The following is a 144,179-nucleotide window of genomic DNA, read 5'->3' as shown; positions in this document are numbered from 1 at the left end:
AGGAAATTTCTGTCATGCTGACATGAGCTTCTGCTTTGCTCCTGAGAGGAAGACACATCCCTGAGCCCTACTCTTGGTTCTGTTTCTGACCTTTTCTCCTTAGGACCTGCTGATCCCTCCCCTCGACCCTTGTGGAGCTAAGGAGTGTGCGTCTTCTTTTTTTTTTTTTTTTTTTTTAAGATTTATTTATTTATTTGACAGACAGAGATCACAAGCAGGCAGAGAGGCAGGCAGAGAGAGAGGAGGAAGCAGGCCTCCTGCTGAGCAGAGAGCCCGATGTGGGGCTTGATCCGGCTTGATCCTAGGACCCTGGGATCATGACCTGAGCCCAAGGCAGAGGCTTTAACCCAATGAACCACCCAGGCGCCCCAGGAGTGTGCGTCTTCTTACCCAAGCACCAGCAGCCTCTTGGATCTCTGGGTCACACCTATGGTTCATACCCCAGCCTGGGACCCCCTGCAGTGGCATTTTGACCTCCTTGTATTTGCAGACTTCGCCTGGAAAATATCCAGAGAGTGCCTCCACCCTCTGACCCTGTGTTTTACCGGATCACTTCTTACTGGCTGGAGGTAGCCAAATTGCTCTTGATCTCATGCTAGGAGGCCATTGATGTTTCTGTGATTCTGTGGGGCGCCTTTCTCAACTCAAACCATCTGCTGCAAAGCTGATTTGGGAAAGGTGTGATTTTTGAAAGGCACGTTCATTTATGGTTGCTGTACCCTGTCACCATGTTAGGTCATGAGGCCAAACCCAGAAGAGGAACAAGGATGCTTGGTGGGAGGGGAGTAAGTTGGGGAGTAACTGTGCCTCAAGAATTCATCTCAGATCCACGCACATCCAACAGCCCATCCTTCGTCACGAGGGGAAAATCAGCACGAGCGGAAACCACGATTTCCCAATGTGCGGCCATTCAGAGATATGTAGACACGTTACCTGGACAAAGGAATGGAACTCTTCCTTCTTACTCCAGATATCGGCTCTTTCACAGTTATCACGAAAGGACCTTGGCAAAGGTTCAGTTCCCTGGATGAGAAGTGAGTGTTTCATTTTTTAGGGAAACACCTACTTTTCAAGTAGACAGAGCTTGGATATCATACCTAATTATTTAATTAGATCACACACATTTGTTTAAAATACATACTTGAACGTGTTTTCTTATCATACTTGGTTATATTACTGGGCTAACAATGACACTCCACAGTACTTTGATATGAGGGCAGAGGGATGAATGAAAATTGGGAAGCTGCCCAAAGAGAAAACAATCCATGAGTGTTCATAGTGGTGGTACATGAGGTAGGGGAAGAATAGGAATTACTTTTGCAGGTTCAACTTCTCAAGGGCAGAATCAAAAATGTTCAAGTCCGCTATATGGAACCCACCATGAACTGAAGTCAAAAGGAAATTCACTGGTCTGGATTTCTGTCGATCCTGAATCGAGGGCACGGAGCTGATACTAATGGGCAGAAAGTCTCACCCGAGATGGGGGAGGGTCTTTTGTGCTGCAAAAGTTGAGAACTCTCATTATGAAAACCTGAAATTGAAGAGGGCATAAAGAGACAGACTTGCCCCAATCTTGGAGAGCCCCCCTTTTTTATTTTTATTTATTTATTTATTTATTTTTTGAGAGAGAGAGCAGGAACAGGGGTGAGAGGGAGAAGCAGGCTCCCACTGAGCAGGGAGCCCGAGGTGGGACTCAATCCCAGGACTCCGGGATCACTACCTGAGTGGAAGGCAGACGCTTAACCAACTGAGCCACCCAGGCGCCCCGCCCCCCTTTTAGAACCATCATTATAAAAACTTTCCCCCTGTCCTTCCTTGCCCGAGAGCTGCACCCCATGATTTCATGGGCTGGCATTTCTGTTTGGCTTCACACAAGGGTCAAACACCCTCTTTCCGTCTGCAAGTGCCCTTGGGCTCAGTCCCAGGTGCTGCTGGGGGCAGCCGTCTATGTGGGTAGGAACAGCCGGTGCTGAGGGGCTCTGGGTGGGGTAACAACAGCGTCCTTCTATCTAGGATTTCCGTCAGAAGTCTGATTGACCAAGACCATATGCCAAAATGATAACATTTCTCCTCCTGAGGCTCTTGGAAAAGGACTACCCTCTTGAGAATCCTTTTATTTTATTTTATATTTATTTATTTATTTCAGACAGACAGAGAGAGAACAGGGGAAGGGCAGAGGGAGAGAATCTTCAAGCAGACTCACACGTGGACCTCCATCCCACGACCCACTAGATCACGACCTGAGACCAAACCGAGAGTCCCGCGCTTCACTGACTGAGCCATCCCTCGGGATCCCTGAGAATCCCTTTAAAGATGCAATCTTTGCAGAAATGTCTGGGAACCCTCCTCCACTGTTGGTGGGAATGCAAGCTGGTGCAACCACTCTGGAAAACAGCATGGAGGTTCCTCAAAATGTTGAAAATAGAACTACCCTATGACCCAGCAATTGCACTACTGGGTATTTACCCTAAAGATACAGACGTAGTGATCCGAAGGGGCATGTGTACCCGAATGTTTATAGCAGCAATGTCTACAATAGCCAGACTATGGAAAGAACCTAGATGTCCATCAACAGATGAATGGATAAAGAAGATGTGGTATATATACACAATGGAATACTATGCAGCCATCAAAAGAAATGAAATCTTGCCATTTGCGACGACGTGGATGGAACTAGAGCGTATCATGCTTAGTGAAATAAGTCAATCGGAGAAAGACAACTATCATATGATCTCCCTGATATGAGGACATGGAGAAGCAACATGGGGGGTTAGGGGGAATAGGAGAAGAATAAATGAATCAAGATGGGATTGGGAGGGAGACAAACCATAAATGACTCTTAATCTCACAAAACAAACTGGGGGTTGCTGGGGGGAGGTGGGATTGGGAGAGGGGGAGGGGGCTATGGACATTGGGGAGGTGAGGCGAACCATAGGAGACTATGGACTCTGAAAAACAACCTGAGGGTTTTGAAGGGTCAGGGGTGGGAGGTTGGGGGAACAGGTGGTGAGTAATAGGGAGGGCACGTTTTGCATGGAGCACTGGGTGTTGTGCAAAAACAATGAATACTGTTATGCTGAAAAAAATAAATAAAATGGGGGAAAAAAAGTAAAGATGCAATCTCTTTCCTAGTGTTTCTAGCGGTGGCCATTATTGGGGACATCGATTGGAACCATTCCTTCTCTGACATTTGAACTGAAATTCTGTCTCCCGGCGGCGAGATTTCCCAGGGCAGCCACGTTTCTAGAGCGTAGCCGATCAAGCACGGAGCTGGGGGCTTGCCACCGGTACCCGTTTGCTGCGTGATGCCAGCCCAGTTACCCTGCGTCTCTGAGCCTCGCTTTCTCTGCCTCTAAACAGCCGCAGGGAGGCAGCTTCTTTGATCTGGCCTCCAGGGAGGCCAATGTCGCTCCGCAGAGGGGAGGGGAAAGGAGGATGGGGTGGGACGATGCCATTCCCAGGACCGCACCTCGACGCCAGTCTGTGGGAACACGCCCTGCTTCGCCCCCAGATCCGAGAACCTGCTGGGGGTGGCAGGGACGCGGAACCCAAGTGATTTATCCACCGGGAAGGAAATGAATTAATTGGTGGGCGGCGGGAAGGACCGTACCCTTGGGTGGGTGACACAGAGAATGAGAAGAAATACTCCCCTTACCCCCCCCATCTCCCCAAAGCTACGCGGCTCAGCGTGGCCCAGAAGCTCCTTTGGTTCTTGATGTCATAAAAGACGTGGGCACCTCGCTCCCCGCTGCCTGTCACATGCCGGGCTTTGAACGAGGGGCCGTGATGGATAAGGGGGCCCCTCAACTCGCTTTTATCCGCAGACGGATGTCAGGACCGCGTGCCCACCCCGCCGGGCTTTCATTTTCCCTCCTGCTTTCCCCACGCCTTTAATCAAGGCCTCGAAGGTAATTGCTCTGTGGACAAACAGCTCGCGGCCTGGTGTGCAACTAACAATTAGTTTAGGGGCTGTGATCTATAAATTTTGAGGAGAGGGAAAGAGGATTTGGTGAACTTGGGCTATCGTTTCTAATGAAGAAAAATAACACACCGGAAGGGATCCCGAGAGTTAGCAAAGCAACTTAATATCATCTGGTCGTGATTTGTAGGCCTTGATAATGCCTTGTGATCTTGGGGAGAGAGAGAAAACGGGGTGGGGAGGGGTGCGCTGTTGCTGGTGGTGTTTCTTAAAAAGAAAGACAAAAAAAAGCCCCTGGCTTCGTGTGTATGAGATTTATGACACACGGGCGGCCATCTGTATAAACCCCACGGATCTTCCATCACTGTCCCCCGGCTCTGTAAACGAGGCTGGCCCGAGAGGGACACCATAGGAATGTCGTCCTATTTATTGTTTATAAAAATAAACTGGCTGGCTGGGGATGTATGTGAGGAATTTATATCAAGCAGCTGCACAAGCAAGTGGCCCGGGAGCGGGGGAGTGGAGGAAGTGGGGAGGGGGAGAAGGTGTGACCCCCAGCACAGAGCAGGCCCTCTCCCATCAGCCAGGGGAGGACCACTTTGGGAGATGAAAGGGAAGGAGGGAGGGAGGAGGCCAGATTCAATATCCAACCAGGTCAAACCCCTCTTTCCTTTGGTGAGACCACTGAGAGACCGTGCTTGGAAGACTTGCCTTGGAGGAGCTGGGCTCCCCTCCCAGAGGAAACACTGGTGTGAACCCCGAGGGGCGTCCCTGGGGTCCTCGAGGGGAGCGAGGAGCAAAAGAAGACATTGAACACAATCAAAGGCTCCCCGATGCATTGCTGTTTTAGAGCTGGGTGCCATCTGGCTTTTGACTAAGGAGGAGCGTCCAGTGGGAAGGGTAAGAGTGGGTTCCATCAGCCGGCCCTCCATCTGGGGTGTCATGGCCTGAGCTCTGTCACGTGCATGTGAGGTGGGCTGTGTCAGGGCTGCTCAGACCCAAAGGGGCCATCTGCTCTCTTTCGATCAGTTTCTGGGCCCAACTGACAAGAAAAAGCCTAAGAGGCAATGTTGATAGAATGTCACAGTCGGAGTGTTCCTGAAGGGGAACCCCATGGGTCCTCTTGGTTTATGAATGAGGAAACAGAGACCAAGGTGAAGGGAGACTCATCCATCCTGCCAAGTGCTCAGAGTGAGGCTGGGATTAGACCTTGTCTCCCAGCTTTCACAGGCAGGACTCTGCTCCGCTAGTCGTGCATCCAGTCCTGGGCCATTTGTCCATTCCCTGCTGCCTCTCTGTTCCCTAGAGTCTATTCTCCAGACTAAAGCCAGGGTAATCTTTTAAAGATATTCTCCAGGCCCTATCAAAAGCCATTCTGTGACTTCCAAAAGCACCTGAAGTAACAGACACCAGATGGCCTGGCCCCAGCCGGTGTCCCCAAACTTCTCATCTGAACTCTTGCTGGCACCCATTAGCCCTGGAAACATGGCCTTCTTTCTGCTCCTTGACCAAGCCAAACTCCAACCTCAGGGCCTTTGCAGTTGCTGTTCTCTCCATCTGGAGTCTTCTTGCCCAGAATCTTATCATTTCTACATTTGTGTTGCTGTTCAATGCTGCTTAAATGTCACCTCCACAGAGAGGGCTCCCCTTCCCTACCTATTTTATTTATTTATTTTTTCTGGCTACCCATTTTAAAATAGCATCCTTCTTCCACAAGTCACTCTCAAGTTCACTAATCAGCCATACTGTTTTTTTTTTTTTTCTTTAGAGCACTTATCATGATCTGAAATGAAATAATTATGGTCTTTCTTTGTTCCCCATTTGTCTATCTTAAGAGAGCAAGGCCTTTCTTATCTTGTTATCTTCCGTTTGCCATGTGTAGAATTGCTCCTGGCATGACATAGACATTCATTCATTCATTCACTTACTCAACTATATTTACTGCATTCACTTGTAACTGATGGTCTCATGGAATCTACTTTCTAGTGAAGAAGGTAAAAGAATAAATTAATGGTAGGACACCTATCTCAGGATTGTGGCAAATATGAAACGTTAAACAATTACAATAGTTTATGAATGTAAAGTTCTGAGCCCAATGCCTGCTCCTTGGTACCTGCTTTATAAACACTAAAGTGTCACACTAACTCTGTCCTCGAGATTCTTAGGTTAACCTGCCTTAATGAATTTATAGTTAATTACAAGAGACTAAAGATCTTGAAGATAAATTACTTGAGAAGGAGCTAATATCTCTTCGGAGAGGTTAACTGAGGCTGTGGGCCAGTTGATAAGATCGTTGAGCCTGCTTGTTGAGAAGAGCAATCATGCCTGGCCAGGGTAAGAGGGGATGACCCCTTCAATCCCCTGCCAGCCCAGTCCTGCACTCCCTGCTCCATGAGCAAACACCCAACTAGCCAGACCTTCAATGACATAGACTGCCAAAGGGGGGAAATGGCGTTCAGTTAAACCACCAACACTCACTTACCTGCTAACCATGTGCATTTACAAATGTTTTTCCACATTGTCTTTAAAATAGGGCTTCTCAACCTTGCGGGGGAGAGGGGAAGAATTCGTAAAATTATGTGCACCATACTTTGTGTATACACAAGCATGGGGTTTTGTTGTTTGTTTGGTTGGTTGGTTTTGTTTTTGTTTTCCCTGGGGAAAAGAATCATAACTTTCAGTTCCCAGCGTTGTCAGTGAATTCTGTGTCTCAACATAAGTTAACTGAGTTAACTTGTCAACACTTAGAGCTGTTTGGGAATTGTGAATCTCTTTCCTGATTTCTTTAAAAATGTACTTTCCCACTAACTTGGGGTGACATTTGTAACATACTAAATTTGGGTAATATTATACAGTTTGCTTATTCAATAGTTATCTATTAAGCCTGACCCTACTAGGGCCAAGAACTATCCTACATACAGCCAAGACATCAAGGCCAAGATGAGGAAAAACCCTGTTCTGGGAAGGTTACCTTCTAGGGGGACAAGGGGAGTAGATAATAAGCAAATAAATGAATATATATGACAACTTCAGTTGTTGGTGAGTGCTCTGGAGAAATAAGGCTGATATAATAGAGAAGAAAGAGGGCATTGCTTTATACTGGATGGACAGGGCAAGGCTCTATGCTGAGGTCGTGTTTGAGCCAACTTGAATGACAAGATGGAGCAAAGAACCAAGGGAGGAGTGACTCAGACATTTCAAGCAGAGGAAACTGCTCCTGCAAAGGTCCTGAGGCAGATATAAGGTTAATAAATTTTAAGGTTGGCAAACAGGCAACATGGCTCCAGAGGAATGAATAGAGTGAGAGTGACAGATCATGAATCAAGGTGGAAATGGAGGTGACATCTCATAGAGCCTGGTAAATCTTGATTTCAATTTTAGATTTGATTTTAGTGTTAGGAGAAACCACTGGATGTTATTACCAAGACCACAGAGTTTTCCACAGCATTAGGTGCTTCTGAGAATAATTTCTATATGTTCATGTATTTGGCGAGAGAACAGCAACACAACTATTGTTTCTTTAAGAAAAAATGTTGACTTTCCTTTTCCCAGTTGAGTTCCCAGCCCATTTACCAGTCCTACAGTTGAAAGACACTACAGTCAAGTATGCTGAGAAGGTGCAAGACCACTTTTTTTTTAATTAAAAAAAATTTTTTAAATTAAATATTTTAAATAAAATCTTTTTTATTACAAAGCAAAACAATTTAGCTCTTCATTGTTTTAAATCTCTCCATTATAGATGTGGGGAGTTGGTTTAATTCCACATAGGAAAACGATCTCAAAGCATTTTTCTCATAATAAAAATTCCATCTTCCCTCCAATGTTAAATGGACCTTCATTTCTAAAGAGAAAACAAACAAGAGTATGCTGAGAGCTCTGTGCTGACATTTATAAAAAGTAGTTTAGACATAGGCCAAAAAAATTAGCAGAAAGCATTATATCCCAGGTTGGGAGCCCCAGGAAGCAGACTCAGAGATGGAAATTTGCAGGTAGGAAGTTCGTGATGGAAGATTCTTGGGATCAGTACTTGTAAAAGGAAAGGGATTGGGGCAGGTGGGTGGTTGTTGTGCTGTATCAATGGTCCCATGGTCCCATAGGAAGCCCTAAAACTGGGATGGTCCTTAAACATTGTCCTGCGTGGGACTGAAGAAGCCAGAACATTCTCTCGCTGCAACTGACCAACCATTTTATGTAGGCTGCTTCTGTAGGAGGGTGGAACTCAGGCAAGGGGGAGGCATGTTCCGAACAGGGCTGATAGCTGGGGACTCTCTGTAGCCAGCACTCTCAACAACTGTGGGAGCCATCTCCTTCATTTCCAAGGGTGTTTCCCATATACCTGGATCTGAAATGGAAAGCAAAGCATCCCTTTCCCCTGTCCTCTTAATTCCCATCCCTACCCCACAGAGGTAAGCATAACTTGCTTCTTTTCAGTTTTCTGAGTTGATTTGAAATGTCCACACAAGATACAATTATATTCCTCGGTCTGTCAATGTCTATCAACTTCCTGATAAGAAAGATGAGGGTCTGGACTCATTCTCCCCATGTCTTCCTCTCAGTGTTGTTACATTATTTAAAATTTTTCTGCTAGGGGATTTTATAACTGCTACATAACATAGTTGGCTTTCTTAATCTGATAACGTCATATTGTATCTCATCTCTTCCCATTGTAATTGGAAGGAAATGGACACTTCTTACATACCCCTTCCACTTTCTTTCCTTTCTATCAACCATATCATTATTTTTACATTGTCAAGGTTTATAACATTCATGTGCTACAACTATAATCAATAATCAATATTTTTTTCTCTCAGGTTGAAACCTAATAAACTGTGGTGGTGCAGGTCTTAGGAGCATGTCTCTATCCCCAGCCATGAGGCTTCTGCACTTCTCACCCTATATGGTAGAGACCTCCTAGAGGTGTCCCCTTCGTAAGGCCCTAATCTGTGAACATGTCACCATATATGGGGAAAAGAGCCCATTTTGAGATGGGGAGATTATTCTGGGTTATCAGTTATCTGGGTGGACCCGATGTAATCACAAGGGTCCTTTTAAGATGGAGAGAGAAGTGTCAGCATCAGAGAAGGAAGTGTGATTATGAGAGTCTGGGGAGGGAGGGATTCTGGTTCCCTCTATCCTCCTCAATGCTCCAACTGGGGATCTGTATGTTGAACTAATGAAAGACAAATTAACAGGAGAAAAACAGAAGTTTATTCTCATGTGATGGTGCTCACACTTGAGAACACCTGGAAATAAGTAACTCTAATCTCTAATCCAGGTTAGAATATGGGGGTCTAAATACCGAACTGAGTAGGGTAAAGGGAGGGGAGAAAGGGTACTTAGGAAGAGCAGAAGGCTTTTTGGAAGGATAAACAGTCCCTTAGGAGAATAGATGGGTGAAGGGAGGGTTGGTGAAGATGTCTGTCTGGGTGTGGGTGCCAACTTCTCTCCAAGAGGAGAAGAGTAGAATTGCTCCCGGGGAGGGGGAGGGGATTTATGACCATTGAGTTCTTTGGGGAGGCTCTTCTTTTAGACAGATAAGGGATTTCAGGAATTTAAGTTCCTTCAGCATGAAATAATTTTTATGCCAAAGTGGCATATTGGGGGTGTCATATCTGGGTTCTCTTCCAAAGCAGAGGTCAGAAAGTCCGGGACAGATTTGCAGATGCTACACTGATGGTTTTGAAGATACCACGAACCAAGGAAAGCAGGAACCTCCAGGAGCTGGAAAGGCAGGGAAAGGGAGTCTCCCCTAGAGCTTCTAGAAGAAACCAACTCTAATGATGCTTTGACTAGCACATTAAGAGTGGTTTGGACTTCTGATCTCCAGAACTGTAGGAGGGTAAGTTTTATTATCTTAAGCCAGTAAGTCTTGTCATTTGTTAGAGCAGCATAGGAAAGTAACACACCTCCCATGATACTCTGCATTATGCCACCTTCTGGTTTGCTTTATTTTCACCAAGACTTTTTCTTTCTGGGTTTTTTTTTTTTTTAATCATTGACTAAAATAATATTTTTATGCCCTGATTAAGATCATCCAGCTACTTCATCACACTATCTGTAAGAATGAGCCTACTTTCATCTTGGAAGCTGACAGCCTTGACTTCTAATTCAAATTTGGATATATGGTTTCTTAAATCTGCTCCTCAAAACTCATCCAGGAGTTTCTCCTCTTTTCAGTCTTTCGTCAGACTCCCTGGTGATTGAATCTGTGTATTTTCTTTCTTCTCTTTCTATTTCCTTTATTATATGGTCAAGTACCTTTCGGGAAAAGTTATGTGGGAGAAAATCTTTGAATCCTTTCATGTCTGAAAAAAATATCTTTATCCCCAACCCTTCCCACACACAGTCATAATTTTTATAGTTTAGTTGAATATAAAATTCTAGGCTCAAAGTAATTTCTTTTTATTATGTTTAGATCATTTGTCTATTTTCTTCCAGGATCCCGTATTGTTTGTCACAAGTTAAATGTGGTTCTGAGTCTCATACTTTATCGATGACTTGTTCTTGCTCTCTGTAGATTTTTTTTTATTTTTTTTTAAGATTTTATTTATTTATTTACAGACAGAGATCACAAGCAGGCAAAGAAGCAGGCGTGGGGGGCGGAGGGGGGAGGAAGCAGGCTCCCCGCTGAGCAGAGAGCCTGATGCAGGGCTCGATCCCAGGACTTTGGGATCATGACCTGAGCTGAAGGCAGAGGCTTTAACCCACTGAGCCACCCAGGGGCCCCTGAATTTTGTTTTTCAATCCTGCTCCATATTTGGTGTTTCTGTTCAAAATGAACTTCTGGTGTAAAACATTTTCTTCCATAATTTACAAATTATTTTTAACAGCTTTATTGACATATAATTCAAATATTATACAATTCAATGGGTCTTTTTAAAAAAAATATATTCACAGAGTTGTACAAGCCTCACCCAATTTTAGAAGATTCCCATCATCTCAACCAAACAAAACATGTACCCACTAGCTGTCACTCCCCAACCTCTACCTACACCTCTACCCCTAGGCAACCACTAGACTAATTTATATTTCTATAAATTTGCCTACTCTGGACATTTCATAGAAATAGAATCAAATGTGGACCTTTTGTGCCTCTTTCACTTAGCATAATGCTTCCAAGATCCATTCATGTCTGTTTTCACATGCGTTGGAACTTCTGTCTTGCTAACTTAAATGTATAAAGTTTTCACTCATTTTGTATCTTTTCCTTTTGGGAGTTGTCTGTAGCCTCAATTTTCAATGCTTCCGTTGACATCTTTGCAATTTTACTACTTAGATTATATTTTCTGCAACAGAAAGTCGAATTCAAATAGCTTAATCAATCAGCAAATATTTTGTATTATTTTTATTTGTAGAACTCTCAGAAATGGGAGAGGATAAAGTGTTGGTTGATGTGCTTGTTCCAACATGCACATCATGAAGTGCATGTTCATGTTCCTTAGATCATGAAGGATCTAAGTTCTTTTCATCTTTGTTCTGTTATCACCAGTACTAGCTTTATCCTAAAGTAGGTTCACTACATGGCTTCCAGGAGGAACCAGATATGTGTGCCTTATTGTTAATGTCTTTCCAGAGAAGGAGACCTCTGAAGAACTCTAAAAACCTAGACAAACTCTCTTTACATCTCTCTGGACTGAATTTTGTCCCGTGTCCATTTCTGACCCAACAACCAGCAAAGGGGAAGAGATAGATCTGAGTAGCTTCCAGTGTTTCTCAATTAGGGCATAGTTTTGTAATCAACATAATTCTTCATTGTAAGCGACTGTTCATGCATTTCAGAACATTTATCATCCATGGTATCTGCCCATTAAATGTCCATAAACCCCCCTATATTAATTTTCTACTGCTGCTATAACAAATAACCACAAACTTAATGACTTAAAACAACAAAAATTTATTTTCTTATAGTTCTGGAGGCTGGAACTCTTAAACTCAAGATATCAGCTGGGCTGTATTTCTCTTTCAAGCTTCAGGGAAGACTCCATTTTCTTGCCTTTCTCAGCTCCTAGAAACCACCTGTATTCCTTGGCTTATGGTCCCCTCTTCTTATAATTCTCAACATCTTCCTTCCATTGTTACATCTCTTCCTGCTACCCTGACCCTCCTGCCTCCCTCCTGTTAGGACTTGTGATTATTTTAGGCTCACCCAAATAATTCAGGATGATCTCTCCATCTCAAGATCCTCAACTTAATCCCATCTACAAAGCCCCTTTACCATGTAAGATTCACAGGCTCCAAGGATTAGGAAGCTGGCATCTTTGGGGAACCATCCTCAGCCTACACATCCATACTCTTTGCCCTACACCTTTTCTTCTAACAACAACAACAACAACAACAAAAATGAGTCACACGGACTCCCTGGGATGAGTGGATGCCTCAACAAAATGGGGGTTCTTTCAGGAAGGGGTAAGGGAGGGATGGGTGCTGAGTAGGGAAGCAAAAAGACCTATCCAATGTTTCTTTTCAAAGCACTTTTTCTTATGCCCTGATTGCTTTATTTTCTGAGTGGCCTGTTCTTTTTTTATAGATGTCTTACTACCTTAAGTCTTTCTCAATTTTATTTCGATATCCTTCCTATATTCTGAAATTTCTGTTTTCTCCAGGATGATTTTTTATTTACGTGTTTTATTTGGGGTTGGAAATAACCCTCAATGGGTTCTCCACCTTCTCCTGATCATTAGTTGTCCATTCATATTAGTAGTCAATCATGGACTTGGGTGATGTATACAGCAGGTGGCAATGGGTTTCCATTTCAATTGTAGAGTGCTTCCCCAACACCATGTTCCTTGGGTGGTACAGTAAGTTGACTTGACCCTTGACACATGGGATGGGAGACTAGGAGGACAGACCGGCTGGTTGGCTGTGCCCTCCCCCTTGTTGAAATAGGCACTAACAGTCATATCAGGAGCCCTAATCCAGGCCTTGGGTGTAAACCATCATTTACTTAGTATGAGAAGAGTAGAGAACGGGAAAGGGAAGCCTGAAAGGACTTCAAATCATCACCTTGATTTCCACCCCCCTGTAACATTTCTGCTCTGCCTACTCACAGGCTTATCCCCTACAGTGTCTCTAGGGCTCTGCAAAGAGGAATGCCCGCCATCTTTGTAGATACCCTCCATGGATGTTCTAGAATGCCGCTTCCACTGCCATGATTTATGTTGTTAGTTTCCCATTCACTTTTCCTACTCCAGAAACTCATTGGACCTTTTGTTCTACTGATAGATTTTCTTCTGTTCTCAGCCCTCTTTGAGTTTATTAGCGTTATTTTATTAGTGTACAATGAGAAAAGGAAGAGAAGGGTATGTGATCCTTCTACTACTTTGGGTTTTTATGGGGGGTTTTGGTTGTTTTGTGGGTTTTTTTTTCTTTTTTTTGAGAGAGAGAGCATGTTGGAGGAGGAGCAGGGGGTTGGGAGCAGAGGGGCAGGGGGAGAGAGAGAGAATCTTAAGCAGATTCTGCACTGAGCATGGAGACTGATGGGGCTTGATCTCATGACCCTGAGATCATGCCCTGAGCCAAAATCAAGAGTTGGAAGCTTAACCAAATGAGCCACCAGGAAATTCCCCACCCCTGACCTCTTCAAACCAGAGATCTATTGGCAGCTTAAAAATAGCATTATATCCTTGGTTCTCAACTGTCAAGATTTCAGGAATCCAGTCTCAGCTCAACCCCCCTGGTCTAACTGTATCCAAAACAAAATGGAGTGGCTAACACTAGGGCAGGCTAAGCATGAAATCAGCTTTAGGGCATGAATTCGGGTGGGTAACCCCCTGTAGCCCACTTGGCTAGCTCAGGATGGCTTCCTGGTAGAGGTGGACTCATTTCCTTCCCTCAAGAGTCACCCCACAGTTACCAGAAAACAGGATGTCAGTGGAGAGCAAAAAGAACTTGGCAAGCAGCAGAGAGCAGAACTGCTGAGAGTTACTCTAAGGACTGTACTACAATTTTCCTACCACCTTCACAACGAGCCCAGAAGCTGGCTGCCCTTTCAAATTCTGGAAACTCATGGAGCTGGAGCCATCCAATTGCCCTAGGGAAGTTCTCTCACATTCCATCTGAGAGTAGCAGCCTTTCAGTCTCTTCAGGAGTGAGGTGGCTGAGGGAGAACTTCCTGTCCTCAGGTGCCCCCTTATCCATTGCCTTGTCTATGGCGGCAGCAGAAGGCAGGCTCTGGGACATCAGGTCTGAGATGCAGAAGATGCAGAAGAAGATGCTGCAGGCCCAAGGATTCAAGGAAGATGAGGAGAAATGGTGAAAGTAGAAGAGTAGGTGAATCTCTGATGGGGGACGGGGAACCCCCACTGATTCCTTAACACTTCATATTTTTTCTTTCTGGTAATTATCCTTTACAGTAGATTTTATTTCAAATTTGTTAAAATTGTACCAGCAACAAGCCAACATAGACTTCCTACCTTCGCTCCTCCATTAATTCAAACCCCTCACATTTTGGTCAAGATCTAATGTCATTTATAGGATAATACTTTCTTCTTTTGGCATTTTCCTGCCATAAGCAGTAGTAAAATTAAGTGTTCAGAAACTAATGCTATGATTATGCATCAGAACTTTCATCAACTTGTCCAGCATCATATCCAAATGACCCCTCTGGCCTTCATTGTCTTTAGATTTCAGTTGTCACCTTGTTTTGGGAGCCATTGCAGGAACTTACCATCTACTGAAGTAAAATTAGGGGTTTCTTGGCTCTTATTTTATTTTTCCAGGTCATATTCCTGAGACTGATGGGGTCTCCTCAAACATGTACACAATGTGTCAGAGGAGATGACCCAAGTACCTGGGGACATGGAGTGGCTACTGGTTGAAGGAGGAGACATGAAATCCAGGAGCATCGTGGAGACTGGGTGATGACACCGCTCTGTGGGATGATGATGGAATCACCCACTCTTTGAGTTCACGTTTCTGCAGTAAAATCTTGATGAAAAAAAAGTTGATAGTATAATGTTTCAGTGCTTACAGTTTCTGAGCCCCTACCCTGATCTTAAGATGATGTGGTAGGTTGTAAAAAAAAAACAAACAACCAAACCAAACCAAATAAAAAACCCAAGTTCTTCCTTTGCCTGTATTCATACCCCTTTGATGGATATTTTTTTCACTCTACAATGAAGAGGTAGAATCTATTTTTCTACCCCCTTGTGTCTGAGTTAGTGACTCTCTCTGATGAGTAGAGTAGGGGAGTTCTCACTGGACTCAAGAGGCATCACAGCTCCTGTTCTCGCTTTCTTCCTGAGGCTTAGATGAAGGAACTTTAGCCAACCTACTGAAGAGTGAGAATAAAGGGAATAGAGACGGGCCATCCTAGCTGAGGATCCCTAGACAGATCAGCTCCGACCCAACTGACCCATGGATGGTGCAGGAAGAGGAATGACTCCGGTAAAATACAGCAGAAGAACCACCCAGTGGAACCCAATCCAGGTTGCTGGTCCACAAACTCATAGGCAAAAGTGGCTATTTAAAGGAGTGTCTGAGTGGCTTGGTCGGTTAGGCAGCTGGCTCTTGATTTCAGCTCAAGTCATGATCTCTGGGTCATGAGATTGAGCCCCGCATGGGGCTTTGTGCTCAGCAGGGAGTCTGCTTGAGCATTCTCTCTCTCTCCCTGCCCCTCCCCCCAAAATAAATAAATCTTTTTTAAAATGGTTGTTTTAAGCCCCAAGTTTTCAGTGGAATAGGCAATAGGTAAATTGATGCAGATAATTTTTATCTTTCTAATCTGCCTCAGTCTTGACAAGCTAGGTTATACTGCAGTCACAAACAATTCTATAGTTTCAGTGGCTTACAATATCAAATTTAATGTCTTGTACTTGTCCCTTTGGGGTCAGCCAGGGCTTTGTTCCCTTTCTCCATACTCCGGGATGTAGGCTGATAAATCAAGTATTGCTGGGCGTCATAGCAGAGAAAACAGATCTCTGAAGATAGTTTTATTTGTAAATCATTTCTCTAGATTGGAAGAGACACACATTTGTCCTCACAACTTACTGGTGGGAACTAATCATGAGGCGTCACTCAACCCCAGGAGGTCAAGAAGCTCAGTCCTACAACGTACAGAAGAGGTGGAGAAGCAGACACATTTAGTGAGCCCCATTAATGACTACTTATAAGTCAACCCAGTAAGAGGGGGAAAATGGCAGATGGTTCCATTACCCAAAAGAAATGGGAGAAGCTACAGGCAGTGTACTCTCAATGGTATGTGGTCAATATGTTGAACACAATTAATCTTATCCACTTGAGAATCTCTAATCAGAGACTCAATTTTTTTTTCCTTTCTTAGTTTGTGTCCAAGCTGGGTGACCTAGTACTGAGCAATGTTGTGTCTTAGAGATAAATTGAGTCTCACTAAAACCAGTTAGTATTTCAAGGTTGAAGGTAATACTCTTCTGGAGGAAAAGAGGTGGAGTCCTTCTTCAGTGCTCATAAGGGGATTTGATCCCTTTGAAGATTTCACTTCAAAAAAGTGGGTGTTCAGTTAGAATGGCCAAAATTAGCAAGACAGGAAACAACATGTGTTGGAGAGGATGAGGAGAAAGGGAACCCTCTTACACTGTTGGTGGGAATGCAAGTTGGTGCAGCCACTTTGGAGAACAGTGTGGAGATTCCTTAAGAAATTAAAAATAGAGCTTCCCTATGACCTTGCAATTGCACTGCTGGATATTTACCCCAAAGATACAGATGTAGTGAAAAGAAGGGCCATCTGTACCCCAATGTTTATTGCAGCAATGGCTACGGTCGCCAAACTGTGGAAAGAACCAAGATGCCCTTCAGCAGATGAATGGATAAGGAAGATGTGGTCCATATACACAATGGAGTATTATGCCTCCATCAGAAAGGATGAATACCCAACTTTTGTAGCAACATGGACGGGACTGGAAGAGATTATGCTGAGTGAAATAAGTCAAGCAGAGAGAGTCAAGTATCATATGGTCTCACTTATTTGTGGAGCATAACAAAGAACATGAAGGACATGGGGAGATGGAGAAGAGAGGGAGTTGAGGGAAACTGGAAGGGGAGATGAACCATGAGAGACTTTGGACTCTGACAAACAACCAGAGGGTTTTGAAGGGGCGGGGGAGTGGGAGGTTGAGAAACCAGGTGGTGGGTAATAGGGAGGGCACGTACTGCATGGAGCACTGGGTGTGATGCCAAAACAATGAACACTGTTATGCTGTAAATAAACAAATAAACAACAACAAAAAAAGTGGGTGTTAATATCCTTTGAATAAAGAAAGGGCAATGTATTCAGTTCCCCTCTCACTCTAGAGTTTTTTTCTTCTTATTCTCACTTCACTTAATAAACTTTCACTTCACGTAAATAAGTAATAATAATAATACTCTATGAAAGCAACCAGAATGCACGGTAAGATGGACCCACACTTTATGAAAACACTTTTACATCTTCTACATACTTCACTTCCTAAGACCTAAACAGACAACGTAACATTCTCAAGAAGTTTTCTTCTGTTTGATAGAAATCCTGGGGTCCCTGGGTGGCTCAGTCAATTAAGTGTCTGCATTGGGCTCAGGTCATGGTCCCGCGGTCCTGAGATTGAGTCTTGTATCGGACTCTCCACTCACTGGGGAGTCTGCTTCTCTCCCTCTGCCTGCCCCCTCCCCTGCTTGCGCTCTCCCTCTCTCTCTCTCTGACAAAAAAAGAAAGAAAGAAAGAAAGAAAGAAAGAAAGAAAGAAAGAAAGAAATCCTAACATTTCTAAATCTTCCTTTCCCAAATTAGTGTTCCCCTTAACCCTTATTATACCAACTCAGGGAAAAGAGTACATGCAGGTAATACCATTGTTTGGGAAGGGCAGGAGTTCATAGTCACACGACTGCAATTGCACAAATTGAATGTATACCCACGTTTCTAGAAGTGCAAATAGAACTATTATTCTATTTGTAGAAGACTTGGTTAGTTACCTTAATGTCATTCTGCTCAAGGGACAGGAAAATATTTATTCCTAAATTGTTTTCTATAATTAGAGGGAAGAGTTCTGAGGACTTTTTTTTTTTTTGCAGGTTTTAGACCATGTTGATAGATTTATCTAGTTGCTCACTTATCCGTGATTTGACTGAAAGAGGACTGTACAGAGAGATGAATTCATTTCAGCATCAATGCATTTACTGAGCACCTAGTAAGTGCTAGACACTGAGTCTACAGTGTTGTATTAGAAAGACATGGACCTTGTCACTCTGTCACAAAGCTTACTCTCATAGCGTGCATGTAGGGAGTACAAGTGTGTGTGCTCATGTGTTTGTTTCAGGGAAGTAGGACGGAAATTAGTAGCAAACCCATGCATAGGTGTATGTAGTAAATACATGTTAGGATTATAGACTGTGGTGAGGAGCTATTAAAATATCTGCTTCCTGGTCCTAGATGACCAGCTGACTTGCTGTGGATGAGAGGCAAAGTCATCCTCCCTCCCTCTCTCTCTCTGTCTCTCTCTCTCAATCTGCTTTCTCATCTGAAGGAAAAGGTTATCTTTTACAGGTTGCATTAGACATCTCCAAATGGTTCGTGCTAAGCGTGCATTATTTTATTTATCATAAAAAAAGGCAATAAAGATGAAGGAAGACAAAGAAGAAGGAAGTGGGGCAGGAGAATGTAGAATTACAATGTGGGTTTTCGTGATTTGTATGTCTGATGTTCTGTGATTTGTGTGTCTGCTGATGTTCCCATCACTTGGCTGGATTTTTTTTTTTGGTGTCATTTGAGTTATTCTTTTGAGGCCCAGGGAATTAAGAACATATTGTCTTTACTAATAAGCTTAATTTTTATACTCCACAAATGGTGATCCCCATTATCCATTGGAGCAACTGAGTCAGAGAGAGAAGGAAGTATTCATATCTCAATAGGAGATGACTATTTAGATGCTGAGCTCTGTTCATCTTTGTCCTGGCTTGGAATTCTCCTTTACCCCTCTCTTCTGCTTCCCCAGAAGTGTTTTTTATCTTGGCATTGACGCCCTCGCATTCAAATCATCTTATTTGGACTTTCTTGGCTTTTGTGTTTCAGGCAAGTTGTTTGAACATCTTTTTTTGGTTTAAAATTCTTTAAAAATGCCATGTGATTTCACTGATCTTACTAGAAACCAATAAAAACACATTACTTTAAAAATAACTCCCATAAAACCTCTTACTTGTGAAAAGCTTTCATTCTAATAAAATTGGAGCTAACCAAAACCTTTTAAAAGTGCTCGCAGGCATCCATGAGACTTGGCATGTCCAGATTGTATTACCTCTAGTGGTGATGAAGATACCAGATCTCTACTCTGTCTGTAGGAGTGTGGGTCCAAGATAAATTAACTCACCTACTTTAGAAAAGAAAAAATCCAATATGAGAATGGTAACACCCCACAGAACGCCACTCATTCTGCCTTTTGCCAACATAGCCACTGGGAATCTACAATCTTTTCCACCGTGTGTGAGTTTGTGGTTTGTCCCCCCCACCCCTTCCCTTTTATTTGCCTAAATATAGAATTAATGGGTTTTAGGGAAAGTCAATGATTGGTCTTACTTGAGTCTGGAGAGGGGAAAGAAAATATCCTTTTCTCTGCAGCCCTCAAAATTCCCATTGGGTTGCTGCCATCCTATGCCAGTTCCACTTTTAGATAAGACTCATGCCAGCAGCTGGGAACTCTGTGATGACAGGAGCTGGAAGGTGGTGTCATGGACTCAGGGTAGAGGTGTGGCCCCTGAGTGTCTGGCTTTGATCAGCTGTGCCAGATTGGTCACCCCCAAACTCTCCAATGGAAAATTTTAAAAGTACAGACTCATGAGCTGCTTTCTTTGGGGACCTGGGATGGGGCTTCAGAAACAAAATAGTTTTTTCTTTGAAAGATGCCTTGAGCGGCACCTGGGTGGCTCAGTAGGTTAAACCCTCTGCCTTCCGCTCAGGCCCATGGTCCCAGGGTCCTGGGATCAAGCCCCACATGGCGGGGGGGAGGGGGGTCTCTGCTCAGCAGGGAGCCTGCTTCCCCACCCCCCACCCCCCGCCACCTGCCTCTCTTCCTACCTATGATCTCTGTCTGTCAAATAAATAAATAAATCTTTAAAAAGAAGAAAGATGCCTAGATAACTCAATGCTGGTTGGAGAAACAGAGATGTAAAACCAAAACAACAACAAAAGATAATTAAATAAAAAATTCCCTCTCCTGAACCCGGAAGGAGAAGCAATTGACTGATGAGTTGCTTCTCTCCACCTTCTCCAAGGTGGATTTCTGGGAGCATGCGGTTCTTGACACGTTCCTCCAGAAAAGAGATCTGAGATCAAGTAAATAGGGGAAAAGCTCCAAGCTGCATTCCTCTCTGCAAGATTCCCAGGTTTTGTAGAGTATATAAAACATCCTAGAATGATCACTACTAAAGAAACTAGTTTCATAATGTTTAACAGAGTGTTTCTCCCACTTGCCTACAGAACTTCTTTTTATTAATTATTAACATCTCTAAAGACCTAAGGAACCGATCTTAAGAAATGTAGCTGTGGAAGATCCACACAGTAATTTCCCTGAAATAGTCCATCCTTGGCCGGCCAAATTTCCAGACATGCGTGGCCTTGACTTTCCCCATTGCTTTTCTGGGGGAAGCACCACATAGGCCCATGCCTTCTTGGTCAGCTGTAGCAACACCATTCTTGTAAGAAGGACCAAGGGGCTCTTCTGAGATGCATCTTGAGACTGATTTTCATTTCTGGCAAAGCCCAATCCTTTTTGTGTTGCAGGTGGGTGATCTAGAGGAGGGTTCTCTGTATTTCTTAGTAAGACAGAGGTTACTTTATTTTATTTTATTTTATTTTTATGGCTGAAGGTGTCAATCAAAGCTTTTCAGAAATGTCACTCCACCTCCACAGAGCTGTCGCTGTGCAGGAAGCCCACACGGCTCTGCTGAGACTGGTTTCCCTCCACTGATCCTGCTTTGCAGACAGATGGGTACGGAAACCCTCCGCTTCTGTGCAGTTGCATGTCAATTTCATGTTCCCGATCTAGTCGTCAGGATAGCAAGTGGCTTGCAGATACTAATTATCTACTGTATGCAGGTGTATCACCTGCATCACTTCTAATCTTTACAGTACCCTGCAGATCTGCCCCCATTTTATAGGACAGAAAATTGAGGCTTAGAAAAGTTAAGCAGCATGAGTTGGTTGCCTCTAAATGGAGGCTCTTTTCTTTCAAAAGAAGCCTCAAAAAAGACCACTTTTTTTTTTCCTTTTCACAGAACAATTCCTTCTCCCATTTCCTCCCCCCAAGTCCTTATGTTTGCATTGACTTTCTTTGACTATCTTGAACACAGAAAGAATGTGGGGACAAAGCCATTTTTCCACTCTGTCTTTTCAGCTACAATCAGGGGTTTTATTTTCTAAGAAAATTCTAGACGTTAAAGGGGACTGAGACAAGTTGGACCTCAAAGCCCCCAAACCATATTCTTTGAACCCCATAAGGTCCTCCATTCACAACAGGAAGTTTGTCAGTCTTTTCTTTTTTTCAATGAGTAAATATTTCCCGACATTTCCATTTCTCGCTCTTCCCTGAAAATTATTTTAGTCAAAAACAAAAATGGAACTCCGCTCTTTTCTGAGAGTGTGAATGAAATCCAATGGAAAGCATCATTGCCTTCAATTGATAAAAAGATGGGGAAGTACCATACCATGAACCCTGGGGCTTATGAAGAGGACACGTGCCCCTGGTGAGCTCTTCACAGAGAATTCTGCTCTGCCTTCCAGGGAACCCTCTGGCTGGATTGTTGCTCTTCTGGCAACAGGGAGTTTTGGCCTCTGTGGTCATTCCTTGTTGACACATGTCATTCTTACCACCCAGAAGCTGGCAACGGCTGAGTTGAGTGAGTCCCTCTGGCTTGTGCGTTCCGCCAGCCTCTGCAATCCCTGTGTATCGTCTTTGTTTCTTACTCATACAGATTTTGAAGGACCAAAATAATAATAACAATAACAATAATAATAATAAACCCAAAAAACACATAACACACCAGATATATTTTGTATTCTCAACCCACCGCTTTTCAAATGACTGTATGATTCATGCATTAGGATTACACTCAGAGGGCAGCACTTTGTGTTGAAATGCAATGAAAGCATTTCTAGAGAACTAAATGAAAGCAAAGCAATATTGCTCTAAATTCCCAATTAGAAGCTCTCGGGGAGCCCAGATGAGCTCCACTGCAAAGCCCTGTCCCAGGCCAGCCCCACATGTGTCCCTCCACTCTTCATCTCTCTCTCTATCCCTCCACCCTCTCAGGATGGACCAACCGAGTCATTCTGTGGGCTCAACACATATCTTGATCCATTTTGCGAACGCTTTCAGTTTGGCTAGAACTTAAAACACATTTTTCCCCAAGCACTTTTTCCTCTTCATTTTTTAAACTCGTATATTTTAAGGAAAATTTAGCCCATGTGTTTCTCATTATTCCTAATTCATTTGCACTTAACTCATCAAAATGTTGCTTTGCAAAAGCCTTTTGCTTTCCAAGACTCCTGAAGTCCTTTTTTCTGGTACTTTCAGCCTACCCTACACCCTCCTCCCCACACCACCTCTTTTCTCTCCCTTCCTTTCTTTTTGTTTCTTCAAAGGCACACTTTTCTTAGAAACAGGAATTTTTTGCCCCCAGCCACAGATCTGTTGCCCTACTGTAGGAAGAGCCTACGCGGGTGTGGAGTCAGGCTTCCGGACCAGTTACACCTTGTTGTCCTATCGGAGCATTGGCTCCAGGAGGAATGTGCGGGACTGCCGTGTGGAGGTCATTTTCTATTTTCTTGACCTGATACATAAATGTAAGGCACTAGAGAAGAAAAACTTAGGAGGCAAACTCTGGCGTCAGCCATTTGGGGGTTTAATCCCATATTAACGTTCGGATCGCTTTTCTCACCTGTGAAACGGGGCTGGCAGGAGTGCCCAGTGCACGCACAGTTATAAGGAGGATAGGTTGATATACCGTCCACAGGACAGAGCCGTGTGTGACAATACATCGCAAATGTCCAATTCTTAACCTGCTCTGTTTAGCCCATAAGATGCCTCCTACCCAGGGTCACACGTCTCTTCTCAGTGAGGTGCTCAGGATCGGTCTTAGGTAGGTTACCCCAGAGATAGAATCCCGAGACCAGGATTCAAGTGCAAGTACTTTGTTCTAGAGGTTGTCCTAAGCAATGCCAGTGGGGAAGTCTGCTAGTCAGGCTTCTAGGGAAACAGAACCAATAGGATATGCGTATATTCAGAGGAAGAGATTTATCTTAAGGAATTAGATCCAACAGTTGTGGAAGTTTGCCCAGCGCCCAGTCTGATGGGGGAGGCCGTAGGCTAGACTCAGGAAAGATTTGGGGAGACTCCAGAAGATGCAAAGGGCTTCTGCTGGGGAGAAGGGCTGCTGTTGCTGCTGCAGTCCATGGGCAGTCTGCTGGCGATTCCTTCTTGCTCAGAGGAGGTCGGCCTTCTGTTCTATTCAGGCCTTCCCCTCCTTGGGTGCGACCTGTCCACATCATGGAGGGCAATTTGCTTTACTCAAAGCCCACTGACTTAAATGTAAATCTCATCCAAATACACTTCTCATGGAAACCTCCTGAATGATGAATGGTGGAATATCTGTGGCCCAGCCAATGTGGCACGTAAAATTAACCATCACAGGAAGTAAGACAGGGAAAGAAAAGCCACCATTGGAAATTGTGGTATGAAGCAGATCACCTGGGAGGGCAACTGGAGCTTCACCCCCTTGCAGAGCTGAGAACGTGCTGGTTATACCCCATGGTCACCTCCCATGGAGACATTGGCTGAAGGCTGCCCCCCATTGGGTGGCCCCTGCACTCGTAGCCTGTGGCACAAGCAGGAGAATAGCCCTGGCAGCTAGAGAAAACCCTCAGGGAGACAAGGCAGGTGCTCATGCTTGAAAATTGGACAGGTGTGCAAGGAAATGGTGTGGGACCAGAAAATCAGATGGGGCATCGCCAGCACCTGCCACAGGGGTCCCTTCATCTTGAAAGATACAACTAGGCTTCCCTCTCTGTCTCCCACTTGTGCTTCTCAGGACTCCAACGTAAGAAAAGAAGGTCAGTTTTAGCAGAAAGGGATCGAGAAAGAGGCCTTGGAGAGATTCTTCAGGTCTGCGGTGGATGTATTAAATTAATACAGAGAGGCAACAGATACAAGTTCAAATCTAAGCTGGAAGTACGCTTGACATTTACATATATTTTGGACACTGACAAGTGTTGACATTAGTCCTTTCCACAATGGCAGGAAGGGTTCATCATCCAAGAACAAAAACTAGTTTTATGCAGCTTTTAAAGGTAATGAAATATATCTTCCTCTATAATTTCATGACTTCCAAAGCAACTGGAAGCAAAAATAAATAAATAAATAAATAAGAAATTAAAAAACTGACTTTTGCCATAGGAAGAGTATATGACTAATTAGTTTTTCAAAACTCAAAGTTAAATAATGGGACTTAGAAAAAAACCTATAGCTCTACTTCATTCCTCGCTTGGCAAACTCTCTGAGTCAGTTCAGGGTCATATTTTTGTTTGGTTGGTTGGTTTTTAACAGCTTTATTGAGATGTAATTCACATACCATGCAAATCACTCATTTAAAATGTACATTTCAATGGCTTTGAGTATGTTCACAGAGTTGTACAACCTTCAACACAATCAATTTGAAAACATTTTCATCACCCTATAAAGAAAGCTTTAGCTGTCATTCCTTACCCAAAACTTCATCCTATCCAGCCCAAGGCAGCTACTAATGTACTTTCTGACTCTGTAGATTTGACTATTCTGGACGTTTCCTGTAAGTGGAATCATGTAGTATAAGGTTCTTTGTGACTGGCTTTTCTGACTTAGCATATTCAATCATATTGTAGCATGTCTTAGTACTTTATTCCTTTTTGTTGCCAACAGATATTCTGTTCTATGGATATACCACATTTTATTTATCCCTATATCAGTTGATGGTCATTTGGATTCTTGCCACTTTTTTGGCTGTTATGAATCATGTCACTGTAAACATTGATATACAAGTATCATTTGCTTTTAAATGAACTACTGGAACTTGATCAATATAAAAAGCTTCTGCATAGTGAAGGAAATAATCAACAAAACTAAAAGGCAGCCTACAGAATGGGAGAAAATGTTTTCAAACAACAGATCTGAAAAAGGGTTAGTATCCAGAATCTGTAAAGAAGTCACCAAAGTCAACACTGAAAAAACAAATAATCCAGTTAAGACATGGGCAGAAGACATGAATAGACACTTTTCGAAAGAAGACATCCATATGGCTAATGAGCACATGGAAAGATGCCCAACATCACTCCTCATCAGAGAAATACAAATCAAAACCATGATGAGATACCACCTTGCACCAGTCAGAATGGCTAAAATTAACAACACCGGAAACAATAGTGTTGGTGAGGTTGTGGGAAAAGGGGAACACTCTTGCACTGTTGGTGGGAGTGCAAACTGGAACAGCCACTCTGGAGAATGGTTTGGGTTCCTCAAAAAGTTGAAACTAGAACTACCCTATGATCCAGCAATTGCACTACTAGGTATTTACTCAGATGATACAAAAATACAGATTCAAGGGGACACATGCATCCTGATGCTATAGCAGCAGTGTCTACAATAGCCAAACTATGGAGAGAGCCCAAATGTATATTGACTACTGAATGGATAAAGAAGATGTGGTATATATGTTAAGATGGAATATTATTCAGCCATCAAAAATGAAATCTTGCAATTCACAATGACGTGGATAAAGCTAGAGTACGTTACGCTAAGTGAAATAAGTCAGTAAGGGAAAGACTAATATCATATGACCTCACTCATATGTGCAATTTAAGAAAGAAATCAGAAGGACATTTGTGAAGGGGGAAAGTAAAAAAGGGAGAGAGGGAAACAAGCTGTAAGTGATTCTTAATGATAGAGAACAAACTGAGGGTTAATGGAGGGAAGGGGGTGGGGGCTGGGCTAATGGATGATGGGTATTAAAGAGGCCATTTGTTGGGATTAGCACTGGATGTTGTAGGTAAGTGATGAATCACTGAATTCTACTCCAGAAACCAATATTGCACTAACTAAAAAATGTTAGATAAATAGATGAATAGATAAATAAATAAATAAGAATTTTCACTTCTTTGAAAAAAAAAAACAAATATAATTTGCTTTGGAAATAACTTCAGAACTAATTTTAAAAATTCATGTAATTTTTTAAAAACAAACATTTTCCTCTCAGTTGTGACTAGACATGATCAACACATTTCTAAATGGTCAGTTTTGTAGTGATTTTCCTAAGTCTATTTAAACTCATAGGATATTTGTACAGTCGTAGCGATAAATACAGGAGAACTTGGGAGCTGAGTTTTCTTGAGTCACATGACATTGGACTCATTCATTTATTCATTAAGTCATCAAATGTTTATAATGCACCTATATGTGCTCCATTCTAGGTACTAATATAATGCTGAACAAGACAGACCAGGTCTTTCTTTTCTTTCAGTGCTTTGAGTCTGAAGCAGGAAGTAACAATTATAAAGGAGTGAATAATTAGCTATTTTTTTCATGAAGACTATGGAAAAAGCAAAGCAGGTTAATGGGATAGCAGGTAAATGATTGGAAATGAGTAACTAGCTTAGATAGGGGTTGAAAAAAATTTGAGAGGGTGACATCTTTATTGATATTCAAATGATAAGGAAATAAATGAATCACTTAGAGAGGGTGTGGATGGAACCGCAATTACAAAGGCAGATGGACTGAGCCAAAATGGGGCGTTGATTCAAAGCGGCAAGAGAGAACATGGTGGGAGTTTCCTGATAGGATTATCTATGATAAATGATGCCAAACAGGTCTTGTGGTAGGTAGCCTGCTATGACCACCCGTCTTGTGTAACTCCCTCTGCCTTGGTGTGGTCGGGATCTGAAGACTTGTTTTTAATGCAGAGAACACAGCAAATGTAATGTGATACCACTTCTGAGATTAGATTGAAAAAGATTGTCACTTCCATCTTCCTGCCATTCCCTCTGGCTCTTCCTGTCAGCTTGCCTCGATGGAGCAAGCCATCTGGCAAGGAAATGAGGGAAGGCTTTGGTCAACACCCTATAGGGACTGAAGCCTGCTGACAACCACATGAGTGAGCTTGGAAGTGGAGCCTTCTCCTGTCAAGCCTTCGGATGAGACCTCGGCCCTGCCTGACACCTTGATTGCAGCCTTATGAGACCCTAAGACCAAGGACTCAGCAACACTGGACCCAGGTTCCTGATTCATTGGGAGATAATAAATGGTGCTGTCCTAAGTCACTACATTTTGAAGTAATTTGTTTTACAGCAACAGAAAACTAATTCAGTTCTAATGAAGCGTTGACAAGATGCACGTGTATTTACTGAACTCTGAAGCAGGCAAGACATGCTACAACCAGACAGGCAGTACAAGGGATCTTTCTTCATCCATCAAAGACTATAATTGGTGCTTGCAAGAGCCTGAAATCTGGGGCTGGGGGCATTGACTTCCAAACACCTAGAATTCTCCCTTGAGAGCCATTCTCAACATCTACACCTCTGCATTTGAGTGCTTATAGGTTGGTTGAGAAGAGAGACCTGTGAATCTCTGTTTCCCGCAAGAAAGTAAAATCACAAGGAAATACCATGTTGGATCTATCCTTTTAGAGCACTAAGGAACATGGTAAGAGGAAAATGTTTGTAGAAACAGAAGGTTCTGTGTGTGTGTGTGTGTGTGTGTGTGTGTGTGTGTGTGTCCATGTCTGTGAAACTGTGTGTGTCTGAGAAGTAGAAATGGTGGGTCTGTGCACTTCTATGTTTTTCACTGTCCTTTGAACACGTTTGGTCTCCCTTTCCAACCACTCTCCCTGCCACATGTTCGTATGTAAATTCTGGCTTCAGAAGTGAGAAGACCGATGTGGTATAAATAAATTTAGCTGTGCAAGTCAGAGTCAAGTCACCCCAAAGTAAGGAGTGACCCTCTTACCCAAAGATCCAAGCAGCACACTGCCCTTGGCTGCAAGGCTGCCCAGGGAGCTAGTTTAGCTCGACATCTAAGATGCATTTCTGGCTTTGGTATTGTTTCAATTACCAGACCATTCACATCTCCACTGACACATGCAATGAAGCTTGCTCCTTGCCTGGTACATAATTTAAGGTAAAAAAGAAAAGAGGGTGTGTTTCATCATGGTCTATCATATCTTTGTCTTTTGTTCTGGGAGGTATTTGCATACCTAAAGGGAAATGGCCTCTTTAATTTCTTTCCCTTCTCCTAATCAGCTGAGGCCTATTAAGAAACACTCTGTATCCTGTAATCAGACAATTTATACAGCATGCACCCTTAGGCAACAGCTATTATAAACAAGCTGGAGAAATCCTTTACAATAAATGATTAGCATGGGAAGACACCATTCATAATTAATTTTTTTTCTGTTTTTGTTGGCAGATGGTCTGAGGCATCCAAGCATGGCCTATTGCCCGCGTCTTTCTTCTGAATAGAGCAGGGCAGCCTTGGGAAAATGCTGGCTGCTTAGCTAGCTCCCTTGAAAAAAATAATATAACCCCTCCTCCTATCAGTGTTCAAGGCTTGTAAAAAGCTTAAGGAAAGGGAGTCTAATGGATCACAGGACTGTACCTATTGGTCCTTTCCCTGCCTTGTTAATTACACATTGTTATAACCCTCACGGTAGATAGATTGCATTAAGGGGCCCAGTTTTCCATCCCATTTGCCATGTAACTCTGCCATGCTCTCTTGCTCTGGGTCTGGAATCTGCCGTGTGACTTGCATTGACCAATGGGATGTTAGCAAACATGATAGACCCTGAAGCTTGACTCCCTCTGTATGTGATTGACTGTTACCTCTTGCCTTCCACTGTGTCCACATGAACATACGTGTTCATGATGGATGATGACAGACACTTGAAATAGAGCAGTCAGTTCACTTATCTCGGCTAAGACCTTTCTTAGATGGGTCACAGGCAGTCACTACCAGACATGTGAGTGAGTCCACCCAAGATCAGCTGAGCCCAGTCCAGATCAATTCAACGCTGCTGACTTGTTGCTCAGTAAAGGCATACTGATTATGCTACAGAAATTTCATGGTTTTTAATTACACAACATTATTGTGGTGGTAGATAATTGATATGGCCCCCAAACTGATAGATAATCTCTATGGAAGATAGGAATCTCTTGTGGAAAAATGGGACTTGGAGACCCAAAGGTCTAAGCCTTCATATATTGGTGAAGATTGTGTTGCTCTCAAGAGACCCTAACTTCAACTGATAGAAAAGTTAAAGTGTTTTTGGATTAGTGATATGTGATTGTACAGAGAAACATGTGTACAGGAGTCAGTGAAGAAGACTGCTACAATGTCACCCAAACATAGACTTGGAAAGGGAATAGGATTTTCTCATGTTCATCTAACTCCCTACTATTCTTCAAGATAAGTTTTTTAAATTCTCAACATGCGGGTGCTCATTTTATCATTTCTTTATATTTTTTCACTTTTTTTTCAGGTTTTAAGGTACTCTTGACAAAATGTAAAATATTTCAAGTGTAAAATATACCATGTGATGATTGATTGAGCTAACACATCCATCAGCTCACATATGCACCTACCTTTCATGTATTGGCGAGAACATTTAAGCTCTACTCTTAATAAATTTCAATTACCCACTATAGCAATATCAACTAGAGTCACCATATTATACATTAGATCTTCAGATCTTACTTATTTTATAAATGAAAGATTGTACCCTTTCACCACCCTCTCCCTATTCTCCCCCTCCCCAGCTCCTTGCAACTACTTTTCTACTATTTCTATAAGTGCTTTTTTTCTTCTTTTCTAGATTCCATTTATAAGTGATACCATGCTGCATTTGTCTGTGTCTGTCTGGTTTATTTCACTTAGCATAATGCCTTCCAGATTCATCCATGTTGTCACAAATGGCAGGATTTCCTTCTTTTTTTAATGCTGAATAACATTTCATTATATATGAAATACATATATCTCACAGTCCCTTGATACATTCATTTATTTATGGACACTTAAGTTGTGTCTCTACCTTGGCTGTTGCAAACAATACCACAATAAACATGAGAGTATAGATATCTCTTCAAGAAAGTGATTTTGTTTCCTTTGGCTGTACACCCAGAAGTGGGATTCCTGAGTCATATAGTAGTTTTATTTTTAGTTTCTTGAGGAACTTCTGTAGTGTTTTCCATAAAGGCTGTACCAGTTTACAACCCCCACAATGTACAAGGGTTCTCTTTTCTCTGCATCCTTGCCAGCATTTGTTATCTCTTATCTTTTTGATAATAGACATTTTAACAGGTATAAGGTGACGACTTATTGTGGTTTTGATTTACATTTTCCCGAGGATTAGTGATCTTGAATCCCTTTCCATGATATCCGTTGGCCATTTGTATGTCTTGTTTGGAGAAATGTCTATGCATTCCCTTTGCCCATTTCTTGATTGTTTTGTTATTGATTTGTAGAAGTTCCTTGTTTGGTTTAGATACTAATCCCTCATCAGATATGTGGTTTGCAAATATTTTCTACCATTCCATAGGTTGTCTATTCATTTGGTTAATGGTTTACTCTGTTGTACAGAAGCTTTTTAGTTTGATGTAGTTCTATTTGTTGATTTTTGCTTTTGTTTTGCATTTGATTTTGGTGTCATATTAAAAAAAAAATCATTGCCAAGATCAATGTCAAAGAACTGTCCCTTATGTTTTTCTTCTGAGAATTTTAGGTTTCAAGTCTTACCTTTCTGTCTAATACATTTAGAGTTGATTTTTGTGTGTGTTGTAAGATAGAGGTCCAGTTCTATTCCTTTGCTTGATTGAAGAAACTATCATTTTCCATTGTGTATTCTTTGCTTTTTTGTTGTAAATTAATTGACAACATATGTGTGAGTTTATTTCTGGATTTTCTATTCTGTTCCACTTTTCTGTGTTTCTTTCTGTAGGTCAATACCATACAATTTTTATTACTATAGCTTTTAATATATTTTGAAATCAGAAACTATGTAGCCTTGAGCATTTCCTCAAGATTGGTTTGGCTATTCAGGATCTTTCATGGTTTCATACAGGTTTTAAGTTTTTTTTCCTATTTCTGTGAAAAAAAAGTGATTTGCATCTTGGCTAGTATTGCATTGAATCCATAGATCACCTTGAGACATTTTAACAACACAAGTTTGTCCAATACATGAACATGGAACATCTTTTCATTTATTTGTGTCTCCTTCAATTTCTTTCAGTAATGCCTTATAGTTTTCAGTGTATAGATCTTTCATCTCCTTGGTAAAATGTATTCCTAAGTATTTTAACTATTTCTGATGCAATTATACATGGAATTATTTTATTAATTTCTATTTCTGATAGTTCATTGATGGTAGATAGAAATGCAACTGATTTTTGTGTATTGATTTTTGTGTCCTGCAACTTTACTAAGATTCTTTACTAGTTCTAACAGGTTTTTTTTGGTGAGGTCTTTAAGGTTTTCTATATATAATATTAAGTCACCTGCAAGTAGAAACTATTTTGCTTCTTCCCTTCTGATTTGAATGCCTTATATTTTCTTTTCTCTGATTATGATGTTAATTGTGGGCTTGTCATATATGGCCTTTATTATGTTGAGTTTCATTCCCTCAACACCGAATTTCTTATGTTTTTGCATTAAAGAATGTTGAATTTTGTCAAATGCTTCTCCTGTACCTGACATGATGATATGATTTTTATCCTTCATTTTGTTAATATGATGTATCATATTGATTGATCTGCAGATGTTGAACTATCCTTGTACCCCTGGAATGAATCCCACTTTTTTTAAACAATATGTTTTAATGTATTATTGAATTTGGTTTGCTAATATTTTGTTGAGGATTTTTACATCTACATTCATCAAGAGTATTGGCCTAGGGGCGCCTGGGTGGCTCAGTGGTTTAAGCCGCTGCCTTCAGCTCAGGTCATGATCTCAGGGTCCTGGGATCGAGCCCCGCATCGGGCTCTCTGCTCCGCAAGGAGCCTGCTTCCTCCTCTGTCTCTGCCTGCCTCTCTGCCTACTTGTGATCTCTCTCTCTCTCTATCAAATAAATAAATAAATAAATCTTTAAAAAGAAAAAAAAAAGAGTATCAGCCTATAAGTTTCTTTTTTTTGTAGTGTCCTTGTCTGGCTTTGCTGTCAGGGTAATGCTAGCCTCATAAAATTCATCTAGAAGTCTTTCCTCCTCTTCTTTTTTGGAAGAGTTTGAGATGGATTGGTATTAGTTCCTCTTTAAATGTTTGGTAGAAGCCATCTGGTCTTTACTTATTTTCATTCCCTTTTTTTCCCCTTTTACTCCTCTGATTATTGGATGAATTCCACTGCCTTGTCTTTGAGTTAGTTAGACCTTTATCTTAAAAAATGGAAAAAATAATATATCTTGTCTTACATTTAGAAAAAGTTAAATACAATAATTTGTTAACTCTTAGAATGAACATGGAATGAATTAAGGGATGGAATTTTTGCCATATTTTTTTTTTCAATAATATCTTTAGCCTAACCATTTACTTGTGTTAAAATGTCATAAGGGTACCCAGCTGACTCAGGTGGAACATGTGACTCTTGATCTTAGGGGACTGAGTTCAAGCCCCATGTTGGGTGTAGAGATTACTTAAATAAATAAACTTTTGAAAAAATAAAATATCATAAAAAAGAATTTTTTTGGAGTGAAATATTTGAAAGCTGATCCTTTCTTCTTGATGTAGTTTGTTGTTAAACCTTTCTATTGAGATTTTCAGTTCCACTATTGTATTCTTAAGCTCTGTAATTTCTGTTTGGTATTTTTAAAATATTTTCTGTCTCTGTATTGAAATTCTCACTTGTTCACTCAGTTTCTCCAAAGACTTCTATTAATTTTTTGGAACAAGTCTTTCTTCTTATAACAATTCTATAATAAATGTAGGATATGTTTGGTTTTCATTTGGCTGTAATTGACATACAATCTGACTCAACATAACTTAGACAAAAACGTGAATTTGTGGATAGAAATGGCTTTATACATGAAATGATCCAAGAGTCAGGTGACGTGACCCAGATTCATCATATTTCCTCCAGTGAGCCTCTGGTGAGGCTCCAGATCTCCAAGTTCCTCTCTTTGTAGTAAATAGTTCTCCTAGCCCCAAAATTTAGGCCCTCATGGAACCATGACAAGTGGAGAAGACTTTATGTCTTTGCTTACCCAGCCTGAGCTTTACTTCTATTGGATTGTGCCATTGTTGTGCTGGGGCCAGTACACATAGTATAAATCTCTGCCCAGCTGCAAATTCAGGGCCATCATGCTGGTAGCCAAGTCAGCCATGGTGGGAATTTACACCACAGAAATTGACAATAGCTACAAATCAACACCTTAATTACTCACAGAACCAGTTGTTACACATTACCAATACACCCTTTTTTTGTACCCAGCTTTTAATCAGTCACCAGAAAGATGGATTTAACCTATTTTTTGGTCTTAGGTTCTAAAATGGGGGGTCAGTTTCCCTCAACTTATATGCCTAAAAATAAGATGGCAACTCAAAATACATTCAGGGTACATTTCCCAAAAATGGGGACAGAAGATGTTAGCCTCAAACAATAATTATTCTCTGTAGAAGCCAAAAATACTGGTTTCATTTTTCAGATAAGAAAGCTGAGATACTGCCTTCGGCTCAGGTCATGATCTCAGGGTCCTGGGATCGAGCCCCGCATCGGGCTCTCTGCTCAGTGGGGAGTCCGTTTCTCCCTCTCTCTCTGCCTGCCTCTCTGCATACTTGTGATCTCTCTCTGTCAAATAAATAAATAAAAAAAATATATAAAGAAAAAAAAAGAAAGCTGAGATAGAGCTGGTGTTCAAGGTTTCATACAAGGAAGTGCTATAAATGGGACTAGATCCCAGTTCTTCTGAGTCAGCAAATTCAATGTTCTTTTTCCTAGGCTGTACTCTTCTTACCTGATCTTCCAAGGGTTCACTCAAGTTGGAGGTAATCAAGCCTGGGAATAACATGATTAATTTCCTACCACATTCTTCACCCAGTGATATGCAAATAGCATGGAGGTATCACTAGTGAATGATGGAATATTGTTCTGCCTGTGTTTCTCCACTGACTTGAACTCAGACCAGCTTCTTTCTATTTTCTTGTTTTTCTGCAAGTTCTCTGTTCACAGTATATATATATATATATATATATATCTCCTCCCCTCAAGGAGATGATCTGATTTGGCAAATTTGTTTGGAAAGGGAAAGAAGCAGGCACTGGGACTGGTCTCCATGAGTTAAGTGAATGTTGTATTCTGATACGAGCCAGCTTGTTCCTGGGAAATGTAATTTTTAAAACAAAATTGGCATTGGATTTACCTTTGGTAGCTAGTTTCCAAAGTTCTCTTCTATTAAGTTATTCTCGACCATGAAGTAAGTAACACTGTTGGCAGGGATAGAAGATTTGCTGCACTATGTGGCCACTCATCATTTCTTGCCTTGGCAGGCATTATTTATCAATTTGGACCCTGACACAGCTCACAATTGGTCTAAGAGTTCTTGAGTTGATTCTCTAGGCAACCACTACCAACTGATCATGGTGATAAAAACTGTTCCAGGTTCTTTGGATTTTATGGTCTGTACTTTACAATTAACTTTTGATATATTTACTACCATTTGAATTTTTGTAGCATTTGATAATGCAGCCCTTGGTTATATTGTTGTATTATTCTTTTTTCTTGATTCATATGGGTAAAAGACTTCTCCCAAACAGCTTAAGTTCCCAGAGTGCTTCAACTGTGTTTTATACCACTTTGTAATCTTCCTAATGTCAAGACGGGTACAGACTAGATGCTCAATAAATACTTGGTTGATTAATTACCTAAGGAGTTAGGATTAATCACCTAAGGGAATCCTTGGTTGATTAACGTAAGGAATCCAATAGAATGGAGGTCTAGGAACACTTTTGCTTGCATGGAACTATCAAAGTAAAGCTTTGGACTATAGATAGTTTAAACCAACTTGCAAACCTTTACTATGGGCTCAGAGTTTATGAAAATTTTACTGTAGGCACTGGAATATATTGGTAATTAACAGGGTCTTTACCCTCAGGGTGTTTATGATTCAGTATCAGAGACAAGAAGGTTATGCATAATCATCAGAAATGTAGAAATATAAAAGTGCCTTGAAGGGAAAGGATTGAGATTGATGGAGTGGGCTGACTGGCGTAACAGCTAAGCACTTGAGGTGGAAAATGGCAGTGAAATGGGAAGTTATCCTATGAAGCTGCCCTCTAAGATGTCAACAAGAAATTTAATGCCAACAGAATAGAGAATATTCTTTTGGAATTACACTGCCATATTGAACGGACCTTTGACTTTACAAAGAGTTACTAACGCTAACGTTTTCCTTTTGGGTATTCCTTTCTTAGTCACTCATCCAAATTTGCCATAAATGTTTTCTTGGCTTTCATATTTGTTTCATTTGTTGGCACTGATTTTTCAGCAATGGAGTGTCTTGGGCCAAACGTGTCATTAAACTGTGACCCTGTAAGCCTGACCTACTCGATAGCCTGTAGTTCACAATGCACATCACCTGTCTTCTTCCTTCCACCTGCCTTTCTTCACCCAGATTCATTCTCATAAGAACCACCCTCAGGTTGTGGAGGTGTTTTTCACCGGAGTGCGGAGAGCTGGAGGTACCTGGGTGTTTGCGTCCCTTGTGGGTCAGCCCTTAGCAGACGGGGACAAGTGTGCGGCAGCCTAGCCCCCCTGACTCTTGTAAGAACACACTCCCAGGCATCCCTCTGTAGGATCAGACTAAATTTGGGACTTTATCTGAAGTCCTACCCTAGTATTTGCTTTTCCCCTTTCTTATCCTGCTCCCCCCAACTTTCTTGACGATTTCAAAAGGGAGAAATCACTTCATCAAATACTTATACACAAACTTCATGCCAGGATCCTAACCTAACGCACGCGGTGTTTCTCCAAGGGCCATCTGTAAGCTAAGAACATGTAAAGTTCAGCATATTCCAGGTTCTCATGTTACTTATTTTAAAACAGAATTTCAGGGTTTTTTTTCCTCAAATATAAAATACTGATTAATGGATATTAAACAGAACTGTAATTATAGAGTTTATTATTATACAGTTGATTACGTAAAGCAACTACACATTGGTCAAATATTTGGGGATGCGGGTGAATAAGGTTGGGTGTAAAGATGCCCCAGCCAGCCTGGTGTTGAAGGTGTCAGCCTGGTGTTGAAGGCTAGTCAACGACTGACTGATCTGACTGCAGAATTAACGCTGATGTTCATCACTGATAACATTTTTATTCGTGTAGTGCGTGTGCACAAATCTCAGAAACATTATTCTTCCCTTTCTGATGATTTTTTTTTTCCATAGAAATCGCTCTGGAAGTCACTAAGTTCAGTGGTTTTCAACTTTATTTTACTTTTAAACCTATTTTAAGCAATGAAACCCATTAACGGAAAGCATAGGCAGAAGCTCAATATGGAAGACCGATAAGCCCAGGGCTGTCCCGTTTGATGTAAAGGGAGAGCCCCTGCCTGCTTCTCTTCCTTCACACTGCCCTAAGGCTGCAGGAAACACAGTCAGAAAAGGACTGGCCAAGTCCCACATCTCACTTTACAGATGAAGAAACCAAAGTCCTGAAAGGCTGAGGACTTGCTCAAGGCCAAATAAGCAGCTTTGAGTAGCACATGGTGTTAAATGCGATTTTCTACATTCTCTGATCAGAGTTGTTCCCACTAACTTCTATTAGTTATCGAAAGGAGATTAATTATCCTGTTATCTTGGGATAGAGTTCCGTGTGAGTGGAAGAGAAAAAGATAGATGGGCTGCTTTTTTTCTTCGCTAGGTCATCTGCTTGGTACTCCCGTGAACTCCACTTTTGGAGAATAGAAAGTGTTTTCAGCTTGTCTGATCTATTTACAAAAATATTGCACTACTGTCAAAGTGTCTGCGTGAAATGTTTTTCCCCTGGTGCAGCACTCCAAGACTTTGTAAGAACCCAGCCCTTAGAATTGTGAGAGAATAGTTCACTGGGACTAGGACAGAACAAAGAGTCAAACCCAACAGCAGGAATAACCAAGAAAGCCTTTACTTATTTGTCAAAGCAGCTGATCTCAGTCTGTGAGCCCACGGTTTCCTGTCACTTAGCTGTTCTTCCTCATGTCCTAGTGGGATGTGTCTCCATCCATTCTCATTCTTTACCCAGACTTCTGCTGCGGGGAGGAGTCACACTGGGTCAGCCCCAAAGAGAGTGTCCCCGCTGATCCACTGTGGCTTTCTCTGATCGTTAGCCAAACTAGAGGACTTGTCCCTTGCCATGAGCTGCTGGGGATTTGGATGGGCTGAATTTTACACAATGGTTGCATTCCTGAAACAAACAAATAATGCAACCAGGCACTTGGGGGATAAAGGAACAGTGTCTCCTTTGGCTGAGTTGGGAATGGGGACTATTGTCGCCAGGGGAGATGGCAATCAGGGGAGGCTGTGGGAAGCAGGAACCGGGTCCAAGGTGGCTCTCTGCATCTCAGTAGAGATTTGACGTATCTTTCCTCAGATCCTCAGCTGTGCTGCCCACTGGGTCTGTGCCTTTTCTGGCCTCTCCCCACTATCCCTGCTCACTCCTCCACACGTGTGTCCTTGCTCTGCTCTGTGCCTCCTGCTTACTCAGTCTTCACGTCCTCGTCACTTTGTCTCGCACATGGCTCTTCAGGGTACAGCCTCCGCTCGCAGGATTGACCTTCAATCCCACTTTCTGGAAACAGAGTTCTATTTAAACACAGAAGAATGTGTTCTTCAAAGAAGCCCTCGGCAAAGTAAAGCGAAGAATCCTTTTGGAAAGCAAACATGACCTGTTTGTGGAGTTAGTCATTTTGATGTGCCTCTAAGTAGCACACGTGTGTACTCTAAAAAAGGCTTGGAGAGGTCCAGATGATGGCCGTGAAGTGTCTGAGTACTTGGGGTACAGAAGAGACAGCTGAGGGCCGTCTGCAATAAAGGAAGTATGGGGTCAAGACTAAAAAGCCCTGGATAAAGAGTCAGGAGACCTGGGATCTAACATCAACTCCTCTGGGCTTCCTAAACTATGAATTTGTTACTAGGTCTTCTGGAAGAATTTTGTGCAATGAATGAGGGGTGGTGTCCCTTCTCTTTCTCATCTTTCCCTTTTCTCCATACACTTCTGCGATGATGAGCATTTTGGTTCATCACATCATGAGAGCAGATCTGACATCCCTAACTCTACCAAATTAAAAAGATTTTCCACCTGATTACCCATCGGGTACCAAGTGCCAATCACTTGAGAAGTCTCAGACGAGACATCCATTAGAGCAGACAGAGGCTGATTCGTGGCTCTGAAAAGAGTGTCCACCCACACAAGCAAGCTTTTTCTGGGGAAGGCATTCTTTTAAAAGAAACACGCAGGTGCACAACCCCCACAGGGTGTAGTTCCTCCATTGGCCTGACCTTCAGTCTGCTCATTTTTATTGAAGCAAAAGTCCAATCCACAGTACACGGGGTCTAGAAAAGACCCTCCCTGTTCTCTCAGCTCCTGAGTTTTGGTGGAAGCCTGGCTTTTTCCTTCCTGACTCTGGAAGAACTTTGTTAACTAGGCCCTGGGCTTTGTCCTGACTTTATTCACCCTGTGATTTAGTGAAGGTTGTATGAAAGGAAAAGTCACTTGAGCATCCTTAAGAGATGAGGGCTGATGCTCTAGCTGGGCTATTCTAGAAGGAGTTTAAGCGTAATAATTGATAGAGGTGAGTGAAGACAGTGTGGGAACCATAGAACTCAGTACAGAGAAATGGATTTCCTCTTCATGAGACAAAAGAGAGGCAGGTCTCTGTGGAGAGGCTAAGGCTCGTGGAAGGTTGAGCAGGGAAGCATTCCGTGGTTTGCAAACTCCTCCTGCTATTAGAGAAGGACCTGCTCCCTCAGCCTGGAGAAGTGCCATACCAGAGAGAAGAGTTCAACCAGGAACCTCAGCTGCGTCCAGCTCTACACAAAACCAGTCAAGAAACTTCACTGCTCTAAGTGCCTTTAAAAGCCACTGTCTCGACTCCCTTCTTTGACTGAAATGCAGGGAAGGAAAGGGACACCTCCAAAGCCACGTACACATCCATGAAAGGCCAGGGCTAGAACCCTACAAGATACTTCTTACTAAAAAATGAGTTTTTGCTTTAGATCTGAGAAAGACGAATCTCTGATTTAATTAAGAATCTAGAGAAAGAATGAATCCTTCTTGGTTGAATCATTATTAAATATTGGGGTGGAGAGCAACTGCCCCAGGAACCCCAAAGCCATCAAACCATATTTTCTTCTAACCCTCCATCAGACATTGTGCTATGGAGGCAGCCCAGGGCTTTACCATATCACGTTTTTGTTAGTCAGACAAGTACAAATTTAGAGCAACATAAATGCCAGAGACACCGAGTAAAATCATTTTTATCAATTTTCTATGGCTTTAATTACAATGCAAATTAGTTTGAGCTCAAACTAGTTTTACCAGAAAGGGGACCTTGTTGGCACATGTACCCACAGCAAGATAAAGATGAGAGGCCCATTGTACCCTCAGAGAAGACTGGATACCAGAAATCACATAGGCCGGGATGCTTTCAAGTCCCTCTTCATAATGGTTTAATTTCATCAGAATAGTTTCCCTATAGTCTTTGATCCCTTTCATCTTACAACTCAGGGCTTCATTCCAGAAGAAAACTTGGATTTCCACCCTCTAGCTTCAGATGGATAAAGATCCCAGGTGTGGTCACCTAACCTGGGTCACTTCCCTAAGTCTCTCCGTTTCTGGACCAACCTTCTGCAGAGGGGAGATGGTGGTTAGGGAGTGTCTACCGTTCCCTCACATTGTCTCACATTCTTGTGTTTGCTAAGCCCTTCCCACATGAGGAAGACTGCATATTTAGCCTTTAGAACAGAGGTGTGGAAATGGTTTCATTTTTCATGTCATCTCTGATCTGTTGCAAGTGGCTATCCTCAGGTCAGTCTTGAAGAGTTCCATGACCAGCAAGAGACTCAGGACAGTGATAGATTCGTAATGTCTTTCACGGTAGGGGAAGGTGGAGCAATGGAATGCGTGCCACACATTTCTCATCCTTGGGCAACGGGTCGCAAAGGTGCCTAACCTAAACCAGGGGCACGGGATGCATCAGATAGGGCCTCTGCTTTCAGAGTCAAGTGAAAGAGACAGATCATTAAGAGATTAATTACAACAAAGTGACAAGAACCAATGCTATTGACATGAAAAAGGAAGAGAGCTAACACAGGAGAAAGAGCAATGTTTCGATTATCTACACTGCTTTGGGAGAGGGATGGCGAAATAATGACATTATTTCTATTTTTTTTCCCGCAACACATTTACATGTCTAATTATGCTTTTCTCAGATTAGTACTGGAATGATAGCCCATTGTCCAAATACACAAACTGGAGAAGAGATGAATTAGAAGTGCTCTCTAAGAGAGCTGGGGTGCCATCCCCCTGTGATTATTTTCTGTAAATGAACCATTTGGAGTTACTGAGGGCTGTTGCACACATTTAAAATTTACATTTTAAATAATACTCTAATGAAGTGGTTAAAGATACTAGGACTGGGTCATTATAACATGACAAATTGGCTTCCGCTCCCTTGACTCTTCTCCCATCAGAAATCAGACACACGACCTTGGGGGAAGTCAGTGATCACCTCCTGTGATAACCACTTCGATGTAGCTGATGTGGGTCAGGGTCAAGCCCTTCTTCATAGTAGGTACTGAGATGGTACTTGGCAAAGGACGGTTATAAAATGTCAAGACATCCATTAGCTTGTGTGCATGAGAGTAGGCCCTTCAAAATCCATCAGATGGACAGACCAGCGGTCTAGAGCCCCAGCCTCATCCTACCTGTCTCCAGGTAGTAAATCTATTACTGAGCCCAAGTTTGATGTTTCCCTGGTTCAGAATCCTTCTTTGGTAAGCTCTGGAAAGTAACCAAGCTATTGCTTTTAATTTTTATCTACACTGGAGAACCAAGAGTCTGTCCTGGCCAGATCCATCCCTTTCTGTTCTCTGACCATGTTACGAAAACTCATGAGTTCTGGTTGGTTGGCAGCAAAAGGTGCAGGAGCCTCTGTGGGGTCCCATGGCTCCCAGGACCAACCACACTACCCAAGCTGGGTGCAGGTTTCCTAGGAGAGCAGCGGGCAAAGAGCAGGTGGGCAGTGTGGTGGCTGAGCACGGACACAGGGACTCAGTTGTGTGATGCATGCAGGTCCAAGTCCTTCCCTCTGGGCTTGGCCAAAACCACAATGCCTTTGGCCCTGGGTCTGTTTTATTCTTAAAATTTTAAGCCAAGTGTTTTCAGGGGAATTTAATCCACATGTTTTTTGTTCACTTTTATTCATTTTGCATTTAGCTCATAAAAATGCTATTTCTAAAGAGGTGGTAGTTGTCCAAGAACCACTTTTTTCTTTATTCTTCTTCTCCTTCCTCTTCCTCCCCCTTGGGAGTCTCCTTTCTTAGGGAAAGAAATGACTTATTCCCGCTTTTTATTTACCTAAATATTGAAGACCAAATGTCTGAGTTTGCTCGGACGTTAGCACCCATTGATCTGAATACGTTTTGACTTCTCCCAGAACAAAATCTCTAGTGTAATTTCTATTTCAATGTTCACTCTGTTAACACCATCACAGGGTACACTTAGGATAATGCCATTTAACACAGCGTAATATGAGTCATCTTGGTGACTCACAGGAGGGTAGGGGTAGAGCAGGTGGCTGGAAGGATGCTCTTTAACATAGAGTTTCTGGAATTTGGGGCTAGAGTCCAGGCTTTCCAATTGTTGATGTCTTAAAGGATCTCCTACTGGTATCATAGCCCTGAACTCTGTATCAGGATCAGCACATCTCTTTATCTTCTGGACCACTACTTGGCATGGGGACCTGCAAAATGAGCACAGCCCTACAGAATGCATGTGAGGGACAAAGGGGGTGACCGCCCCCTATCCACTGCAAGGAGTGGAAGCCAAGGCTGCTGGGCAAGGGTCAATGCCCCCCCCCCCTTTTTTTAACATGGTGACCATGCTTTCCAACAGATGTCATCCTTCCATTGGTTTACAAAGCAACTTCTCTTCTTTCCACTGGAGAGCAGTTAGGAAGGAAGAGGCAGAGAACAGGGCTGGAGGACGTCCATGATTATGGTGAAGGCTGTAGGGAGAGCGCTCATCTCCCTCGTGTTTAACATTCTAGAGTGATGCTTTCCAGTAAAGACAAGACCATACTTACTTTTTTCTTCACTTCTATCCCTCTCACTATGTAAATCAGAGTTCCGTAAACAAGAGGTGCCAAATTAAAATTTGGTTATATTGAATATCACTTTTAGCCTATCTCTTGGAAGATCTAGGGAAGCACATGGGTTTAAGATTTGTGTCACAGTTTTAAGCCTGGGACTTGAGTTCTTTTCATGTAGTGGTTTAGTTTCCCATGGGATGTTGTAGAGGCGAACTCCTCCTTGAGCTTGTTCTACCGTGAAGTCAGGAAGAAATATGCCCTGTGCTTTAGGAGACCTGGGTTGGAGAACTGGCTCTGCCTGACTTCGTAGCTGGGTGATGGCAGGAAGATACCTAGTTTCTCTTGGTCTCATTTCCACCATCTTTAGAATGGAGACCCATGGAACTATGAAAGTCACCTACCTCAGTTTTCCTCATTTTCTAGGTTAATTCATATTTAGATGACTTGGAAACAGTTATTTAGATCCTTTAGAAGTCAGTAGGCAAAGCAGGTAGAGCCTGGGCCCCCAGGTCAGACCGCCTGGGATCAAATCCCATTTCAGTCAATTCTTGATAAGCTATTTTATATCTCTGAGCCTTGGCTGCTTCATCTGACAAACAGGATAACAATAACAAGATCTACCACATAGACGAAGAAGAGTTGATATGTGGAAAGAGCTTGGAACAGCACCTGGTCCAGTGTAAGGAATAAGTACGCATTAGCTTTCATCATTGACCCAAGCTCAAGCCAACTATATTGACTGAAATTAGAACCGCACCTTCTGGGGGCCACTATTCCCATGGGTGTAGCCAGGATTGCCTGTTAGATTCTTCTGGAACACTTTTTTAAAAAAAATACTGTGTCTGGGGACGCCTGGGTGTCTCAGTGGGTTAAGCCTCTGCCTTCGGCTCAGGTCATTATCCCGGGGTCCTGGGATCGAGCCCCGCATCGGGAATCTCTGCTCAGCGGGGAGCCTGCTTCCTCCTCTCTCTGCCTGCCTCTCTGCCTACTTGTGATCTCTGTCTGTCAAATAAATAAATAAAAATCTTCAAAAAATAAAAAAAATACTGTGTCTGGACCTCATGCCACATCAATTAAATAGGAGTGAGGACAAGGGCCTGAAAATCTATATTTTTTAGAAAGCCCACCCCCAAGCCTCTCTAGTACGTGGCTAGGACTGAGAACCACTGAACTGTGTTGTTGTCCTCGACCATTTCAGGGGATATATATATATATTTTTTTTTTTTTTGAGAATATAGTTTGAAATCTTTATGTATTGATGGTATCATTAACTATTTTTTCAAGATCTTCTTCTCTTGTAAGGGGCATAAGTTGTTTTTCCCTATTCTTCTCGCTTCACGGATGGGAAAAAAACATTCTTTTCTCTTGTCTTCCTTTCTTGAAAGCCTCTGGTGGGGGCTGAGCCCAGGCACACGGGGACTTATTTCAGAAGATCCAGGACAGCCTTCCACCCACTGTCTCCCCCTCGCTACCCTCACCCCCCGCGGGAGAGACACACCTGATTCCCGCCCCCCCCCACCGAGTCATTATCATTTTAATGTACAAAATGACATTACGCCGAAAAGAAGGGGTTCATAAATTATATCTGATTTTAGAAAGTTTTCCAGCCATTGTATAAATGACAGATCTATAAAAGAAGACTGAAAATGAATTTCAAATAAAAAAAATAATTCCATGTTTTTATGGCAAGCTTAAAAAAAAAAAGAAAAATCTCTGAACAAAATGTTTCTGAGGAGGGTGATTCAAGGAGCCTATGGAAGGAGCCCTTCCTAGCAGGAGCCTGGGCACCAGGAGAACCAGGGCACTGGGAGACAGTCACCAGGCTGGCTAGCCTGGAAGCCAGAACACAGTTCCCCAGAGGCCTGAGGAAGAGTCATTTCATTATCTGGGTTGAGGCGAGCAAACATCGAAGGTGTGCTGGGAACGACTTCTCCACAGGGGCTCTGACAGGCCTAGAGGCCTTGCTGCAGGTGATGGATGGACCCGGGCCCTGAACTTCTCCACACGGACATTTTCAGCCATGCATAGAATGGGACCGTTTTCCTCTTCTTTTTGTACCCACTACCTCCAGGCCACAACCCCCTCCCCACCCCCACTCAGCTTGCAGATGGTCAGACAAGCCTCTGGGGAGAAAAGTTACCCTGAACCATGCCCTCTCCTGGTGAAGGCTCAGGGACATGTAAATTTCCTTCTCTAATCCATTAGCTCTCTTCATTCATTCAACAAACATTAAACCCAAGTCTGGGACAGGAACAGAAAGAAAGAACAGAAAAAAAACAAGACAAGAGCCCTCATCCCCAGGATAAGATGGTCCCATAGTGTGACAGAGTGGCTGGGAAGAAGCTCCTGGTGGGTCCCTCCTGTCCCCTCCTCTTCCTCCCTCTCTGACAGCTGTGTGGCTTCTGAACATCTGTGTTGCTCGCCAGCACGAGCCTTGGGTCATCACGCCCACACCTCCCTTCCCTGCTTTCAGTTTCTTGGAGCCGATTGCTGTAGAGGTGGTAGACGTCCTTTGCCCACAGGGGTCTTCCTTAAACACATTCCCAAGGACAACATGCTCCTTGGAGAGGTTCTATGGGAAGAAGGCTTGGAAGCCAAATACGTTTAGGAAATACTGCATGTTTCCATTCCCTTCTTGGAAGCTCTTCATAAACACTGGCAAACGGGAAACTTCTACATGTTCTGGGCATGATGGGGTCTTTCTAGTTTTGATTTACCCAGCCCCTCCCAGGCCCGTGCGGCCAGAGGTCAGTTTCCCACAATACGTATGAATATCGCTGTGCCCTCCTCTCTCCCCATTCCAATCCTTATCATCTATTCCTGCTTTAGTTTTCTCCTTAGAACTGAGCACTTTCTAAAACCCGGTTTTCTGTATGCATGTGTGTATTGATGGACTGTTCTATTGTCTGTCCTTCCCCATTTGAACTTAAACTCTATGAGGGTAGAGACCTATGCACACATGTAGACACATCCAGAGGGAGAGACACACCCACAGGGAGAGACACGCATGCCTGTGCATACACGCCCAGACACACAGGGGCCGGAAACAGCACCTGTTACAGGCTGGATCCTCACTAAATAAATATTTGTCGTGAGAACATAAGCCAACAGGCTTCCCCCTACCTGTGCTAAGCATTGCTGGGCCCAGGTGAAAATAACTTAACTTCTAGCTTCAGGAATACCCTGCTCCTGTAACTCAACTAAAATACTGCTTCTTTGAGGGAAGCCTGAGAGGCTCCATTGGTTAAGCGTCTACCTTTGGCTCAGGTGATAATCCCAGGGTCCTGGGATCGAGACCCATGTCAGGCTTTCTGCTCAGTGGGGAGTCTGCTTCCCCCTCTCCCTGTGCCCCCACCCCCAGTTGCTCTCTTTCTCTCAAATAAATACATAAAACCTTTTAAAAAAATAAATAAAATATGACCTTTTGAGACTCACAGCTTGTCCATCGAAGTTGCCTTCAAAACCTCATTCTACTCACCAATCCAAACGGTTCTGAAGTCTGTCTGGTTCCCACCAGTTTCCCTCACCTTGAAACCACCCAGCCCTGACCGTAAAAGCCCTCGAAACACTTTCCAGAATCTCCCCGGATGGAGAGTCTGTCAAGGTGGTGTTGTCTGTTGCTTGAGTAGGTCTGATAAACTTAGCTCTGCTCAGTCAACAGATGGTCTGATGGTCCCTTGCAAGGTTGGCGATGGACAATTCACTTAATGCAGAATGAATGCATCCTGCTAACTGCTAATTCACAGAACCCACTCTGGTAAGGCCAAAGGCCAGGAAATAAGTTTTGTTTGTTTGTTTGTTTGTTTGTTTTTTCTGGTCAACCGCCATCTATCTACCTATCTATCTATCCCAGCTACATGGCATACTCGTCTAGTACTTGGCTCACGCTAGTACCGAAAGATCGCTGGGTTCAAGTAGCCCATGCTTTACAGAGAACTTATTTGAAAGCAGCAAAACTTTCTTTTCTCATTGGTCCCAGAGGAATTAGAGCCATTTCTCTGCTCTTCTAAAAACATTTGCCTTATAATTTAACGTTTGTTAGAGCTTCCATAACCAACTACCACAAACTTGGTGGCTTTAATAACAACAGAAATGTATTATCTCATTGTTTTGGAGGCGGGAGGTCTGACATCTAGGTGTGGGCAAGGCCCCATGGCCTTGGAAGGCTCTCGGGGAGAACCCTTCCTTGTCTCTTCCAGCGTCTGCTGGTTCTAGAGTTCCTTGGCTTATGGTTGCGTCCCTCCCTCTTTATGTGTCTTCTCTTCTTCCTCTTTGTCTCTCCTCTGTGTCTCTTACAGAGACACTTCTGGGGCACCTGGGTGACTCAGCTGATGAAGTGTCTGCCTTTGGCTGGGGTGGTGATCCTGGGGTCCTGGGATGGATGGAGCTCCCTGTCAAGCCCCCTGTTCAGCGGGGCGTCTGTTTTTCCCTCTCCCTCTCCTCCTTCCCCTCTTCTCTCTCAAATTCCCAAATAAATAAATAAAATCTTTAAAACAAAACAAAAACAAAAAACGGAAGCTACCTCTTACAGGGATTAGTACCTGCCTGTGTAATCCAAGATGATCTATTGCATGATCCTTAATTTAATTATATCTGCAAAGACCTTTTATCTCCTATAAGTTCATATTTATGGATTCCTGGAATTAGGATATAGACCTATCATTTGGAGGCGGGGGTGGGCACCATTTAACCCATCACAGGTCTAGAATTCAACACGAAAGCTCATGAAGTATTATTTTCAGAGGAAATAAAATGCATTGTAGAGGTAAGGGACCACCATTGTTTCCATAGGAAAGAAATGGACCTGCCTGTGTAGCATGCTTCTTCTTTGTATTATCCCATGGGAAATAATTTGGGATCGTTCTCTGGCTTTGGAGTTCCACCTCGGGCATCTTCTCTTTGAGAACTTGCAACCACCTTCAGGACAGAGCATGTGAGGTCCAGGGGATCCGTATCTTTGCAGCCTTGTCTCCCACGGCATCCCAGCTGCAGAGCCAGCTGCGACTCCTCTCCATGCCTGTGTAGTCCAGCCTCCAGGCTTTTGCTCAGGCTGTAGCCCCCATCTAGAGCACTGTTTCCTGCCCATCTCTTTCCCCTCCAGTGTGTCTGCCCATCAAGGACTCCAAATATAATCACCTGTTCTCCTCACCCCTGACCATGGCCTCTCAACTCTACCATGAGAAATAATTGCTTTCTTTAAAGTGTCTCAGACTTTTCTATCCCTCTCTAGCCACTGTCAATTCCCTCGTAATTGGTATGTATGCCAGTCTTGCATACCGTATCCAGAGGCCGGTGACATGGAAATCTCTTTTCCTTCTCCTGTCCCCATCCTCCTTTTCCCCAACTTCATAACCACCACCCCCCATCATCTATTCTTCTTCTCCTTCTCCCCTGCCTCCTTCTCCCTCTGTCTTCTAAATCTCCCCTCCTCCCTCTCTTTGACCAGCTCCTGTTAGACATCAGGCTTCTGATATTTAAGTCCAACACCTAGGACACACAGTGGCCTTACTGCCCTTCTCTGTGATGTATGAATCAACAACGTGTGTGACATTTGCTCCTGTGTGCCGAGTCATGAGGTCAAAATTCAAATCCCAACTTCTGGGGAGCCACAGAGCCTCTGTGCCTCACAAAGCATGGCCTCGCAGCCCTGATCGAGGACCGTGCACACAGTGGGCATTATACAAATGTGTGTGGAGTGAATGAACAGATGTTGAATCATTGGGGCCATTTAAAATATTTTTAAAATAGCAGAGGAGGTAAGAGAATCAGATGGTCTGAGCCCGAGCTACGCGCACATCTGCCAAGGGCAGCCAAAGCATCTAAACAGCATGTTTGTTAGTGGTCTGTGGGTTAATGAGTAGGTCCCCGCTTGCCTCTGTGGAACTGAGACCTCATTACCCTGTCTTTTTTATTTCAAGTCTGACATTTATGAAAGGTGAGCAGATATGCGTAAGAGCAGCTTGCCACGGTGGGGCTCCTGCCTTGACAAAAATAATCCCAGTGTTTGTTTTCCTGGGAACCTACGCTGTTGGCTTCTTTGGCAAGACTTTTTTAAAACATGAAACTTGGGGATTACAGATGGGAGCAGAGGTCTGGCAACGTCATCAAAGCAGCCGGAGGACCGGGATCTGTATCTCGCTAGTGACCTCTCTGGCCCTGTCCCAGGCGGTCGCTTTCCTCGCGTGGAGACCCTTCACTGCCCAAGGAACAGGACGCTGCTGCCAAGCCTGGTGGTTATCCTCCAAGGGTACAGCTTGCCTCCAGGAAAGGGTCAAGTTCAGAGAGCTTTGGGGCTCCAAACAGAGGGCAGAGGGGACTGTGAAGGGCACCCCCCTTCTCCCGCCTGGCTGGACCACGCTAGTCATTCCTCAAAGGCGCCTTTAGCTGCTTTGCGTCTCCAGATGGGAGCTTCTCTTTTTGCTCGGAGTTTCTAGGTAACTCTCCCCAGTGGGCAACTTTTTGCAGCCAACAGTGGTGATAAAAAATAGCTCACGTTTATTGAGTACTGAGGACATGCCTGGCACTGCTCTGAAGGCCACGTGTCCCCACCACAAGGCCATGAAGTACATAGAATCGCACTAAAGATAAAGCAAGATTCCGGTCTTGTTGCCACAGGACTCCCTCCCGCGAATGCAACTGTCAAAGCCCATCCAACCACGCCGCTTCGGTGCATGCAATTTCGTGCATGTAAATTATATGCTCACAAAGTTCGTTTAAAAATTATGTGAATGCATGTGTAGTGCTTACCATGTGTAGCACAATTTCCAATGCTCCCTGCCCACTGAATCCTGAGAATATCCCTGTGGTGTCGCTGTTGTCATCATTCCCATGAGGACATGGAGGCACAGGAGGGTCAACCAGTTGCCCAAAGTCAGGTCTCTGGGAGGTGGAACAGCTGGGATTTGAACTCAGACAGACTCCACTGCATTCACGAGCTCTTTGGGGTCATGAAGGCCTTCGAGGAAAGTACTGGAAGTTGTGGCTTCTAGGAATCCCGTGTTGAAAACGTCTGTCCTCGATGAAATGCTTTAATGAGAGAAGCAACTGACGGTTTGTCTTGTCTATCTGTCTTTGTTGACACATCCCCAGGACCCAGTGCTTAACAGTGGCTCTATAATCCATGTTCAGTGAAATAAACGGGCAGTGCCTCAAGTGACAGGGTAGGTATGATGACTAATTTTATGTCCACATGACAGGGCTAAGGGATGCCAGATAGCTCATGATTTCTGGGCGTGTCTGGGAGCGTGTTTCAGGAAGAGATTGATATTTGAATTGGCCAGCAGATTAAAGCTGATGACCCTCCCCACGGGATCATCCAGTCACTGAGAGCCCAGGTAGGACAAATAGGTGGGGGACAGGTAAATCGCCTGCAGAGGTTGGAGTTGTAGGTTTTGATTTGCATAAGCCATTTAATCTTTTCAAAAACTTTGATTTACCATCGCCTTTGCAGTGAGGTAATCGCACCTGTCTTATCTCCATTGTGGAGTTATATGTGGTGCAGTATTTTTTTAAGTGCCTTTAGACTCCAGAACTGGGGGGATGCAAGTGTGGGCTACACTCTACACTTCACTAAACATGCATCTTAGGAATGCCTCAGTTTTCCTACCTGTAAAATGGGATATCCGAAGTATGGGAGGATTAAATGAGTTGACATATGTGAAATCCTTAGAACTGTGCCTGGAACACGGCGAGTACTATATAAGTACTGGTCTAGTAAGGTTGCTGGTATAGTAATTATAGGTATCGTAATTACTCAAGCTAGTCTTAAAAAGCTACACTTTGTAAGGCAGGTAAAAGCTGATGCCCTCATTTTGCTGGTAAGGAAGCCAAAGGATTCTCTGTGTTATTTCTGCAACTTTTATTTGAGTCTAAAATGATCATAAAACAAACAAACAAACAAACAAAACAAGACCAAAAAAACCAAAAGCCAAAAAACAAAAAACCTTTGGTAGTTCCTTACGGACTCCAAGCTAGAGTCTGAACGTCCTCACGTGGCAGGCAGATGGGGTTCCCAGGAGCTGGCCACAGCTGCCTACCCTCCACCTTGTAGTTCTGCCTACAGAACCAGGCTCCTGGGCATCCCCCGAACAGGTCTTGGGGTTCCTACTTGCGGTTCTATATACTCTGCTGCCTGCCTGGAATGTCCTCCCTCGGCACCTGCTGGGCTTCTATTTATCTCGTAAGCCCAGAGAGAAGCATTTCTTGTTCTATGAAGTCTTCCTTAACATCGTGCACACGACTGGTCCCCTCCTCCTGTCCCTGCTCAGTCTTCTGGGCTTGTTTCTAGTCTCATATGCCCCCTAACTGTTGTGACGTGTGTTGTAAAACTGTGCTCCTCCATAACCTATGAATGTCTGCTGAGCAGGAGCAGGTTCTCAGAGCACGCCCCACCTGCAGCACAGGGTCCGAAGTAGGGATACTTGTGAGAACTTTGACCAACTACTGTAAGCATTTCCTTCTCACTAACGGGTACTATCATGCATCCAAGTGCTTCCACCAGGAACCTGGGAGTCAGCCCTGCCTCTTCCCTTGCCTCTTCTCCCTGCTCCATTCACTCCCGGCCAGTGCCGTCCACTCTATTCCAGAGGAGCCCTTGATCCATGCCCAAGCCGCCACCAACTTTCACTTAGAGGACTTCCTACCTGCTCTGGGAACCCCACTTGCAATCAGTTCGCCTCACAGCACAGCCAGAGTACTGTCTTCATAAGTAACTCCTTTATTGCAATGTCCTCGCTTCTATCTCTCCAAAGCTTCCCAGCACCCCTCTGATATAGCACACCTTCCTCCATGGAGTTTGTAAAGTGCTCCTTCCTCACTCCTGCAATGTCATCTCACTTGGTTTTCCCTGCTTCCTCTAGATCCTCCAGCCTTCAGACCTTTGTATAAGCAGCGTCCCTGCTTGTACACTTGACCTGCCTTCCCCTCCTCGCCACACTCTTTGTGTGTCTACTAACCTGTCTGGTCTTCATTGAATGGCACTTCCCTTGAGGAGCCACCTCTGACACCTGAGATGGGGTCAGGTCTCTAGTTGGAAACATTGATGGTAGCTTATTCTTTCATCACATTTATAAATTAAGGTGACCAAACATCCCGGTTTGCCATGACAGAAGATAGAGTCTTAGGATGCAGGACTTCAGTGCCCAAACTAAGTAAGTCCTGGTCAAACTGAGACAAGTTAGTTGCCCTACATGTATTGTATTGTTCTATTGTTCAATGCTCACAAGATTGAGCACCATGAGACCACAGAGTCTGTGGGTTTTGTTGGCATCTTTATTATTGACATGTAGGGGATGCTTAGTAAATATTTGTTGGATGGATGGATGGATGGATGGATGGATGGATGATGGATGAGTGGATGGGTGGATGGATGGATAGATAGATGGATGGATGGATGGATGGTTTCATGGATGGATAGATGGGTGGATGGAGGGATGGATGGTTGCATGGATGGATGGAGGAATGGCTGCATGGAGGGGTGGTTGGTTGCATGGATGGATGGATGGATGGAAGGTTGTACAGATGGATGGATGATGGATAAATAGATCTTAAAGGATCTTTCCAACCCTTGAGTCTAGGACTCAATAAAGGACAAACAAATAAAAGAATTAATAAGATTCATCCTTTCAAATATCCTTGGGGCAACTGGTGATTGAACTCTGCCTGTGGTAAGGACAGAAATAAGAAAAGAGGGTTTTTTTTGTTGTTGTTGTTTTCTTTTCTAAACAGAATGTCTATATCTAGGCATGAAAAAGAGGCAAGAAATAAGGGCTTCAGTAAAATGAGGTCCATTAGACACTGTGCTGAGCACTTTTCATGCATTCATTTCTTAGAATTGCATATCAAATAGGTAGTGTTTTTCATTTCTCTTTCACAGATGAGGAGAGGCAGGGATGGTAAGTTTAGGTAACAAGCCCCAGGTCACACACTCACTGGAGTCCCAGGTAGGGCAGACTCCATGATTAACTTGCCTCTTTCCCCACGTTGCAGACCACCTTGAACTTCTTAGTGTCTGGATGCTAATGAGGGAGAAGAGGGTCACAAGAAAAAAGGGAAATGCATGAAAAGAAAGAGGGGCCTAGACTGGAAAGGGAAGCAGAGACACTCCCTGAAGTCACCTGAGGCCCTAGGAAGAGCCTGAGTAACAGAGACATCATAAGAGAAATGGAATCTGAGTAGTCTTAGGAAATCAAAGCTAAATGACCATTCCTTAAGATTCATACTTGGAAATTATCTTTCCCCATAGAGGAGGAGAGTGGAGGTATTGATTGCATTTATTTTCTCATGACACAAAAGGTAAATTAATCCTTTTAGAGCAGAAAACATGTTTTTATTACATTCTGAGTAATTTCCTTTGAAAAAGAAAAACATTTTTTTTAACGCTACTGGCAGTAAAACTAGCTCCCCCCCCAACACACACACATCTTAGATGAGAATATGTGTCATTATTCATGCATAATCTGATTCCAAATGATTCCTTGTTTACAGTTTGTTTGGGTTTTTTTTTTTTGTATTTCCTTATGTAAGCAAGAATTAATACACTCCGACATGAAAGAAATAAGCTAAATTATTTTTACTGCTTCTCTTTAAGACATACAATATGTCTTCTTTAACTCCCAATGACATGCAAAACAGTCAGAGGAAAACACAAATAAATACCTATGGAAACAAAGACAAATATCCCCCATGGAAGGGAAGAGTGCCTGCTTCTGGCTTTCCTTCCCATGGAGCCTGCTGGGTGGGGACCAGGCTGGTCTGGGACTTACCCTGGAGCTGGTCTGCCCCTTCCCTGCATCCATCTCAGATACAGGCTCAGCCTGGCACATGGTCTCAGTGAGCCTCCCAGATGAGTTGAAAGCAAGAGGAGCATCCAGATGTGAGTGCTTTCTGCACATCTGGGGAGGGTGGCTCCTGATGGGGAAAAGCCCTAGCTATTCCCAACCTTCCCTTTTCCCACAGAGAGAGCTGCCAGCGAGCTCTGGCATGTGCAAGTGGTCGGAAGATTGTATCTGCATTAACTGATCCAAGAATTGACTGTGATACCAAAGCCTACACAAACGCTTTTGGAAAGCTTCTGTTCACTCACGGGATGCTTCAGGGCCAGAATTGGGGGTGAGACAAGGAGCCCAGGGCTTCTCAGGGGCCCACCCTGCACTCACACAATCCCGAGAGTGAGTGTGTCCTTAAGTGTGCACTCTGGCCACCTGTTCGGGCCTCACTCAGGGTCTCAGCCCCAAGATGTCTCTCTGGGGGAAGTACCTTCACCTGCCTTTCTTGGTGCTCTTTTCCTGACCATCTGAGTACCTTGCACTTGGCTAACTCACATTTCCGTAGACAACGCTGTGTGCTCTCTGTTTAAAAATACTTTTTCCTTTTTAATTCCTACGTCCCATAATGCTCTTTTGTAGTGTCATTATAAGAAAAACACGGAAACCTTCCTCCCCCCACCCCACCCCATTTAATGTAGAGATGAAACAGCATATCTTTGCTAGGGATTCTCAAGAGTGGCAGTAAGAAGGCTATAAAGTTTGACCTTATGAATCCAGAATACGATGGCCGCTGGGAACTTCAGGTCCCTTGCATCCCTGGACCTGCCCTGTCCCTGGACCTCTTATCCTGTCCTGCCCTGCACTCTTTGAAGAGATAAACTGGCTTTATTTTCACTCCAACTCAGAGTTTATTTCTAGTCATCAGTTAGTAGGGCTTAGTCTCAGAGGACAGTGGGATGGTACATAGCTAGATACCACAGTGAAACTGAATTGAAATATGTCAGTGACTTACTGGACCGTAACCGGGTGTCAGCCCCTATCCTAAGCTGTCACTGATTCCTCATCCCAGAACCTACCTTGGATCCAGGAAGAGGAGCCCCTGCCTTGTGCCCTGTGTGGGTGTGTGAGTATGTGCCTGTTCTGTGAGCTTTGTGCTGGCCCTTTGTTGACCATGCCTCTCCCAGTGGTGAGGAGACTGGGGCTACGGGGATATGCCCACCTGGAACTATTGTCTCTCCTTCTAGACCACACTCAGCATGCCCAGAACCTCATAGTTTTCTCCCTATAGGTTGCAAATGCCTCTGTCCTGAGTCTGACCTCTCAAACGGAGATGGTGCAATCAGTGAGAGTCCCCCAGGTCAACAGGTGACTGTTAATGGGTGCGGGAGCCAACTTGGGGTGGAGGTGACCTTGGGGTAAAGGGTCACATGGAGCAGAAACAGGTAGAGTGCCTACCTAAGGGCCCTTTGTGTGCTATTTCTTTAGCCCACAAGTGTTAGGGGCGAGTTCACTCGCTGCAACTTCATGATACTTCCTTAGGATTATCTCTCTTGTATTGTAAAAGGAGCTCAGATCCAGACAAAGTCAAATCACTTCTCCAAACGTACACGTTGAGTGAATTTGGTAGGGGTCAGATTTTAACGTGGACATTTGGCTTTGGTGTCCCCAACTTTATCCGTTATTCCCATGTCCTGAAGATCTATGACCCACTCCTGAGATATCAACACCCAGCACTGCGGGATCATAGTTTAACAGGGAGCTATAACTACAACAACTATCCCAGAAGCAGCATCAGGGGCTTCCAGGGGCTTCCAGGGACCAGGCTGCATGTGTATGTGGATATATACACATTTTCACATGTGTATATGTAAATAACAATGTGTGTGTTTATATATGAAAAATGTATTATAAGATATTGGCACCTACAATTATAGAGGCTGAGAAATCCCATGATCTACCGTCTGCAATTAGAGACCCAGGAAAACCAATGGTATAGTTCAAAGGTACTAGCAGGAAAGCCAATGGTGAAGTTCTAGTGAGGTTCACTGAAGGCCTGAGAACCAGGAGTGCCAAGGGCAGAGAAAATCAGTATTATAGGCTAGCATTCAAGCAGAACTAATTCAACATTCCTCTACCTTTTTGTTCTATTCAGGCATTCAATGGACTGGATAATGCCCACCCACCCTGGGGAGGGCCATCTTCCTTACCTAGTTCACCAATTCAAGTGCTAATCTCTTCTAGAAACAGCCATGCAGATATACCCAGAAATAAATCACAACCAACCATTTGGCATCCTGTGCCCCAGTCAAGATGACAGATAAAAATAGCTGTTACCACTCGTTAGACCAACCTTAGCTTTGAGGTAGTGTCTTAGAAGTGTAGGTTGACCTACAGGTCAAGGGAAAATGGGTCAGTAGCTGATTAGATGAGAAGGAACTAGAGGCCTAGCGACATCACCAAGTATGGGACCTTTAATCGATGGTAAACACTGAGTTGAACTAAGTGAATTTTCCTAGACCTGCTCTGTCCAATATGGCGGCCACTAGATATGTATGGCTACTTAAATTTGAATTGATTAAAATTAAATAAATTAAAATTTCAGCTTCCAGTAACACCAGCTACATTTCAAGTGCTCAACAGCCTCATGTTGATGGCAGGTACCACAATGGACAGTACAGAACATTTCCATCACTGCAGAAACTTCTATTGGACAACACTTCCCTGGCTAATCTTTTGAGTGAACTTTGGTAATATTGCTGATGTTGAAGGACATACTCTCAATCTTTTTGCCTTATTTCCAAATGCCAGAGATATTTTCACACATACCAAAGTAGGGTTAGGGCTCTGTAGTCAATATATTTGGGAAACTCTTGATAAAATGAGTTAAATTAGGTTCTTGATTTTTAAGATATAAATATGCTAATATGTATTTTGACTGCCAAAGAAGGAGTTGGAGAAGGTAAGGTTTTCTGACTTATTTTGGCCATATCATCCTTTAAAAAAAAATTTTTTTTAAATACATTTCTCGGGGTGCCGGAGAGGTTCAGTGGGTTGGGGCCTCTGCCTTTGGCTCAGGTCATGATCTCAGGGTCCTGGAATCGAGTCCTGCATCAGGCTCTCTGCTCAACAGGGAGCCTGCTTCCTTCTCTCTCTTTCTGCCTGCCTCTCTGCCTACTTGTGATCTCCCTCTGTCAAATAAATAAATAAAATCTTTAAATACATTTCTCAAATCTGGCATTCCATTCCTGACTTTGACCAATCAGAAGAATACTTCTCTAGATGATAACTGTGAAACCAAACTTCTTGGGGCTCTTGTTCTTGGGAAAGTTTTTTGCCATGTAAGAGACCCACATGCTGGACAGGCCACCTGTGCTCTAAATGACATCCCCCACCCCATGACTGAGAAGCTGACAGTCACTCCTACCAAAGTACCAGACATGTGCTGGGGTTGCCTTAATCCCCCCAGACCAGATTGGTCATCTCCTAAGTACCTCTGTGTGACATCAGTTGATGCCCAAACAAATGGCTTAGCCACACACTGCCTAAATATCTGACATAAAAAATCCATGAGATATAACAAGCTGGTGTTGCGTTAAGTCTCGTAAGTGTTAAGTATCAGGTAGTTAATTTCTCCAGCAGGGAAGTAACAGAGTTAACAAAGCAGTCACCTCTTCCTAGATCAGGGTTGCTTTTCAGTCTTCAAAACTTCATAAACCAAACCAAATAAAGTATGACGAATAATGATCGTTACAAAGGGAGTTGGACTAAGGTATTAAGGGGAAAGCCAACCCAGGAGGCAAATTCTAACTGTACTCGTTATCTACCATGGCATAACAAATTACCTAACAACAAACTGGTCAAAATGAAACAAATTTTTATTATCTTACAGTTTCTGAAGGTCGGGAACGTGGGTGCCGCTTAGCTGTCCCTCAGGCTTAGGGTCTCTGAGAAGCTGTCATTAAGCTGTCAGCTGGGGGCTACAGTCATATCAAGCCTCAACTGGGGAAGGATCTATTTCCCAGCCCACTCATGTGGCTTTTGGCAGGATTCAGTTCCTCACTAGCTGTTGGTCGGAGATTCCTCCAGGCTCCTAGCCATGTGGACCTCTCTACGGGGCAGTTCACAGCATGACAGCTGGCTTTAACAGAGCAAGCAAATGAGACGCCAAGAGAAGGTGACCAAATGGAAATCATAATCCTTTGTAACCAGGCCTCAGAAGGGACACTTTGTAATTTTTACCATATTCTATGGATTGTAAGCAAGGCACTAGGTCCAGGCCACACTCACAGAGAGAGCATTATACAAGGGGATGAACGAACAGGAGGTGGGGATTATGGGAGACCATCTTTGAAGCTGCCCACCACATTGACCTCCCCATAGAATCATGGCTAGCAGTGTTCTTGTACTGGACATGCAGGAAGCAGTGACGACATTGTTATTAAACAGGGTGCGACCATCACAAATGCAAAATAACAGACCACGATATCTGTCTTCCTAATGCATCTACATTTCTGCCTTCCCACCGCTTGCCTCCATTACCTTTCTGTTTGTAGGATCATTTTTGCCAAGTTCACATAACATTATTTTCTAAGGCAACGACCTCTCACGCTAGACTTTGCATATGCGAACGTCTGGTAGCTCTTCTTTCTTGGCCAACCTCATGGGTTCTTCTTGTGTCCCTTCCGCTGACTGCTGGTATTGATGGACTTGAACAGATCCTGGGAACATACCAACCTGTGCCATGTATTTTACGGATATGTGTAAGGAGCCTAAACTTCAATTCCTCTTATCTAGGCAGGTGCTATATTGTTCCTCTCAATAGGAGGAAAAGACTCAATGTGCACAATGAGGTGTATATGAGCTGTGCGTGTAAGATTCTTAGGTATCATGAGAATAGATTCTTATATTTTAAACTGAATGTAATAAGGTGAAAAATTAGTCATATAGTCAAAATTAGCCTCTGCGTAAATCCCTTTATATCTCATAGAAAGCACAGAACACATTGTTTTTTGCACAGGCTCTCAAAAATTCCATCACATTGAGTTTTCTATGTTCTGCATTGGAAAAGATCATCATTTCTTCTGATCAAACCCCAGATGAAGAGGTTGGCTTTGTTGACTGGACTAGTTCTACCAAGCAAACAAACTTAGTTTATGCCTAGCATGTTTACTAGACCTTATGTAAGTAAAATGGGTATACGATGTGGTTTTACAATTTACGTTTTTGTTTTCGTTTCTTTTTATCAGTAAGACAAAAACAATGAAGAAAAGAAAGAAGACAAATCCTATGAAAACTCTGACAGTCTAGTAACAGTGTAGCTAGGAGTTGGTGAATTTATTCTATAAAGGCCCAGATAGTAAATACCTTAGACTGGAGGTCATATTGCTTCTTTAGTTCTGCCTTGTATCATGAGGGCAGACAGGGCACAAATGATGGGGTCACAGCAACATCTCAAAAAAACCTTAGTTACAAAAACAGGTGTCCCGTTGAACTGGAACTGCGGGTCATGATTTGCCAACCCCTGGTGTAGCTGAGCTATTGCTTGCCTAGTCTACCTTGCATTGAATCTCTACAACAATCTATCTGTGCATCCATCCATCCATCCACCCACCCATCCACACTTCCATCCATCCATCCATCCATCTTCCTTCCTTCCTTCCTTCCTTCTATCCATCCACTTAGCCAGCTAGCTAGCCACATACTGATTCAATGCATGCTCACTGTCCATCTGTCCGTCCACCCATCCATCCACCCATCCCATCTACCCATCCACCCATCTACCCTTCCATCCATCCATCCATCCATCTGTCCATCCCTCCATCCACCTAACCTACCTTCCTTCCTTCCTTCCTTCCTCCATGCACCCACTTAGCCAGCTAGCTAGCCACATACTGATTCAATGCATGCTCACTGAGGGTCTACAGCGCAAACGTAGCACCGATGTCTGTAGAGGTGGGGCATCATCGCTTTTGTTTTATGCTGAGGCAAGAAATAGTCATGTCTGTTCCTACAGCTCTGACTGTCATTGAGATCAGTGAAGCTGACGCAAGTCCCCAAAGTCAGGACATCCTCTCTCTCACATCTAATTGCCTCCTACGCCCACCTTTATTCCAAGCTGTCTCTTCTACTTCTTGATTCCTCCTTCAGCTGCAAGGAAGAAAAACAAACACATGAGCAAATCTTAAAATTGAGGCAGCAACTAAAAGACCCTTTGCCTGGGCACAGGGTATGGACAGGTGAGGTCAAGACGTCCTGGAGCTATGGCCTTGCATTGCCTTTGCAACCTCCACAGTTCCTCTTGCTTTCCGGAACTTCCCCCTTCGTGCTTCCTACTTACTGTGTTTTTGGCCGTATTTGTAGGACCTCCTGGTATCCCAAGCCGTCTAAGTGTTGTCACTGGTCCTCTTTGGGAAACTATTAAGAACCTCCACGACCCCCAGGATGCTGTCCTCGGTCATTCATTTTGGAAGAACTTCCACAGTCAACCACAAGCCTGCAGAAATTGTACAAACAGCAAATAATAGGAGCCCAATGTTGTACCAAGACCATGGCCTTGCCGTGAAAAATGTGGAATAAAAGGACAGCGGGTCGCATGTGGGCTTTCCAGATTCATTTTTGATGTAGGAGAGGCTACCTGATGGATACATATGATAGATCGTTCTGCCTGAAAATGCGAGGTCATCAGGATCTGAGAGTTAGGGGTCTTCACGGGAAGGCGCTTGGGTTTGCCACTGAGTCACAGGTTGGCTCTGGCCACGAAGCGGCCTCTCTCCAGTTCCCGGCTGGGCCCTCTGATGCGCGCCCAGAGCACTGAAGGCTCTTTTGGTTTGAACAGGTGTTGAAAGCTGGGGAAAGCCAAAATATTTTGTTCTTTCTGGGTCACGAACTGTTTGCTGTTAGAAACATCTGTACAGACGGGCGAACGGGCTAAGCATAACAGAAGCGCAGCGGACGATGATAGCTGTCTTTGGTAGGGAGCCCCCTGAGGACCCCAATAAAGTCGATCTCTTAAGCACTAGCCCCTTGCTTCAGGCCACAGTGGCAGGCAATGAATTATCCGCGTCGGTTAAAAGGGCAAGGTCGCCTCATAACAACATTGCCCTTATGCTGCAGCTGAATCAAGCCTGTCCCCAAATATCATTTGGGGAAGATGTGTGTGTGTGTGTGTGTGTGTGTGTGTGTGTGTGTGTGTGTTGGAGCGAGGTGGTGATGTCGGCCAGCTTTCAAAAGCAAAAATCACCATAATTAGAGGAAATGCTACAAGTTCATTTCCTCAAAAAAGAGCAAGTGAGAGAGAAGGAGTTTAAAGACTAGATGTTTAGACAGGCCCGCAAGCCCCCTTGTGACCTTGCTCTGATATTTAACAAAACATTAATCTTCTTGCCAGCAATTATAAAGGATACAGTGATGTCGCTGGCTCTCGGAGAGTGAGTAATAGTAATTCCATTGTTCCCCTTTATTTATGCCTTGGCTGTACCAGGCAGATGAGGTAAGTTGGGGCTTTCATATGTTATTATTCCTCACAGGCAATACATAAAGGGTGCTTACACAAATATCTGTCTGTTTCAGAGGCACTGTTTCACACCTCCTTACAACTTGCGATCAAAGCGTTTCAACATTTTATTATGAAATCATGAAAATCCTCCTCTAGTTTACATATGAATTATAGCCTTTTTTTAAACCACCAGTGTGCCCCTGTGACAGTGGCTTTTGAACTGCGAAGGGGAACAAGGTGTTAGATATTTATTTCTTGAAGGCTGTGACCAGCCCGATAACCTTGCTGAGTCGTGTTTGCCAGGGGACTGTCCAAGATCTCAGGCAAACACAAAAGCTGGGGCGGTGGGGGCGGGGGGTGTAGTGCCATGAGGGGACCAGCGATCCCTCCATCTCTCCTCGAGAAACAAAATTTGGTGTGAAAGCCTCCATCTGGGAGCGAAGGGGAAGGAAAAGTTTACGCACCTCGTAATTTCAACCTAAACAAAAAAGCCATCTTTGCCTTCCTAAAATAAAACAAAATCTTATCCAGAGGTTGTGAGGCAGCGGCTGGCTGTTTTCCGTAAGTGCTGACTTCTGAGTTGTAGCTCAGGGGTTCTGTTCCCCTGGGTCTGGCAAGACCCAGAAGGAGCAATTGCTTCTTTTGTGAGATTTGCATATCAACTGGGATCTTCCTTTTCAGCTGCCCTCCTCTTAGGGGGACAATTAATAATCTCCTTCGGAATGTGGAGGGTGGGAGGGAAGTCGCTGGACCAGTTTGGGGTCTCCAGGATATATAGGCCCCTGGGTGTGTTGATTCTTTCTCTCTGGGTCTTGTGTCTTAGATGAGTGAATCTGTGGGTAGGTGGACTGCAAGAAATCAAGGAAAATCATACATTAGCTAGGGATGCTTTGGATGGGGAAAGAGCCATCTGCACTCACGGGCGATCATTTTAGATTTGACAAAAATCCTATTTGCTGCAAGCTAGGTCGGTGCCTTCGATCAGCATCCATGGGTGGAGGGCATCTCAGTGACCTTGACAATGTCCTGTTTTAGCAAACCTGGGGATGAGGAGGTGCTGATGGAGAGAGGAAAGGAAGAAAGAGAAGCGGAAGGAGTTTTCTGCTCTAATGTGGTCAAGCCAGTTGAGATTCTGCATTGGATCCCAAGCCTCACCCTGTGTCTGGGGCGGTACTGGGCCCCCAGAGCACTGAGCAGCTACAGAATCCATGGAAAGTTCATCCTCCTGTTTTTGTAGATCGGGAAGTGGGATAGATGAATGAAGGGCTGACACAAAGTTGCCAAAATATATTCCAAAGGAAGGTCTGTGGACACAGTAAGACAGTAAGATAGCACCACACTGTCCTCTCCCCTATCAGGATAAATGCTTATGGGTCTGAGCAATTCATACATGTCCTTTCTTGCCTGTGCATGCCTCTTGATGGCCTGTCTTGGAGGATACTACAAGGCGATTGGGTCGTGATGGAACATTCTTACACCAAAAGGTGTGACCTCATCTCAGTAAAACTCTGAAAAGGATGCTATTACACCGAGGGACTTAGAGTTCATTGATTGATTGATTGATTTAAGAGAGAGAAAGAGAGAGCAGGGGGAGGGGCAGAGGGAAAGGGAGAGAGAGAATCTTAAGCCAACTCCTGTCTGAGCACAGAGCCCAATATAGGAATAGGTCTGATGACCTGGAAGGATTCTGAAGCCTAGACTGGAGGGTGGAGGGGAGTGGCTTAGTTGATTAATGATGGCTGCCAATGTCATGGATGGGAGAAGCAAAACTGTACAGAGCTGTCACAATATCTGAGCTTCCTGGGGCTCCTGTCTTTCCCCTTCCATTCTCCAAATGCTACTGTCCTCCTGGGTCCAAGCAGAGCTCCTCTTCTTCCCTGGAGTCTTCAATACCAGTGACCACCCTCCTCTTTCATCACTGAGCACGTATGTGGTCCCAGTCTTTACTGGGAATAGGTCATTGCCTCAAATGACGACTGACCTTTTCTCCAGGTGCCTGGCTTGGTTTCCCAGTGAGATGAGCCTCTCTCTAGAACAGGACCTACATTATTTTCCCTTATGAAAGATCCTGACACAGGACACGTTGATGCCACTCGGTAAAAAGGATGTGAGTTACAGAGTTCACATAATTTTGTCGCTCCATGTAAAATGACCTGTGGGTAGGGCACCTGGGTGGCTCAGTGGGTTTAAGCATCAGACTCTGGATTTCAGCTCAGGGTTGTGAGATCAAGCCCCGTGTTGGGGTCTGCACTCAGGGGGGAGTCTGCTTGTGATTCTCTCTCTCCCTCTCCCTCTGCCCCTCTCCCCACTCACACACATGCTCACTCATTCTCTCTCTCAAATAAATTAATAATTTTTTCTTAATGAGCTGTATTTCCTCTATCAGTCCCTGCAGTGCATTCTCAGTTCTGTCTCTCAATGTGAACGCTTCCTGGGATAGCCTCTCCTGGCTATGTTTAAAATGCCCAAGACACAACATTCCAGGTAAATGCTCAAGATCTCACCCAGAAAGGAGGTGTATTAATTGCCCAAACCCACCAGTACGGATCCCAATACTTGGAGAAGACAGCATACTATCGTGTTACTGTGTCTATAGCTAATTTGAAAAATAAGCTTTCCTTTATTTATTCTACTAGTAAAAAGTAAAAAGGAGTAAAAAGGGAGTCTTCTCCAGCTTTCTAACTTTCTAACTTCTAATACAAGAGGTATTGCCAAGCCTTGACTCTTTTCCCCTCTTTCATTTCCCTAAGGTTTGTGAAGATTTGGCAAGTTGGTGGTGAGTTCTATGTTGATCATAGTTGTGGTCTCTGAATTGTCCATTATCAAGTAAAAATCAGCAAAAGGTATGACAATACTTCATGTATCTCTCTTTTTTTTTAAAGAATCTTTTTAAAATTTTTATTTTTAGGGGCACCTGGGTGGCTCAGTGGATTGAGCCGCTGCCTTCGGCTCAGGTCATGATCTCAGGGTCCTGGGATCGAGCCCGGCATCGGGCTCTCTGCTCCGCAGGGAGCCTGCTTCCTCCTCTCTCTCTGCCTGCCTCTCTGCCTACTTGTGATCTCTCTCTGTCAAATAAATAAATAAAATCTTTAAAAAAAATTTATTTTTATTGAATTGACAGAGAGAGGGCACAAGAAGGGGGAGTGTCAGACAGAGGGAGAGGGATAATCAGGCTTCCTGCTGAGCAGAGTACCTGACCTGGGGATCCATCCCAGTACCCTGACCCAGGTCAGAATCATGACCTGAGCTGATGTCATACGCTTAACCCACCGAGCCACCCAGATGCCCCCACTTCATGCCTCTTAACCAAAGGAGAGAATAATAGAAATCTCTAGAGTCATGAATCTGATAAGAATCTTACAAAAACAGCCCTTGACCAAAAAGAGAGAGAAAAAAGCTCAGGGCTCAGTGTCCGGAAAAGCGGCCACCCTTAGGAGTTTCCACCTAGAACCCTAAAATTGTTAATGGTGTGTTTCCCAAATTGGTTGCATGAAGGACACTTTCTTCTTGTTATCCCAAGAAAACAGGGTCTGAATCTCCTTATACAACTTGGAAAACTAACTTGAGAGAAGCCTTTCCATTAATACAGCTTTCTGTCGAGAAAGTTTAGTCCTACAACAGTGATCGAAGAGACTTCTTTTGCAGGTCATCTAGCAGAAGTTCAAAATCAAACTGTCACTGAGAATCTCTGTGCCCTGCCTCTTGCTAGGGACTCTGAGACCCAACGGAAGCCCCAGGGCTGGGTGTTCTTAGAGAGAACCTATGGAGAAGTAAAGAGGACAAGGGACAGGAAGAGAGTGATCGAAACGGTCAGAGGGTGTCTATTTCTGCTCCTACTACCATAATTAATCCTTAAAATAACCACATACACCCTGAGGATTTCCTATGTAGCAGACACTGCTCTGAGCCCTTTAGAGACATTTACTATGGTGGAGTCAGCTTACTGTCATCCTTCTTTACAGATGAGGAAACAGAGGCAGCAGGAAGTAAGAGCAGGCAGACTGAGACTCTGAAAGGGTTAGGAGCAGGAACGATGGCTCACATCCCTGGAGCTTTCTCGCCTTTGGCTCTTGGCAGAATGGACTGTGGAAATTTGCTTGGTTCTTTTGTTTCCTTTAGCAAGGATAATAGCCATCGAATATTTAAATCTAAATGAAAAAGGTAAGGTCAGAACAATTTTCTTTTCCCTTGCAATCCGAGAGAGGGAGAGAGAGAGAGAGAGAGAGGGAGAGAGAGAGAGAGAGAGAGAGAGAGAGAGAGAAGAGAAGAGAAGAGAAGAGAAGAGAAGAGAAGAGAAGAGAAGAGAAGAGAAAGGTGGAATGCCACTGTGCAAGCGAGCAGGGGCAGTGTTCCCAAGTGTGCACAGTGTCCCAGAGCTGGGCTAGCCTCCTGCTGCTGGCCTGTCCCCTACCCCTGCATCCCCCCGCCCGGCCCCACAGCCCGGCTGACACGTGATGGAGGCTCACAAAAGGGAAGAATTCCGCAGGCTCAGCTCTGAGCTTGTTCATAATTTGTCACATTGTTCCCCCACTTTGCTGCACATATGAGATATATAAGACCCCCGACGGCTCCGAGACCACTGCTGTGGCTGGGCACAATGCAGGAGAGGGGAGCCTGAATTGTGGTCGTAACCTGGAGTTCCTTTGCCTTTGTGACTGCCAATGGGATGCTTCAAGTCATTGGGGTGGGCCTTTGTAAGAACAATCAAACCCCAGGAGAGAGGGGGCAAGGAAGCCAAGGCTGTGTGCGCGCACACATGCAACAGTTACCACGGGGGCCAGGCGGGGGGGTGGCATTCTGGGGCGGCGGGAAGAGGAGCAGGGTACTCATGACATAATCAAGCTCATTTGCTGAGTCCTCAGTGAGCAATGCTGACACCCCACTCCGGGCGGGTGGTACACTCCCAGGCTCACCGGCAGGCCGGGCGATTCTGCCTTATGTCCGGAGAACAGGTAGAAATGAAGTCAACCCACTTGGGGACAGCACCCCCATAGGAGGCTGCAGTCGCCAGGGCATCCTGACAGCCTTGGTCGATGTGGCTGTGGTTCATGTTCCATGGGACCTTTTCCTGAGGTTGATCTATGCCCTTCCTGGGGCTGGAGCTCTGGTTTCCCGCACCTGCCCTTCCCTGCCTTTCTTCACCTCCCACCTGTGTTTGTTGACCCTTTGATAGGTGCTCTGTTGTGCTGCATTAGGCATGTAGCCATTCTGAGACTCAGTCTTCTAGTCTGTAGAGTGGGGGGAACCTACAGCTGTCCAAAGTTCAAGAGCAGAGGGCTGGGCCAATCATCTCCCTCTGATTCACCCGGCCTGCCCCAGAGTAGCCTTCCTCCAAATTGTCAGCATCCTATCCACCCCACAAGGCCCTGTTCACATGCTTTCTGCCCCCAGCAGACTCTTCCTGACTCTGGGTGGAGTAAATCTCTTACCGAGTAGATACTGATTGACTATTGTCATAATCTAAGTAATCAGCGTTTGCCTGTAAGCACACACTCTGTTCTACATGGTGTTTTATGCAGACTATAAAAAAAAGGCAGAAGTTTAAAAGTGTAGATTAATATTCTTAGTCCCACCGTCTACCTTGTTTAGACTTTCCCTAAATATTTGGGAACTTTCCTCGGTTTGATCATACGCATGGTGGTAGACTTGCTTACCCTTTGTTTTCCCAAACATGCAAGCAGACAACCAAGTCCGTCTGTGGATGCCTGGGTCTGTCCACCTGGTGTGTGCCATTCAAGTAACCTCGTCATTAGCTTGACTTGACAAATGGCCTGATGACTAGTTACAAATTATCTAGTCCTTCTCGTGTTATTGTTGCAGGCTGATTTAACTTGATGGGTTCCGGAGATGCCAGGAAAGAGGGATGGCATCTCCTCCTTGCCTAGATCCCAAACAGACATTGAACAGCTCTGATGCCAGCCTCCCCAGAGCGATGGCTGCTGGCTGCTGTACCCAGGATGGTCCACGATGCCATAGAAAATGGTACATGTCCTTCTCCTCCCATCCCGTATGGGTCTTTGGGGGTAGGGGTCACAGAATGCCTTTCCTAAGTTCAGTATTTCTTGGGCTTCTGCTTGGCACTGTCTTTCTTGGAGACAGAAGTTATGGTCTCTGCCCTCTGGAGCTTGCAAGAGTGAAGGCATTGGCCCTGTGCCCGGAAAACTCAGAGCCCAACTTGGCAAGTGTGCCAGGAGATGTGTACCCACAATGTGGAATCAACACAGAACTCTGGGGGTCTTAAAGGATGGGTAGACATTGTTCAAAAGGAGAGTGGTATTCCCGGGAGGTGGGAGTATACACACCAATATGGGCACAGACAGGAGCTTATACAAAGTGAGGAGTTCCGTAAGCCCAAAAGTGGGAAGTGTGTTTGAGATGGGAAGGTGTCTAGAAGTGAGGGGTGATCCTCAGATTTGGGCAGGGGAAACCAAGCCAAGATTTCCAGGAAGAAGTCAAGGGTGAAGACTTCTGAGAGATGCTGGGGCAGGGTGGCCCCTCACGGGGGCCTCCTGGGAAAGTTTAGATCCCAAAGGACTAGCACTTTGGGGATAAAATGAAAGGAGACATTTTGAGAGATATTTAAGGGAGAAAGTAAACAAGGCTCCATGACCACCCAGATGAAGAGAGAAGAACCTAGGTTTCTAGGCTGGGCAACTGGGTGACTGGGGAAATGCCAGCTAAGGCAGTGATCCTGCCTGAAACCTCCAGTGGCTTCCCACAGGCCTGCAACCAAAGCCACATCCCTTGCTGTGGCCTGCAAGTTTCAGTCTGATGTGGCCCTGCTTTCAGATCTCGTCTCCTGCCACTGGCTCCTTATTCATTATTTCCAACCACAGGCCTCTCCATTCTATTTCTCGAATGCCTGTGCTTGTCACCTTCTAGAGATTGCATTTGTTGATCTCTGCGTGTAAAAACCCCTGCCCCACGCACCCCCCCACTCGGTAAAGAGGATGTGAGTTACAGAGTTCACATAATTTTGTCGGTCCATGTAAAATGACCTGTGGGTAGGGCACCTGGGTGGCTCAGTGGGTTTAAGCATCAGACTCTGGATTTCAGCTCAGGGATGTGAGATCAAGCCCCGTGTTGGGGTCTGCACTCAGGGGGGAGTCTGCTTGTGATTCTCTCTCTCCCTCTCCCTCTGCCCCTCTCCCCACTCACACACATGCTCACTCATTCTCTCTCTCAAATAAATTAATAATTTTTTTCTCTCTCCCTTTCCCTCTGCCCCTCTCCCCACTCACACACATGCTCACTCATTCTCTCTCTCAAATAAATTAATAATTTTTTTTTAATGAGCTTTATTTCCTCTATCAGTCCCTGCAGTGCATTCTCAGTTCTGTCTCTCAAGGTGCACACTTCCTGGGATATCCTCTCCCGGCTATGTTTAAAATGCCCAAGACACAACATTCCAGGTAAATGCTCAAGATCTCACCCAGAAAGGAGGTGTATTAATTGCCCAAACCCACCAGTACGGATCCCAATACTTGGAGAAGACAGTATGCTATCGCGTTACTGTGTCTATAGCTAATTTGAAAAATAAGATTTCCTCTATTTATTCTACTAGTAAAAAGTAAAAAGGAGTAAAAAGGGAGTCTTCTCCAGCTTTCTAACTTTCTAACTTCTAATACAAGAGGCACTGCCAAGCCTTGACTCTTTCCCCCTCTTTCATTTCTCTAAGGTTTGTGAAGATTTGGCAAGTTGGTGGTGAGTTCTATGTTGATCATAGCTGTGGTCTCTGAATTGTCCATTATCAAGTAAAAATCAGCAGGGGAGAAAGCCCTTTGAAAAAGTCCCAACTTCTACATATTCAAGGGCATTGGTATTAGTAAAAGTTCCGGAATGAAGTACACCCATGTTTCCTAGGACCATCAGTAGAAACCTACGGCTTCTGAAAAGTGAGAAATTCTAAGATTTGGTAAAGTCATCAAACTGGACTCCACCTTTCCTGCTCCTAGGATCTCAAAGACAAGCATGAAACTGTAATAGTAAGAAAGCCCATTACGTAAAATGTATAGATATATTTTAAAAGTTTGGGGGATGTGGGTATAGGCAAAGGATTGAATGGTGTCCAGATGTCGTGCTGGTAGGATATGCTGGCAAGTGAAGTTAGGAGATTTTTAGATGTTTTGACTATTGGAGCAAATAGATTTGGGTTTGTTTTTTTGTTTTTTGTTTTGAAACCAATTTGAGGTTCATTTCTTCCATTGGTAACCTAAATAGTCCTCTGTGATGATAGCAAGTCTTTCTTAGGTCTGTTGGTGGCCACCATTGGGTTCTAACGATACCTTTCATCCCTCATGGGCAAGTCACACGGGACTCCCCTCTTCCTCTATCCTCCCTAAAGAGAGGCTACTCACACCTGGCTTCTGCCAGTGCCTCATCTTGAAACTTCAAAACCGGGAGAGGCAAGAAGTGGTTAACTCGGCAGGATTCGTGGACAGTCTTCTGCAAGCTTGACTTTATCTATTTCCCTTGGTCTCCGCCCCCATCACTAACTCTCGCCTCTTGAATGTACGTGGATGAGACCCTGCGATGAGCTTCAGGGCGTGGCGTGCAAGCGTTCCGTGTGCCTTCTCTCCGTCAGTCCCGCGGGCCCCAGCCAGGAAGTAGCACGCTCCTTTCTTCCTCCCTGCTGCTTTTATTAGTGATTATTGAAAACAACCAAAATTGTGGTTAAAGGATTAAAATGCTACCCACTGCACAGTGCAGATGTGGCATGTATTAAGAGTTGGTGGATAGCCTTCTAAATCTTTTGCTCGGGACATACACAAGCATATTCATGGGCAGCACTCCACATCATCAGCCCCTTTTCTTAGTTATTTCCTGGTCTTTCTTTCTTTACTTTTCTCCTGTTCTGTCCTTATTCTTCCTTCAGCCCTTAAGCCTTAGTTCTCCCGAATATGCCCATGAAGACAACAGTTTTTTCTCACACCAGGTCCACTGCGTGCCATCATACACACAATTCTCCTGGGGGTCTCGCACACTCAGATCCCTTGTGACTGCCTCTTCTCCGAGTCCCTCTGAAATAACAGGCTGCAGTAGCTGTCAGTCTTGCATAAAGCCCTTTGCAGATTTCATTGTACAAAACATTTTATTTTCCCCCTATAGCTCTCAGGGTTGGTAGACCAAGAAAATAAAATGACTTGTTTTCTCTCGAGCCAGTGAGCCAAGCCGAATGCCAATCTCTTCCCAGACTACTTCCTAATGGGGAGGAAGGTATCCATGGGGGGTGGCTTTCCGTCAGGAAGGAAGCTAAAGAGACAGGACCAGGGCTGGGGGAGCAAAAAGAAGACGCCGGTGAAAAAGCCACAGAGCTCCCAGGAGTGTGAAAACATAAAAGTGCAGGTAAGAGAGGTGGGTTTATAAAGGACAGGAAGTGGTTTATAAAGGGCAAGCGTATTCATGAAGGACATTTGAGGGCAGTCCAAGACCAGGACTCCTCCTGCTCAGCCCATGGGGACATCTGACCTTGAGGTGGAAGCTGTTGGTGAAAGAATGCTACGGGGTTTGGTGCTTCCATTTTTCTAACTCTCCAAACTTGGTTCCTCCAAGCCAGCCAATGGGAATTGACGCCAGTGGGAGCCTCTGCCTCTTTGTGCCAACCTTGGAGTGCTTTTGGTTCTCAAGGGCAGGGGATCAGGTTATATTTTGAAATAAAAATTGTAATTGGATTATGCTCAATTGCAGCCGTAATAGGATTGGCTCTTGCTGTGGAATACGAACAGAGGTGAACCTAAAGGAAGTAATTCATTCCTCTAATGACAACATCTTGGTCTATGAAATGAAGGCAAGATCAAAGCTCATTCAAAAATCAGTGTATTTAATGGAACAGTAGTTAAAGAAGTCTGGAGAATTCATTTTATTTTCATTGTATAATATCTGTTTTGTATAGAGTTGGCTTGCTCTTCGGGACTTTTTTATTCTTATGGTCAGGCATGGGTTTGATTAGCTTAATTAGAGTTAATGTCTTGGGAGCAGAATGTGGGACTGTGAAAGTTTGGGTTCTCGAAGACTTTGAAAAAAAGGGAACTGTTGGCCTCGTTCTCCATGAATTCGGAATCAAAAAAGTCTGATGATGATTATCATCTTAAAATAATTGAAGCACTGCTAAAAATAAGAACCAGAAGGAGAAAAACTGAACCAGAAGAAAAGGAATGGAGTTATCCCAGATTCGAATACAATTCTTACAGCCAATTGAGCTGAAGTCTGTAGTCTTAGGTAATTTCAGATGAGTGCCCCCAAATTATTATTTTTTTTTCCCTCTGAGCGGTTAACAAGGGCAGCCGCCCCGGTTTCACAATATTCCCTTCTATTTTCCTCCTGTTATCTGTGGCTGCGCATAAGATTGAGGGGAGCCGTAGAGGGGAAATGCCACTTCAGATTAAAGTCTTGTCAGATCTCATTTATTTAGCTGGCACGGGGTCTCACGTCGGGAGCTAGGAGGTCTCTGAGAAAGTCCATGCTCTGGGCCCCATTCAGAGGCACAGAGAATGGACCAGGCTCCCCTCCCATCCCCTCACCCCATTAAACCCTCCTCCAGCCCTAGGCTGAGTTTGGGGCTCCAGACAGCCTGGGCATCCTCCCATGGTAGGGGCAATGGAGGTTCCGCAAGACAAGGACCCCAAAGAGGATCATAGGTATTGTGTTCTTAAAGAAGAGAGGGGTTGAGGGAGGGGGTAGAGGTGGGGAGCGTTTTTAAGTTTTTGTTTGAGGACCTGGCCTTTGAATTCTTCGCTTTAAGTAAAAACACGCTTGACTCAGTTGGCTGTCTCTGAGACAGCAATTCAATCATTCAATAAACATATTTGTTTGTATACTCGCAATGTGGTGGGCCTGCGCTCCCTCTGAGCTTTTCTGTTACATTTCTCCTTTCGTTGCTGGAAGCATTTTCTTGATTGCATGAAAGGATTTACAAGTGTCCCCAACCATGTGTTTGAAGTCACCCCTAACCCCTAAGCTTTCTCTCCCCAGAGTGTATCATCCTTTATCATTCCGTTTCCTTTATTTACTTATTTTTTAAGGTTTTATTTATTTATTTGACAGAGAGAGCTCTCAAGTAGGCAGAGAGGCAGGCAGAGAGAGAGGGGGAAGCAGGCTCCCCGCTGAGCAGAGAGCCCGATGTGGGGCTCGACCCCAGGACCCTGAGATCATGACCTGAGCTGAAGGCAGCGGCTGTAACCCATTGAGCCACCCAGGCGTCCCCATCCCATTTCCTTTAGAGAATGTTTTACACCCCTGAGAGGCCCAGTCCAGAGATAAAGTGATGCCAGAGCTCCTTGGGACTCTCGAGGACTCTCCTTGTCCACAACTTCCCACTGGTGGCTCTGACTTGCCTGGAGCCAGAGTCAAACGGTAAAAAGCTTCACTAAAAATAATTGGCAGTCCCTGGACTGGCTGAATGCTAATTTTAAATCTGGTCTCAGAAAAGAGTTTGGTAGGCAAGTAGTGTAAATGAGTAGATTCTTTATTATCTACAGCCTTAGTAAAATCACATGGCTCTGAAATTCTGTCATGATTACCAGAGAAGTGACTCTCACACAGGTACCGAGAACAGCACCCAGCTCCTAGCACTCAGAGGAGCGCAGAGCTGATCCCTCCTACTGTCTGTTGTTACCCTGCTTGTTTCTTTCCTGGTGCCGATCAATATTAGAGATTGTTTTCTTGTTTATTTCGTTGTTCATTTCTGTCACCCCACCACAACTCACACAAACACACACATACACTTATGTTCACATATAGTCACGCACAAACACACAAGGTACATATGTGCACATACATAAACACACATGCATGCAAACACAGACACAGGCACACACAAATATACATGCATACACACATCTGTACACATAGACAAACACACGGATGCACACACAAACACAAGTTCACACATAAACATACACACATGCAATTACATAAGACACACATACGTACACATATATGCACACACAAACACACAGAGTGACACCTACACACACATACACACAAACATACATTTGTACACACACACAGACATCTACATGCATATACACACAAGCTCACATGCATACACAGACACATATGTACACACATATGCGCACATGCGTGCACACAGATACACTGATACCGACACATATGTGCACACACTGACACACATACATACAAACACATGTGCACATACATAAGCACACACGCACAGAGGCACCCACACCTATACACGTAAACACATGTCCACACACATGTACAGAGAGACATGTATGCACACACATGAACACGCCTACATGAAAACGCATAGGGAGACGCCAGTATGCATGTACACACGAACACATGCGTGTACACACATACACAGATACACACAAACACGTGGGGAAACCCATGTGCAGGTACACACAAACATACATATATGCACAAACACACATGTACACACATGCACACAAACACAGAGACACACACACAGACAGACACATACACACATAGAAGGTAAGCTACAGCCACTGCACAGAGGCTGCTCTGGGTATCTGGATGGAGACCCAGGACAGTGAGAACACATGGACCCTAACTATTCCCTCTTGAAGATGGACATTTGTAGAATTTTATTAGGATCCTGATTGTCTAATTTATTCCAAAGGATAAATTCATGCACATTCTTATTGGTGAGTTTCCTCTTTGCGACATAGACTAGGAGTCTATATTTGTTATCTACTGGTGCATAACAAAATGCCCCCCCGAATTTAGTGGCTTCAAATGATGCACATTTATAATCTCATAATTTTGCTGGATTTGTAGAGGGTCGAGACTCTGGGTGCAGCTTAGCTAGACGCCTCTGATTCAGGGGCTCTCACAAGGCTGTAGTGCAATCAGCTGGGGCTGCTGTCGTCCCAAACGTGGACTGGGGGAGGTCCCATGTGCGCAGGCCATGCGTCCTCACTGGCTCTTGGTTGGACACTGGGCTTGGGTCTCTCCATTGAGCTACTTGGAACATGGTGGCTGTTTTCTTCAGGACGAGGGAGATGTATCTATATCTACAGATGAACACACACACACAAATATATACGTGTAGGGAGAGAGGAAGTGAGACAGTGGCAGCCAGAATCAATGGAAAGATATACACAGTATCAGGGATCACTGGAAACTAGTTAAGAACTGATTGGTAACTGCCTATTGCTTAGGACTCTGTCAGTTTCAGCAGTCCCTCTTTTTTAGGGCAATCACAGTGAAGCCTTCATCCATTTCCACAGTCAAGAAAACTGGTTTGAAATATGTTGAGGACGGAGACCTCAAAAATTTTCCTAAAGATGGTGTTTAGAAATGCACAGATTAGGGGCACCTGCTGGCTCAGTCGGTTATGGATCTGCCTTCGGCTCAGGTCATGATCTTGGGGTCCTGGGATCGAATTCCACATTGGGCTCCCTGCTCAGCAGGAAGTCTGATTCCCCCTCTCTCTCTCTGCCTCTCCCCTGTTCGTGTGTGTTCTCTCTCTCTCAAATAAATAAATGCAAATCTTTAAAAAAAAATGTACGGACTAAACTCCTGACTGGTGAAGAGCATGGGGATGGGAGGATAGTCTTTGTCCAGAGGACAATTTCAACCGACAACCGGTTGCTGAATGGTAGAAACCTTGAGAAAGTTGCAATAATTTGCAAAGAAATGTGTAATGTCAGATACTTCGAGAAGTATCAAAAATTGTTGAACGAAAATCAATGTATAAGGCCAGTATATGTTAATTGGTCCTACCTGTGAGGATTAAAATTTTTCTTTTTTTTACGTTCCTTGTTTTGTCAGAAGTACAGTAATGACACTGATAATGGTGATGATGGTGATAAAGATCATTTTTCCAGGGTTTTATGTCTTCTTGGATAAGTTGCATACCTTTACAGAATGAACCTGGCAGTGTCCATTTTTTGTTTCCTTGTAAATTTTTCACACCAGACTGTGGAAGGCTGTATGGTGCCTTACATACCCTGTTTTTCCAATACCTCCCACTCTCCTGGGCACATAGCATTCAACCATAGTTTGCTGAACTGAATGCCAGGGGAATGAATTACTAAATATGTAAAAAGAAGAGTGACTGTACCAGCCTTTATCAGATTTTTAAGGATTTATTTATTTATTTAAGAGAGAAAGAGAGCACGTGCATGCACACACATGTGAGTCCACATGTTGGGGGAGGGGCAGTGGGAGAAAATCTTCAAGCTGGCTCCCCAAGGAGCAGGGACCTCAACTCTGGGCTTGATCTCCTTATTCAGAACTTGGTCTCATGACCCACGAGCTCATGACCTGGGCTGAAACCAAGAGTTGGTCACTTAACCGACTGAGCCACCCTGGCGACCCCTTTATCAGTTTTTGAGTGGTGTTCTCTTTGGGTGAACCTCCTGCACCTTGCCTCTTTCACCTTTTGAGACCCTGGTGTGACCCTTTGCCAGAATTGTCCTGGTTGGCAGAAAGGAGTCTCCACTTCTCCACCAGGATGAAACCTCCACCAAGAGGGCCTTCCGAGCATTCGTGTGTTTCGTGTTAGGCGAGCAAAACTGCTCTCCTGCTCCCAGTAGACAGTGGCAATGATGAATATTCTTTTAAGGACCCACTTCTGTAGGTTCTGATTTGTAGCTCTCTTCCCCACCCCCCACCCCCAACTTGGGAATTACTGCTCTGGTTAATCTCTGAACGCTTTACAACTCAAAATTCTGTGAGCCAGCTCACTGCCAACATTTGGTCAGGAGATGAGTAGGAGACGAGAGGGATTTAAAAAATATATTGGGCAGCTTTGTTCTTAAGCTGTCATTGGTGCCGTGGTGTATCTGGAGAGGTTTTGTGGTCAGATTTTGATTATTTGCTAGTTTTGGCAACTGTCGATAGGTTAGATCTCATATTGTTTCTATCATTTTTTACAGTTTCTTGTTTAACTCTTTGCTGCCAGAATGTTCTAGAGACACATCAAGATCAGACATGATATAAAACAGAAACAGCAATTCTGCCTCCTGTTGACTTCAGGCTCACCTGGTAGGTCCTGACTTTAGGACCTGATGCTGTACAACGTTCAATCTCCATGATGTGTCAGTGGACAGTAGTGGGCTCATCCACACGAAAAGGGCTTCATTGCATCTAAAGAAGATAGAAAACTAAAATGCCTACATGTAGGGCCGATGAACACAGAATGGATTTATAAACGTATTCTCATCCAACACTTTTGATACTTTTCCTTGAAACATTTGACCCTACACATTTCTCTCCAAATTATTACACATTTCCCAAGATTTTTTTTTTTCCCCACTGTTCAGCATCCTGTTTTCTGTTGACACAGGAAACTTTGTCCTCCGGCCAAAGACAACCCCCTCAAGCCCACATCCCCACCTACGAGGGGTTTACTTTATACATTTGTAAACACCGTCTTAAGCAACTTTTGAGGAAACCCTTATTTCCTCATGCTCCTCTTCCCACAAATATTTCACACCCAGCGGTTGGGACTGTGGAAGTGGATGAAGGCTTCTCTATGTTTGCCCAGAAAGAAGCTGCTGACCTGACAGAGTCTCGAGCAACAGGCTGTGTTACCCGTCAGCTCTTAACTGCGCGCCAATACTGACATTTTTATAACCGCTTATTACACTATTGGTTTTTCAGTTTAGAGCTTAAAATCATATCGATACGAATATGACATCCAGGCATAGGAAAATCAATCCCAGGTCCCGGAGTCTCTGCAGGATACTGCCCCACGTCACGTGGCCGAAGTGCTGTGTTAGGCCCATCACACAGGTTCTAAGTGGAGTTGATTGGTATTTTGTAGGGCATCAAAATCTGTGATGACACAGCCTGGAACTGGGGCCGCAGTGCCACACGGCTGCTGTAGCTGTTCGCCTCGGAGATGTCTCGAGGTGAGTGCGGTAGGCGTTTGTCGGCTGCTACACCGGCAAACGTTCTCTGTCCTCCTTCCCATCAGCCCTTGAGCAAGTCCAGTCTGTCCTGTTTGCTGTGCCAGCAAAAAAAGCAACATCCAGGAGACTTAACAGAATGAAGTACATTCCTCGCGCAGGTAAAATCCAATTAGAAGTGGAAGTTGGAGAGAGGCTGTGCTCTGCAGTCATTTGGGGACTGAGCTTGGTCCTTTCATGATCCCCTTCTTCTCTCGGGTTTTAGAATGTCCTCTGTTGGACCAGTGAGTGGAAGAAGAGGGTACAAAGGATTGCGTGGGAAGCTTTTACGAGCCAGGTCTCTAAATAGCTTACTTTCATGGGCCATAATTCAGTAATAGGACCCAAAGAACTGGGAAATGTGGTCTAGCTATATGTATGTCCAGAAAGAAAAGGACCAGGCACAAAGGGCTCCTCCCCAGAGCCCTGGGCTTTAGAGTTCTGCGTATCACAAACAGAGGCACAGGAGACCCTTACTAAGGAACACGTGGTTGCCTCTGTCATGGGGATTGGGAGCTTACCCCTGGCAGAGCCTGACTTGCAACCCTAACATCTGCTTTGGTGACTAACCCATTCAGGCCCCAGAGAAGTGCTTTTCCACCTCTCCAGCCTTGTTCCCTCCAAATGGCTGGGCTATTTGATATTTGTCAAGGTAGACGTGGGGTTGCCCGATCTAGCAAATAAAAATTCAGGACTTCTTTATTTAAGCTGGGACTCCTGGGAGGGGCAAACATTTTATTTAGCAGTTAGCTATATTTATAACTCAATTGTATTATATTATATTATATTATTATATTCAGTTAGCTCAATTTATAATTCTTTAATCTTTATGCATATGGATTGTGGGACTCCCTTTACACTCTTGCCCTGGGGGCCTGCAAATTTAGGGCTGAGCCCAACCCCAGTTTTGTTTGGGATCTCTGGTTCGAATGAGACCCAGAACGGGACCATGTGACTTACGCTTAATCAACCAGCAACTTGCCAACTTCTTGGTCCAAGAGGTCAGCACAGGACCAAGCTGGTCTAGTCAGAGTGGTTCTTTGGATTTCTTCTGGGACTTCAGAGCAAAGGCACTTTTGATTTTTCTGTTGGATGTGGACAAGAAGCCCATGGACCAAGGAGCTACTAAGCAATCATCTTAGACCAGTCGAAGAGCTACTGACAAATATTGTCTCTTTGACCAAAGTTTAAACAGGCTCCTCTGAGCCTTCTTTTCAGCTAGGTCCCCCCCATCTGGTCTTTGGTCTGCCCAGCTCAGTTTTGTCAAGAATCCTGCTAAGTCATCCCTCCCACCCTGTGTGATATATGATCAGCCTTGATATCTGACCAAGTTCCTCATTCCCTTTGACTTACCCTTAGAAGGATCCTGTTAGATCGATTTATGGAGGACCCTCCCCCCCCACACTACCATCTTGGTGTCTCCTCTTAGTAATTTCTGTCCACAGCCTCCTCACCCCACTCCTTGGCTATATCCCCACTTGTCTTTGCTGTGTTTGGAGTTGAGCTCAATCTCTGTCCCATATTGCAATATTCCAATTGCAATAGTCTTCCTTAGTGTTCTAACAAGGGTCAGAATAATTGTTTTTGTTGTTTTTTCCTTAACACAACCCTTAAGGTCAAATTGACATCATGGAAGGGAGAACAGAAAAACTAAAGACAAAAATCTTTTGGGACTTAAGGTGGAGTTGGTGGATCAAACGGCATGTGAAACTGACCTCAGATATTGACTTTCCTGTTACAAAGCCAGTAAATAACCTTTATTGACTGAGCAACTTTGAATTATGTATTATGACACTGACCATCAAAATATTCTTGACAATGGGAATGATTCATTAGGGATGCATGTGAGGATCCATATGCACACAGAGACCTGCAGAAGGCAAAAAGGGTTTTAAAAAGAGAGAGAAGGATCCTGAGAATGACTCTCACTAAGGACACTGCTCACAAGACAACAGTAAACAAGGTAGACTACCTGTCCTGAGCAACCTCAGCATAAAGGAGCCACGGGTGAGGGAGGGGGAGCAGTAATTACTCTCTGGTGTCTATTGAGAGTTGATCGCACGCGGGCACTATTCAAAACATGTTCCGTACCTTATTGTTCTTATTCTGTCAGTAATCCTGTGTGGTACATATTATTACTCCCATTTTAGAGAGAAGACATCTGAGACACAGAGGAGTTAGGCAACTTGCCCAGAGTCACACAGCTAGTCACAATGGAATTAAGCTTTGGACCCAAATCTCAAATGCCAGAGAGGGTGTTTTTAATTATTCTGTTCCATTCCATTCCATTCCATTCCATTCCATTCCATTCCATTCCATTCCATTCCATTCCATTCTACAAGAGATGAGTCTTGGATGGGTCCTGAAAATAGGATATGGAACATAGAAGAAAAGATGGAGGACATTTCTTTTGAAAAACGAGACATCTTGAAAGGCAAATGAAGGTAATTTCCAGGAAACATACCCATCCTATACCATCCCCCCAAAGGGTTGTCTTCCCAACCTCCTTCTGTTTGTAGTAGCTTCACTCTGTCATGCATGTGGGCAGGATTAATTACTTCTGTATATATGTCTCTGTCTCTCAGAGCTGAAACGTTCCAGAGGATGGAGTCTGTCTCCTGCACGTTCCAGACAACACAGAACCAAGGGGATGTCAGCGTTCTGTCACTATTCAACAGATTGGGAATGGGCTGTATTGAGTATCTGCTCATCTCTACAGAAAAGGGACTGATAAACAAGATCGGCTGGGGGGAGCAGGCAGGGCCCCTGAAAGCTAAGCACTGTCTCCTGTGGATGGACAAGAACAAGGGTTGGGGCAGGGTGAGTTTAGAGAACTAGGAGCTGATGGACAGCTACTCTCTCATCAAGAAAAACTTGGAATACAAAAGGCATTCTTGACTTTTCCCAAGTATATACTCATATTCATGACACTGTGTTGACTTTGTTGACTCTTTCAAGACCGGTGGGATGGGAGTTAAATGCAGGACAGTGAAGACAGAGGAATGAAGTTTATAGTTGAGCAGTTTTGGGTTCAAGCTCCCTCACTCAGCATGAAGCATTGGTAATTTGGTTCACTCTCTGGCTCTGGGTTTCCTCGTCTATAAAATAAAATCAATAACACCAATTGTACAGGCTAATTGTGAAGATTATATGAAAATGCAAATATCAGTGCCTCTCATAATGCTTGATTCATGCAGCCATCAAATGAAACTTGGTTCCTTGTGGCTTGACCTCAGGTTTTCTGTTTGAGGCACAACTCTTCATATTTTAAATGAGAGACATCCAGTGTTAAAGAGCTTTAAAAAGCATAATTCATGCAGTTGAAAAATCTAGGGTTATGTGGCTTCAGGTATGGCTGAATCCAGGGGCTTATTTTCTCTCTCTTCTCCTCTCTCTCTCATTCTCAGGTCTATTTTTCTTTGCATCAGCTTTATCCTTTCTTTTGGCTTTAACTGTGGAAGGAAATATATGGGAATAAATGTCTATATTAGAAAATAAAAATGGTCTCAGATCAATGACTTTGGTTTTTACCCTAAGACACCAGAAAAAGAAAATCAAATTAAATCTAGTACTTTGGAAAGATCAATAAAATTGATAAATATTTAGCCTAACTAGCCAGGAAAAAAAGCACCAAGACACAAATTACCAATATCAAGAATAAGAGCAGTGGCATCACTACTGATTCAACAGATGATAAAACAATAACAAGAAAACACCATGGAAACCTTGATGTCAATATATTTGACAACTTAGTTGAAATGGACAAAGTTCTTGAAACATACAGACTATCAATGCTCAGTCAGTGAGGAATAAATAAACTGAAAGTCCCATATCTGTTTAAAAATTTAAGTCTTTAGTTAAAATTCTTCCCACAGAGAAAACAACAAGTTAAATAATGGTTTTACTGGTGATCTACCAAACATTTGAGGAAAAAATAAGACTAGCTCTATACAAACTCTTCTGTACAGTTGAAAAGATAGAATGCCTGCGTCTAGAATTTGTAAATAACTCTCAAAACTCTAGAATAGAAAAATAAACAACCAAAGGGAAAAGGGGGGGTAAAAGATTTGAGCAGATGCTTTAGATAGATAGATAGACAGACAGACACACACACACAATAGGTGTGATATTATACCACTAGAATGGCTAAAACTTTAAAAATTAATGACTCCAAGTGTTGGTAAGAATGTTGAACAAGGAGCATCCAGCAGGCTCAGTTAGTAGACCATGCAATTCTTGATCTCAGGGTTTTGAGTTCAAGCCCTGTGTTAGGTAGAGATTATTTAAAAGTAAAATCTTAAAAAACAAATGTTGAACTAAAACTTTCCTGTGATGTGACTGGGTATGTGAAATAGTACAACTACTTTGGAAAACCATTTGTACTCTTAAAAAGCGAAATGTAACCCCATTATATGATCCATCAACCTTCCGGATATTGGATATATCTGTCATACAAACTCTTTCTCATAAATCTGCATAGTGGCTTTATTTATGATAGGCAAAAATCTGGAAACAACTCAAATGTTATCAATAGGTGAACTAATGAATCATTTGTTGGAGATCTATACAAAGGAATATTGCTTGGTCATTAAAAAACAGCAACAGGAAAACCATTGCTATACATGAAAACGTGGGTACATTTTGAAATACCTATGCTGGGTGATAGAAGCCAGACACAAAAGAGTGCATATTCCATTTGTATAAAGTTCTAAGAAATGCAAGCTTATCTATGGTGGCAGGATGCAGGAATGTGGCTGCTTGGGACCCAGAGCAGTGGGAAGGTCTAAGAGGATATGATTACAAGGGATCAGAAGAAACCCTTTTTTAAGGACTTTATCTATTTGTTTTAGAGAGGGTTGGGGAGGAGCAGAGGGAGAGAGACAAGCAGACTCTGTGCTGAGTGCAAGAGCCCGACGTAGGGCTCAATCCCAATCATGACCTGAGATGAAACCAAGAGTTGGATGCTTGACCCACTGAGCCACCCAGGCACCCCTAGAAGAAATTTTTTAAAGATTTTATTTATTTATTTAGAGAGAGAGCACAAGCAGAGGAGGGACAGAAGGAGAGGGAGAAAAAGAAACTCATACAGACTCCACATGGTACCCAACAAGGGACTCAATCCCACAACTCTGAGATGACCTGAGCCAAAACCCAAGAGTCAGATGCTTACCCGACTGAGCCACCCAGGCATCCGGATCAAAAGAAATTTTGTTGATTATATTGATTCATGGTTTCATGGGTGTAAACTTATACCGTAACTTACCTGGTTGTGTACTCTGAACACGTGTAATTGATCATATGTCACTGATACCTTAATGTAGCTGAGGGAACAAAGATCATTCTGGTAGTATCTTAGAACCTGGACAGGCAAGACTCAAAATATCTGCAAAGAAACAAGTCAGGAGGATGGTACAGGATGCAAGAGCTAATGGAAGCTTAGACCTGAACAGAAAGAAGTAGACCAGATGTGAGAGACCTTTAGAAGGTAGAATCAACAGAAGAAATTAAAAATGGCCTCAAGAGTCTTGGCCTGCAGGAGTAAGAGGATGGTGAGCCTTCAGGGGAGAGGTGGCAGAGAAGCCGTTTAAAGAAGTGGGGAGGTGATGAGTTCACATTTGGATGGGTTGTGTTGAGGACCACGAACAAGCAGTTTGACACTATACTGAAATCCTTGAGGTCAGGGCCCACATCTCTGTGTCCTGTCCATGTACTATGTACCATGAAACAACGTGCCTGCAGGGCGGTCTTTAAAAATTCCCAACAAATGGCTAAGAAGCTAGGAGATGAGGCTCTGATGTTTCCCACTTCCTTATGTATTTCATCCAAGAGTTAGTTTCTTTGGTTTTCTTTGTAGCTGCTCTATTCCGAGTGCCACAGACACAGACACAGACTCTCAACTCATGTTTGCTCCAATTCCCCTGTTATCTACTTCTTACTACCCACAAAGATGGTTAGTTCAGAGGATAGACCTGGCGGAAACGTAACATCTTCTCTGGCTGGAAGTAAGACTATTGACGCCGTCCGGAAGTAAGACTGTTGAACTCACAAAGCTGGAGGAAGACCATGTGGGGTGCCTTTTCCAGCAGAGTCACCCTGCAGGAGATGTGCCAGAATGAGGATTCACTGATAAGTCAATCTTCGAGAAGATGTCTCATCCAGCCTGGCTCCCCACTTGGTGCTTGGAGTCCTTTGTGCCACAGTTCAACTGGAAGATCTGCCTTGCTCACTGCTGTGGGGGCACAGACCCTATGCTGTGAGCCAGGGGGCTCCTAAATGCTTTTGCCTTTGCTTTTGAATTCTTACAGCCCCCTGCCTGGCTTGTGGTAGAGACCCTCAGCTCACCTTGCCTCCGCAGAGCTATGAGATGTTATTTTCAAAGTGCATTCTCTAAGAATGAATGCCCTTCCCTCTACTTGACAGTACAGAGAGTCCTCAGCCTTGAAGGCTAAGATCCATGGCACATACAATTCCTAGAAAGCAGACATGTACTAAGATACATACCATGTGATCCGCCAACACTGATCAGACCAGGGAAAACATGTACTTAATGGGGGAATCAAGCCAACAGCCGGTCAAAGCTCTGGGACTTGTATGTTACACTAGAGCCCATGTCTAGGGAAGGGCAACTTGGCAGAGGTTTGAAACAAGGCACCCAGAATCTCCATCCTTCATCTGTACGTCTACGTTTATGCGACTTCTTTCTCATTCACTGTCTTCTGGCTATCATGATTAGTTTCCTGAGAGAAGCCAAGAGAGAGACTCCTCTTCTGCTCAAACATCTTGACTGGACACACTTAAGAGAATTTTGGTCCCTGAATTTTACAGCCATGGCAGGGACTGGGGTCTTGCAGGAAACTGTAGCACCCCTTAGGGAATGTGACTAAGTACACGGCCACTGGGATGTAACACCATGGATGTCCGCTATGGAAAGTTCTGTGAACGAGACACAGGTGATTCAGAAATGGACAGTGCAAGGTCCAATGGAGGACACTGGGGTTAAGCTGAGTAACCATGGGGGGAAAGTCTCCAGACATCGGCAAAAAGAAGATGACAGGATGGCAAGAATGTGATCGGGAAGGACTAAGGCAGGAAATGAACTGAAAGGAAAGAGTGTGAATTACTCTGAGTGTGAATGGGATGGGAATGACAGTTGGTGGGGAAGGCCAAGGCAACCCCAAGGAAAGCTGAGACCTGGGGCTTCAGAAATATGGGCACGTGGGTGTATGTATAAGAAGGGGTCACTATCGGGACAGAAAATGGGAAAGGTATGATTGCAGAAAGCTTTCCATCTTGAGATAAGCGGTCTGGATTTTTTCCTATAACCAAGGGCGTCCTTGAAGGATTGTGGACAGACTGATAATCAATGGAAGACACTTTGCTTTCTTACATCGAAGAGTGGTCTGTTGGATTCCAGTCAGAAGAGCCCAGAAAAAGCCCTAAAGGCAGGGATCTAACGTCCTGGACTTGAATTCTAGCTCTGCCCCTTATGGACGAGCCACTGTGGGCAACCTCTCTGAACTTGTGTCATCTTTTGTCAAATGGGATCCTAGTATCTGTCGACGGTGATGTGAAATGACAGTGTACATAAAAGCACTTAGCAAAGTATCAGGCACTACCCGAACCATAATTTGTTATGTTATGTCTTGTTACTTTGCCATCCAGCTGGTCCGCCAAACCCATCACGCTGGTGAAATGCAGATGTGTTCTTGACAGGAAAAGGAGTGCTGTTAAAACAGACAGAGGGGGGCGCCTGGGTGGCTCAGTGGATTAAGCCGCTGCCTTCGGCTCAGGTCATGATCTCAGGGTCCTGTGATCGAGTCCCGCATCGGACTCTCTGCTCAGCAGGGAGCCTGCTTCCCCCTCCTCTCTGCCTGCCTCTCTGCCTACTTGTGATCTCTCTCTCTGTCAAAAAATAAATAAAATCTTTAAAAAAAAAAACCAAAAACAGACAGAGGGAAGAGGCCATGATTTACCCAAGGCCAGGATGCCCCTTGCTCGAAAAAGTTAGCTCAGTGTAGATTTCTATGCTATGGAAAATAGAAGTTTCAATGGTCGGTTTGTTCACTCCCCTCTGATGTGTGTGGCTTGGGAATAAAAAGGTAACTAGGACAAGTTGCCTGTAATCGAGGAGTTTGGTATCGCCCGGCAGAAGGAGATGGATAGGTAAGCATGTAAGTGCCTTAAAATGTTACAGGGTCTGTGAGGAGTCTGTAGAGGGAGGCCTCAGGTGCCAACAAGAAGTGGTTAGTTCCACCTGGGGGTTTAGAACGGGGGATGCCTACCTGCGCTCTGTTCCCTCCTTCACCCAATCTAGAAATATCTTATACCCAGCCCTGGGGACCAGAAGTAAAGCAGAAGATTAGATAGGCAGAGCCCCTGTCCTCAGGGAGCTTACATTTCAGTAGAAAAACAGAAACCTAGGTGCCAACAAATACATAAATAAGAGAATTTCAGATGGTGGCAAGTGCCAAGGAGAAAGGAACATACGATGATGAATTAGAGAGCAAGGTTGAGACAAAAAGGAAAGCCTTAAAGGAAACCACATTCATGTAAACAAAAAGATATACAGGGGTGGGATGAGTAATAATAACAGGCTTCAGGGATGCCTGGGGGGCTCAGTCAGTTAAAGGTCTGCCTTCTGCTCAGGTCGTGATCCCAGAGTCCTGGGATCGAGTTCTGCATCGTGCTCCCTGTTCACTGGGGAGCCTGTTTCTCCCTCTCCCTCTGCCCTTCTCTCCCACTTGTGCTCTCTCTCTCAAATAAATAAAATCTTTAAATAATAATAAAAATAATAATAATAATAGGCTGCATTTAAACTAATACATCCAAATACTATCATTTCAACATGTGACCAATACAGAAAATAGTAATGAGACATTTGAACTTGTTTTTTCATACTCCGTCTTTGACATCTGGTGTGTCTGTTATACTTCGAGCGAGCTTATCACGGTAGGCCCCTGCCAGCTTGCAAGTGTCTGTTAGCCACAGACCCAAGAGCACAGCTCTCTAGGCTTCTCCTTCTTTTATCGTATGCATGTGTTAATTCTATTCTTGAACCCCAGAAAAGGGATTTTTTAAAACTTACACGTAATCTGCAAATGCTGAAATTGCCAGCGCGGTGCTCTCATTCATTCCTGTAAGGAACGTCCCAGCACTGACCTGGGCATGTTGGGAAGGGCTGAGTCATGGTGATGATAAACCATCCCTCACCAGCTGGGCAGTGGGCTGGCCTGGTCAGGATGGGACCAGCCTTTGGAAGAGCGGAGCCAGCTGCAGGGATGGGCTGCCGGCGGTTTCTCGGGGAAGACCTCTCCTGGGCTGAAACGCGCAGCAAGAGGAGCTCATTTTTGTCCTGCAGTTGTTCTCACCCTGGCAAACGGGGAAAGGAAAATGAACACTTTGAAATGCTAATTATTTAATCTCTGCCAACTGTCGGGCTGCTTCCAGGGGAGCCTGTGTTCATTTGTAAAATGAAACTATTCTAGAAAATGATCCAGGTTGTGAAAGTGTGGCCCAGAAGGAGGGCTAAGGGGGCTCTCCTGGAACCCATCAGCCCTCCAGCGGCTTCCAATGTCCTCCCAGCGGTGAGAGTCCACGGTTCCCTCACCCTCCCACCGCCCACCCCGGATCCTTCTAAGTAGCCCTCATGAAGCCTCTTGAGTTCAGAAACTTTTACCAGCAGAACACCCTGGAGGTTGAGAACACGGATTCCAGCGGAGAAAGACCCAAACTCAATACATTTTCAGCACCTGCTTCCTGCGGGACCTTGGCAGGTCCTCAGCCTTCCCAAGCTGCAGTTTTCATAGCTCTAGAATTTTCTTCCTGGATTTGGTCCTGCAGATTGAGTGATGTCATTCACAAAGTGTGGGTGACCCTGACGGTGTCTAACCCCCTTAGGACTCAGTACATTTTAGCCATTCTTGGTTGTACGATTATTTTTGATGCACGTTTCTTTCTCTCCACTTCTTCTTAAAGTTCCCTATTACTCTCTAAATATAGAAAGAAGGCCCTTTCTCTTCCCTTCCCCCACAGGAGCCTGTATGAGTCAGCTCAGGCTGCCATAACAAAAGACCACAGAAATTTACTAACTTACAGCTCTGGAAGCTGGAAGTCCACGATCAAGGGGCCACAGGCTTGGTTTCTTCTGTGGCTTCTTCCTTTGAACTGTAGAGGACCACCTTCTCACTGAGTCCTCACCTGCCCTTTCCTTGTGCATTTCACTGGTGTCTCTACCTCTTCTAATAATGATGCTAGTCTTACTGACCTTACTTAACCTTAATTACCTTCTTAAAGATCCTGTTTCCAAATGCAGTCATGCTAGGGGTTGGGGTTTCAACATCTGGATGGGGTGGGGGGGGCGGTGCTAATGGAGGACTCAAGCACCCTATTGTCCATTTTGATTGTCTTTGGAATAGACATCTAAAAATGTGCCCCAGGGGCCCCTGGGTGGCTCAGTGGGTTAAGCCTCTGGCTTCAGCTCAGGTCATGATCCCAGGGTCCTGGGATGGAGACCCACATTGGGCTCTCTGCTCAGTGGGGAGCTGCTTCCCCCTCCTCTCTCTCTGCCTGCCTCTCTGCCTATTTGTGATCTCTGTCTGCCAAATAAACAAAATCTTAAATAAAATAAAATAAAAATGTACCCCAAATCGAATCACTTATAATAGTGTTTTTCAAACTTCAATAATTTCTTTACCATCTTTATGTTTTTACAACATCTACCTTCTTCCTGTACTGTATTTAGTATCTTTTATTTTATTCTATCTTATTTGATTTAAATTCAATTAAAGTATCTTTCTTTAAGCAGACTCCATATATTACTTCAATAAATACGTTTTGAAAGAAAATCTTCAATCACTACCAAGAAATTTCAAGTGCCTGTTTAGAAATAAATCATAGGGTAAGTCAATGAATAAATTCAAAGAGATGTTATTGAATGTTTTCTGGACCCTGCTTGGTTTGACAAACACCCAGCCTTCACCGTATGCCAGCTGCTACCAGCACTTAATGGACATAATCTCGTGTATTCTTCACGACCTAGGAGTGAATAGGTACCTTTATCTTTCTTATTTTGAAGAGGAAGGAATACAGGCCCAGAGAGGCTAAATAAATTGCCAAGGGTCACACCGCTAGGAATGTAGGCAGTCTGATCCTACAGCCTTTAATGATTAAACTGCATTTGCTGAAAGGCTAAGTTTCACAGATTTAATGGTGAAAACTCCTGTAGAGTAGTTTCCCCCGATCTCAAGATGAGAGTCTCAAAGTCACAGCAAATAAACTAAAATGACTTCTGATTCCAAAAACAAGCCTCAGCTTTGGCTAACAGTGACATAGCTTCCCCAGGCTTCAAGAACATGTTTCTGCCCAGGCCTTTCTGAGTGGGAAGCCCCACAGACTGCCCACAGGGCAGCAGCCCGCTTGTGAGGAAAGCATCTACCAGGCCTGACAGAGAGAGGAGGCCAGGCTCCTTCACCAGGCCTCCGGGCTCTTCCTGGTGGGCCTCCCAGAGGACCCTTCACCCCTCAGGTGTCTCTTCCCCTCAGGCTGTGGGAGGCAGGAGGTCGGGACCCAGGAACAGCTTGAGGTTGGGGGTGGGGAGGCTCCTTCCAGCATTGTCCCCTCTGGCCACACAGCCGAATCTGCTGGTTTTCCAGAAAGCAGGCACAGATCATGGTTGAAGGGGGCCTCTGGGTCGAAGTCCACCTGGTAAAGCCCAGGGAGCTCATATCAGGATCACCCCGGGCTGTCCCCTAACCACACAAGGCTCCTGGCAGAACTTGGCTTCCAGAACGAATTTAGCACCAGACAGCTAATAGTGTGGGTTAGCAGATTCATATAGATAACAGGTACAAATAGATAAATACAGTATTGATTTTTTTTTTTTAAATATATAGTGTTGTCTTAGCTATGTAAGACGTAAATTTATCCTTCCCGGAGTGTGGAGATAATATACACATACATAGACCCACAGACACCCGCATTTGAAAGCAATCCCTTCCTTTCGGCACTGGAAAACATTTGGTATTCATGTTTGCCAGAGTATCTGAGAGGATACAATGTTGTACGATCCTACAAATGAACTGTTTTTGGCCGTCTTCTCCCGAGGAGCTTGAACTCCGTCCCTGGAGAAGCAGGAACACGCGGACTCTACCTCCTTCCTTCTTCCCGCTCAGCTAAGAACCCACGCCCCGCGGAGGGGTTCTTAGGCAGAAAGGACTGGAGGAAGGCGAAGAAGCAAGAGGCCGGCTTCAGCCAGGCCTCAGGCCAGCCCTGCACTTGCCCCAGAACGCGTGGTGAGAAGAGCCGGCCAGGGGGCCTCCGACGGTGATGCCCCCCGCCCAGCCCCTGTCCCGCTGTCAGGCAGCCAAGCTAGCAAGAGATCTCGGGTGTTTGACCCCTGAGCAAAGATGACTCTTTCAAACCCTGTGTTCCACTTTGCCACTTTGTCCCCGAAGGCTGCCTTGGAGGTCTGCCGGGCATTCAGACGGGCCATTTGTACCATCCGAGGCCCAGCCAGCCGCCTGTTGCTGTCAGCGGGGGACAGGGCCTGGCAGTTTCAGGCCTTAAAAGTAGTTTTGTGCAAATCCGCTCCTCCCAGCCCCCTCCCCCTTTCCTTTTGAGCCCCCGTGGCCCGCAGGATTTCCAGGGACCGGAGAAAAGAAGCTCGTTTCATTTAAGCACACAGAGGGGTTGGGAGCTGGGGGTTGGGGTGGGGGGGGCTGTGTTTATATTTTCTCTGCATCCATTAGGAGGGGTGGCTGAAGGGTAGGGGAGAAAGGGGGAGCGGAGGAGGGAGAAACTTCATTTATATGTTAATAGTCGCCGGCACCCGGGCTAAACTGACAGAACTATTTCATGGGAAACTGACAAATTTTGTCAGCCAGGCTGTGCCTCCACATCTCAATGGGGCAATAATCTTGATTAGCAAAACAATTGGGGGCCTCCGGGTTCCTGCTCAGGTTACACTTGGCCAGTGTGAGGAAGGCTGGAGCCTTCAAGCTTGAACACATTTTCAAAAGCCACTGAGTTTAGGCAAATGAAGGGAACCGTTGGGGTGGGGGGAGGGAGGCAAGGGACAAAAGGGGTTAATATGATTGACCGAATCTTCCTAGTCTTAGAACAATCATTTACTTAGCAAGTAATTCCGCCAGAAACCAGTGCCGCCGACAGGAAATTGGAGTGCAGTATCTGTTTGCCCCAGATGTGTGGGAATTTCAGCTGCCTCCTCCTTCCACTTGCCAACCCTGAAAAAAAAAAAAAAAAATTGCAACCCCCTTGGGGCCCTAATTACCACGTGCAGAATCAGTAGCTACCTAAAAATACACACACACTCAACACCCACGATCCAGTCACTGCAAGCCGCTGCTGTTACCTCATCTGGACTCCTGTTGGCTTCCATTTTTATTATTAGTTCACTGCATCATTAATTAAAGCGGCAAAATGATGTCCTGCCCGCCCCCTCCAGCCAGGGACCCCTCAAGAAAGCTCCAGCCCCCCAGCTTCATTTGCAGCCTGACCAACTGGCCCTGTTTCTGTTTGCAAACAGACTTGGGAAGGGCGGGGGTTCCCTTGTCCGCTCTGCCTTAAAGCCAGGAGAACCCACGCGGGGAGGATGTCCCCACTCAGGGCTGAGGGAGGGAGGGAGGGGCGCGGAGAGACGCCACACCTTTCCCAACGGCCAGGAGCCTTCCCAAGCTGTCAGACCATCCCTGCTCCCTTCCATGCCTTGGGCCTTGCAGGAAAACAATTGTTGGATACAATAGGATCACTTACTCTAAGCTTTCTGTTTGGAAATCATTATAGACTCGCAAGAAGTTGCAAATATGCTACCTCGAGGTCCTGCGTGCCCATCACCCAGGTTCTCCTAATGGTGACATCTACTGTGTGTTATCAAAGCCAGGAAGTTCACGGTCACAATATTATTGTCCCTTAACTCATACTCGGATTTCACATTTCTTTTCTTTTTTTTTTTTTTAACATCACTCATTTTTTTTTGCTTGTCTCTGGGCATCATTCTTTGACTCCTTTATTTTTTTTTTTTTTTCTCATTTTATTTATTTTTTCAGCGTAACAGTATTCATTCTTTTTGCACAACACCCAGTGCTCCATGCAAAACGTGCCCTCTCCATTACCCACCACCTGTTCCCCCAACCTCCCACCCCTGACCCTTCAAAACCCTCAGGTTGCCCCAACCTCCCACCCCTGACCCTTCAAAACCCTCAGGTTGTTTTTCAGAGTCCATAGTCTCTTATGGTTCGCTTCCCCTCCCCAATGTCCATAGCCCGCTCCCCCTCCCCCAATCCCACCTCCCCGCAGCAACCCCCAGTTTGTTTTGTGAGATTAAGAGTCATTTATGGTTTGTCTCCCTCCCAATCCCATCTTGTTTCATTTATTCTTCTCCTATCTCCTACCCCCCCATGTTGCTTCTCCATGTCCTCATATCAGGGAGATCATATGATAGTTGTCTTTCTCCGATTGACTTATTTCACTAAGCATGATACGCTCTAGTTCCATCCACATCGTCGCAAATGGCAAGATTTCATTTCTTTTGATGGCTGCATAGTATTCCATTGTGTATATATACCACATCTTCTTGATCCATTCATCTGTTGATGGACATCTAGGTTCTTTCCATAGTCTGGCTATTGTAGACATTGCTGCTATAAACATTCGGGTACACGTGCCCCTTCGGATCACTATGTTTGTATCTTTAGGGTAAATACCCAGTAGTGCAATTGCTGGGTCATAGGGTAGTTCTATTTTCAACATTTTGAGGAACCTCCATGCTGTTTTCCAGAGTGGTTGCACCAGCTTGCATTCCCACCAACAGTGGAGGAGGGTTCCCCTTTCTCCACATCCTCTCCAGCATCTGTCATTTCCTGACTTGTTCATTTTAGCCATTCTGACTGGTGTGAGGTGATATCTCATTGTGGTTTTGATTTGTATTTCCCTGATGGCGAGTGATGTGGAGCACTTTTTCATGTGTCTGTTGGCCATCTGGATGTCTTCTTTGCAGAAATGTCTGTTCATGTCCTCTGCCCATTTCTTGATTGGATTGTTTGTTCTTTGGGTGTTGAGTTTGCTAAGTTCCTTATAGATTTTGGATACTAGCCCTTTATCTGATATGTCGTTTGCAAATATCTTCTCCCATTCTGTCAGTTGTCTTTTGGTTTTGTTAACTGTTTCCTTTGCTGTGCAAAAGCTTTTGATCTTGATGAAATCCCAACAGTTCATTTTTGCCCTTGCTTCCCTTGCCTTTGCCGTTGTTCCTAGGAAGATGTTGCTACGGCTGAGGTCGAAGAGGTTGCTGCCTGCATTCTCCTCAAGGATTTTGATGGATTCCTTTCTCACATTGAGGTCCTTCAACCATTTGGAGTCTATTTTTGTGTGTGGTGTAAGGAAGTGGTCCAATTTCATTTTTCTGCATGTGGCTGTCCAATTTTCCCAGCACCATTTATTGAAGAGGCTGTCTTTTTTCCATTGGACATTCTTTCCTGCTTTGTCGAAGATTAGTTGACCATAGAGTTGAGGGTCGATTTCTGGGCTCTCTATTCTGTTCCACTGATCTATGTGTCTGTTTTTGTGCCAGTACCATGCTGTCTTGATGATGACAGCTTTGTAATAGAGCTTGAAGTCCGGAATTGTAATGCCACCAACTTTGGCTTTGTTCTTCAATATTCCTTTGGCTATTCGAGGTCTTTTCTGGTTCCATATAAATTTTAGGATTATTTGTTCCATTTCTTTGAAAAAAATGGATGGTATTTTGATAGGGATTGCATTAAATGTGTAGATTGCTTTAGGTAGCATAGACATTTTCACAATATTTATTCTTCCAATCCAGGAGCATGGAACATTTTTCCATTTTTTTGTGTCTTCCTCAATTTCTTTCATGAGTACTTTATAATTTTCTGTGTATAGATTCTTAGTCTCTTTGGTTAGGTTTATTCCTAGGTATCTTATAGTTTTGGGTACAATTGTAAATGGGATTGACTCCTTAATTTCTCTTTCTTCAGTCTTGTTGTTGGTGTACAGAAATGCAACTGATTTCTGTGCATTGATTTTATATCCTGACACTTTACTGAATTCCTGAACAAGTTCTAGCAGTTTTGGAGTGGAGTCTTTTGGGTTTTCCACATATAGTATCATATCATCTGCGAAGAGTGATAGTTTGACTTCTTCTTTACCAATTTGGATGCCTTTAATTTCTTTTTGTTGTCTGATTGCTGAGGCTAGGACTTCTAGTACTATGTTGAATAGCAGTGGTGATAATGGACATCCCTGCCGTGTTCCTGACCTTAACGGAAAAGCTTTCAGTTTTTCTCCATTGAGAATGATATTTGCGGTGGGTTTTTCATAGATGGCTTTGATAATATTGAGGTATGTGCCCTCTATCCCTACACTTTGAAGAGTTTTGATCAGGAAGGGATGCTGTACTTTGTCAAATGCTTTTTCAGCATCTATTGAGAGTATCATATGGTTCTTGTTCTTTCTTTTATTAATGTGTTCTATCACATTGATTGATTTGCGGATGTTGAACCAACCCTGCAGCCCTGGAATAAATCCCACTTGATCGTGGTGAATAATCCTTTTAATGTACTGTTGAATCCTATTGGCTAGTATTTTGGCGAGAATTTTTGCGTCTGTGTTCATCAAGGATATTGGTCTGTAGTTCTCTTTTTTGGTGGGGTCCTTGTCTGGTTTTGGGATCAAGGTGATGCTGGCCTCATAAAATGAGTTTGGAAGTTTTCCTTCCATTTCTATTTTTTGGAACAGTTTCAGGAGAATAGGAATGAGTTCTTCTTTAAATGTTTGGTAGAATTCCCCTGGGAAGCCGTCTGGCCCTGGGCTTTTGTTTGTTTGGAGATTTTTGATGACTGTTTCAATCTCCTTACTGGTTATGGGCCTGTTCAGGTTTTCTATTTCTTCCTGGTTCAGTTGTGGTAGTTTATATGTCTCTAGGAATGCATCCATTTCTTCCAGATTGTCCAATTTGTTGGCGTAAAGTTGCTCATAGTATGTTCTTATAATTGTCTGTATTTCTTTGGTGTTAGTTGTGATCTCTCCTCTTTCATTCATGATTTTATTGATTTGGGTCCTTTCTCTTTTCTTTTTGATGAGTCTGGCCAGGGGTTTATCAATCTTATTGATTCTTTCAAAGAACCAGCTCCTAGTTTCATTGATTTTTTCTATTGTTTTTTTGGTTTCTATTTCATTGATTTCTGCTCTGATCTTTATGATTTCTCTTCTCCTGCTGGGTTTAGGGTTTCTTTCTTGTTCTTTCTCCAGCTCCTTTACGTGTAGGGTTAGGTTGTGTACTTGAGACCTTTCTTGTTTCTTGAGAAAGGCTTGTACCGCTATATATTTTCCTCTCAGGACTGCCTTTGCTGTGTCCCACAGATTTTGAACTGTTGTGTTTTCATTATCATTTGTTTCCATGAATTTTTTCAATTCTTCTTTAATTTCCTGGTTAACCCATTCATTCTTTAGAAGGATGCTGTTTAGTCTCCATGTATTTGGGTTCTTTCCAGCTTTCCTCTTGTGATTGAGTTCTAGCTTCAGAGCATTGTGGTCTGAAAATATGCAGGGAATGATCCTAATCTTTTGATACCGGTTGAGACCTGATTTGTGACCCAGGATGTGATCTATTCTGGAGAAGGTTCCATGTGCACTAGAGAAGAATGTGTATTCTGTTGCTTTGGGATGAAATGTTCTGAATATATCTGTGATGTCCATCTGGTCCAGTGTGTCATTTAAGGCCTTTATTTCCTTGTTGATCTTTTGCTTGGATGATCTGTCCATTTCAGTGAGGGGAGTGTTCAAGTCCCCTACTATTATTGTATTATTATTGATGTGTTTCTTTGATTTTGTTATTAATTGGTTGATATAGTTGGCTGCTCCCACGTTAGGGGCATAGATATTTAAAATTGTTAGATCTTCTTGTTGGACAGACCCTTTGAGTAGGATATAGTGTCCTTCCTCATCTCTTATTATAGTCTTTGGCTTAAAATCTAATTGATCTGATATAAGGATTGCCACTCCAGCTTTCTTCTGATGCCCATTAGCATGGTAAATTGTTTTCCACCCCCTCACTTTAAATCTGGAGGTGTCTTCGCGTCTAAAATGAGTTTCTTGTAGGCAACATACTGATGGGTTTTGTTTTTTTATCCATTCTGATACCCTGTGTCTTTTGATTGGGGCATTTAGCCCATTAACATTCAGGGTAACTATTGAGAGATATGAATTTAGTGCCATTATTAGCCTGTAAGGTGACTGTTACTGTATATTGTCTCTGTACCTTTCTGATCTACTACTTTTAGGCTCTCTCTTTGCTTAGAGGACCCCTTTCAATATTTCCTGTAGAGCTGGTTTGGTGTTTGCAAATTCTTTCAGTTTTTGTTTGTCCTGGAAGCTTTTGATCTCTCCTTCTATTTTCAATGATAGCCTAGCTGGATAGAGTATTCTTGGCTGCATGTTTTTCTCATTGAGTGCTCTGAATATATCATGCCAGCTCTTTCTGGCCTGCCAGGTCTCTGTGGATAAGTCTGCTGCCAATCTAATATTTTTACCATTGTATGTTACAGACTTCTTTTCTCGGGCTGCTTTCAGGATTTTCTCTTTGTCACTAAGACTTGTAAATTTTACTATTAGGTGACGGGGTGTGGACCTATTCTTGTTGACTTTGAGGGGGGTTCTCTGCATCTCCTGGATTTTGATGCTTGTTCCCTTTGCCATATTAGGGAAATTCTCTCCAATGATTCTCTCCAATAGACCTTCTGCTCCCCTCTCTGTTTCTTCTTCTTCTGGAATCCCAATTATTCTAATGTTGTTTCGTCTTATGGTGTCACTTATCTCTCGAATTCTCCCCTCATGGTCCAGTAGCTGTTTGTCCCTCTTTTGCTCGGCTTCCTTATTCTCTGTCATTTGGTCTTCTATATCACTAATTCTTTCTTCTGCCTCATTGATCCTAGCAGTGAGAGCCTCCATTTTTGATTGCACCTCATTAATAGCTTTTTTGATTTCAACTTGGTTAGATTTTAGTTCTTTAATTTCTCCAGAAAGGGCTTTAATATCTCCAGAGAGGGTTTCTCTAATATCTTCCATGCCTTTTTCGAGCCCGGCTAGAATGTTCAGAATCGTCATTCTGAACTCTTGATCTGACATATTACCCATGTCTGTGTTGATTAGGTCCCTAGCCTTCGGTACTGTCTCTTGTTCTTTTGTTTGTGGTGATTTTTTCCGCCTTGTCATTTTGTCCAGATAAGAGGATATGAAGGAGCAAATAAACTACTAAAAGGGTGGCAAAGACCCCGGAAAAATGCGCTGTAACCAAATGAGAAGAGACCCCAAATTGTGGGGGGGAGAAAGGGGATAAAACAGCTTCTGAAAAAAAAAGAAAAGAAAAAAGAAAAAAAAAAAAAAGAAAGAAAAAAATTTAAAAAATAAAACAAATAAAAAAATACAAAAAAGAAAGAAAAAATATATATATTTAGATGAACTAGTCAAAAAATGTTAAAAAAGAAAAGGGTAAAAGTTTTAAAAAATTTAGCAGAAGAAGAAAAAAGAAAAAAGAAAAAAAAATTGAAAAAAGAAAAAAAAATTGAAAAAAGAAAAAAAAATTGAAGTAGCCGCAAGACTAACGAATCATGGGGAGAAAGCCATGAGTTCCGTGCTTTGCTTTCTCCTCCTCTGGAATTGCTCTGCTGTCTTAGGAATTGAATCTGCTTTCTCCTTGATAGATGAAATTCGTTCTGGCTGGATATTTTGTTGATCTTCTGGGGGAGGGGCCTGTTGTAGTGACTCTCAAGTGTCTTTGCCCGAGGCGGGATTGCACCGCCCTTACCGGCGGCCGGACTAAGTAATCGGCTCGGGTTCGCTTTTGGGAGCTTCTGTTCCCTGAACGCTTTCCGTAGAGTTCCGGAGGACGGGAATGAAAATGGCGGCCTCCCAGTCTCCGGCCCGGAGGAGCCGAGAGCCTGGGGCCCCACTCCTCAGTGCGCCCCCAGAGGACAGCACCCAATCACTCCCGTATCCCCAGCCTCTAGCCGCGCTCGGAGCTCACCCAGCCCGCGACCAGTTCAAGGTAACCCCGAGCTGAGAGTTCAGTCCTCGGCTCTGTCTTGGCAGCCGGCTTCTCCGTTCTAATAGCTGCGAGCTCTCCGACACTCTGACACCCCCGATCCTTCTGTGACCCTGCGGGGTCTGGGGCCACGCTGGCCCCGCGTGGGCTTCACCCCGGTTTAGCCCCTGGAGCAATGTCCCTCAGTGGAACAGACTTTTAAAAGTCCTGATTTTGTGCTCCGTTCCTCCGCCGCTTGCCGGGAGCCGGCCCCTCCCCCCGCGGTCTATCTTCCCGTCGTTTTAGATTCACTTCTCCGCCAGTCCTACCTTTCAGAAAGTGGTTGATTTTCTGTTTCTAGAGTTGCTGTTCTTCTTCTCTTCGCTCTCCCGTTGGATTTGTAGGTGTTTGCAATGTTTAGATAAGCTATCGAGCTGATCTCCTGCTACCTGATGTAGTCTCAGGCTGCTACTTCTCCGCCATCTTGACTCCTCCAATCTGACTCCTTTATTTTTTAATAAAGAAACCAGCCTCAGACTTTGGATCCAGAAAAGCCGAGACACGCCTTCCTTCACTTACTCCCTCCAAAAAATTTGCCCCACCCTCCCAGCGATCAGCTCTCTACTCCCTCCAATCCTGAATTCCCTCTGAAAATAAATCACCTTTAGGAGCTCATCAAGCCACACCCCTTGCACACTTTGCAGACAGGAGGCTCAGTACCCATGGAGACAACTTGACCATTGTTGTTTGAATGGTCACATCAAGAGTCAAAACTTTTCTGCCTCTCATGACTCCTTGATGGCTCAAGTTCCACCACCTGTTTCTAGATTGCATCGGTCTAACCCAGTGGTTGTCAACCTCAGTTGCATCTTCAAGTCATCTGTGGGGTTTCTAGGTATCAGTGCAGGCTGAACACCAGACCAATTACATAAGAATCTTCTGAGGTAGAACCCAGGGATCAGCATTGTTTTTAAAGCTTCCCAGCTGATTCCTGTATGCAGCTGAGGACTTCTGCATGCCAGTCCTTTAAGGACTTGACGATATCCCCCACCTCACATAAGTAGGGTTTCCAAACAAAATACAGGGCACCCTGTAATTTGAATTCTGATGAAAAAAATGAACGACTTTTTAAAATATAAGTATTTCCCAAACATTGTGTGGGATATACTTGTCCAAAAAATTTGTTGTTGTTGTTGTTGTTGATCTGAAATTCAAATTTAACTGAATGTCCCATATTTTTATTTGCTAATTCTGGCAACCCTACATGTAGTCCTTTTCCTTTTGAGGCTAAACATCCTTACTTTGGCATTTGATATGTTTCCAAAATCCTTTAGGAGCCTGTCACTCTCTGCAGTAATGCACTGTGGTATCAAATTCCTTCTTGAAGTGGCTTTAGTGACTTGTCCCTTAATTCTGGACTCCCATCCTAGCCCTTTGTAGTTGGAAACTGGTCTTAGACTTTTTCCTCTGTGTCTTTCTTTCCATGGTCCCAGCTCCTGGTCCTTCTGAGTTCCAAATGTGGGAGAATAAGGGTAATTTGGACAGCCTCAGATGGGACTAGCACATCTGACTCCTTGTTTTTTGGATAACCCTGTACTGTAATTCCTATCTGATCCACATCAGGGTACAGGTCCTAGCACACAGCTACTCCAAGTGTGGTTCTTGGGTAAGAAGTATTGACATAAAAAAAAAAAAATAGGAAAAAGAAAAGAAAGTAAGTATTAGCATCACATGAGAGCTTAGCGTAGCAAAGAAACTTTTTTTCTCTACCCTCTTAGGTTCAGTATAAGAGGACCTGCAAATCAACCTAACAACACACATTCAGGGAAAAAAAAAAATACATCTTATTAACCTGTACAGTGTGTGTACATAGGAGAACCCATTGATGAGTAACTCAAAGAAACAGAACACGTGGTCTTTGTACCTAACTTTATACTAGAAAGGGGAAAGTCAGTGGGGAGGGCTCTTAGGGAAAAGCAAATACCATCTTGGAAAGATAAATGTGCCCTTAAGGGAATAGATGGGAGATTTGATAGTTTCCCCTCCATCTGTTTGGGTGTGGTGCTGATTTTTTTTATCTCAGAGATTAGAGTTTCCCCTGGGGAGAAGATTTATAACAATGGATTCCTTGGAGAGGCTCAGCTTCCAGGCAGATAAGGAATTTCAGGAACTCCAATGCCTTCAGCTCAGAATAATTTTGATCCCAAAGTGGCATAATTTGGGGTGGCATATCACGATCCTCTCTGTTAAGTATCCCAGGACCCAACCCAGGGTCCCGTCAGTCATAATCTGGCTTTTAGTGAGATCTTCAGGCAATTCCCAGACTGACCTAACAGCAGCTCCTAACCCTAATAAATCCTATTGTTTAAAAGAGTCTCCATCTGTCTTAAATACATGCTTGTCAGTGTGGTATCTGACCCTGTGGTCAAATGTAAGCTTCTTCAAGAAGTGGACCTTCTCAGTGCCACTCATCCCCTGGAGATCCCAGGACAGGAAAGAGGAATTCCAGACAAAAGCAGGATAGAGGCAGGAGCTGGAGCACAAGCCCACCTCTGCCTTCATCTGCTAGGTGTGGACTACTTTGGAGAGCTCTGAGGAACTACTTGATGGGGCTTCTAGGGATAAGGAGGCGGGACAGTCCCTGACACCTGGAAGCTGTTCAGAGGAGTGGCCTAACGAGAGAACTTGCCAAACTGAACAGGCTATGCAACTTTCTATTTACGATTCTGTGTTTACTCCTTGTCTTGACACCATGATGGATTAAGAGAAGGGTCCGTGCCCGCAGTTGGAGGATGGCAATGGTAGACATATTGTTGGTGTTCCCCTGCCCGATGGTAGCAGCCCCACTCACCTCCCTCCGTGCCGGCATGGATGCAACAGTAGCACTCAGGGACAGTCACATGGGAGAGGAGATTCTCAGGGCTGAGTCACAGTGGCCAGGTGTCAGCCAGCATCCCCATACGGAAATTCTTCCTTCACTACTAACTTGAAAAACCCAAGTTATATCTTGTTAGGGAAGGCGGCGATTCCCATGAGTCTCTTGAACACTTTCAAAGTTAACTCCTAGGACATAGAGATTTGGAGTCACCTTTTGTCTTTCCCCAGAAGCCGAATTCAGTTCTTAGGAATAGGAAGTTCCCCAAAGTATATTTGCATGTAATTTGCATTTATGGTCTCTACCTCCTCTGGCTTTAAGGTAAGGAACTAGCACATCATCTTTTCCAAATTAAATGATTCATCTTTTTTAATTAGCAAAGGCCAAAAAGCTTTACTGTTGAGTACTCAAGGCCAAGTGCTATAAACCACAAGTTGTCACATACTGGATTAATGTATTAATTCAACTGAAGGTGTTGTTTTGTTTCGCTTTGCTTTTTACTTTATCAGAGTCTACCATGTCGGAAGTGGTCTTAGAAGCCATCAAACTCAGGGATGACATAAAGGTTTCATCTTTTGGTCCAACCTCGTAGATCTGGGACTGTGTTACAAGAGATCTGAGGCTGTGTCTCTGCAGAAGAGAGTGAAACTCTGTGATTGATTGGTGATGTCTGCCTGGGCCACTAGTGGATACCAGGTGTTGCCCAGTACAGAGGAGAACCCAGGCCGCATTCCGTAGAAAGGAACCTAAAGAATGTGAGTGATTTAAGATCGACAGAAAGGTATTGGCACAACCAGTATCCTGATATCTTGACTTCGACCCAAGTTCTTTCACAGTTCTACAACTGAATTCCTCTTGTTAAAATCCTGACTCTCTTTGTACCTTAGAGTCAAACCCTTGTTTTACTCAGTCAAATATAGAGAGGGAGTAACTTAAAACTGTCAGTCAATCCATTAAGTACACATCCGTAAGTGTTCCAAATTTTTGAATGAATTAGGAAAACGATATTGGTACACATATTGATATCATACACTAAAAAACAGTGTTCCAGGTTAAATTTCCATTAACCTAGTTATATGAATGCTAATTATTTTAAAGTTATAAATTAATAATGATTTCCAATTATTATGTTTAATATGCATAAGGACACTCAGCATCCCAAACAACTGATTCGGAATCACATGGCAGATGAGGAAGTAGCAATAAAACAGTACAAATCTGTCTTCATTTCTAGGAAAACAGCTCAAAGAGCAGGACTTGAGAGAGGAGGGTGAATAATCTGCTTGTTTCAAAAATTAAATTTTTAAGTAATTAAAAAAACCACAATCATGCTACTTGCATTGGCACGGAGCCAGGACTATGCAGCTATGGTGATGTCTCAATTACTTAGTCTTTTTTTTTAGATTGAGGCATGGGGAGGAACTGATGGATTGGGAGAGAATCTTAAGCAGGCTCCATGTCCAGCACGTGAGCCCGATGTGGGTCTCTGTTTCATGACCCTGAGATCATGACCTGAGCTGAAATCAAGAGTCAGTTGTTTAACTGACCGAGCCACCCAGGCACCCCATTAATTTTTTTTTTTTTTTAAGTTGCCTCTACCCCCAGGGAGAGGCTCAAACTCATGACCCCGAGATCAAGAGTTGCCTGTGTTACTGACTGAACCAGCCAGGTGCCCCTATTTTCTGTTAATTGTTATTTAATTATTTAAGATTATTATTTCATTTTACTTGTTAGTCCTCTGGGGGTAGAACTTCTTCTCAGAAGGCCTAGTTTACCAAAGGCCCATGGCGATTCCAGCTACTTTCACTTGACACAGGGTGGAAGCTATGGCAGAATTACCCCCCACCCCGCGTCCCTTTACCATATGAAAAGTTTTATCTTGCCACAGGTTTGCACCACCAAAAAAGGACATTTCCCAGCTTCTCTTAAAGGTAGGTGTGGCCATGCAAGTGGGTTCTGGTCAATGGGAAGTGAAAGGAAATGATGTGTGCGACTTCCAGATAGTGACCTTCAAAGGAAAGGGTGTTCTCTCTCCTTTCCCCTTCCACCCTTTCTCAGGCTGAATTATAGGCCTGGTGGTTGAAGCCATAATGCAGCTGCACCACCGTCATCGAGAAGGAAGCTGCATGTGGGGGCCGACAGGACAGCAGAGAGACAAAGTATCTGAGCTCCCAGCACCACCGAGGTGCCATATTAGTTCTGGACCGTCCAGAGACATAAACCTCTGTCTTGTTTAAGTCACTGCATTCAAGGAGCTTTTATCGGTAGAAGCCTTACACCTGCCAGTTACTATAGCTAAGGGTATCATGGGCATCGTCTTGGTCTCTACACACACCCCCCTCGCACACATCTAGTAATTTGGAAGCCATATTGGATCACAATCCACTTGCTTTTAGGTTCCTCTGCCATATGAGTTACAGGTTGAAAATTTCCACTGACCCAGAGAATTGAGAGGCAGCATTTCCCTTGTCATTAATCAGATCGTTTTTCCCCCTGGTTGAAGCCTGCTACTGATTTCTCATTGCACTTCGTCTAAAGTCCAAATTCCTTACATGGTCTTCAAGGGCCCACGGTTTTGGCCCTGTGTACCTTTCTCCATCACCTCCCACCATCTCCCTCCTACCCACTGTCTCTGCTTCAATGCTTCAGCCATTTTCATTTCACAAATGGGTCCTGGCCGTTTCTTCTCTGTGGTCTTCTGTTCCGTAGATCTTTTCGTGGCTAGTTCTTTCTTCTCATCAATGACTGAATTTACATGTCAACTTTGCAGATAGCAAACCTATCTGAAGACCTATCTAAAATTTGTCTGAGGAGCACTGGAGTGGCTCAGTGGGTTAAGCCTCTGCCTTCAGCTCAGGTCATGATCTCAGGGTCCTGGGATCAAGCCCTACATCAGACTCTCTGCTCAGCAGGAAACCTGCTTCCCCCTCTCTCTGCATGCCTCTCTGCCTACTGTGATCCCTCTTTCTGTCAAATAAATAAACATAATGTTAAAATAAAATAAAATAAAATTTATCTGAATCCTCCCTTTACTTATCTTCCCATGGTTTGTTCAATTTTAACCACAGAGTTACCATCCAGGATTATCTTACTGATTCATTCGATTATTGTCTCCGTCTCCCACAAGAACATTAGCTCCATGGTGGTATGGATCTAGTATCCTAGTGTCTATGAAAGGTCCTGGCCTATGGTAGGTACTCAATAAATATTCACTGGCTGATTACAGAATGAATGCTCACGAGGGCCATACCACTGTTGTCTAAGTTGGACAGAGGATGAAATGGAGACGCAGGTGCACAGGGCTCCCAAGAAGTGACACACTGTTTTCTGACATGAGAGTACTTACCCACTGTCCTGTCCTGCTTCCTAGACACTCAGCTTTTGTCTGCTAGGAACTAATCTTCCAGATTCCCCCAAGTTGTATGTCCATAGCTTATCTCTATTACAGTGCCCATAAATATTCATTATTTTATAATGTGAATCCACTAAAGGGGCAGCTAGACATGATAATATCTTTATGTATGCAAATATAAAGTTAGGAAGCTGTGCCCAATAATTTTAGTTTTTTGGCTTTTTTGCATCTGAGTGTGGGAAAAAAATATTTTTGAACTCTGCTCACATTTGATTACTGTTGATGAATGACAAAGCAGTTCTGATCTTATCTGGAGAAATTTTCCATGAAATACAAAGGGAAAAAGAAGCCAGAATAAAGGTTTGAAATAAATATATTGACAGAACTCAGAGAAAAGATAATATATTTGGTCATGTTCCTGGCATCATCAGTAGGGGGCAAGGGGGGTGGGGAATTGCCCAGCCAGAGTTGTGTTTGGTTATAGATTAATAATCCAAGGTACAAATGGTTCGGGACAAATCAGAGAAAACATAAACTACAATATTCAACAAACTGGGGTTCAAAGGTTTCTGGAATTTGCTAAGTGTTCTTGCTCATACATTTTTAAAAAGTGATGACACAATACGAAGTTTTTGAACTTTGTCACACAAATAGCAAGTAGAGTTTTGCTTGAATCACATTAAAAAATTGTGTAACTATTATGAAGAAAATGGGAGAAGAGAACCAAATGGGAAAGCTAGAAAGTACCAAATGTCCAGTAGTTAATAGAATAATCTAATAATTCTGTAAAAATTCCTGTAAAAAATACACTCTTAGGGGATGTTCCATGTCACAGGGTGTTTCAGTGCATGACTTTGGGCTCACTCTATGAATCCCCATTTGGCTCGGACACTGGCTCTGTGTTGTGGGGCAAGGGATTGAGTACAGTTTATAGAAATATTGCTTAAGCCCCATGTACTACACCAGGCACATTTCACTTCTTCCCAAATTCACTCTCATCCCTTCAGTACATCCTCTGCGTTGGAGAAAATTGTAGAGTATTATCTTTTTAATACAAATAAGGTCATGACACACCCCTTCTTGAAAACCCTAAATGTCTTTGCATGAAGATGAAGAGCAAAATTCTTAATGTGGTCCACAGACGAAGGTATTCTTGTTCTGCCTTCCTCCCTGTCTATTCACTTGACTCTCTCCTGTGGTCTTTGCTCTAGCCATTCCCTGTTCCTTCAATCCGTCATATTTGCCCAATCCGCCATATTTGCCCAATCTGCCATATTTGCCCCATCTTGGCATCTGCTCTTCCATCTACCTAGAATTCTCTTTCCCCTTCCTCTTCCTTAAGTCATCTTTTTGAAATCCATTTAAATGGCAGTCTTCAGGAATGTCTTTTTAACTTCTAGATGGTTCTGTGATGCTTTTTTTTTTAAGATTTATTTATGTATTTGAGAGAGAGAAAGTGAGCACAGGGCAGAGGGGGAGAGGAAGAGAAGGTCTTTTTTTTTTTTTTAAGATTTTATTTATTTATTTGACAGAGATCACAAGTAGGCAGAGAGGCAGGGAGAGAGAGAGGAGGAATCAGGCTCCCAGCTGAGCAGAGAGCCCAATGCGGGGCTCAATCCCAGGACCCTGGAATCATGACGTGAGCTGAAGGCGGAGGCTTTAACCCACTGAGCCACCCAGGCACCCCGAGGGAGAGAAGGTCTTAAGTAGACTCTGCACTGAGCATGTAGCCAGATGTAGGGCTCGATCTCACAACTCTGAGACCATGGCCTGAGCTGAAACCAAAAGTCAGATGCTTAACCGACTGAGCCACCCAGGTGCCCCTGTACTGCTCCTTTACTGCATGTAGCTGGGTGACAGTGAAGTGTTTAAATGGTGGTTACTGTATGCTCTCAGACTACACTGGGGTCCCCTGAACACAGAGGTGGCATCTGACTTGGTCAATGCACCCCCAGCACTTAGCACAGGTCCTTGCACACACCCAACACTCAGTAATCACTCAGAGTAATGAATAGAATGAAGGCATCACTGTCTCAGCTAGTCCAGGTCCTCCCCCGTGACCACTGATAACACCACCTCCTTTACACGTTCACTATGAAGATTAAAAGAGAGAAAAAAACAAAAAACAAAAAAAACCCTGTGAGTGTTTTGTCAGCCAGGAAGGACCATACATAAATAGGATGTGAATAAAATGTTTAGATATCCTTCCATTTCATTTCAACTGCAAATGACTGGAAACTTAACTCAAGTTGGCTTACCCTAACATAAAAGAAAAGAAAAGAAAGGAAAAGGAAAGAAAAGAAAAGAAAAGAAAAATAGTAATAAAGGAATTTTTGATGTATGTAAATTAATAGATATGGCAATAATGATGCTGAAAAGGGCCATTAGAATTCTCTCTCTCTTGCTCCCCTTTGTCCTCCTTCTGTTTTGCTGTATTCTGTCCCCACTAGGCCCTCTCACTGGGATGGTCAGCAGAAGAAGATGCAGGTTCTATTACATTGTACCCAGTCTAATTTCCCAGGGCAGAAAGGGCATGTCTTTCCCGTGGTTCCAGGAAAGATCCATGGAAAATTCTGTTTATTTCATCGTAATAATATGACCTCAGTTATGCACTGAATGGTCTCCCCAGAATGTATGTTGAAACCCTACCCCTCAGTGTGATGGTATAAGAAGTGGAGCCTTGGGGATGTAATTAGGATCAGATGACATCATGAGGGTGGAGCCCTCATGAATGGGATTAGCGCCCTTTTAGGAGTCATGAGAGAGCTTGCTTCCCTTCTCTGCTCTCATCCACCTGAAGATATGGAATGTCGGCGGTCTACAACCCCAGAAGAGAATTCTCACGGGAACTCGACCATACTGGCACACTGATCTTGGACTTCCAGACTCTGGAAATGTGAGGAACAAGTATCTGTTGTCTATACGCTGCCCAGTCCATGGTATTCTGTTAGGGGAGCCTGAATGGACTAAGTCATTTTCCGAGTCAGTCTCTTTGGAGAGAAGACTATGCACTCACTGATTGACTGGCCAAGTCTAGGTCTCATGACACCTTTGGAGCTTGGAGTAGGGATTGTTCCCAATGAACTGCACAGACTGGGAAGAAGGTAGTATGATTATACAAAACAGAGGTGGGGCATTACTAGCAAAAGCCAAAATCAACACAGATTGGAAGGAGCAGTGAGCATCCTCTATGGAGATTAACCAGGTCAAGTGAAGTGATTTTCTGTATCCGTACCCTCACTCCCAGTCCTTTTGTGTGCGTGGGTGAGCTCCGTCTTCTCTCCCATATGATGGGCAGTCAGTGCCAGCTATATTCCATAGCCATCTTTGTGTTCAAATGACACGGGTCGGGAGAGTCTTGCTCAAGGGAAATAGGAGGGAGGGGAGGCGTTTGTGACAGAGACACAGTTTGTCTGGAGACAAGTTTGTGGCGAGTAGTTCAGTCTTCTATGTAAAAGCAAGTAAGATCAGTTGTAGTCTTCTCAAACATCTGAACACTCACAGAAGATAAAGTAAACCCGCTAAAAGAGAAGTGCCCAGGGTTCCAAGCTTGGGATTCCCAGTTAATAAGCATATGTCAGCATTCATAAACACTTGAGTGGGGACTGTCACTCACTAGTGGTGTGATACGGGGCAGGTGTGGCAGATATAGTTGAACAATGGAACCACTCCTTATCTCCCCTGCTCCAAACCTTCCAATGATGGTCCTTGGTGTCCTTAGGGGAGGAGGAAGTTCTGACAAATGAGATATAATAAGAAGTCTGTGGGTGGGGCTTTTAGACCTTCTGGGGGTGCAGCGGCTATCTTGTGATCCTAAAGATGAAAAACACCCACAAAGCCCTTCTCTTAAAATCAGAGGATTTTTGTTTGTTTGTCGCTTTAAGTATTTCCAATCAGGCTTAATTAGCTTTCAAGCTAAAACACGTAGATAATGGCCACCAGTGTGACATATAATAAAACTGATTCACAAACCACCTTCAGGCTCCTTTCCATTTTCTCAAATTGGTAGGAGCCTTTTTTTTTTTTAAAGAGTATAGAGTAATCATCTAAAAATATACATATATCTTTGCCCCAACTAAGTTTTCTAATTCTGTAATGCATTTAAGAACTCACCATTACTGCCATTTGGATTCTCTATCTTCTAAAAATGCTTTATGGTAATTTGAGGAAACTTTTCTGTGGAATTTTGCTAACTTTCTTGGAAGTGTTTGATAGGGCCTCACATGTCTATGAGACAAATGGAGGTGATGGAAAAGGACAAAACATTGGTCTTCTGGGTTTAGTTTGTGAAATAGTAAGACTTTACTTCACTGAGAAGCCATTTTGAAGTAGAGGTATTTCTTATTTTGAATTAGTTCATATATTAGTTTCTGAAATAGAATTACAGAACACTGATAGGAGACACATCATTCTAGGGGGAAAAAAAAGAATATTGATGATGAGGAAGAATATGAAGACTATTTGTTCCAATGCCCTCATTTTATAGCAATGGCCCTGAAGCCCAGAACGGGAAATGGCCGGTCCAAGGTCACACCACTATTTAGTAACAGAGCCAGGAGTAACCCCTTTGGGTCTCTCTGACATTTGCTGTTATTTAATCCCTTCTGAATGGCTGTGATCAAAGGACATAGTTTCTCTCACACATAAAGAAATAACTTGCCTTAAAAAAAAGTTGGTTAGGTGACTAGTGAACTATGTCTACCACGAAGTGGGTATCCTTAGTCAACCGCTAAGGTCTGTTCATGAGCATGCTTTTATTTCTGCGTGACAAGTCCTCATTTGAATGCACAAGTGAGCACACATACCCTGTGGAAAGATCATTAACTGAGCTGTGGTGGGGCCCATAGGTAGTAAACCGCACGTCTGTGTGTATACTGCTGGAAATTATGCTGGTGATTATGAATGTGTTCACTGCCCCGCTTAAGGTAATGGGTTCCAAATACACAAGATCCCCCTCTTAGTGGGCCCCACCATGACCATTCAAAAACAAACCTATACCGTGTCTCCATCAATCAATGTCTGTCGATCTATCTATTGCTCTAATTTCTCATCTGTTTTCCACTGATAAATGTGTTTGTGTGTGAGCTATGTATCACAAAAAGTTTAGATAGATCTCCTTATGTGGGGGGGTTATTTATCAGAAACCATACAAAAACAGACAGGCACAGGTTTTATTTTTCCCCAGTTATGACCTTCTACATCAAATTTGGGTTTTGCAGGTTCTGGCAAAGCAGATTGCAAGCTACTGCTCATTCCGGCATGAACATATGAGTGAAATTAAATTAAAATGAACATAATGAACAACTTTAAAGAGGACAAGAAGCCGTTAAGAGAGAGTCTGGTGGACAATGTGGAAAAAGAACAAGAAACGATCTTATCTGAGTACTTAGGCCTCAGAGTGTGTTGACTTTTGATTTGTTCCTGTCTCGTGTGAATTCCCCTCCACCTGCTCCTCTTAGAGTCACACAGAAAGCCCTTACACGTGTGGGTCCAACCAACCCAATACCCTTTGGATTCATGGTGCCCAGAAGGCATCTTTTGCTGCTGCCTGTAGAGAAGTTGGGTCTAAGCCACATAATTTTAGGACCTGCTTTAAAATCAAAGCCCAGGCTTAGAATTTCTCTCTCAGTGCCAAAAGTTAAGAAGTGAACTTGTTTGTTAAAAACAACAACATCAACAAACAACTGTCTTCTCTTTGACCTAATTTCGTACCAATATCAAGCTCTTAACCTTCTGAATGTACAAAGAGGTTTTTTTTATTTTAAATCCAAGGAACAAATGACCTCTTCAAATTCATAATGAGGTATGCATTGAATGGAACACAGCCCAAGGTGAGTCATTCATTAATCATAAACAAAACAGCCCCTGATCAAGGACACATCAGAACACACTGTAAAAAAGAGGCTAGGTTGCCCAATGCCTTTATTTAATATTAACTACATTATGTTTTTCATGTGAGTTCTGAGAAGGTGATTTTCTCACTTTCTTTGTAGCCAGCTCAGTGTGAATGGATAATTACTTCCCTTAATGCTGTTTCCCCTGAAGGTTAACCCTGTTCAACAAGACGGGACCCAATCTCTCCTCTCTAAAGGGGGTGCGTGGGGGGAGGTGGGTGCGTCCCTCCCCCAAGACTCTCAGCCAGAATCCTTCAAGCATAAAAACATCCGCCAGCAGGAATATTTCAAATGACATGAATAATATTTGTGATTAATAACAGCTAACCAGAGAAGCACAATCCAAGAAATACATTATTAGCTTCTTCCAGATATCTGATATGCTAATTATCTTCAAAAATTTCATTGCTGATGACTGTTTTGGCAGAAATTTGAGCAGGGGAAGAGGAAATTTAAACTTTTATATAAGTTGGCAACAAAGCATTGGGGCGATTGGACCCGAGAAGACCTGGTGACGGGATTTGGTGTTTAATTCTGACTGATGAGAAGGAAATTAAATAATGAGAATAGAAATCAGTGTGAGGATTGAAATTCGAGTCCAGGGGAACTTGGCGGTCCTCCTCAGGAGCTCTTCCTTACCTTCTGGGACAAAAGGCTCCTGGTGCTCAAGTGGGCGGGATACACGATGTGGTTTGGCTAGATTCACTGGGGGGCCTTTCAGGTGTGTATGTCTGTGTGTGTGTGTGTGTGTGTGTGTCCCTGCCTTCCTCAGACCTAAGGGTGTGCTCCTGTATCTCAGCTTTCCCAGGGGACAGGGTGCTGCCAGCTTTTTCCCTATCTGCTCTGGCCTCACCCATGTCCCAGGCAGATTCAACACCAGGTGTCCCATGGACAAAACCCTCTTAGGCATGGTCGTTGAAGCATCTCAGAACACACAGAGGTATGGGATCCAGAAGGTCCCGTAATTCTTTAGTGGAGGAGGCTGGTGTTAGCCTTCTTGTTTCACTAATGGGGAAGCTGAGTTCCAGAAAGTGTCAGTATATTACCTATGATCCCAAAAGGATGATAGAATTCTGGCAAGAGAAAGTCAGCTGTCTGCTGTGGGAACAGTGAACTCACATCGCTCTGGACCGTTGGCTTAACCACAAACGTTCTCAGTGTCACCTTCCAGAAGTTTACAATCAGGAGAGGCGTTTTGATGTTGATGGCAGACAAAATAGGTTGAAAGCATTGCTCAGTTAGGCTGTAAATTAGGAGAGGTGGATACTCTAGCAGAGAGATACTCCATTCCCAGCCTACCCATCTGTCCTCTTAAGTGCTGGAATGATACTTCCTTCTGTTTCTCTCTGTATTATCTCCTGGGCTATCTTTGCACTCCAGATTCTGGAAGAAAATAAATCAGGCCTGTGCTGTGAGCAAGGCACCCTTACAGACCCCAGGCACTGGATGTAGGGAGTCTGAGGTTCATGACATCACTTCCTGGAAACCAAGAGAATCCATTTTAAGCCATAAGTTAGTTAGTTACAGCAAACCAAATAAAAAGCAGAGACCTCTATCTAGTGCCTTAAGCCCCATGAGGACTGAGACCTTGACCACCTTATGCTCTGTGGTATCCTCAGGGTCTACAACTGGTCTGGTCCCACTTAGACCAGAACTGCCGATTTGAACATTTTTGAACACCTACCCTGTGTCAGACTTGTAGGCAACTAGAAAGGAGGCAAAACCCCTTGCCTTCAGTGAGTTCTTGGTCTGATAGAGACAGAAGACAAGATGTACCCCATGAATTCGTGTGTAGGAGAGTGGCCTCTAGGGTCAGGGTGCCTGGGTTACTTTCTTGGCCTGCCATTGACTGGCTGTGGGAACTTTGACAAGCTCCTTGACATTCTAGGCTCCATTTTCTCAACCAAAGAGGGGGGAGAACAATAATTCTTACACACATGGAGGGTTGAGTAAATGCTATGAAATCAAATTTAGTACAGCCAGACTTCTAGTAAGTGCTGGATATAGTTAGTTATTATTACTTATTATTATTATTATTATCACTCCCATTGTCTCCCCCCATCTTCCCTTTAGCATTTCTGGGTAAGCATTCTGAGTGATATCTGGTACATAACAAAAAATACTGTCTCTGTATCTCTACCCATCTACATAGTACGGGATCGTGATTATATTATAGGGCACACTAATTAACTCTCTCCAACGAGTAGGGGAAAAAAAGAAAAAAACAAAAAAAAGAAGAAAAAAAGTGCTATTCTTCTTTCTTTTTTTTTCTCCTTTCAAGTGTGCAGCTTCCTTCAGCTCCAACCCTGCACATAGTAGGTATGTTCCAGAAATTTCAGGAACCCCAGATGCATGCAGGAAACTTAGGGGCAGTGACAAAGGTTTCTATCAGCAGTCACTCTGAGCAACGATATTGAGGTCAACCTTGAAGTGCCCTCTGCTTCAAGAGGGGCAGCGAGTCACGCTGGAAAGTCAGTCCCATCTCTACTCTAGCTGGCACCCAAAATGCAGTCTTTGTTGCCTGCACCAGCCCGTGTGTTGTAGGCAGCTTTGATTGAAAAGTTAATCAGCAGGCTTGAGTTTCTATCAATAAAGAGGAACGAGATTGATTTAAATACTTGATGAAAAAAAATTTTTTTTAAAGCCCTAAACCCCAAACACCATAAAATGTAGAGTTATCGAATTAAGAGACAGTGAAAGATGGGTTGTGGCAGGTTTTCATCAGAACAATAAAGTTTTCAAGAAGAAAGTGGTCTTGGGAGTGGGGATGCAGGCTTGATGGGGAACTCGAGCAGGAAGATGGGTGAGGGAAGGATGAGGGGTTGCAGACTGGTGGGTGTTTGTGGGTCCAGGGTGGACCCGGGCACGGCTAGAGGCTTCCTCACACCCCATGCTTACCCCCACCTCCACCCCCAAGACAACCTGAGGGGCCGGAGGATGGAGACCAGCTGCCTTGTCTCCCATCGCCTCACAAAAGAGTAAACAGCCCAAGGTGGACAACAGTTGGGCCATCCGTGGAGGGGACGGGCTTTATGGATTGAAGCTGTCCATCGAGGTGTCCTGGAAGAGGGCCATCTGAGCACGACATCAAAAAAATGGACATTTTGGAGCTCGAGTACCATTCAGTCCCTCATGCCGTCATCACCCTTTGGCTGATGATTTGGGAAAAGAATGAATATGCCAGGTGGTAGAAGGCAAACCCTGAAATGGAGTGGTTTTCCTCAGTCTCAGGATGCTTGGAGCGGCCTTCCGTGAGCCAGGAGTAGAGTCCTAATAATCATCAGTATTTATGAAGTACTTAGTATGATCAGACCCCATCCTAGCTACTTTTCGGGTAGTCTTTCATTTCCTCTTCCTGGCCACCTTGTGAGGACACTGATTCAACTGCATTTCATTTTCTAGATGAGAAAACTAGGCTTCTGGAGAAGAGGGTACCCTGCCTAGGGTCACAGAGCTAGCCAAGTGTGCCACCGGCGTGGAAAGCTCAGGCATTCACGTGCGGCACTGCATGAAAAATGTATCAGTGTATTATAAATCTCCTCTGCTCAGAGGCAGAGCAGCAAAACAGAAGTCTCTAGCAGATAACAGGGCTGATTTACCTAGTGATGTAAATTCATGTCAAAGTCCCCAACACATCCCAACAGAGATATGTTTTTATTAATAAAGTGGCTACTGTAGAGTCTAGAAAAAATGGGTATTCGATCAATGGCGGCAGTTATTCTAATGACTGATATTATCAATGCGGGAGTGTTATCCCCTTTTTGCGTTCTTCCAGAGAATCAATACCCTTGCCACCCTCCTCGATTTTCCTCCCATCCCTTGTGCCCAGTGTATCTTTGGCATTCCGTGCCTGCAATCCCAACCGCCTTAACCAGGGATACCATGTCTTCCTTTTTTGCCCATTGAAAAACCTCTTATTCTGCGATGCTTGGCTCAGGAATGGCTCCTACACGGTGTTTGTCCTGACCCCCATTTTACTTCCTCACCTGCCCCTGTCATCAGAGTGCCCCGTCCTCAGGGAAGGCTCCAGACTTTACCACACCTCAGCCAGCCTTTATGAATCGTTCCTGCATCATTCTGAGATAGAAATAAGGTTACGTCCTCCAACTTGTCTCTGAGCTCTCTGAAGTCCGGATGGTACTTGCTAATATTTATACCCACGATTTCATCTCTGCTCAACCTTTAGAAATGTTCTTGGCATCCAGGAGGCCCTCAGCGATCAACCCGAATTGTGGTTTTTTTTGGGGGGGGAGGGGGATCCCATTTTACAGTCTGCATGTTTTCTGTAGCAAGGTTGTTCAGTCAACTGTTGTTGGGTATTGAGTCTTTACGAGGAGGATGCTGATCAGAGAACGGGGTCTGCTTTTTGGAAGACAGAACCTGGGTGGCACGGGGTGGGGTATGTCTTGCACAGGAATGATTGGCAGAAGGAGAAGGACAAGGGCAAGGCATGCAGGTGGGGGACTGAGAGCGATGCTGTGGGTTTCAGGAAGGAGTGTTGGGATATTGGTCCTCCAACAACAATCACCATAGAAAATAGAGTCTACCCAGCTTGCTGGATGGTTTTCCTGGGTAGGTTGGGGTCAGGGCACCTGTTTGGCACCCCCAGGGACCATCCCAAGGTAGAGGCATCAAACCCCACTCCCCACCTCCCCAGGGAGCTGTCAGTGTGACACATTCCATCAGGCACTTCAGCAACCCCCAAATCACTGCATCACAAAAGCATCTTTTGATTGATTCATCAACTACCAAACAGGAAAGGCTGTCACAGCTCCTGGAGTAGCAATTAGCAATGGGAGGTTGGGAGTTTTGAAAGGGAGGATAAAGCCAAAAAAGAGCTCTTCATCCAAACACCCCAAACATCCTGGCCCACAACCTGGCTCACAGTTGAGAGTGAGAGAGAGTGTGAGAGCAATCTATTAGAATAGGAATATTAATACTATAATTAACAGATACTTGCTGAGCACTAATTAGCATTAGGTGTTGTGCGTATACCTAGAGTCCAGTTCGATTGGATTGGATGTGATCTTTTAAACTGCCCACGAATGAGGAATATTATTTCCATTTTACAGATGAGGAAATGGAGTGTTGGCCAAGGTACGCATCTTGCTCAACACCCAGTAGCAAGGAAGAGGAGAAGCAGGGTTTGAAAACAGGTCTTTCTGACCCCAATGTGTGAGCATCCGAACATTGAGATTTGCTCTGTGGGCAGAACCACAGTCCGGAATCCGTGAAGATAGATGAAAACTGACCTAGCGAATCTTTGCTTTCAAAATACAATCTCTGCCTTTTTTCCCTTCACAGACCAAGTACCTGCTTCTCTTCCCTATAGTTAAGCACGGAAATGACCATCTGTATAACATTCTGTTTCAAACTGTTAGGCGCTAGGTAATTATAGTTTACCCACTGGCCATATTTAATGTTTCCAATGTGTTTTTATTTATTTCTCCCTTTCTGGGACCTTTCTGGGAGTATTTTTTTTTCCAAAATAGGAAAATTCTTAGTCATTAATCTAGCACTGAAGTATTTAATTATTATTATAAAAATTATTTTTTACCCAGAAAGAAGTTTTAACAGCATCAAAGATTTTGGATAAAATGTGAACAGGCCACTTACTCAACCACTCTAATATAATTCTATTCTATTCATTTCTTGCATTTAATCTTGGACAGTTTGACCAAAGAGCTTGATTTTTCATACAGGCATTATGTACGTAAACACTTTTTTTGGTATCTTCCACAGATTTATGTAATTATAATTTTTTAATTTCAAAAGGAATATCATCACATTGACTTTTCCAATTTTCCAAATGACTCCTCATTTCTTTGGTTGTTTGGGTTGGGTCTACTTTTCAGATATTGGAACTAACACAGTGATAAACATCGTTCACAAAACTCCTCGTTCAAATTCCTAAAACAGTCTTTTACTTTGCCAGATTACTTTGATGTATCCTTCCCACCTAATTTTATTTTATTTTGTGTATTTATTTATTTTTTTAAAAGATTTTATTTATTTATTTGACAGACAGAGATCACAAGTAGGCAGAGAGGCAGGCAGAGAGAGAGAGGAGGAAGCAGGCTGTCCGCAGAGCAGAGAGCCCGATGCGGGGCTCGATCCCAGAACCCTGGGATCATGACCTGAGCCGAAGGCAGAGGCTTTAACCGACTGAGCCACCCAGGTGCCCTGTATTTATTTTTTAAAGTAATCTCTACACTCAGTGGGGGGCTTGAACTCACAAACCCGAGATCAAGAGTCCCGTGCTCTACCAACTGAGCCAGCCAGGTGCCCCTACCCCATCTAATTTCAAAGAGCTGGCAAAACGCACGTTAATTAACTGACAAGCTATTTACACCCATTCTTTATTTCTTTTTACTAAGCCAGTTATCATTGGGTACCAAGGTGGCATGAATCTCAAGACACCATTCCTTGGGGTGCCTGGGTGACTCAGTGGGTTAGAGCCTCTGCCGTTGGCTCGGGTCATGATCTCAGGGTCCTGGGATTGAGCCCCACATCAGGCTCTCTGCTCAGTGGGGAGCCTGCTTCTCTCTCTCTCTATGCCTGCCTCTCTGCCTACCTGTGTTCTCTATCTGTCAAATAAATAAATAAAATATTTAAAAAAAAAAAAAAAGACACCATTCCTCTATCAAGTGGTAACAAGGAAGTACAAAAGCCAGGACTCCCTGATTGGGACTTCATGAACCCAGCTCAGCATAAGAGGGTCAGCACTGTGGCTGGTGCCAAGTTCTCCATGCCAGGCACCGTGCCAAGTGGCTCACATGCATTAGTGTTTAGTACAGGCTTCCACACGCAGTAGGCCATGGTCAATATTTGTTGAAATGTTGTGTGGTCTCCTTTCTTTTTCAGAAGACCTTCCCAGTTTGTTCCAATGATTGGTCCCATTCGAAGTCTTTTTTTAAAAGTTTTTTATTATTATTATTTATTTGAGGTGGGGGGACCGAGAGAGAGAGTAGCAGGAGGAGCAGAGAGAGAAGGACAAGCAGACTTCATGCTGAGTGTGGAGCCCTATGCAGGGCTCGATCCCACGACCCTGAGATCATGACTTGAGCCAAAATCAAGAGTCAGATGCTCAACTGACTGAGCCGCCCAGGTGCCACAGTCCCATTTTAAAGATGAGAACATTAAGACTTGGATAACTTACTAAAGTCACCTGGTTAGGAAGTAATGTTACTCTGTATCCAGTTCTGCCTGACTCCAGAGTCCATCATTTTCCCCCTTTTCTTACAAAATTGAAGTACAAAAGCCAGCCATCTCCACCACGCTGCTGGGCTGCTCATGGGTGGGAGTTCATCAGTATATTTTCTTCTCTTCTATCTCATCTCATTTCTGGGAATCCTTATGAGATTCCAAAATAACTCCAAACTCATGGTTTTATTCTATTTTTGTCTAAGTCTTTAAAAAGGAACAGAAGGGGCGCCTGGGTGGCTCAGTGGGTTAAGCCGCTGCCTTTGGCTCAGGTCATGATCTCAGGGTCCTGAGATGGAGTCCCACATCGGGCTCTCTGCTCAGCAGGGAGCCTGCTTCCTCCTCTCTCTCTGCCTCTCTCTCTGCCTACTTGTGATCTCTTTCTGTCAAGTAAATAAATAAAATCTTTAAAATAAATAAATAAATAAATAAATAAAAATAAAAAGGGACAGAAGGACCAGAGGACAAGTATATCACGTTGCCTGATAAATCTCACTGATATCTACAAGGCAAGCCTGGCTTAACTCTACTCACAGAACAAATACCATAGAAATTGAATCTGCACCAGGCATGGGTCTACGGAACAGGAGAAGCTCTCCTCCCCAGACTTCCAAGGAAGGCAGAGCAGAATCAAACAAACTGTAAGTGAACAATAATTACTGAGCACAAAGGGTATTCCAAAGAAAAGAGAGGGTGGTGAGATACGAGGGACAGGATGGGGTAGGAAGGGTCCTAACCTTGGTAGGTTGATCAGTTACTACTTGCGGGGGTGAAATCCCCATAGGAAACTTACTCCACTTTTGGCATGGTTGAAGGGGGCAATTCTCTTTTGCCTTTCTAGTTTAAAAGCGAAAGTGACAAGTAACCCGCCCAAGTGCTTAGAGAACCCCAACTGCTGTCCTTAACACCTGACAATTCAGGTTTTTTGATGTCCTTACTTCTAGATCAGTTTTTCAGTCTTAGCACTATTGAGATTTTTTGCATCAGATGATGCTTGCCAGGAAGGGGTCTTAGGTCTACTGTAGGGTGTTTAGCAACATCTGGTCTCTACATACTGTATGCCAGTTGCCAGGAACCCACTTCCCCAAAATAGGACAATCCAAACTCTCTCCCGACATTGCCAAGTCTCCGCTGAGGGTAGGGGCAAAATTGTCTCTGGCTGCGAACCGCTACTTTGGATCCATGGATCCTTGTAATGCCTACATTGAGCCTCTCTTCCTGTAGCTCAAGGTCATTATCTCCATCCTTGCTCCTTGTAGAAAGAGGAAACCGCCGCATATCCTTCTCAGAGTGCGGGCCTCAGATCCAACCCCTCCCTGTCTTCTTTTGCCTCCTCTCAGAAAATCCCCCTCAAGTCCTGCAAGGCATCGTTCCATAATGATGCTCCCTTCCCACCCACTCCCCACCTCCATGAACAATTGTCTACGTAATGCATATGCCATGTGATACAGTTATCAGAAGGTGGTGTTAGCGGAACATACACATACAAAACAATACGGGAAGATACTTCTTCTAAAAGAGCTGATAACCTTAAACATTCATAAGTGGGAAATCTGTGAAATCAAAGCATTTTTTTTCTTTTTTATATAATAGCCTTTCATTCTTCTTATGATTTTGTCTTTGAAAGCTCTTTCTGCAGATGACAGAGGATATTGTTCTTCTATCCTGCTTCAGACAGAATTAAGGGAGGAAGGGGGGAACAAAACTATTGTGGAGCCTCTCTGCTCTGCGGCACGATTTTTATAATTAATATATACAACCGAGCAGAGAAAGGTACGTTATAATGAAATGCAATTAAGAGGTGTTTGTTCTTTTCCCACACATGATGACTATAATTTCCTTGGCTGTTTAGAAGTCAACCATTATCATTACATTTTGCACATATCTTTTCTATTTTTTTTTGCTCCCGAATTTGTTTATTTTCAATAAAACAAACAAACAAACATAGATTTAGAACATTTGATATTCAGATAACATCATCTTTTAATTATAGTCCTTGGTGATCATTAAATCCAACACCTTTTATGGTATTTCTTGCATTGGCCTGGCTTCCAATCTTTAATTAATGGACCTTTAAAAATAGCTCCAAATAAAACTGTAATTTCAATTTACAAAAAAGCTCGGGTTGGACGACAACATTATGTTTTCCTTCCATGTGGAAAGCAACCAATCTGATTTTATAGTTATCTGTCATCTTGGACTTTAATTATAACTCTCCTGTACAACCTGACATTTAGCTATGCACGCTGGGCTGCCCTCTCTTCGTTTCTCCCCATTTTCATTCGCTTTTGTCCCAGTCCTCCCCAAATGGAATGGAAAAATAAGGATTGTGTGGAGGCAATGGTCGGTTGTTGGGGACGCTGGTGCATGGTGGGCTGCAAACAGGCTCTCATTGGAATCAAGCTTTGGATTCTCCCCAGCCATTCCATCGCTGCTAGTGGTTGGTAAGTCAGCACCAGCCTAAAGCACAGAACTCCTTTGGAATTGCTGAGCTGGCTGCTGAGAAGCCCACCTTGGACTGGAGAACCCAGCCACAGCCAGAGCAGAGAACGACCCTCTCACAGAATAGATGCTTGATAAAAACATGTGGCTTCCCCGAAGCCCGTTAGCTTTCCTGGGAAGAATAGAAATAAAGGCAATTACAGAGCAGGGCCTCTGACCCCACATGTTAGGGCATAATTTTTACTCGACATCTTCTAAGTGTCCCAGGATCTAAAATTAAAGAAGGTGGTGCCATTTGGTCCTGTGGACTGTATTTCCTTTGGGGTGGAGGGAGTTGTTTAAGGCGTGCACGTGGGAGGATGGACATTGTCTCTCAAGAGCCACGTTTCCTATTTCAGAAGCTGCCTGCTACTGGGGAAATGGTGTTGCTGGTTAGTTCATGAATATGGTGTTTTTCTTTTTCTTTTTTCTTTTTTTTCTCCAGGCATGGATAATCAGGAGACATGGAAAGAGTATACAATGAGCAAATGTTTCTTTTTTATTCTATATCCGTACGATGTTTTATTAAAGTGACAGTAACAGTCACTTTAAAATCTCAAACAACTCTTTTCAGCCTACAAGAAGTCAAAATATATAGAGAGCAGGATTAAAAAAAAAAACAAAAACAGGAAATCATTGGATCCCCAATAATCACCTTCTCCCACGACCCAACCATTTCTGGTTCGACTTTCGAAGCCTTCTATGTGGCAGGCGAGGCACAGAAGGATACCAAGATGAGTAAAACAGTAACGTCTGCCTTCGAGAAAGTTCTTTGACGGAAATATCCAAGGCAGATGGAAGCTCCAGCAAAACTGTGGGGAAGATTTCATACGCCTGCCGAGACCCTGAGCCCACAGGCGCGTTTTCTTCTGTCAGACCTGCTGGGTGGAAGCTCCTTCTAGCACCTATGTTAATTCTGAGTTGGTTCCCACTTGGTTCTCGTTCATTATTGATAAAACAGTTCCTTTCAAATCTTAAAAAAAAAAAAAAAATGTCAGGAGCACCTGAGTGGCTCAATGGGTTAAGCTTCTGCCTTCAGCTCCAGTCATGATCCCAGAGTCCTGGGATCCGGCCCCACATCGGGTTCCCTGATCAGCAAGAAGCCTGTTTCTCCCTCTCCCACCCCCTCTGCTTGTGTTCCTGATCTCGCTGTCTCTCTCTCTCTGTCAAATAAATAAATAAAATCTTTTTTTTTTTTTTTTAAGAAGGAAAGTCAAACTCTTACAAACAGAAAGTCAAAAAGTGGCTACAAGGGAGTGGGAGAATTAAGGCACACACTTGAAGTTATAAGATGAACTGTCTTGAGGAACTCATGTATGACCTGATGACTGTGACGGATACGCTGTATTGTCTATAACTGAAAATTGCTGACAGAGGAGAACTTCCGTGTTCTCACCAAAATAGGTTTTTTAGAAGATTTTATTTATTTATTGGAGAGACAGAGCACACACGAGAAGGGGGAGGGGCAGAGGGAGAAACAGACTCTCTACTGAGGGTGGAACCCCACACAGGACACAGGACTCCATCCCAGGACCCTGGGATCGTGACCCGAGCCGAAGTCAGACCCTTAACCCACTGAGCCACCCAGGCGCCCCTCACTGAAACAGTTTGTAAAAAGGTAAGTACGTGAGGGGATGGATGGGGTATTTTCAGTTGTCCAACACCTTCAATACCTTCTGACTGTATTTGTCAACCAGACTGTAAGAAAGCAGAAAAAACCCAAACAGTTCTGACTCTCAGACTCTTTCCCCCTCTGTTCCTTGTTCTCTGATCTTTCCAATAGACCTTGAAAATGAAAAGACGTAAAACTGAGCCCCACCACGTTCCCCAGCTTAGGCTTCTTCCAACCCAGCGTAATTTCCTTCCCACAAGAAGCAAAGTTTTCTCTGCGACTCAGTTATGACTTAATTAAACTTTCCCTCTATGCTTTTCTGCTTCTTATGAAAAGTTAGTTTGAAACAACTTCTCTGCTCCGCTCTGAACTTTTACAATCTGCCTGGCTGGGGTCCCTACCCCCCAGCACAACACCTCCCCGCCCCTGAATTCTGGCTGTTGCAAAACATAGTTTGAACCTAAAGGATTTTACAGGTATTTGTACGGTGGTCTCTTTCCCCCTAGGCTTTGCAATTTGTTTCTCTTGGTCTCTCTGCCTAGCTCCCATCCTACCCTGCCAAGAGGGTGTGGGTCATGTGACACAGGGAGGTCCCTGCCAGCTCTAGGTCCTCCTGGTAGCTGTAGGAATATTCCAGAGTGTTTGGTGGCCACACCCCTTTATCTTCTTTTTGTTCAGTGACGGAGCCCAGAGCTCAGATACTGACTGGCCCACTAATTTCCCAGGTGACTTTCAGAGTGATTCTCGGCCCCTGATTGTCACCTGATGTCAGGAGAGGAAAGTGGGCCCACACTTGTCATAGGAGGGAGTGTGGCCCAGGCGTGAAGCACCCAGATCCAAACTCACTAGCTGCTCGATCTTTGAGTCACACATTTTATCCCATGAGGCCTCAGCCCCCTCATCTTTAAAATACAGATAATAGGGGTGCCTGGGTAGCTTAGTGGGTTAAGCCTCTGCCTTTGGCTCAGGTTATGATCCCAGGGTCCTGGGATCCAGCCCTGCATGGGGCTCTCCGCTCAGCGGGGAGCCTGCTTCCCCCTCTCTCTCTGCCTGCTTCTCTTCCTACTTATGATCTCTCTCTGTCAAATAAATAAATAAAATCTTAAAATAAAATAAAATAAAGATAATACTGCTTCCTACGTTATAGCATTGTTACGGAGATCAAGATTTTAGTGAAAATTTACCGAATCTATGATCTACTTCCTTCCTATGTCAGTAGTCAGTAAATGTGGGCGAGTCTTAGGTTTGTTCTGCGTGTGCACTTGTGCGTGTGTGTGTGTGCGCGCGCGTGCACGCGCGTATGTGAAATCTGAAGCTGTATTAGGATCAGGGCATTTCTGTATTAAATGCCACGTATTAAATATTGAAACTCGGGAGACAACATATGCATTTTGAAGCATAACCATCAGGCTCGCAGACCCCAATTTGGAGCCCCTCGCCTCAACGGATTTTTTTTTTCTCTTCTTGATCAACATGTTTTTATTTAAAAGTCCATTTGGACTTTTCCTTACCAGTTTTTCCAGCAACAGCTGAAGTCTCCGAGGTTTGGATTAGGCTGTGCGTTTCCCGAAGCTCCCGATGTCAGGGCCCAGGGGGTAGGGGTCGGCACCTGCTCTCAGAAGGGCCTTGTCCTTGATTGACTGCCCCGCTATTGTCCTCCTGAAACTCACAGCCATTTCTGAACGAGGGTTCCAATGTTTTCACGTGGCCCTGGGCCCTGCCCGTGACAGAGCTGGTCCCGATTCTGGTTCAGGTAAACTGGGCTTGACTTTGCATGGCTGCCGGGCCCTTGAGGGAGACCTCCCTGTGGGGTGCTCTGTCTCTTCCCTGAGCCTCCTTAAAGCCCGCCCCTGGAGTAGGTTGTTTCCTTTCCCCTCAAGTTAAGTTTAGAAAATTGACCATTGGTGATCTCCTTTCTGGACCTTGTGGGCAAATGGTTTGCTATTTTTCTCCTGGGAAAAAGGTCACCGTCTATTTAAACCAGCATCCCATCTACCCTTCACCGTAGCTGCCTGCCCCTCACTGTCCGCTGTCTGGACCGACCGGTGGCCCGGACGACCGTAACGTTGTCGGAGGGAATTAGATCCATGTTGCTTCTCATGGACACGTGAGGTGTAAGGACCTAATGCCCTCTCGGACAACTGGGATCACTAGCCCTACAGTTAGAATGTCAGTTAGAATGTCAGCCCTCGAGATGGTTCTCCTGAGCATCCAGAAAGCATCACCCTTAGGTCCCCTTTGTTGATGTGCCCATAGTGAGATGGTCCCTTGCAGACTCAGACATCCCTCCTCCCAGCTCCTTTGCACGAGCAGAACATTCGCCTCTTGCCAGTTGCACATATCTGCCCAGCATCATTGTGGTTTCTCCTTTTAATGTCAGGCTGTGCCCAGTGATTGACAATTATAATTATTCCTCAGAGAGCCTCATATTAATAACAGCCATTGATCTAACTCAGAGGATTCCAAGCATCTTTATTTCCTAACCTCAAATGTGAGACATTAGCTCCTCCAAGCTTGAATTCTACAGCTTGCAAGAGAGAACCAAGACCAGGTTTCACAATAATAGGTAACCTTCCTCTCCATATCAGTCCAAACCCAGAGCCCCCTCTCCTCAATAGGTTTTCTTTTTCCCTCTTCTTGATCAACATATTATTATTTTAAAAAATCCATTTTGACTTTCCCTTGCCAGAAAAGGCACAGCAGGAAGCTCTTTTCGACTCACTCAGATTGGTGGGTGGAGGAGACCACAATTATACCCCATTTCAATGACATGTCTGGGGTTGCAGTGACTCCAGACAAAGGAGCTGAAATGTATGAAAGTTTCTGTGTCTTCAAGACAGAACCTAAAAATACCTGCCTGAGATGCAGGTTGGGAGCTATTTCCAACAACAGGGCTCCAAGGTTTTCCCGCTGGGAGCTCGAGAGCGTCTGAATTCTTTTCAGCAGGCTGTCTAAGATACCTGGTGATCAGGGGTGATGCACAAAGACCGGTGTTGAGGGGTAGAAGGCTCCCCAAGGGGCACCTTAGCCTCCTGTTCCCACCCTGCTGGGCCAGGTGACAGGCTTTGATGGGTCTGCTCCAAGCTCTTCCAAACAGCCAAGGACACAGCCCGTCAGAGAGCAGGCTCTTTGGGGACCGGCGTTTTTCATCTTTGATTTTATTTCAAGGAGACTGTTCTCTGTTCTTGGGATTTGAAAGAAGAGAGAAATGTGCCTGCTCAGAAGGGAATCTGATCATTTTCCAGTTACTCCTTCTCCTGCTGCTTCATTACTTCCAAAATAGTGTCTCACCCAATGGTTGTGTGGCTTCCTTCTCCCTAATTCATTTGATGGGGCCCTCACTTCCTACAGAGGCATCACCCCATTCCATCTTTGGCCACTTCCCTTTAAAAACACTCATCCTTGCTCTTGACTCAGAGTTGACCTCTCTAATGTCTAGAGGGTCACTGAGAATTCATGTAGCTCATATTCTACCTTTTGGTATCGTAGATACTCAGAAACAGTGCTCATGGGTTCCACCAACATCTTCCTTAGGTCAAAGCCTCTGTTTTCTTTGACCTCTCCTTTGGTGACCTTGAGTCTAACCCAGCTGGTCTTACTCCTCTGGGAAATCTGTCTCAGGAGTTTCTCAACTTTGACACATCTAAGAGAACGTTCTGGGAACATTTTCAGTGTGGAGTTATCACATGGAAGTCAGTGATCGAAACTTTCAGCTTGAATTCTTTGAGCCACCCAGACACTGGCTGAGCTAACTCAATCTGGTTTTGAAATGTTGCATTCAAAATCTGTGCCTAGACCATGCTCAGGAGCATTTCTTAACTCGTAACGTGCAAGGTCAACCTCTTGCTTCCAGAAACAGTCTGGTAGAGCTCTTCAGAAAGGTAAGGGGGAGAGTCTTTGAATTCATTGAGCTATTTGAGAGAAGGGAAACATTTATCAGGGGAGAGCAGAGCCACTCCTTTGGATCCTTTTTTTGTTTCATAAAAAAGACATGAAATACTCACATGAACCAGGGTAAAGAAGGAGAGATAATAATTTTACCAGAAAACCCCAGACTAAGGAAAGCTATACTGTTTCTGCACATGGATGATTTTGTCAATTTTTTTTTCTTTTTTTTTTGGTGAACTTCTTTTATTTTTTTACTTTTTAAAAATTTGTTGATTTTTAAAGATCTTATTTACTTGAGAGAGAGAAAGAGAACATAAGCAGGGGGAAGGACAGAGGGAGAAGCAGGCTCCCCACTAAGCAAGGAGCCCAATGTGGGACTTGATCCCAGGATCTTGGGATCATGACCTGAGCTGAAGGCAGATGTTTAACCGATTGAGCCATCCAGGCATCCTGAAATTCTTTTTAATTAAACAGTATTTTTTTTAAATTCAAAAGTTTTCAAATTCCCAAGAAAATTGAAAACACAGTAGAAATGAATGACCATGTATCTTCATCTAGATTCAACCATACCATCTTGCCATATTCATGGCCTCTCTTTCTTTCCCTCTCTCTCTCTCCACACACACACACACACACACACACACACACACACACACACACACCAAAACAGTTGGCAGACATCATGATACATCTCCTCTTTTCACATTACTTTGTCTGGCATCACCCTAGAATAAAGACATTCTCTCCTTCAACCAGAATACCATTATCACATATAAGAAAGTTATTAATTCAGTAACAATTACCCAACATGCAGTCCACACATGTTTTCTGAATCTTGTTTTCTGAATATGTTTTCAAGTTTTCTGCATATTAAAAAAAAGTTCACTCGAGTTAAAAAAAATTAATCTAGAATTCCAATTCCTTCCATTTCATTGGCTCTTACGTGTTTTTATCTTTCTGAATTCAGACAACCCCACCACTTCCCTCTGTTCTTCACGTCACTATCCTTTGAAGAGTCCCAAATAGGAAGGATTCTGCAGAATGGCCCACATTCTGGATCTGTCTGACCGTTTTCTTGCAGTTATACTCAGGTTTCTTACAAGACACAGTTCCCTCCCATAGCATCACATCAGGATTGATTTTGGTTTTATTTCTTAGACCTCTCTCAATGCCTACTCTCTGCCCCCCCCAGAAAAACAGTAACAGTGACCATGACAGCCACAGAACAGCACTCACTTAGGATGAGAGGATAAGAGAACATGGCTAGTCATGGACAATCGCAATAGAATTAAGAGGATTTAGGAAAGAGAGTATATGAAGGGATTTTTTTTTTAAAGATTTTATTTATTTATTTGACTGACAGAGATCACAAGCAGGCAGAGAGGCAGACGGAGGGAGGGGAAGCAGACTCCCTGCTGAGCAGAGAACCCCATGCGGGGCTCGATCCCAGGACCCTGAGATCATGACCTGAGCTGAAGGCAGAGGCTTAACCCACTGAGCCACCCAGGTGCCCCAGATGAAGTGATTTTAAAGGGGTTGCACAAAGAGATGCTGGGTGGCTCAGTCATTAAGATTCTGCCTATGGTTCAGGTCATGATCCCAGGGTCCTGGGATCAAGCCCCGCATTGGGGTTCCTGCTCAGCGGGAAGCCTGTTTCTGCCTCTCCCACTCCCCTTGCTTGTGTACCCTCTCTTGCTGTGTCAAATAAACAGGTAAAATCTTTTTTTTTTTTTTAAAGGAAGAGGGGTTTCCACAAAGCATGCCTTTACAGAGTTACTCCAAATTATCTGGTCTGATTTTAGTCATCTTCAAGGGTTAAAAAAAAAAAAAAAAAAAGATTGGATTGAGATATTTTACATGTGAAATCAAAATGTCTTCTAAGAATCTAATAAGTCTGAGAGATTGCAAGCAAAACTAAAATGTCCTTATGATTGAGCAACTCTGTTCATGTAACTTTGACAACTGGCCGTCATTGGGCTAATTCAGCTTTCTTCAGTTTCTCCCCAGGTCTTCTGGGGAGCCTCAGGGCCAGTGGTGTTGACCACATGCTCCAGAATTAGTCTGCTCACGGGCTTCCCTTCTGACCTCCTTGTCAAGCCTTGGCCACGGCTGCCCGTGAGGACACTGCTCTCCTGAGCTTCCTCCTCTCCGCCCTGTGCTCTGTCACCTGGGCACAGAGTCACCAAGTCAATGTCTGGACCTCACGGAGTTGCTCCGGAAGACCACTTCTGGTTTTAAGCCTCTCTACCTCGGGGTTCAAAACCAACCCTTTGGGGCATGTAGGTATTGGCAGTAGAGGGCAGTGGAGTTGGCGGTGGTCACCCCAGATGCCTTGCCATCATTCTTTCACTTTCCTCCAAGGTTTTCCTCTTTATGCTAGCACATGATTTTCTCCCCAGCCAAAGCCTCCCACAGGCATCAGATCGTGCGCATAGCTACTTGGAGAGCAGAGTCTCACTCACCTGTGACTCAGACTTTAATACAACCAAATCAATCCAATCATGTCCGGCATTTTGTCATGTGTATTTCATTAGAGATAACTTCTTCAGGGGGACAGCTATCTCTCTACAAATACAGACCTAGGTAAGATAGAGAGGTATCCTCAAATATATATTTAACATATAAATATGTGAGAATATATATATGTGTATATATATATATATATAATTTAACACATAAGTATGTGTTTTAAAATTCTATGGAAACATGTTTAGAAAGCATGTGTTAAATGCAGTGGAATGAATTTTTGTTGTTGTGGATCTTTTAACATAATAAAGTGAATCTCCAAGAAAAGATTCTTGTTGTAACAATTCCCCGCTTACTGAAACAAGCCCACTGATGTCTTGGAGGAGTTTGGAAAATCACTTTTCCCAAGTGGGAAGCCCCACTTGGATTTGTAGAGGATCCCAGTAATGAGCCCTAACCGGGGTTATGTTTCAGTGTCTTGTGCCAACCGACCAGTGTATTTCTTTTTTTTTTTTTTTTAAGATTTTATTTATTTATTTGACAGAGAGGGAGATCACAAGGAGGCAGAGAGACAGGCAGAGAGAGAGGAGGAAGCAGGCTCACCCGCGGAGCAGAGAGCCCGATGCAGGGCTCGATCCCAGGACCCTGAGATCATGACCTGAGCCGAAGGCAGCGGCTCAATCCACTGAGCCACCCAGGCGCCCCCGGACCAGTGTATTTCTAAAGCTGAAAGAAGAATTAGCAGGAGAGTGAATTGCCCTGTACTTAGAGCTCCAGGCGACCTCCAACAGTGTTTATCCAATAGGTTTTGCTCTGCTTCCAAGTTGTTAGTAAGGGAAACTGTTTGTACTTTCATAAGTGTGTTTTTATTTTGGGATCTTTCACCAAAATGCCAAGGGAGATATCCTAGATATCAAAGATATGACAAAATCCCACTCTGTCTTGTTCCTGGATTCACCATGGCTCTATGGGCATCAACTGTGTAAGGGTTATGAAGTCAAGTTCTACGGAGGCCACAAAGGGACCCAAAGCTTGCTCTTTTCCTACAGGAGCAAAGGTTTAGGTTTCAACGTTATAACGGAAGTGTAAATAGAAGCATCATTTGAGAATCACTCCTTGTCCCTTCTCATCAGTCAATATTCTTTAAGCGTGCCACCAGGATAATTTCCAAAGTGCTAAGTCCTTCCCCTTGAGTTTCTCCCTGGCTGATATCTGGAAGGATTTTAGGGAGGACAGTAATACCCGAGTTGTGTGCAGAATTCCATCTCCAGGAAAACATGGAGACGGTGGCGGGGTATCGGTTGCACACAGTCTAAACATTCCCTACAGTCTTAATTAACCACATTTGCTTTCCTCTTGGCTTCAGGCTGAGTCAGACCAGCCATGACCGAGCATGGTCATGTGATCTGTGACTACATCTCGGGCTCTGATAAACGATCATGTATCCTGACCCACAAGAGTTTGTGGCGTTTCTTTTTTCTTTTTTTTTTTTTTTAGTCCATATTGAGTCATTACTGTTGCATCAAACCAAAATAAATGAGTGTCTACTGCTATTATTATAATAAGAGAGAGAGAGGAAGATAGAAAGGAGGGAAGGAAGGAGCGAGGAAGAAAGGAAGGGAGAGAGAGAAAAAAAAAGATTATCTGCATCATGTAAACTTTCCAACCTTCCAGGCAGGACAGACGGATGTGTGCTCTCACAGAGATCTCCATAGACCTCTGGGTGTTTGCCATATTACAACCGTTACTCTAGTAAGCAGCAGAGAGCATACCTGGGTTCAAATCATGATTCAGCTCTAATCACTTGTGTGAATCGGGGCAAGCTGTTTAAATGCAAGGCTCCTTTTGCTGACTCCTTACTTTGTGCAGGCCCCACCCTAGTCACTCTCTACACATGTTAACTCATTGAGACTTTTCCAACATTTTAGAGGTAGGCCTTCATTAAGCCCATTTTCCAACCATGACCAGGTAACTAACTTAGGTTATTACATGCATCTCCTTGTGAGGGTGGGATGAGGTCATGAGCATAAAGCCCTCAGCACTGTACTTGGTCCATAGTAAGCACACCAAAGTTTCATTTGCATTTGTTATTTTTTAAGGTCAAGTTGATGTACTATTACTATGGGGCACACATTATTCTGATTGCTTTATATACTGACTCAATCAACTGGTATAGTTTTCATGCCCATTTAAGAGAAAAGGAAAGTGAGGCCCAGAGAAACTACGATCTGCCCTCTGTCACGTGGCCATTTAGGTGTGACACCTGGATTTGAATCCAGACTGGCTCAGAGAGACCATAATCTTGATCTTTATACCAAACTGTCACTTGTCTTATTGTATGCTTAAGCGTCTCCTGGCACCCATTTGCCTATGAGATTCTCAAGGACAGGGACTGATTCATATACTGCTGGGGGTCTCCCCCTTCCCCACCATCACTACAACCACTTTCCAGAACTGGGAGGCTCTGGGTGAATTTGTTCTTAAATAAATGTACATGCTAACAGGTCATGTACGATTTGATGAAGAAGTCGTTAAAAAAAGACGTTGCAGGGGTGAAAGGTGGCTGCACTTGAGATGTGAAAGCAAGTCAAGGAAGTACCATTAAGCACAATTTTAGTGAAATGGAAATACTTCTAGCTCTACTTGAAAGATGCCCTGCAAACAGGAGTTCTTGGTCAAGAAAGTCCCATTCTTCTGGTGAATCTTGGATAGAATGTTTACTTCCAATGAGTAGGAGGAGCTACAGGGTAGTTTGGCTCCTTTATTATTTGACCCATTTATGTACACCAACAAACACTTATGGAGCTCTTACCATTAGCGGGTTACTAAGCCCCTTAGAAGTATTATCTGATTGATACTTTTTGCCAACCACAGGAAGGAGGTTCTACCAGTAGCTCCATTTTACAGATGTGCAAACTGAGTCTTGGAGCCAATAGGCTCAAGGTCACATGCTAGGGAGTATTTGAATCCATACCTGTAGAAATAGAGCTCATTTGGGGAGAAATGCCCCTGTTTCCAAGGCACTCCAAGTCCTCCAGAACATCAGCAAAGTAAGGTCTGATTTGTGATGGCTTTGTTGGGCCCTCAAGCTACTGCCTGCCCCTGTCTCTTGGCATTTCTTACATGTTATAGAAGTCCAAGTTTTTGGTCCAAAGAGTGCAGCCGAGAAAAGGAATGAAGGAATGTAAGGTGCAGAGATAGTCTGTTGGCCAAGTGTTATTTCTTCCTTACAGTTGTTTCTATATACTTGTTGGTATATTACATACTATAATACCTGTTGAATGCACAAAACAACCTAATGTAAGTACTGACATTGGCCAAGAGAGTTGAATATTTACTCTATATTTCCAGCACCCAGATCCACTGCCTGACTGTCTTCTAAAATCCTGCATATTATAGTATTTTTTGGTTTCTCCTTACTTTTTAATGCTGAAATATTTACCGTCGTGTTGAGATACTGGTGTAGACTGTGCCATAAAAATTGTCTTTGATGCCAATGGCACACGAATATTACTGGTTTTTGTTTTTTGTTTTTATTGGAGAGGGAGAGAAAATTGGCAACGGCTTGGAAATGACTGTATGTTCAGTATCAATGATTGAAATGTCCTCTGGTTGGCCACTTCACAAATCCCCAAGCTCCATGAAACAGCATCAGAGACAATAAAAGAAAAAAAAAAAGAGCACAGAACAATAAAAAGGCATCCAGAAAGATTTTCATAAATGCAACAGTACTTAAAAAAAAAAGAAAGAAAGCAATTTCGTGTCTACTCCAGGTAGACACATAAAATCTGATGAACAAGTTCAAAGTCTCATTCATGAGGCTTGCATGAAGATTCTTTTAAAAATTTTAAAAGAAAGGAATCAGATGGGAGGAAAGGGAGAGAAAATGAGTATTTGGGCCCCGTGAGTTTGGCAATCAGGAGAGGGATTCCTTACGCCTTCCCTTGCTGGAAGTGTCATGAGTCTTGAAGCCCCAGTGTTAGTGAAGTCTAGCCTTGTCACGGGGCTCATTAGTATGCATCATTAATTCATATTTTCAAAGCAACAAAGGAGAAAACAGCAGTAGGAAGAATAAGGAAATGTCAAATCCTGGGAGTAACATTTCAGCACAGTGTTGCGACTAAGGTTAGTGGAGGTTGTGCTGTTTTAAAAGGCAATCCAAACAGTGAAAAAGAGGAAAGCACACTCTCTTCTTGCCACTGAACGTCAAATTCCCTCTGCCACATCCCAGCCTATCTCTTCCTGTCTGCAAAGTTCCTTTCACCCAGGCCCTATCAACCCAGCCTCTCAAGTCCCCTTTGAGATGCATCCTTTGAGAGTAACACAGAGCGGATGTTATGCTGTGTTTAGAAAACTACTGAGGATAACTCGTTTTACTTCAGGACACCCTCAGGAGGCCGTGCCCACATTATGGGTATTCTACAGATGATCTAACTGAAGACAAAAAGTTCAGTGACTTGCCCAGGGTTTCCAGGCCCATCAACTTTGTGTCTGGGATGCAAACCCAGAGCCTGAGATTTAAGGGACCATAAACAGGACAGCGGAGCCCCGCCGGGCCCTGCCCTTCTCATGCCTCTCTCGCACCCACGTTCTCCCCTGGCTTGACAGGGGGTGGTTCGGATTTCTGGCAATCCCGAAATCAATAATCAATAAATCAATAAAAAAAAACAAATCAATAAAAAAGTAACACCAAATAAAACCAACAAAACAACAACAATAAAATAAAAACAAAAAAACAAATCCAAAACAAAATAAAACCAAAAAACCCAACACCACCACCACCACCACCACCCATACATTTAGCATCAGGCTTTGCTGAGCCTCCTATCGTCACTGTGGGGGGTGAAAAAGAAATAAGCCCAGGGAGGGTATTTCCCCTCTACAAACCATCATCCTGTGCTTCCCATTGATGAATGACCCTATGTAAGGCTCATGTACAAGGAACTATATTTTTAGCAGTCTTATATAAGTATGAAGGAGATACATGTGTTCTCTGTGCTACAACACTTCCAAGCCTTTCCTCTTTTTCTCTGTCTCCATTCTCTTATTCTTCATTTAACCAGACACTCAGCAAACCTCGGCTAGGTGTCCACAGCATGTCAGGCTCCAGGCTAAGGAATTGGGAGTTCAAAGATGAGCAGAGAAAGGTCCCAGTACTCTGTGGGTGGGTGTGGTGGTGGGGGGGAGGGTGTTCCCAGACTTGGAAATGGAATATTCTGATAGAAAATAAAAAGCTAACTTTTATGGACACTATCTGCCACTCTAAGCACATTGTCTGTGTTTGCCCACTCAATCTTCTGTTAATTGCTATTATTCCCATTTTACAGATGGGAAAACCAAGGCACAGAGAGATTGAATGACTCGCCTGTAGACTCGCAGCTAGCAAGAGGACAGGGAGGCTTGCCGGCTCAGGAGTCTTGCCAGGGCCTGGGCTCACACCCACTCTGCTTCCCAGCTCAAGCATACAAGCTCTACTTAGGGAGAACAACGGACTCAGGCACAGATGAGGCTAATATTCAAACTGGGGCTTGAGGGATAAGTGGAGGTTAGAACACCCCATATGCCGGGCATGGAATAGAGTCTAGGCAAGAACATAGGGCCTGAGAAAATAGGACAGGTCAGTAATTTAAGAGGTTGAATAATAGGGTAGAAGAGGGTGTGGAGGCACAAGTCAGCATGAGACCAAGATTGACAAAGCATCTTGTCTTTTTCACAGAGAAATTCTTGGGTATCTATTTTTGTGGGAATAGGGAACTATTGAAGTTCTTTTTTTTTTTTTTTAAAGATTTCATTTATTTATTTGACAGACCCCAAGTAGGCAGAGAAGCAGGCAGAGAGAGAGGGGGAAGCAGGCTCCCTGCTGAGCAGAAAGCCCGATGCAGGGCTCGACCCCAGGACCCTGGCATCATGACCTGAGCCGAAGGCAGAGGATTTAACCCACTGAGCCACGCAGGCGCCCCGCTATTGAAGTTCTTATGCAGGGCTGTGCCCTCACAGAACACTGATTAGCTCTACCATCCAAAATGCTAATACATTTCGGGGCTATGAATCCTCTCAGATAATTCTTTTGGTTTTAGTTTTCAATTCTTTTAGTATACTCTTTCTGAAATGCCCAAGTCTACTGAGAGCGAGGTATAGTTGAGAGAAACAAATCTGGTTTAGGTTGTCGGTTGTCTGTCACTGTCCGGGCCTGGGGTGAGGTGAGTGCAGATGGAGTAGAGGTTAATTGTGACCTCATCACAGGAAACAGCCTAGAAGGTTATAGGTCCTGATAATTCCTCCACATGTCCCGCTTTCCCCCGCTCCCTGTATCTCCTTCTCCCGCAGAGAGAGAGCAGCCAAAAGAAAAACAAACCTGCCCAGTGGAAGGGGCTGGTCAGTTAGGATGCACTTAATTGAGGCCACACTAGACAAAGTGAGAGGGAGGCCTTGATTTAATCCCCATGTGGATCTGTTAGTTTCAGCTAACAGGTTTCATGTGTTGAGCCAACTCTGATTGATGTGTAGCGTGGGTATTGAGAAGCCTTCTGAGGCTGCGATCCAGGTCCAGGAGGACCACTTCTGTAATCCACTAGCAATGCCTGCCAATGGCACAGACAGGGCTGTGGTAGCACATTTGCTAAGTGGCTTCCAAGTTCCTGATCAAGAGGAACTCTGATGCAAGATAACGGATATTGGTTTGACGAATTTAACGGTATGCCTCAATCTGGAGCTAGGGGAGAGGGAAAAGGATTTGAGGTCACATGGTTGGTTCCCCAGCCCTGCCCCGGTAGAGGAGGGAACCAAACCGAAGTCCATGCTCAACCCCTAATAGCACACTATAGCCACACTCAGATAATTGCACAACAGATATCAGTGTATGTATCATATATATCTATATATAGATCTATATGATATATAGATCTATATATAGATATATATGATATATATATATCTATATGATACATACATATCATAGATATAATGATCTATATGATCTAATGATATAATGATTATATAGATATAAATGACACAAACCTCTGTGTATCAATCCAGAGGGACATGCCTAAAACAATTCTGGCTGCTAAGTGAGGTTTGCTGAACTAGCTTTTTTTTCTTTTTTCCCCCTTAATCTAATTTTAAACAGACCTGTGATACATTCTGTTTGTTCTATGTGGCTTAAAGTTCTTAAAATTTGTTTGCACCTAAAACCAGTGAAGTTGCTACACGAAATTTCCTTATGTCTGTGACACACCCAGGATTCTACTTTATAGAGTTAGCACGGCTGGTTTCTGCATAGCGGTGTTGAAATTATACATGGCATTACTATTATTATCGTATACTTAATAACGACGAAGGCAGACACTCAGACTACACTTGGGTGTTATGGGGGAAATGGATTTTTTTCTTCCTGTTCATTTTGTTAATTCCTGAAGTCATTTGAAACTTTAGGTCTAAGTGAGTGGAGGACAAATTCTCCAAACATCACATTTGCATGCGTGCTTGCTGGGGTTATTAGGATGATTTTTTTCCAGCTAGACGTTTTCCTCCTGAGAAGTTGTAATTTACACCTCTGCCTGAAGTGTATCTCACGCGATCACTACTATCTCTTTTTCTTAGGATTTCCTTTTGGGGGTGATGATAAGGAAATCAAATCTACAGACAGACAGAATTCCCTTTGCCTTCTGAGACATTTCAGGCAAGGGCAGTGGAGAGGGGAGATTGACTGCGGAAATGAACCTCCCAAACTACATTTTAACATCAAATACTCCAATAGGTAAATGTATCAATTAATACTCACTTGGAGCTTAATTAATGTGTTTTTGCGAAAACCCTGCCTGTGGCCAAATAATAAAGAAAGAGACAAAGAGGCCGAGAGGCAGAGTGATAGAAAGAAAAAGAAGATAGTAAGTTTAAACGGGAGACATCAGGTTGAAAGACACGAAGCTGTCGATATGTAACCGATTTTAATATACAAAGGAGACAGTTCCGCGTGGTTCAGCCCTAGAGCTCTGAGTGCCCGCGACACGGAGATTCAGGGCACGTGCAAGGATCCATCAGTTTCAACTGGCACCAGGTCCAAACTCGGTGTGACATCCACACTTCCATAATGGAGATTCTTGCCTGGAGCCCCTCTGAAAGCTGCTCCATCTCCCCAAGGGGCATCCTGGTGCCTGTGACCTGGAGAGCCAGAAAAACAAAAATCCCAGGCTGAGAAGTAGCTGTTTAAACATCCTTTGATTTTCCCTCGTCACGTAGTCAATGCATTAAATGAAGCTGCAGATGTTTTGCTGTCAACACAACGCTGTCTTATGGTGTGTTATTTTCCTGATAGAAACATTTTCTATACTGTAAATAAACACAGTTCTGTTAATTAGTTAATGAATTATTTTTTAATGCTCCATTAGGCTTTAGAAAAAAAAAAGAGCGCAAGCTATTGAAAGTTCTCATTTTTAATAAACAGACCTTGTAGTAAATACAGAATGTCTAGTATCTGCTGAAATGGCAACTCTTGCAGGAGGAATTATGGCTCTAGCCCTCCGTTTTGAGTTTTTATGTGCTGCTCAGAGGATTTTAGGCTTGGAGATGAAGGTTTGCTAGAAATGCCCGGGATTTGGGAGGGAATATGGAAACACAATGTCTCAGAGGAAGGGACGGGTATGGGGACCTGCTCACTTATTTCCCATTTTATCTTTTCCTGCAGGAGGGGGGTCCTTTAAACAAGTCGCAAAGACGCAGAAAGAATTCTGCGTCTGGGGTCCAAGTCGACCTGAGAAAAGCCAGAACTTGAGCAACGAAACAAACCCGTAAGCCTCCTCCTTCATTCTTGAGTCACGCCGTTTTCCCCCAAACAAGGACGGAGGCCCTTTGCTGGTGGAGTGTCTCAGTCCAGCAGTAGATTGGAAAAATGTCCAAGCAGGGGACGCGAGTTCTCTCCCGGCTGAGTTCATTTCAATAGTCGCTGTGTTTCATCGGATGCAGCTGGTTACATTTTTAATAGGCAGATGGCTAATTTTACAGTTCCAAGCCAATCTCTCGTTGGACGCCATCCAGAAAGCCCGTGGTGGGGTAATGCCCGGCAGAAAGTTCAACAGGACACTTGGGGGGAACATGCTAATGTCAGCCCTTTTACTTAAACGTCTTTCAAAAGAATATTCAGTGCTACACTGAGGGATTTTCACGGGCTCCAGCCTAACACCAGATGGGTGGTCAGCTACGAAGCCTTTAGGGCCTAAGCAAATGCTCTTAATCAGGCTTGGAGGGTCAGAGAATCAAATAGTATCAAACTGGTAATCACTGAGTGATTTTTTTTTTTAAATGACAAAGGTGCGTGCATTTGCAGAAACGACCTGGCTAGCTACAGATGTGATTTTCTCTGCACCAAAGCCCCTGGCGTTATTGGGTTATATTAAAGCTCTGTCTTGCTGTGATTACCTCTGCATCCCGGCCTCCCTGTTGGACACGCCTCCCTATCTGACTCTTCTAGAGTTAACTAGTGTCCGTTTACCTCCCCCACCAGGTGACAGCCGCCTACCCCCCCATGCCCCACCCCCAACCCCGGGTCGGGGAGAGGTCGGAGTATCTGTTGCAGTTCTAAATGTTGCCTTATTTTTAAACTGTTTGGAAATCTCTCTCTCCAAAGCAATGGCTATTTAGACATCTTAATTAAAAGGGAATTTGGGAATATTCCCATTTTGCAGTGCATGTAATCAAGCATTTCTTATTCTCCGCAGAAGGACTTTGGTGTCATCACAAAAGGCTTTGAAATGTCCTAAAACAATCCCCCCCACAGCTCAGGGTGGAAGTAGGGGTGGGAGGGAGTGGGAAAAAAAAAAAAAAAACCCAAAGCAAAAAACAACAAACATTTTCTAGGAGGTGATAAAAGTCTTGGATGCAAAGTATCCTTATTTTATCCCTTGTGATGAATTGCCATAGGGTGACTGAAAAACTATTTAAGAACCACAATGGCAAATGCCTTTGTTTAAATGAGGCAAATGTTGTTTACCTCTAAGCAAAATAAAAGAGAGGATCAGAAGAAAGAGGGGATCAAAAGAGCTTTCTCCAAACAGATTTATAAAAGAGAGTGATTTTTAAGTGATTTCAACTCCTACTTTATAAGAATATTTTATAAGGCACTTTTCCGAAAATAATATGGTTCTGAAGAGTTTTCCTCCCCAAATGCTTCCTGAAAACGGTGACATTACTTTTATTCAGTGCAAACTGGACTTTATTTAAAACAATGCAGAGAAATCCAACAAAGCCAGTAACTCTGCACAAGGAAACCGGGCTTTATTTTTTTTTCTTTTTCTTCTTTTTTTCCCCTTCTTTTGGCCAGGAAAATAACCTTCAAACCTCAAATTGAATCTATAAATGCTTCTATCAAATTTTTCTTTCAAGAACCTGGAAAGCCGTTCGTTTTGTTTTACAGAACAGGTTTGAAAAGAGTTTTCTTGCCGAGTTTTTGTTTTATAATCAAAATAATTCAAGGGAAGTGACATGACTTCTCTTTTGAGATTTTTTTTTTTTTTCTGGACAAAGTCTAGTAGAGGGAGAGAGAAGCGAGAAGGGGGCGGAGGGGGTGCGGGGGGGAGAAACTCTAACCAATTCCAAGACTGGCAGACAAAAGTTACACACAAAGAAAACCCCTCAAAGATAGTTATAAATTATTCTGTCACTAAATTAAAGTATTGGTAGAAGAAAAGTCTTCAAAATGTAAAATGAGTACTAGTTGAATACCTTCGCAGTTAATGGCATTATGGAAACTTCTCTCTGATGTGAATAACCCCCTCTCCTCTGCCACCAGGACATTTTCGCCCCCCCTTTTTTTTAATGTAGTTTAAAGAAACTTTATGCCATTTACCAAATAAATAAATAAATAAATAAATAACTTTGAAAGGGAAAAAAAAAGCCAAAGGAAAAGCAGAAATTAGGGCAGTTTTTAAACTACAAGCCAACTGTTTGCTCTACTGGGTTTTATTTATTAGTTCTTAAGGTATTTAAAACTTGAGCATTAGAACTGCAGAATAATTTGCAAATGAATGCCGTTGGAGTTGTGAAATATAACTCAGAGCTGAATGTGGGTTATTCAGACAAATGGCCGCTTTGTTCGAGGAGGGGAAGTAAAGTTCTGTGTTAATTTATTACAAACTGCAGCATTTCATCCCTGATGTCCAGGCAACAATGTTTTTTATTTCGAGTAATTTATAAGCACTTCCCAGAGCACTTAGCAGTGATGTCCTGGGCTATTTTGCTCCCAGAAACTGAGTGTATATGTATTTACTGTGGGAATTTGTTTTTAATAAAACTGTTGTGAAGCATTTTTATTCCTTTGCTTTGTTACATTAAAAACATTCGCTGCATAAGTAATGTATTTTATTCCAAGTTGAAAGGCAGCAGATCACAGCCGGCAACTGTATTGGGGGGGGGGGGGGGTGGAGGAGGGATGCAGAGAGCAAACCGGGCTATTTTCCCTGAAGCTCTAGGTGTCTCCTCTGCTAGGTGTCTTAACCAGGCAGCTGGTGGATCATGACCAAGGGCCCCCCCACGTATCTGGGAGATCCCAGGACGCGAGCACCCCGGACTACAACTCACACTGGAAAACCAAATGGAAGAAGGGAGGATAATGTGTACTGAACGCGTTGTGTGTCTACTGGCTGTGTGTGCGTGTGCGTGCATGCACATACACACGTGCGATCAAGGCCACAAATACTGAAATTTTCATGTAGTTCTCTATTTTCTCCTAGAATCTGTTCACAGTCCTAGAGATCCCAAAATTGGCCTTTATTTTGATTTCTAAGGAAAATGCACAGGGAATCTGGTTTCTACATACACAATTAAAACAGAAACAAAAACAATCAGAATGACCATGACCGGGATGCCCTTTGCTGGGTTAAAATTGGGGCAAGGAACCTCAGAACCATATTCGGGTCCCGGTTTTCAGCTTTGGTGAGAGAACTGTGGAGAATTCTAAAAGTCACCAAAGTCTTGCCCCAAAGGTTAGAGGTAGCTGTCTTGCTGATGGCAAGAGCCTTTCTGGAGACCCTGGTCTCCCTGTGCGTCTTTGCTTGGTGGCTTGGGCTTCTGCCTTCGACTCAGGTCATGATCCTAGGGTCCTGGGATAGAGTGCCACATTGCCGGGTCTTGTGGGGGAGGGGTGTTCCGGCTTAGTGGGGAGCCAGCTTCTCCCTCTCCTGCTGACTGCTGCTCCCCCTGCTTGTGCTCTCTTGCTCTCTCTCAAATAAATAAATGAAATCTTTTGAAAAAATCATTTCACTTTCTCAAGAAGGGATGAGTTAGTTGAAGTCACAGCTTGCCTATCTGTCTGTCTATCTCGGTATCTCTCTATGTGTCTATGTATCTATCATCTACCCATCATGCAGTATTGTCTTTGGTACCTTGACTTTGGGAAAACACTTTGTGATAGTCCTACCAGCTGCTACGATAGGAGGGTGATAGATAATTTCCATAGGTACGTATTGTGTGACCACAAAATAGCTATCTATTTAACAAGCATGCGTCACGTGGTACTTGACACGCGAACACAGTCAATGCAAACTTGGGCTTCAAAGGCAAGGATTACACCAGGCCTTGCAGCCTACAGAGATAGAGGAGCTAGATAAAATGCAGCCTCATAATTATCTAGACACATTTGAGAAGTTCTTTATAATTTGAAAATTGCTTTGACTTTTAAAAAAGAAATTTGATGAGCAATTACTCTATAATAATAGATTTTAGAACTTATTATTAAAAAAAATAATGAGGGAAGTGTTTGAACAAATTACCTTTAAGAGAATCTAGGGTGTGTGTGTGTGTGTGTGTGTGTGTGTGTTTCTCCCTCTGGTCACTCACTTTTCCAGAAGTGAGGAATAAATGAAAATACGGATTGCTGTGTTAATTAGCCATAACAGTCATAGTCATTCTTGGTAAAGGAGCCATGGAAATAAGCACTGGCCTGTAGGCCAGGTGACTGAAAGACATTAGGAGATGAGTCGAAGAAGAAGCAGACCTAGGTGCTTAGTGCAAACTGATTTCTCTTTGTATCCAGTCATTAGCTCTACCCGAGAAGAATTGAGCAATGCGTTCTCCTGTTCCTTCTGTTGCTTGATTAAAAATTAACTTAATTTTTTAAAGACCAGCTCCAGGAAGCTTTCCTGACCTTAACCTGCATTCATCTATTCTGCCTTCCGGCTCCAAGTCCCCCGAGGCCGGGGCGTGCAAAGGGTAGACACACATATACACTGTCAGAACATCACAGAACCCCCTTCCCTCTGGGTCTCCAGGGTCTCCCCCAGACCCAGGCCGGCTGGGGGTGGGGTGGGGGGAGGACGGGTGCTGGAAGTTCCCTCAGAACACGGGTGTGCAGCAAAGCCTGGTTCAGAGGCTGGAAGCAGATGGTCACCTCCTCAAGTTCTTGTCCCCAAACTCCTTCCTCTGGGGTGTCTAACACCTTGGGTCCTTTGGAAGTGAAAAGGGTGCTGTATATTTTTTTTTTTTTTCCTTCGTGAAGACATCAACGTAAGAGCTGGTCATATGAAAAGCATGTTTCGGGGGTTTTTTAAAAGAAGTGAGAGAGAAAGAAAGAAAACAGTGAAAGGTAACAACACATCAACTCGTGATGTGGCGATGACAGCTGAGGTATTTAGCTGACGTTGGAAACAATTATCTATCAATCAAATGATCCTCGATTTAAAATTTGTCCAAACAAATATTTACCGTATATGATGAATCTCAGTGTTTCAGGAGGGAATATTAGTCTCCTACGTGAACGGATCTCAAATATTACTTTATGCTGAGATGATTTTTTTAACCCCATTTTAAGCATGTCCTCCAGCAGCCAACAGCCATGATAGCTACTCAACATACCAGAGATTCCTTGAGAAGGGATATTCTAGTCCCCAGGAGCTGAGGAGACCAGCGCACTGCCTCCCGGTTGAGTGGCCAGTTCCCAGCACTGCGATGTCCACCGAATACCAGTCAGCTGGAAAAAAAAAAAATCACGTAACACAATTAAGGAAGCTTTCTCTCCCAGGACCGAAGTCCTGACTCTCAACCGTGTGGGTGCTCTGCAGAGGGTGTGGAGTCTTCTTGCATAGAGGGGCAGATTCTGGGGGCCCAGCACTTTCGCTCCATCCCCAGACCTGCCCCCAACAGTCCTGCAAGCACGGGCTGCTAGCTTTAATGATGGTGTGCCTTAGTTCCCTCATTTGTAAAACAGAGAAGCAAATAATACTACCTGTTTCGAAGAGATGTGGTGAGGATTATTTTATATTATATTATATATGTATATTATATTATGTGGTATTTTCTGTGTGTCAGCGGATCAGGGCATATAGGAAATGCCTTAGCGTTGTGAGTATGTTATGGCAGTGTCCAAGTTCATTATATATCCCTTAAATTGACCAGCAACCATATTGAAACTTGATCAGTAGTTTTGCTCAGTAAGAGCACGTTTCCCTGCCCACTTTCAGCCTTTTGTGATGTGTTTTCTTCACCAAGCAAGGCCAGCTCTTTCTTCCTTTCTTTGCTCCCTGGGTCTCTGGCTTTTTCACCTTATCTCTGAGTTTCCCTCTTCCTGAGCCTGTCTCTGTCTCCTTGAGTTATCTCTAGACATCTTTCTGACAGCTGGATCTCCCTTATTGGTATTCATTAATTATATCCATTCTGCATGTCCCTCCCTTAACAAGTCATGGAATGCAGACTACAGAGTGCTAGGAAGGTCTTGAGGGCAGGAGCTGGGTGGGAGGTCTTGGAGGGGGTCTCCTCGCAAGGACGGAGGTGTTCAGTCTTCTTCTGGTCACTCTGGAGGACATACAGACTTTCAAGATCAGGGCATAAGAGCAGGCCCTGTTGGCTCCTCAAGCTCGGGGAACTCAGCACTGCCCTAAGGGATGGAAGAAAAGCTTTCATTTAAGAGTTCCTTGCTTCTCTCCCTCCCTCCAGCGGTGTGGGATAGCCTGTGCTGGGGTGAAGGGTAAGTATGGACCAGAATCACATTCTTGGGCACCTGAGTCTCTGAGGTTTGCTCTTTTGGGGTCTCTGCTCTTAGTTTCTCTGGGTCATATTACAGTTTTCTCTCTTCTCCACCATTATCTCGACTTGTCAGATTCATACTTGTCAACTCTGATGAAAAGAGCTAATCCAATTTAATGCAATATCTCCTTGCAGGATTTGGGTTTTAACAAGGTGTAAAAGATTGCTTCTCGATTGTAAGACGGAGTGGCAAAGGGGTGGAACATGGGTCATATCTGGCCCTTAGATGTCTTGGTTCCGTAGTGTAACATCAGAAAACAATAGATGTTAACAATTCATAGAATTTCGATAAATGTCCGGGGCGTGGCCCTCTGGCCTCCCTTCAAGTATCTAGGCTTGTCTTCCTCCATCTTCTCTCTCACTGAATGTCTAGAAACTCATAGATCCTTTTCAACAAGTGTTCATTCTCGAATGAAGCCCCAAGTCCCTAAGTCCTCCACCATCTTAGATACTGGGGACTTTTTAAGAAGAGATGGTCTGGCCCACAATGACCCACAGGCTCTGTTATAAATATGCTTGGAATTTTTACTTTCTATTTCTTGTTTATTAGAAAATGCGTATTTGCGCCTACTGTTTAACATAAATATGTACACGGAAACACATCTATATCGGGACGCATGTTCAAACACTTTTGACTGATGGTGTACATGATCAAACAGGAAGACCCTTGTTGCTACACTCTGGTGTACTTGGGAACAGTTGTCAAAAGGCAAATGCATGCAAAACACATGTTAATTCATGAATAACAAATAAGCCAGATGGAGCTGTGCAAGGATGCTGGGAGATAGATGGCTCAAGGAAACAGGGACAAGCACCAGGAGAGTGAGAGCAAGGAGAAAGAAGAAAAAAAAAAGGCATGGGTGCTGGTGGATATGAGCCTTCGTCACCCTCTCCATAACCTCCTACGTTCTGTAACTGATTCTGTTTACCACGGCAGAGGTCCCACATGGGAGATGGAAAACTCCCTTCTTGCGTCACATACAGAACTCTTGATACGTGGGCAGGGGGCTTGGAGGAAGCTTAGACATCTATTCCTACAGGTCACTATACCCAGCGGGGAAGTCAGTCCTTGAGCATGTAAGCAATTGGCCCAGACTCATCTGCAAGGCTTCGTTGCATATGCACCTGGTCATTTTAGGTTTCTGGGAAGTGACCACGTGTCACTGCATCTAGAAAAAGTTCTTTTTTTTTTTTTTTTTAATTTTATTTATTTACTAGAGAGAGAATGAAAGAGAGAGAGAGAGCATGGGGAGGGGCAGAGGAAGAAGGAGAGGATTTCAACCAGATTCCACACTGAGTGCTGAGCCCACTGTGGGGCTCGATCTCACGACCCTGAGATCATGACCTGAGTCGAAACCAAGAGTCGGACGCTCAGCCGACTGAGGCACCCAGGCGTCCCGAGGGTACAGTTCTTAAGGACCACCAATAAAAAATGCACCTTTTCTTAGGAATCTATTCAGGCCATTTCTAGAAATACACAATGGAGTTCCTTACTCTTGCACAGTGAATCCGGGCCACCTGTCGTCTTGTCAACTGCCTTCAGGAAAAGATATACCAAACACGGTAAAACTCAAAGAAGGGCTTGTGACACAGTGGGCAAGGACAGGGCATTGGGGTCAAATCCCAGGGTGTCAACTTACTTTAAGAGATCAGTATTCCCACCTGTAAAATGGACCCAAGTACAGAACCTACCCCTACAGGCTCTTGGCAAGACTAAATGAGGCGCTCCGGGTGACATACATAGCACAGAGTCTAGCATAGAAAAAGGGCCCAGGAACTGGTAGATATTATCTGATGCAAAACTCATCACAGAAAGTCAGCACTCAGCTGCTTGTGCGTGGCTCACACGCTGGGAGTCAGGGGCAGCAGGATCGCCCCCCAGGGTGGTACCTCCTTCAGTTTTTCGTACGTTAGAGTCGCCCATCTTCATTGCCAGGAGCAATTTCCTCGGGGCACCCCAAGTCTTCGGCACGTGAGCAAAATGACAGACGGATAGTCGAGGCCCAGGAGGAGTCCCCTCCCCTCCGAACGAGACCGAGGAGCTGGAATGAACCGAGAAGGACACTGTCCAGGGAAGTACCTAAGCTGACCAGAGTCTGTAGACCTTGAACTATCAGTGAGTTTCATCAAGAAGGAAGTCTTGCTTTCTTTTGTGATGTTTTATGGGACAGGGAATGCTCTTGGCTCTGGCTGGAGCAGCTGGCCTTTGGTTTAGGAGAACTTTGGAGAAGGGGTGGGGTGGGTTGACCAGGAATTTGCTTGAATTTGGGTGTAGAAAGACCTCTTGCATTCCTTTTTTTCTCTTCTGTCTCCCCCAGCCGCCCCCCCCACCCCCACCCCCGCCCACCATGTCCCTTCCCTCGGTCCCCCTAGGCGGTTTGCTGGGACAGGCCAAAGACTCCGGTGTGCCCAATGAAAAGATTGGCCAGAACCCCGCCTTCAGCTCTGGAAACTCCTTCCTCTGTGGCTTTTGCTTTGGGGGTCAACACCGGCCTGTAAGGGGCAGATCCAGAAGCGCTCCCTTGACTCGCCACTACAACCATTTTGACCAACAGTGGCATCTTCCCTCCCTCTAGGTCGAATCTAGAGACTCCAAAGTTGCCTTCTCTGCCCTTTCCATGAAGAATCACCCCTGGGATTTTGCTGGGCCCCTGAGTCTGACTTTCTGTGTCTTTGTGCTTTGCAAAGGCACCAGCCGGAAGGCCAGTGGGGAGGGAGGTCTGCTGGGGGAGGGCACTTTATCTCCCAGATAAAATATCCAGGCAGAGAAGGGGTCAGTATTGGGGTCCTGACGGGCTGGAGGGGCACCCAGCTCAAAAAGGCAACACTGGGCTTGGCGCACCCCTGCGGATTGGGGCAACTCTGTGCTTTCCCAGATGCCGGGCGTCCCTCCCGGTGCCATTCCGGGAAGGGTGCTGGCTCCTTTTCCTCAGCGTGGCTCCCTTTATCAGTCTGGAATAGGAACTTCTAAAACCCCATTAACTAGTAATCACTCAGGGCTAG

Source organism: Meles meles, chromosome 19 (genome assembly GCF_922984935.1).
Source record: "Meles meles chromosome 19, mMelMel3.1 paternal haplotype, whole genome shotgun sequence".
In the NCBI taxonomy this organism is placed as follows: Eukaryota; Metazoa; Chordata; class Mammalia; order Carnivora; family Mustelidae; genus Meles; species Meles meles.
The sequence above is the reverse complement of the archived record's forward strand: the minus strand, read 5'-3'. Positions refer to the sequence as shown.